The sequence below is a fragment of the Grampus griseus genome, assembly GCF_964374135.1.
Source record: "Grampus griseus genome assembly, chromosome: 5".
Taxonomy (NCBI): Eukaryota; Metazoa; Chordata; class Mammalia; order Artiodactyla; family Delphinidae; genus Grampus; species Grampus griseus.
Window position 1 is genome coordinate 63355969 of NC_138998.1, and position 118452 is coordinate 63474420.

General features: G+C 41.5%; 7 protein-coding genes and 1 long non-coding RNA gene across 10 annotated transcripts; 6 read left to right on the forward strand and 2 right to left on the reverse strand.

Moving 5' to 3' along the window:
- Positions 1-5197: 5197 nt before the first annotated feature.
- On the forward strand, positions 5198-15006 carry LOC309822525 (histidine-rich glycoprotein-like). Its single transcript, XM_082654386.1, is given in 10 exon segments — positions 5198-5415; positions 7242-7257; positions 7260-7331; positions 7333-7359; positions 8123-8213; positions 9585-9751; positions 10748-10828; positions 12696-12797; positions 13908-14003; positions 14801-15006. Coding segments are annotated over 9 exon segments (816 nt in total). The 5' UTR covers positions 5198-5221; the 3' UTR covers positions 13974-14003; positions 14801-15006.
- Positions 13989-14806, forward strand: LOC309823130 (histidine-rich glycoprotein-like; the record flags this gene model as incomplete). The annotated part of the gene is given in 5 exon segments (XM_082655296.1): positions 13989-14003; positions 14039-14137; positions 14141-14420; positions 14423-14460; positions 14464-14806. Coding segments are annotated over 5 exon segments (705 nt in total). The 3' UTR covers positions 14737-14806.
- Positions 15007-19742: 4736 nt separating the features above from the next.
- Positions 19743-47571, forward strand: KNG1 (kininogen 1). The gene is made up of 11 exons (XM_082654198.1): positions 19743-20109; positions 22327-22437; positions 23445-23529; positions 26502-26674; positions 27798-27905; positions 37113-37197; positions 38059-38231; positions 43618-43725; positions 43844-43930; positions 45310-45387; positions 47339-47571. Exons 1-11 carry the CDS (start codon positions 19918-19920, stop codon positions 47417-47419), a joined length of 1281 nt encoding a protein of 426 aa, XP_082510324.1. The 5' UTR covers positions 19743-19917; the 3' UTR covers positions 47420-47571.
- On the forward strand, positions 45394-47364 carry LOC309822420 (kininogen-1-like; the record flags this gene model as incomplete). Its single annotated transcript, XM_082654199.1, has 1 exon — positions 45394-47364. A coding segment is annotated over one exon (678 nt), but the record flags the coding sequence as incomplete, so codon positions are not given.
- An 8364-nt stretch (positions 47572-55935) lies between the features above and the next one.
- On the forward strand, positions 55936-56535 carry LOC309822912 (zinc finger and BTB domain-containing protein 44-like; the record flags this gene model as incomplete). The annotated part of the gene is made up of 1 exon (XM_082654992.1): positions 55936-56535. One exon carries the CDS (start codon positions 55936-55938, stop codon positions 56533-56535), a length of 600 nt encoding a protein of 199 aa, XP_082511118.1.
- Positions 56536-73055: 16520 nt separating this feature from the next.
- On the forward strand, positions 73056-79173 carry EIF4A2 (eukaryotic translation initiation factor 4A2). 3 transcript variants are annotated; one of them, XR_014296750.1, is made up of 12 exons: positions 73078-73129; positions 73942-73990; positions 74078-74210; positions 74503-74642; positions 75385-75553; positions 75656-75765; positions 76014-76157; positions 76478-76615; positions 76861-76950; positions 77170-77249; positions 77701-77811; positions 78530-78668. XR_014296750.1 is itself a non-coding variant. In XM_082654432.1 (11 exons), exons 1-11 carry the CDS (start codon positions 73101-73103, stop codon positions 78672-78674), a joined length of 1224 nt encoding a protein of 407 aa, XP_082510558.1. In that variant the 5' UTR covers positions 73056-73100; the 3' UTR covers positions 78675-79173. The 3 variants fall into 3 exon arrangements, 2 of the variants coding, with proteins under 2 accessions (XP_082510558.1, XP_082510557.1); XM_082654432.1 differs by lacking the exon at positions 77701-77811 and having other exon boundaries at positions 73056-73129; positions 73945-73990; positions 78530-79173; XM_082654431.1 differs by lacking the exon at positions 77701-77811 and having other exon boundaries at positions 78530-79173.
- A 136-nt stretch (positions 79174-79309) lies between these two features.
- RFC4 (replication factor C subunit 4) lies at positions 79310-92751 on the reverse strand. Its single transcript, XM_082654433.1, has 11 exons — positions 92498-92751; positions 90994-91136; positions 89186-89264; positions 85653-85732; positions 83646-83765; positions 81846-81989; positions 81436-81556; positions 80768-80893; positions 79738-79818; positions 79549-79665; positions 79310-79467 (listed from the first exon to the last, which is right to left on the reverse strand). The coding sequence occupies exons 2-11, from the start codon at positions 91122-91124 to the stop codon at positions 79372-79374; spliced, it is 1095 nt and encodes a 364-aa protein (XP_082510559.1). The 5' UTR covers positions 91125-91136; positions 92498-92751; the 3' UTR covers positions 79310-79371.
- A 1466-nt stretch (positions 92752-94217) lies between these two features.
- Positions 94218-106356, reverse strand: LOC309823012. Its single transcript, XR_014296797.1, has 3 exons — positions 106082-106356; positions 103516-103639; positions 94218-94379 (listed from the first exon to the last, which is right to left on the reverse strand). It is a non-coding gene; the product is annotated as an uncharacterized lncRNA (long non-coding RNA).
- Between the last annotated feature and the right edge of the window lie 12096 nt (positions 106357-118452).

Here is a 118452-nt window from a genome sequence, read left to right on the forward strand (position 1 = left end):
AAGGTATAGTGGAGGCATAGGCATCCTAGAAAAGAAAGAAGAAGATGGTGCCAAAGGCAGAGCCTGAGACAAAGAAGCCAAGGAAGAAGAGCCTCAGGCTTCAGGAGCCATTTTATCTTTCTTCAATCATTTGTCTGCCTCAGTTAATCTTTTGCAGAGGTAATTTCAGACTCCTGATAATAGTTGGGAAGCCTCAAAATACCAACTGAAATAAGCATTCCACTCAGTTCTGGAAATTTTTGACCTATTGTAGTCCAGTTTGGTTTTTTTTGGTTTTTGGTTTTGGCTGCGTTACGTCTTTGTTGCTGTGCACGGGCTTTCTCTAGTTGAGGCAAGTGGGGGCTACTCTTTGTTGCGATATGAGGGCTTCTCATTGTTGTGGCTTCTCTTCATGCGGAGCACGGGCTCTAGGCTTGTGGGCTTCAGCAGCTGTGGCACGCGGGATCAGTAGTTGTGGTGCACGGGCTTAGTTGCTCCGCGGCATGTGGGATCTTCCCGGACCAGGGCTCGAACCCATGTTCCCAGCATTGGCAGGTGGATTCTTAACCACTGTGCCACCAGGGAAGACCAGTTCAGTTTTAAGGAAATTAAATTTTGTGAATTTCAAAAGTTCCCCACAATGGCCATTGGTACTCTAAATTGAGTTTGGTCAAGTCCGTTTATTTAGTTAGAAATGAACATGAGGAAGGACCCTGGTGTTTAGACATAAAATCATCTGGAATCCCTGTAGTGAGGGCACCCTCAAAATACTTAGATAACTGGGAGCCCATTTCTTAGAGGTTTTTCTCTAGGGTAAAGAACAATTTTCAAACAGCTCAAATAGCTTACAGAACAAATGGCTCAATTCAAATAGCTTGCAAGCCAATCCCAGCCAGTCTTAAGGAGATAGCTTTGTCCTGAAGGATCTAGACCAAAGGCTTTTTAAAGCCAGTCTCCAGAAGACAGCCATTCCAAAGGAAAAGGCAAAAGGCTGAAAAACTCGGCACTGATTCAGAAAAAAATTCCCCTGTTCCCGAAGGAATGAGTCAAAGGGTATCCAGCTTCAGGAGAAGCAGCCTTTGTTCCAAAAGGAATAGGCTGAATGTTAGCCAGTTTCAGTGAAACAGTCTGATCTCAAATCAGACAGAAGTGCCAATTTCACATACAGAACAAGGCCTTAAGGAGAAAGAGGAAACCTTCAAATAGATACTGAATAAAGCCTGGAGCTTCAAAAGCAAAGAGGGTGCGAGCTCGGATCCAGGAGAAAGCTACACTTTCAAACTCCGGGGTTGGAAAAGCAATGAGGAGCAATGGGCTCAACTGTGGATACCACACCTGTTTGCTCACCAACCCTGGAGCTGTTGGGTGTCTTCTCTGGTCCCTGTACAGGCCACCAAAATGTTGACCCGAAACAAATAGATTGCCAGATATTTCTACCGCAGAGATGGGTTTATTTGGGATCAGCAGAGAATTGCAATTTGGGGCCTGCAACTATGGTGAGCCACAGCGAAGTCCCCAAACAACAAGGGAAGGAAAACTCTTATAAAGAGGAAAAGGAAGTTGGGAGGGCTGTAGTAAACAGAGCCCATGGCTTTCCATTGGCTGAGCTGTTGCCACGAAAGAAGTCTCTCTTCTTCCTATTGAGCTCTGCTACTGTCACAGAGCGTGAGTGCTCCCCCTTCTGGTCTCCCAACTTCTATGTAATTGAGGTTTCTGTTAATTATTTACACTGGGCAAAAGCATACTGTGATTTTTTTGATCAAATAAGATGAAAATTGAGGGATATCAAGAGACTGGGATTCATCAGAGTTTCACTCTCCCCTTATTCCATAATTATTTCAACACCAAGTATCGGTCAGATATTGTCTGCACAACCTTCAGCCTGAAGGTGGAATTTTTTTTTTTTAACCTGTCTGAATACTCTCCAAGTCCCAAGTGAGTTGATAGACTCACTTAGCAATGGGGTAGGTGAAAGTGACATTTACCTGTGGCCTGTGGTTAATCCTGGAGAGAACCAAACATGGTCCAAGTTGGGGAACTTTCTGATTCCTTTAAAAGTTGTTTCCCAGAGGAGAAGTTAAGGGCCCAGATTATATTTATTCCCAATTTTTTCACTTAAAAAATTACGTAATATAAAAATATAATATTATATGTGTGTATATGTATAATATATAGACACATGCACATATATGTCTGCAGACATTTACATATACACATATCTTTTGAAGTTGGACAGGTGTTGTGGGCTGCATTGTGTCCCTCAAAATTCATATACTGAAGTCCTAACCCCCAGTACCTCAGAATGTGACTGTATTTGGAGATAGGGTCTTTAAAGAGCTAATTAGATTAAAATGAAGTCATTAGGGTGGGTCCTAATTCACTATGACAGGTGTCCTTATAAGAAGAGGAGATTAGGATACAGATGAGTATAGAGGGAAGACCGCGTGGGGACAGAGAGAGATGATGGCCATCTACAAGACAAGGAGAGATGCCTCAGTAGAAACCACTCCTCTGACACCTTGATCTTGGACTTCTAGCCTCTAGAATTGTGAGAGATTAACTTGTTGTTTAAGCCACACAGTTTGTGGTACTGTGTTCTGGAAGCCCTAGCAAACTCATACAACAGGGAATGTACAGATGTAACTCTTGTCCTCTCTCCTGGCAGCTGTTTCTCAGAAGAGGCACATAGGGCTTGGCATAATTTGTTTAAGAGCAATAGACAATATTCACACTCTATTACTCTTACCTGCCTCCTTTAAGAAGGAAAAATGACTAAGTAGGGGTATTATGTGGTGGCTATGGCCTTATTTCAATCAGGGTCTAGCAAGAAACACAACGCATCACTAGCACTGTATGTGTCTTTCAGGTTCAATAAAGTGAGCGGAAGGGAATTCATGGCTCTAGTGACTACCCCTAGGTCTCAGCACAAGAGTATGTAGGAAAAGCTGATTCTCACCCTCGGTGCCCTTTCCCATCCGCTCAGCGTTCCCATCTCTTTCCCTCCACCAGCATTTAGCTCACCCAGGGCGCTCCATATTGGGTGTGACCAGTGTAGCAATAATAGAAAAGCCTCATTAAGGAGCTCAACTTATTGAAACATAAAACGGTTTTGTTCTAATTAATGGCTTTCTCCACCTCCAACCCTGGGTTGGAGCCGCTTAGTAACATCTTGGCCAGATTCCATACTAATCCTGTCATTCTAAACTACACTGAAGCTGTCCTGTTTGGATATTTAAAAGCTAGTGTTACTAATATTAAAAGTTCAATCTCAAATATAATCCGAAATGGGTTTCTTCCCCTTTTAACACTTGCTAAACCAACCTGTGACTCTGGGAAGTGAGGTCTGCTTTCCATACCCCCGTCCCCATTGCTTCTCTCTTCAAACTCTTTCCCTCCATGCAGGTTCTGTCTAGAGCTTCACCAGTTCCCAGCCTTGGCTGCACATTGGAAGAACTCCCAACACCTGGACCCATCTCCAGAGATCCTGATTTAATTGCTCTGAGGGAGGCCTGGAAGTAAGGATTCTGAAAAGCATCTCGGGTGACTCACCGCAGAGAAGAGAGTGGGGAGGAAGGCAGATGCCGTTTAAGTCCCTGGTAGTGGGGAAGCAAGCTGGGCTGACTCCCTCTGGTCCTTTTTTTTTTTTTTTTTTTTTTTTTTTTGCGGTACGCGGGCCCCTTACTGCTGTGGCTTCTCCCGTTGCAGAGCACAGGCTCCGGATGCGCAGGCTCAGCAGCCATGGCTCACGGGCCCAGCCGCTCCGCGGCATGTGGGATCTTCCCAGACCGGGGCACGAACCCGTGTCCCCTGCATCGACAGGCAGACTCTCAACCACTGCGCCACCAGGGAAGCCCTCTCTGGTCCTTTCTGATGCCGCTGATCTCTGCTGGCATGAGGGATCCCTGCAGGTATATTGACTTATTTTTTTTTAATAGATAACTATTTTATTCATTTATTTATTTTTATATTTATTTTTGGCTGTGTTGGGTCTTCGTTTCTGTGCAAGGGCTTTCTCTAGTTGCGGAAAGTGGGGGCCACTCTTCATCGCGGTGCACGGACCTTTTACTATCGCGGCCTCTCTTTTTGTGGAGCACAGGCTCCAGACGCGTAGGCTCAGTAGTTGTGGCTCACGAGCCTAGTTACTCCGCGGCATGTGGGATCCTCCCAGACCAGGGCTCGAACCCGTGTCCCCTGCTTTGGCAGGCAGATTCTCAACCACTGCGCCACCAGGGAAGCCAATATTGACTTTTTAGGAGGAGTGAGGGTGGGGGGAAGCAGCTTAATCGCAGCCCTGTCCTCCAGTGCTGAGCCCCTCCCCCAATGGTCTAGTCCCTCTAACCCCTTCTCTGGAATGGGCATAGAATGGCTTGACTTCTACCCTCACCACCATCCTCTTCCACATGAACTAATTCTCTTTAGCATACTTTAAGGGTCACAAAGAACTGGAATGACATGAGTGTGCCCCCAACTTCTTCCCAGTCACACTAATTATAGTAATAAAATAGCATTATGTATTCAGCACCTGGATCTTTGCTAAGAATTGTATTGGTGACTTTTTATGCATGTTTTCTTATTTAATCATCACACAAGCCTGCCGAGAGATTTTTAAACCCTATTTTATAAACGAGGAAACTAAGGATCAGAGAAGTTTTATAGCTTACCCAGCATCACACAGTAAGAGAGTAACAGGCCCAGGGTTGAAATTCAGATCTGACTTCAAAGCGACAGCCTCTTAATCCTTCTCCTCTACCTGAACTGTCTTCCTTTTATGGTGTTAACCATTTAACATGTCTCCTCCCTTCAATAATGCAGCTACATTCTACTGAGGACTTTCAGTGCCACAATCCAAAGAAGGGACTGATGGCGGAGATTTCTGGCTGGCAGATGGAGGAAAATTATTTCTGACTCGACCTCGTATACCAATGCAGGCAGTGCTTACGGCCAAAAACACACTTTGGATCTGCTACCTACTAGTAATAACCAGATTTGTGCAGATCACAGTTTCACCCACTCACTGGTGGCATGTTTCAACTTTCTGTCCCCAGGACCCACTAATCATTTACAGCGTGTTGACTGATATGTGAACCAGGGGTCAAGGTGAACATACCCAGTTACATAACAAAAACGGATAAAGACTTTGTTGAATCAATCGTGTGTGTATGTGTGTGTGTTTTAGAAAATCTGTATAAACTTCTCTGCTGTGGTATCCCAGAGCAAAGAATGGTTTTCACATTTTAACAAAATGAAGTTACTCACTGCAGCACTGTTTTTCATCCTTTTGATCCCACTGCAGCATTCCTGTGCTGTGAGTCCCACAGGCTGTGATGCTGCGGAGCCCGTGGCTGGGAAAGCTCTAGACCTGATCAATAAAGGACGGTGGGATGGCTACCTTTTCCAGTTGCTGTGGGTCGCTGATGTCCACTTGGACAAAATGCTGTGGCGCTGCCCATAGCAGAGCTGAGTGGGGAGATGATGTACCAGGGGCAACTGAGACTCTAGCCCCTAAGCCTGCTGCTTTGCACAGTGGATTGGCTTTGGGCAGGGTTTTCTGTTTCATCTGTGGGCTGCTGTGACTGTTCTTTTTTCCTTCAGATGAATGTTTGTTACTAGTATGTCCTTAACTATGAAACAGCCTGTAAGTACTTGTAAACACTTATGCAGAGCCCAGTCAAAGGCTCAGTACTGTAAGAGAAAGATTAGAATAAACTGTGGGAACTGCATAAGATGGGGTATATTCAAGTGACCAAGTGAGTGGTATAGATGCAGGAGTGATCTCATAAAAGGACTATTTCGATGGGATGGGAGAAGGCTTCCTTTGCGTCCTGAAGGGTGAGGAGGATTTGAATAGGACGGTGGCTTGTGTAATGGCCTTCCAGGAGAATGCCAGCCATACCACCTCTATGTGGGTAGGGAATCAGGAAGGAAGGTGTTAGGGAGAAGCGGAGCAAAAGCAGAGGGGTTCCAGCAGTTCTCTGTGGGCTTTGGAGCAGCCATCACCTTGGAAGAGAGACCGTAGGCTTGAAGAAAGCAAGCCTACTGTTTTCATTTAGGTTATATGTTTATTCGGAGTGCATTTGAGGCTTGATAGAGATTACGGAGGCAGTCCTGCTTCTCCAGCACCACCCCAGAAATAACCTACCCTTCGGTGGAACCACTGAAATCAGGGAGGCGAGACCATGGGGCACCAAAGAGGACAAGCAGAGATATTTATACTTGTTACAGTGTTAGAAACCAAGGCCCTAAAGGTTACAGAGAACGAGAGTGGAGGGATTTAGGATTCCACTAGCAATCTGATGACCAGTCGCCCCCTTCCAGGCTCTCTGCCACATGTGTAGGACACAGGATGAATCATAGGACACAGGATGAATCAGCACAGTGCGACCTCTGAGTGGCAGTGGGGAAGGGGTGGGGGTGGGGGGGCGGATCTCCCTGTACCTGGGAAGATAGGGGCCGGAGCAGGGACACAACTAGGAGCTGGTTCAGGAATGACGACATGAGGAGCAGCCCCAGGCAGTGGGAATCTGGGCAATGAGAGTAAAGAAAAGACATGAGATGTTTCAAAGAAAGACCATTCAAGCCTTGAGGACAGGACATTCTTTAAGACAAAGACTAAGGCAATAAATGATTAATGGTGCCACTGACCAGACAAAAGAAGTTGAGAGAGGGAGCTGGTTTGTAAGAGAAGAGACTGAATTTAGCTTTGGGCAAGTTGAAATCAAGACAAGAAATCTGAGACTTCCCTGGCGGTCCAGTGGTTAAGACTCTGTGCTTCCACTGCAGGGGGCACAGGTTTGATTCCCTGGTCAGGGAAGTAGGATCCTGCAAGCCACGCAGTGCAGCCAAAAGGGAAAAAAGTCAATCTATATTTTCAAAAAAAGACAAGAAATCCAAGTTCAGGAATAGAGCTGGATGAGAGGACACGACTGCATATACAGATTGGAGGCCGTGATGTGACTGTCAGCACTTATATTCTAGGCTTGTACCTTCAACACCTCCATCCAAACCAACACTGCTTTTTAGTGATTGCTTTTGAAAGTTCAAGGGCAGAAGCAACATTGTGACCAGTTAAAAAGAGCATTCAGAAGTAACTCTCTGAAGCGTTTTATTAAATAAATAGATCAAATGACGCAAAGGTAGGACATCTGCAATGACTTGGAGAGGAGCAGGAATTCTATTTAGGAAATAAAAAGATTGGGGTTTTTTTGAAGAAAACTCTGGGCTCCCACATGCTACCCACACACTGCTTTCTTGGTATTCCCCAGGGATCCACAGCTGTCTAGTATTTAGTCTTGGATGTGAAAGAATCTGACTGTTCAGTCCTATCCAGGAAACACTGGGCTGACGGTGAGCCAAGCTGTTTCTATTCGTCCATCTGAAATCGTAAGTAAACACGGTTCCATTCCTCTCCTCTTAGCGTTCTTGACTTCTGTCTATTGTGCTTGCCCAGGGTGGCTGCATACCTGGGCTAACACTGTAAAAGGGTAAGAGCAGCTTCTGCCTCTTGGCTCATGAAGACTGTGTTGACCTTGAGTAATATTTTCTTGAGAGCTACACCCTGGAACCCAGTTCAAGAAAAGTCAGTGGGGCTTGTGGTCCCATGTGATAGCATGACCAGCTGTAAGGCCTTCAGCAAATCACCTAACGTCTAAGAACCTATGAACTTGTAACCGTGTCCTATGAATACTGGTCCCACTAACAGAAATGGCCAAAGGGATTAGTTGAAGTCACCATGAGGAATAGGGTCTTGTTCTGCACGTTGCACGCAGGTACTCAGAGCCCAGGCTCCCTGCCACAGGAGGAGGACACAAAGATGAAAGAGCACAGATATAAGATTTCAACTCCAGAAAATAAGATGTTTACATGCCCAGGGGTTTTAGCATTTTTTTCCCTTGCAAATATTTGGGGTATGGCCATGATCTGTTTCAACAGTTTCTCCGTGGTTCTCATGAGGGTTTTGGATGCTTATAGCATCCAGATCACAGAAATATGCTAAGAAAATACAGGTTTTTGAGAGACGGTTTGGTGAGAGAAAGCACAGACAAATTTCAAATGGTTAGTAGGAGTATGTTGCCTCACTTTTTTGTTCCCTCGTGTCAACCTGAGGAAAGCAGTAGGCAATAATATAAACCCCTCTTTCTTGCAGGTGATTGGACAATGTAAGGTAATAGCTATAACACTTTTGGATGGGTCTCAGAATCTTAGAGTGAATGACTTTAACTGCACCACAAGTTCTGGTATGATCATCTGTTAAAATGCTAATTAATTCTAATTAATACAAAATTCAATCTTACAGTGGTATCATCATATAAGACTATGAAGTACATATCAGAAATGGTTCCTGCCCTTGTGGACGTATTATTACTTGCTCTCCTGAGAAGAGAAGAGAGAGGGGTTTTCCTATTACTGGCACACCTTCTTTTAAATAAATTCAACATATAAAAATAGAAATTTACAAGAGGCTGTATGGAATCATCATAGAGAACATAAGCTCTGGGGTCAGATTTGTTTGAGTTTAAATCCCAGCCTTATCACTTACCAGTTGTGTGGTCTTGAGGGCAAGTTACTTAACCACTTCAAGCTTTCCTCCTTTGTAAAATGAGGATAACAATAATATTATCCCTTTGGTTCCTTCTCAGAATTAAATAAAATTGTCTGTGTAGTACACTTTGCAAAGTACTTAGCACTCGAGTATTGCCATCAACATCTGAAAGTTATGTATGTTCACAAAGCAGTCATAAAAAGGATATATTATCTCCTTTAATCTCACAACAAGACTATGAAGTAAAGATTATGATCCTTTCTATTTTAGAGATAAAATAACTGAGCCTCAGAGAGATTCAATGACCTGCCCGGGGAACACAGCCAAAGTGTGGCAAAGTCAGGACCCTTTACCACCGGTGTTGACTCTAAATTCCATGCTCTTTTAATTCACTTTTTCAAAAAGAATTATCACAGAACTTCTTTTAAAATAATTAATCTTAACATGTTTCAACACATAAAAATTCAACAGTCAAGCAACTCCCTCAGGAGGTTGCCTTAAAGAAAGATTGAGCTGTACCTTCTCCTCTCTCTGTTAACGATGCCTCTCTCTCGTTGGCAGAGACAGGAAGAGGTCATTAAAATCCTAGCGTTCTAGGGCTTCGGTGGTGGCGCAGTGGTTGAGAGTCCGCCTGCCTATGCAGCGAACACGGGTTCGTGCCCTGGTCCGGGAAGATCCCACATGCCGCGGAGCGGCTGGGCCCGTGAGCCATGGCCGCTGAGCCTGTGCGTCCGGAGCCTGTGCTCCGCAACGGGAGAGGCCACAACAGTGAGAGGCCCGCGTACCGCAAAATATATATATTAGCGTTTTATGAGTGATGGGGGTGGGGGCATCGTGAATAAGGGTCACAACAGAGACTTGAGCATCAGAAGGATCTGGGTTTAAGAGACGTGGCTGCTGATTGGCTGATTTGATCTTAGACAAGTTACTTAGCCTCCCCAACCCTCAATTTGTCCATCTATAAATTGGAAGCTATTGTTATTCTTGCTGCCATGCTTATATGTGTTAAGTCCTAGCATTGACATTGTAACCCAGTAACCACAAAGCTGCCAACTGCTTTCTCTAGTCTCTTCGGCACTGGTCAATACTAAAGACAGCCCCGTACTCTCAAATTTCTTTGCGGATACAGAGCTCTACAGAAAACAAGCTGACAAAGCCCTGGAGAAGTACAAAAAGGAGAATGGTGACTTTGCTTCTTTCAGAGTGGACAAAGTGAAGAGGGTTGCAAGAGTTGTGAATCACCACTAATGTTTAGCTAGAGTTTGAGGGCCCAGGCCCCACCCTGGCAGGTGCAAACTCAGCAGCACTGTTCCTCTCCGCTGGCCTCGCTCGGCCAGCTGCCTTTTACTTTGAGACTTCTGTTGCAGCCTCAGCAGAGGCAGCAGATACCATAGAACTGCCCTCCTTCAGTTCTTTAGACTTTGGAGTTGGGGTGTGTGTATCTGAATATCTAACAGAGAAAAGGGAAAACCCAAACAAGGGAGAGGGAAAGACAGAAGAAAGAGCATAATAAGATGATGCGAGTCATTAAAATCATCAGGTCCTAACCTCCTTCTATTACAATGGAAGACTGAGACTCAGAGCGCCTATCTCACCACACCCAGTGGTGTGGCTCGAGTGGGGCAGTTCTGCCTCCCAGTCCAGGGACCTAAGTGCTTCCCACCCAGAGGGGTCTTGTCGAGCAGCTAGTTGATGTCTGTTGTGCATTTTGAAAATGCGAACTTAAATAGATTACGGTGCATCCAAGCAATGGAATGAATACAACGTAATTACTAAAAACAACGTTTTGGATGGATATGCCCTGGAAAGTGTCTCAAGATACATTGCTAATGGAAAAAACAGGTTACAGAACAATACTTAGAATATGATCCTATTTATGTTAAATAATTAGATATATGTGTACATGTGCAACATATTTAGGAAAAGGCTTGAAGGAAAAACTCATCAAGTGGATGATAATGGTACCTCTGAGAAAGGGAGGCTGGGGTGCAGGAAGGGTGATTTTTCACACTGTGCTCGATTACGTCTGTGTTAGTTGAACGTTTCAATGAAATAGTATTCACCTTATCACTTATGTGATAAATATTTTACAGGCAGAGACCATCAGAAAAATGGCACATATTGGGGCTTTTGAATCCTCATAGTGCTATATTGAATATTGGATCGTAGGTATCCACTGCCTTTTTTGCTTTTTACGTCCCGAAACTGCTTGGATTCAACTTGTTCTAGAGAGGAGGGGAAAGAACCAATTACTACCTGGACTTCTCTGTGAGGAACTGCTCCAGTCACCACTTTCCCAGGCACTCTCGTGTGAGTATAATCAGCCTCTGTGAAATACTAGGTAACATTTAGAGACCACTTACTATGGGCCAGGCAACTTTCTAAGTGCTTTACATATGTGACCTTATTAACCCACCACCACCCTATGAAGGAGGTACTATTTTTATTCCCGATTTACAGATGGGGAAACTGAGGCACAGAGAAGTTAAGTGAATCATGAGAGTATCATGTATATTATAGAATTATATATGCTATATACCTCAACACCAGGTTCTTTACCCATTAGGATTAAAGACTTAGCTAAAACTAATAACTTGCTTGTATTAAGAACTGACACCCAAGGGTGCTTTCACTCACTTCACCTCGTTTACTCCACTCAGTGACCCCATTTGACAAACGAGGAGGTAACTGAGGCTCAACAGAGGGAGGTGTGTTAGTTTCTGCTTTATAACAAAGTGAATCCGTTATACATATACATATCTTCCCATATCTCTTCCCTCTTGCGTCTCCCTCCCTGCCTGATGTTCACAGCTGAGCTGAGGTTAGAATCCAGTCCTCCAGTTGCTCAATCGATGGGATTGCTCCCCTAGTCACTTATACTTTGATACTCAGGTACCTGCAGGAAGATCTCCTTAATAACACTCAGCATTTGTATGGTGACTTACAGTTTACAAAGCACCCATGTTATTGCCTCGTTGGAGCCCTGTGACAAGCCCTCTGAGGAGAAGCAAGTGTTTGCCTCCATTTCCCTGGAACAAGATGGTCTAGAAGTTTAAACACTTGCCTAAGGGCACTTAGCTAGAAAGTGTTAGGACACAGGATGTTAATGGTGGCTTTTTGATTTCAAGTCCAGGAATTTTCTGAGGTTTAATAACACATTCTCCAGGACGGAAAGAAAGAAGGCATTCCTTCGCTCCTTCTCTCACTGTTCAACTTTTCAACCTCAAGCAGTTCTAGAATCCTGCTTAATAGCTACCAGGAAAGACACCCCACCTCCTCCATTTCCATCCCCAACAAACCCCTATCTTGGTGTAGGTAATGCAAACCCAGTAGAGAAACATGGCAGCCGGAGAAGAGGAACTCAGTGCTAAGTGTTTTCCAGCATATTATCTCATTTAATTAAGCCTTCCCACAACGTGTGGATAGTTAGCATTGTGCTCACTTTACAAAGACAAATCCAGAAATTTTATGTAACTTGCTTAAACTCACAACCAGTAAATGGCAAAGCCAAGATTAACATAGGTCTGTTTGACTCCAAAACTGTACTCAGAGCCTCAATGCTTAACAGTCTCTTCTAAAAAAAGAGTTTTCTTCTTGTCCTAGTCTAACGTTGACAGCTGGGTATTGGGGCCTCTGGGGCATAGCGGTGCCAACCAGTTGTAGCCTCAGTACCTAGGGTAGGGCCAGCAGACAGTCACTTTGACAGAGTCTGTGCAAACCCACTTTTATACTGGCTCCCTTCTTCCCAACATTTTCTTCCAAGGGCCCGGTTTAGGTTGTGCAAATCCCTCTTCTGCACCACTCTTCACTCTCTCTAGACACAGGCAACTCAGGTCTTCTTGCAGAAGATTGGGCTAAAGGCAAGGTATCAATGATGCAGAGTTCCTCCTACAGCCCATGGGGAAGCCCAGCGCGGGGGACCACTCATGGAAGGGAACCACTGCAACTTGGAATGAAACCCTTCAGAACGTACACTTTCCCCGAAGTGTTGACTAGGAAAAATGGTTAAATAGCTGATGGAGATATTTGATAATATTACCCTGATTTTTCGAAAGCCTGTTTTCCTTTCCCAAATGTCGGGAAGTTCACAACAAGAGCTGGGCAGCTTCCTACCACCTGCACACACACACTCAAATACACATACACAGACACTAACAGGTTTATCTCTTCTTTATAGATCTTTGGATTCTGCAGAGCAAATTTGTCCTATGACGTAGAAGACTCTGACTTGGAAACCCCAAAAGACATTGTCATAAACTGTGAAGTTTTCAATCTTAAGGTGGGTTGCTTAAGTAGCCTTTGTCATGAGCAGTGCCAAACTAAGTGATATTTTCACACATATAGTGTATTTTGTTCTTATGGCTGTCGGTGTGTATTGTGTGTGTGTGAGAGAGAGAGAGACAGAGACAGAGAGAGAGAGAATAGGGAGAGGGAGAGAGAGAGAGATGATGGATGAGAGATGGGGGGGAGGAGAAATACAGAGAAAATAGGCCCCTGGGAAAGTACAATTGTTGATATGACACAAAAAGTATGAATTTTTCCCCAAGAATTGAGGGTAAGATTTGCCAGAAAAGTAAAATCATGATCAATTCAATCAACCTCTAATGAATTTGAAAGTGGCCCTTGTAGTCAGGATTCCAGTGCTGACACTTAATAATTCCTAGCTTTTATTATTAGGCATAGAACCTAAGAAGAATGAATTAGCCTAAAATTTACTATATAAAGGTATATGAAATAAGATTCAAAACGATATTTTACATATGTCCCAGAAAGTTTTGTTCTATACCAAGATATTCTTCACAGTATTTTTTACATCAGCAAAAAAAACACACAAAAAACAAAAAAAAACCCTGAGTATAATCCAAATGTCCATGTACCAACCCTCACCCCCAAAATGGAGGGGGCAGGCTTGTCACCATGAACATGGCTCCACAAGTGCAAAGAGGTAAGTGCTCATCCTTTAGGAGTAGGAGATGTTTGTACCATAAAGCTTCAACTCTTGAGAATATAAATTACAAAGCACTAGTTTCCCAAAGGTTGATCTATAGATGAGTATCATTTTATAATATAATTTCACCAGATTATGTTGAAATGAGAAGAATAGTAATAAGGAAAGTTTTCATAATACAACATTTATTCCATCAAAAGGAGTATCCTTTACTCTGAGATTAACTTTCTGACTCGTGTTATCAAAGTATTATTCCTATTGTGAAATAATAATGGTGGTAGATGATAGTTTTGTTCATATTTTAAATGCCAAGTTGGCTAGATAAGAATTCGAGGAACCATTTTTTTGGGTCTCCTATTTTTAAAATTAGTTGTGAAATCCAAAAGTCTGGAAACCATTGGTGTAAATTAAATTAAACATCTAACTTCTTTTGTGTTACAGGATGATATTCACTCTTCTGTGTCCTTCACCAGGAACATACATCGTTCCTGGTGTGAAGTGGTGTGAAGCATCGTTTGGGCCATGCCCTCCACTCTGGTGAGCATTCTCCTGCTGGCAGGACTCCATTTAAGCCCAATGGATCTAGAGATCACCATAATCCCCACGAGTCACATAACTTTAGATGCCCACCTCCTCTAGAAGACAAAAATTACTCAGACAGTCCACCATTTTGAGTAGGAGTTCCTCTACTATTGCCCCCTCCAGGGTCAAGATGCCATCACCCTCATTTTGACACCAGTGGGACCCATGGGCCCCCTCATAATCATAGTTCAGGTGAGCACTATCCACACACACATCGTCCTCACAGTCACCATCCCCATGGACACCATCCCCATGGCCATGATTTCTACGACCATGGACCCTGTGACCCACCACCCCATAGCCAAGGTCCCCAAGACCACCATCGCCGAGGCCATGGCCCACCACCTAGGCACTCAGAAGAAAGAGGTCCAGGTAAAGGACCTTCCATTGGAGACAAATTGAATATGTTCACTGACTCCCTCCACTAAATACAGGTGAAGTTCTCCCTCTTCCCGAAGCCAATTTTCCCAGCTTCTCATTGCCAAACCACAATAATCCCCTACAGCCAGAGATTCAGGCCTTCCCCCAATCAGCCTCTGAATCATGTCCAGGAGAATTCAAGAATGAGTTTCTACAAATCTCAAAGTTTTTTTGCATATACAGTTCTAAAATAAAATCTGATTTCCAAACTTCCCTGGTGGCACAGTGGTTAAGAATCTACCTGCCAATGCAGGGGACACGGGTTTGATCCCTGGTCCGGGAAGATCCCACATGCCATGGAGCAACTAAGCCTGTGTACCACAACTATTTAGCACGCAGGCCACAACTACTGAAGCCCACGTGCCTAGAGGCCGTGCTCCACAACAAGAGAAGCCACCACAATGAGAAGCCCCTGCTTGCCTCAACTAGAGAAAGCCCGCACGCAGCAACGAAGACCCGACACAGCCAAAAATAAATTTTTAAAAAAGTAATAATAAAAAAATAAGTAAAATCTGATTTCCTTGATGGGAAAAATGAATCATGTCCTAGATTAGAAACATAAATAAAATGTGACCAGTAATAAATGCAAAATGACAAGTTATTTTAACCTTATATTCATACTCAGCATCAGGAAAAATGTGAGTGGGGGTGGAAATGGCATGAGAAGAGGGAGACAACTGGAAAGGAGAGGAAAGATCTCAGCACTACAGATTAGAAGTTAAGTCCATCACTGCCTATTACATCACTTGAGGCAAATCTCTGATCCTCAGAACTTCTTTCTTCCTGAACTCCTTTAATTCTAGCGTCTTTTCTCTACTAGTACTTATGCTGAGGTTGGGCCTACCAAGAAGGAATGTATTCTCACTTAAAGGATTATTCTTATAAAAGGGACCCAAATTCTCTTCCACTTGTTTTTTCCAGCCCATTTGTTTTTTGGAACAAATTAATTTCGATTTCAGGTTGATGTCCTAACTGAGCTAATGGGAAATTTAACCTCAGTCCTTCTTGGAGTTCCCGCTACTTCCCACACGAAGTGGTGCCGAGTTTTACTCTCATAGTGCCAAGGTGTTTGGGTGGTGGGCATGAGAAGGAGGTCTGATTCTTTTTTTTTTTTGCGGTACGCGGGCCTCTCACTGTTGTGGCCTCTCCCGTTGCGGAGCACAGGCTCCGGACGCGCAGGCTCAGCGGCCATGGCTCACAGGCCCAGCCGCTCCGCGGCATGTGGGATCTTCCCAGACCGGGGCATGAACCCGTGTCCCCTGCATCGGCAGGCGGACTCTCAACCACTGCGCCACCACGGAAGCCCAGAGGTCTGATTCTTCATCACTAATCCACCAGGTCCCCCAGCTGAGGGATGCTTACTACCCTGTTCACATCTCTCTTTAGGTCTCGTTTATCTGCTTCTTCTGTACCAAACTGGGATATAGGAGTCTCCGTAAGATGCTAATGGACATGACTGCCAAGAGACACCATATGGCTGGTCTCTCCCTGAGATCTTGCTGCCTCCAAGCTACAGCCCCAGAAAGCAGGACAGAGGTGTCCTCTGCTTCACAAGTCCTCTGTTCTTCTCTTCTCTTCTCCCCAGGCTAGGGACACTCTAGTCTCAGATAACTTGTCTTTATTCGTTTTTGCTCAAAAGACTCCTTTCTCACACTTGGATCCTCTTTCTTTCTCCTTCTTCCCAAATCAAGTCTCAAGCATAGACACAGGCTACTAAGACTTTAGATTCTCTCTACCTGACTTAGTGAAGCAGTTTCAGGTGTGTGGTGTTGGCAGAAGGTAGATTCTAACAGCAGGGCTGCGGGTGGGGTAGGAAAAAAAGCTAAGGGTGAAAGCAACTAAGCTCTTAGACTGGGAAGAAGGAGAAATACGCAAAGATGGAGAAGCTGAAGCTGAGCGAGTGAGGGGATGGCTGAAGGTGCACGGTCCACGAGTTGGAAAGGAATACACGGCTGATCACGGTGGTGTTTCAAGTGAAAACTCAAAAACAGTGTTTTCGAACCTAAGTTTGTGTGCCTGACACACTGTGAAGCCAAAAAAAAATGTCAGAGTTTGGATCAGAGAAAGGTTTATTAGTTGAGGAGGCGCCAGCGTGGAAGATGGGACTTTTCTCAAATTTATCTTCCTGGCTGGCCGGGGTACAAGGTTCTGAAAGGCAAAAAAGTAAAGGGGAGGGGATCTTTGTGATTTTCGCTTCCTGGTAAGACCTCAGTTGCAGACATCCTGGCGCCATCTTGTGACTCGATGTGTTCTTGGTGATTGTGATTGATCTATGTGTTCCTGCAAAGCAAATTAGTCAATGGTGGTCTTGTGATCCCTTAACTTCTTTCTAGGAGAGAGCAACAGCGATGGTGGAGGCATTTTATTATTTCTTAGAGCCTTCGTGATGGTTCAGGAGTTTCAATTCTTAATTGACCCTCCCAGGGTCATCAATTTTAAGCCCGTTTGGAGCCAGCTGGTTTAAGCCACAGGACAGTTTGGGGTCATAAATCAAGGCATTAGTTTAAACTAACAGTCATGGATAAGATTATGTTGGGCTTGATTTTTCTTCCTCTGCATTCCCTCACTTCCCTAGTTAGTAACTGTTCGAATCTGTCTTTGGAACTCAGGGAAGGTCTAGGAGACTAAAACCTTTTTACAAACAAGAGGCAGGCAGAGGACATGCGGTGGGGGTCTGGTCCTGGGAAGGCCCCAAAGGGTCCTGTTCAGTTACAACTGGACTTGGCACTGTATACAGGTGTATAACTGATAGGAAAGAGTGACTTTGAAGGACACTGATCTGAGCTCTAATCCAAGTCCCACAATTTACTAATTATAACAAACATTAAAGAAGCATTCGTATACTTTTTAGCTATCATATGACAACAACAACAAAAATCTAGAAAAGGAGCAATCAGTGGTATATTGTCTAAACCTCTAGAACAATGTAAGGTCCCTAAAGTAAGTAGGAATCCTTTCTTACCCCATTATTCACCTGTAGCAACTATTTGCATATTATGAATGCATTTAATTAAATGAATTGAGAGCATTCAATCCTATGTTTTCCAAGAAGTAGTTTTAATAACTCAAGCAATATTTGTGAAAGGACTTAATAAAAATTATAAAACACTGCTCAAATGCTTCTGTGGGTTATTAAGCTATGTGTTTTTTTGGTCTTCCTGGATTTCACCTTTTTCCACTCCCTGTGTCCATGCCTTCATGGAGGAATGTGATTCTGCAGGGCTGGCGTTCAGCAGGTGCCACCCTAGTTGTCTATGGCTGGTGACTCTTCTGACTGTTGTATCTGGTCTGATTGGTCAGTGCTTTCGTCATATTAGTTATTGAATACTTAGAGTATCAATACTGTGGTTCCAGGAAATGAAGTCTAGCTGTATTCCAAGGAAGAAAGAAAAATGGGTTGCCACCATTACTATTTTTTAGAGAAGAAAGATGAGGCCCAAAGACGTTTAATTCCTTTCTTAGGATCTTACAGTCAGTAAATTGTGGGTCTGGGATTACAACCCAGATCAGCCTCCTCCAAAGTCACATTCTTTGCTACTTATTATATTTCCTGTATACGCTGCCAAGTCCTGTGTTTTTAAATTTTTTGTCAGTTTTATTGAGGAATAATTGACATACATCACTGTGTAAGTTTGTGTTCTGCATGATGCTTTGATATACATAAATGTGAAATGATGATCACAGTAGGTTTAGTTAACATCCATCATCTCATATAGATACAATTAAAAAAAAAAATTCTTCTTGCGACGAGAACCCTTAGGATCTACTCTTAATGACTTTCCTATATATCACACAGGAGTGTCAGCTATATAGTCACCATGATGTGCATTATAGCCCTAGTGCTTATTTATCTCATAACTGAACGTTTGTGTCTGTTGAGCACCTTCCTCCAAGTCCGGTTTTTGAGTCTTCACTTGAAACATCACCACGATCAGCCTCGTATTCTTTTCCGAGTCCTCCTGGACCGTGCACCTTCAGCCACTCACTCTCCCAGCTTCAGCTCACTCTCCCAGCTTCAGCATCTCCATCTTTGCACATCTCTCCTTCTTCCCAGCCTAAGAACTTACCTAAGTCTCTTTCACCTCTAGCTTTTTTTTTTCCTACACCACCCCCGACCCCGCCTCAATACACACACATACTGGAATCTACCTTCTGCTATCACCATGCACCTGAAACCACTTCAGTAAATCAGGGATTCTTAACCATCCCACTCTAGATGTGTTTATAATTTATAAGAACTAATTACCAGGCCCTGTACATATCTTAATTCATTCACTCCTCAAAAAAAAAAAAAAACATGAAGATACTATTCTACATTTAACAGAGGAGGAAACTGAAGCTCAGAAAGGTTATATGACCCTGGCTTGCTCAGAAACACAGAGCAATTAAGGAGCAGAGCTAGATTGGAATCAAGGTTGGATTACTGTCAAGTGAAATGTTCCTGCCACTCCACTACAAGGCCGCCATTCAGCCCACATTGACCCTCTTTTCCAAGGGCTCTCAGGGAGACCGAATTGCCAAGCTAGAGACCCTATCAACAACAAAGAAGTCAAACACTTTTTTTGTGAGGGAGGGGACAAGACTTGAGGGCAAACTTCTGCTAGGGGCTAGCCCTTGTCTTAGACCACCTCTCCCCGAATAGCCCATCTTTCTCAGACAGGTGGCGGAGGCTTGGTAGTGAAAGACACCAAGCCAGAAGCACGGCCTGGGGATGCAGGGCTTCACCCAACCCATCTCTTCTTATGCTTCTCCCCTCTCTCCTCCACCCTGGGGAGCATTTTCCTTTCTAGAACTAATGCAAGTGAGTGGAGAGAGGCTGGCTTGAACACAGACCAGAAAGGATGTCCATATTTTATTTTTAGTTGCACCAATATTCTGGTGTAGGACCCCCAGCACTTACTACGTCGCTGTGCATGGGCTCCCCAGGCACGCAATATGATTGCTGGCAGCTTGCTTCTCTGCAGCTAGAGAAGTTAACATGCAGAGCAATTTTATTGAAAGGTGTCTGCACATTGTATCTACAGTTGCATTGTTGCCACGTGCAGTGACCTTCATAAATGGCTTTGGGAAAGTCACAAGGGAATAACAGAGGTAGTTGGTGTTTTTTTCTCTTCCTTTATTAGAGTCTGCTCTGATTTGCTAGACAAAGTTGTGCAATCACCAGGAAATGTGCTCTGTGCTCCCACATGCTCCCCAAATGCAAACAAGCAGGTCAACAACCCCAGTGTTGTAATGTTTCAGCCTGAAATCTGCTTGGATTACCCAACAGGGCCATTTGTCCTTTTGGAATAAGCAAATAGTGCATGGCAGCAGGAATTAGCCAGGCCCCCAGAGCACTGAGGCAGCAGGGAGAGGAGAGCCCGGAGGAAATAGAGGCTGAAGATAGTTAAAATCAGCATCTTAATTGGCTCCCAATTCTTCGTGAAACTCCCAGAGGGAGACTTAAATCATGAAATTAATCACCATCCTTTTTCTTTGCTCCAGGCTGCTACCAAGTTTAACCCAGGATTCCTCGCAAGAAATCGACTGCAACGACCCAGATGTATTTCAAGCTGCGGACACTGCTCTGAAGAAATATAACAGTGGAAACAAAAGTGGCAACCAATTTGTATTGTACCGCGTAACTGAGATCATCAGGACGGTGAGTGAGCTGTGTTTAACCTTGAGGTCATTGGGGATTTGTGCTGTCACTTGGAGCCCAGGCCTCACGCCACACACGCACCCCAATCACCAAAGAACTGATAATCGAAGGGAAGCTTACAGCTCTTAGAAAAGACCGACACCATTCTCTGGCCTGGGGGTGAAGGGAAAGGTATGACTCCTCCTGGGTGATCAGAGCAGCATATCCTAGGGTGAAATGAAACAAAGGTAGATGGAGAAATTTTAAAGGGACTGTGCAGAGTGGGAGAATCCAGGAACTCGGTCAGGCTGCAGCAGCAGGATTTACTGGGTGACCAGTCCTAGACAACAATATGAAGACCTCCAGACCTCAGGTGGGAAATGGGTTCTTAAAGGGGTACATCTAACAAGTATGATATGATCTCACTTATGTGTGGAGTCTAAAAGTTCAAACTCACAGACACAGAAAGTAGAATGGCGATTGCCAGGGACTGGGAGGTGGGGAAATGGGGAGACGCTGGTCAAAGGGTGCAAACTTTCAGTTATACGATGAATAGGTCCTGAGGATCTAATGTAGAGTGTGGTGATTATAGCTAATAATACTTTATTGTACACTTGAAATTTGTTGAAAGCCTAGATCTTAAGTATTCTCACCACAAAAATATAAGTATGTGAGGTGATGGGTGTGTTAATTAGCTTGTTTGTGGTAATCATTGCACAATATACATGTGTTTTAGTTCATCAGATTGTACCCCTTAAATATATACAATTTTTATTTGTCAATTATACCTCAATTAAGCTAGGGGAAAGGGAAGGTTTGTCTAAGAGGAGTCAGAAATGAGACTAACTTGGTTCAACTGCATTGGACAAAATACCTGCCATGAAGTCCATATGGCTGAATGCATCAAGGTAACAGCCATGTTCTACTTGATTTTTAGCACTTTTTTAAAATCAATGATCGATGCACTCAGGATGGAGACAAACCCTGACAGGGTATGTGACTTCAAGAATTACAAATCTTTTCAATATAGTTTGTTTGAGTGAATTTCACTATAAAACATTGTGTTTCTGTGATAGTTAAGCAATTGATTACTTTGGTGGAAAAAAACCCCAGGTATTTGATATGATAAGGAAAAAGGAAAAAGCCCAGTAGATATGTTTTTGTTTGTTTGTCTTCTGAAAGTCCGGCCTTTCTGTTTCACAAATTTGTGCAGTCCTGTGAGTCCTAGTGTTCTCTAGTATGGTTGTAGTCTTTATTGGCAGACATCCATGGCAAATGTGGTTTTTTATTCTAAAATGTCCATAGAATCACTCTTTATCTCTACCTTGCTGTGTGGGGACTGCCTGTACCATGACCACTTAGGTTTTATTAAAATCTGAGACCTAGGAGGAACTAGAAGAGTCTATCTTGTCTGATTCCATCATCTCCCAAATGCAAACACTGTGGAGAGAGCACTGCCTGGTGAGTCAGGAGACCTGCCATCCAGAGCTGGCTCTGCCTTTCCAAGGTGGGGAGGCTGCCTAAGGCATACGCCATCTACCTGGGGCCTCCTTTCTCTCACCTGCAAACTGAGAAGATGGACAACATCCCCTCTGAAGTCCCTTGCTGTTCTGACACACCAGGACGTTGCATCTGAAGGCTCATCTAAATCAGCACCTTTATACTTTAAAAGTTTAATTTATTATTTCATGTCATGCTATACTAAATAGAAAACAAAACAATGCCCATAAAAATACTAAAATTACCCATAATTATTCCCACTATCCAGATAACTGTTACTTTTTTTTTAATGAAAAAAAGGCTTCTGGTTTGTTTTCTAACTGTAAAAATAATGTTTGTTCAAAAAAATAGACAATTCAGGAATGTTTGTTGAAAGAAGAAAGTGAAAGAGAACTGTACTCCCACCACTGAAAGACACACATTTTAACAGCTTTGCTGCGTACTTTTCCAGACTTAAAAAAAAAATTTTATATATATTTACATATAAATTGGTTTCTACAAAAATGGGCTAAAACTATGGACCTACTTTGAAATTTAAATATATATATATATTTGTAAATAGTATGTTATGAACATTCCTCCAAGTAAATATTTATAAACTTTCAATATTTTTAATAAATGTTTTTGCCTTCATTGAATCAAATCAAGATCAAATATAACTGCACCAGATCCCACTCAAATGATTTGCCGTTGGGTCAGTTAGATGAACCGTACGTATCTTTGGTTGCTGTTTTTCAGGATGATCCTGACACGTTTTATTCCTTCAAGTACCAAATCAAGGAGGGCAACTGTCCTGTTCAAAGTGACAAAACCTGGCAGGATTGTGACTACAATGACTCTGCACAAGCTGTGAGTGTGTTGACAGTTTCCGAGCCTCCAGTTTTCTCGGCCAAGTTTACCAAGGGCTGTCTTAACCTAACGCCTACCCTGCCCTGGCACAGCACAGCTTCTTGCTGGGCCGTAATTGAGGGAGAAGCAAGCCACTCTCCTCCCAGTCCAGGGAGCCACCTCTTCAATGTCAAAACCCTGGCTTCCTGTATGCAGTTTGAACACTGAAATTGAAAGGTAAATCAAGAGGACAGTTTAGCAGGCTGGTTCTCAGGCACTGTGTGCATCTTGATGAAACAGAAATATCTCTGGGGCTCAAAACAAAGATTCAGGGCTTCCCTGGTGGCGCAGTGGTTGAGAGTCCGCCTGCCGATGCAGGGTTCACGGGTTGGTGCCCCGGTCCGCGAAGATCCCACATGCCACGGAGCGGCTGGGCCCGTGAGCCATGGCCGCTGAGCCTGTGCGTCTGGAGCCTGTGCTCCGCAACGGGAGAGGCCACAACAGTAAGAGGCCCACGTACCGCAAAAAAAAAACAACACAAAGGTTCATACTCTAAAACCTCGCCATTTAAACTGCCTTTCCTCCAATATTTCACGAATATCAGTGGCTTGTATAAAATAATGATTAGGCTGCAAAACATTCATTCTTGTGTCTCAAAACTCTGCTAGAAAACATAAAAAATCTCGACAAGGTTGTTTTTTGTTTGTTTTGCGGTACGCGGGCCTCTCACTGCTGTGGCCTCTCCCTGCTGTGGCCTCTCCCGTTGCGCAGCACAAGCTCCGGACGCGCAGGCTCAGCGGCCATGGCTCACGGGCCCAGCCGCTCCGCGGCATGTGGGATCTTCGCGGACCGGGGCACCAACCCGTGAACCCTGCATCGGCAGGCGGACTCTCAACCACTGCGCCACCAGGGAAGCCCTTAACAAGGTTTTATAAAGGAAAGCCGTATTTAGCAATAGTACTAGGTGGCTTTCATCTGAAAGATTAAGATAAATCTTTTTTTTAGTCCTTTTTTCTTCTTCTTCTTAGGCTACAGGGGAATGCACAGCGACGGTGGCAAAGAGGGGGAATATGAAGTTCTCCGTGGCTACCCAGACCTGCCAGATTACTCCAGGTAGCTGCTGTGCCTGGTGGTGCTGCCCTGGGGAGAAATGAACCTCTTCTGTGTGGCACCAAAGACCCCTCTTTCCCGGAGGGCAGCAGTGGCAATACCACTTGCAGCTTTGCGGGGGCGCTGGAGGGGGTGGAGCGGCAGAGTCCTGAGGTGGGGCCGGGCTCACGCCCCTCAGCGCTATCCTGATTCTCTTCCTCAAGAGCAGCATTGTGTTAGGTGTGTGCAAAAGGATGAGAAGCCACAGAACTGGCTTCAACTGTAGGCAGCGTCCTAGAGTGAGAGTAGCACAGGCTTTGAGGTCAGATCTGGCCTGGAACCTTTCAAAGCTCTCACCTTCTTGGCTTTCCTTTTCCTTACCTATAAGAGGAGATCACAGTAATTCCCACTTTGCACAATTGTTTAGAATGAAACTAGATGATACACCTGAAAATGTAATCATAATAATGTATTAATGATAATCAAGGAAAAGGTAATAATAGCTAACATTTATTGAGCCCTTATTACTAGCCACAGTTCTAATCACTTCATGTGTATTAACATATCTATTCCTCAGAACAACTCTATGAGGCAAATGTTAATATCCCCAGTTCACAGATGAGGAAACAGGCCCACAGCAGTCAAATATCTTGCCCAAGACCCCACAGCTAGCAGTTAGCAGAGTTGGTGGAATAGACCCTCCATAAACGATATTCCTTTAGAATCTAAGTATGGAGAAACTTCTCAACAGATGACCACTGTTAGCTCCTTCCCTCCTGTGGCAGAGGTGCCACATACAGAAGGATGGGCACGTCTAGGTGAAGTCAGTCACAAAAGCCATCCTGGAACTGGCCTTCTGCATGATAGCGTTTTGTACCTAAGCTCCAGAACAGCATCCTCAGCCATGCTATTGAATCCCACTGTAGTAGTGGTCCTTCTATTCCAGCCTTAATCCCCTAAATGGTACCCACAAAAACTATATCCCTCGAGTTTCCGTTCCTGCAAGAAGTTGCATTCAAAGAAAAATAGTCCAAAACAGAAATCACAAGTAATTAAAATCTTTTGATAGGGGTAGCTTTTTATTATTTGGTTTAAGAGCTCTATCTCGTAAGCACATTTTAACATTATCCAGAGCAGAGCACGTTATGTACCATGAGAGAAAAAGCTCTTTGCCACACCTTCAGAAATTAGTGCTAGGTCCACAATCTCTTATCTGAAAACTTTTTGGCCAGATATGTTTCAGAATTCAAAATTTGAAACATTTTAATTTAAAAATCTCTCTGGAAATGTTGAGGCAGGGTGGAAAATCATTGTCACCCAGAAAGACTGAGTTTGCATCTTTCCCTGCTCATCTCACCCTCAAAGGCTGCTCCATTGCTTTCCCTACACCAGTGGGAGCTGCCCTTGAGGTCAGGCAAACCAGCCTCTGGGCTTTTCTCCATCTCTCCCTTTCACCTCCTGTGTTCATCTTTTTTTGTTTTGTTTTCCCATCAGTAATTCTCTCATCTTTCCCATGTCATCCCCTCTAGTTTTTTTTTTTTTTTTTTAACAGAAACCATCTTAGAAACAATTTTATTCAAAGGGTCTGTATATTTTTCTCGGAAAAAATGTAAATATTATTTCAACAGTATTTATTTATTTATTTCCCTCTAGTTTTTTAACTTTGCCCATTACCCTGATTCAACCTAACTTCTACAAGGAAAGGAGGGGGGAAAGCTATGAATATTCACACAATATGTCATTTCCTGACACAAACTTATGGAGAGAATGCCGAGAAACAGTTGCAAGGGGGGTTGCGTTGAACTGCTGACTGGGGGATCTTACATCCTCGGGATGTGAGAGCCCCAGGGCCAAGGGGCCCAGGACTCCTTCATTTCTTCCCCTTTTTGCCACATGTACTGCTACTGACCAGGGAGTCAGGGCTGTGTGTCATGAACAGTGGTGATTTAACACAGACTCTCTCATTTTTAAAATATTTTACATCATTTTATTAAAACCCATTCGGTGGCTCCCCATTCTTACAGGGGACCATTCTCAATTCACCTCAGAGGGTCTAGGAATGCCCAGAAGTGGAGAAGGTTGTGAGTATGTGCATCTTCCAGGAGAGGGCGCCATAGCTTACATTAGGGTCATCAAAGGAGCCTATGACCCAGGAAAATAGTTAAGAATCCCTGCCTACAGAGCACAGCCCAGACTCCACAGCAGAGGCCTCCCTTCAGACTGCTCACACTTCAGACCACCCCTCCCTGCCTCCTGCTATAAGCTCTGGTTAAGATGTGTGTACAACATGGTGCCTGCCTCATCCTTATTCCTCAGGAGCCGTCCCTCCCTTCTCCTCAGGCCTCACACCTTGTTTTGAGAGGTTGACCTTGACTGCTCTTCACCCTTCTTAGCTCAGCCTGTTCTCCTCAGGAAAGGCTTCCCTGGGCTCACTCTGGGCTCCTGCCTTTCCAATCTCTTGCTGAATTATATTGAAATCATCCATCTCCAGTTCGGTCTCTCCCCCTTGACTTTTCCTGACTCCTTCATGACAGTGGCCATTACTAACGAATTAATGCATCCACGCAGCCATGCTCAACACAGGGCATGTTATAGCAGGTGCGAAATACATGTTTGTTGGATTGAATTGATACAAAATGTATTACATCCTGCTCCCGGCTTCAAGGAGCTTTGGTTAACACTGAAAAAGAAATAAAAATGCACCTGTAATGTTTTAATTTTATGAGGATAAATTCGTGTATCACTTCTGTAATTTAAAATGACTTTAAAATAAACTTAAAATAATTATGCACAATAGGATGCATATAAGATGTCCCTAAGTGAATGATAGGTCTTCCCTATCATTCAGTCTTGTGTTCTCTTTTTCCAGGGCATACTAGGACTTACTGGAAAGTTTGCTTATCAGGGCCTTCCAAATTATCTGACTTATTTAGGGCAATGTATGTGAATGCAGGTTTTGCTTGTTAACGCTGCCCTTTTGCTTGCTCTTTGTCAAGCCGAGGGCCCCCTGGTGACAGCCCAGTACGACTGCCTTGGCTGCCTGCACCCCATATCAACCGAAAGCCCCGACTTGGAACCTGTACTGAGACATGCCATTCAACACTTTAACAACAACACTGATCACTCCCACCTCTTTGATCTTAAAGAAGTAAAAAAGGCCCAAAGACAGGTTTGTCCTTTAATTTTTCCCGTGTCATAGTATTGTTAGAATTTGTTAGATCTTTATGGTTTAGGGTTTCATTACCTAAAATAAACCTTTGGCCGAGGAAAACATATGATTCCACAGGTGGTGGTGAGGAACTCTTTCATGTTCTCATACGACTAGCTCAGGAGGCAAAGCCTTTCTCTTCAGGCACAATGATTTGGATACTGCAGTATGTAAATGGGGAAAGGGAGCCTAATCAGACCCCCTTCCTGGGAGATTTGTTTTTGATGAATGGGTGGTCAGCATTGCTTGTTCTCCTAGGGATGGTAAAATGGAAAAGTCATTCTGGCCTTAGGGTTTTAAGAAGACTCTCTCATCACCTAACTATTAGGAGGCAAACATGGCCCCCCAATATTAAATTGTACCTAAAAAAGTTGGCAAAGCTTGCTGGGTACCCTCTAAATTATGGTTTCCATTTCAGCAGAGAAAAAAGCAAATACTTGTAAATCTGGTCTTTCTGTTGCCTCAGTTCATGAAGACTTTACTGACAGCTGACTGGGCCCCTTGGATTTCAGCCTCTAATTATGAGGGACCCACTTTGGTCAGTAGCATTTCCTGCTTTTAATTGACCTTCCGACTTGCCTTCATGCAAGATGCATGCTCTCCTCAGTTCTGTCCATATCCAGCTATCAGGGTGGGACCCGCCCTAGATAAAGCAGGAGAAATCTTACTGTCTGGCAGTCTGGGAACGTAAGGACCTACTGGTCAAGGCCACTCCAGCTCCAAAGTTTTCTTTATCCATCTAGAAAAGCATTATTAATATTTTACAAAATTCAACAGATCATTTTTTCCCTGTTGCCTGGCAGAGGAAATATTGCTATGTCTTACTTAAGGAAATACATTAACTCCATCTATAAATTGCTTTTCATTTTCAGATGTGTAGCTGTGTGTGTGTGTGTGTGTTGTGTTGAAGGGTGTGAGAGTCATAATGTGCTCAATATTTATTCGGTAATGACTTTTGCCTAGTAATAATAATAGTTTGTATTTTTGAGCACTTATGAAATGTCAGGCAGTATTCTAAGCTCCTCCTAACACTATGAATTATGTTTAAACTGCCCTTTAAATATTCAATCCAAAATCGTTTCAGGTGGTGGCTGGATGGAACTATGAAATTACTTACTCAATTGTGCAGACTAATTGTTCCAAGGAGAATTTTCTATTCTTAACTCCAGACTGCAAGTCCCTTTCAAATGGTGTAAGTAGGCAAAAATCTAATCATAAAGTTCTTAGCCTTTTGTGTCCAGTATTTACAGGTGTGGGAACTCTCAGCTGTGGAGGAAGTCTCAGTCACTAAAATTTTTGATGACATACGCAGCTCACATTCACTTTCACTTGAGACTCTACAGTTCACATCATTGGTCAAGCTGCTTACCCAGCTGGTCAGAGTCTGTACATCTGGCAATAAGCATTTACAGATATAACCAGAGGCTAGGAATAGCCTGAGACAAAATGATGCCACGGTCAAGTTTGTCTTTTCATGTCTTCACGCTTTCCTGTCTCCTTTCCTCCCCGTGTGCTCAATGTCCTTACAAGGCTCCCGAGCTCTACCCAGGACACTCCTTCACTTCCAACTTGTCTCTGCTTGTTCTTTCACCTTCCCTCCCCTACTTTTATCTTTAATAAGTACATCCTGTGTCTCTCTCCCTTAGTGGCCCTTTCCAGGTTGATATCTTATTACCTGAACCAAAATTATGTTAAAAGAGAGCATCTCAAAGTGGCAGGAGTTAGTGCATGTTAAGATGATAAGGCATGATGACCTTCCCAAGGCTATTTGCATTTTAGCAGAAGGCTGTTCTTTAAGCAAGGGGTGGCTGCAAGTCCCTTCATCTAGTCCAGGGGTCTCCAACCCCTGGGCCGTGGACCGGTACCAGTTTGAGGCCTGTTAGGAACCGGGCCACACAGCAGGAGGGGAGCTGCGGGCGAGTGAGCGAAGCTTCATCTGACGCTCCCCATCGCTCCCCATCGCTCCCCATCCCTCCCCATCGCTCCCCATCCCTCCCCATCACTCCCCACATCTCCCCACCACTCCCCACCGCTCCCCATGGCTCCCCATCCCTCCCCATCGCTCCCCATGGCTCCCCATCCCTCCCCATCGCTCCCCACGGCTCCCCATCCCTCCCCATCCCTCCCCATCACTCCCCATCGCTCCCCATGGCTCCGCATGGCTCCCCATCGCTCCCCACCGCTCCCCACCACTCCCCATAGCTCCCCACGGCTCCCCATCGCACCCCATCACTCCCCATCGCTCCCCATCGCTCCCCAGCACTCCCCATCGCTCCCCACCGCTCCCCATTGCTCCCCATCACTCCCCCATCGCTCGTGTTACTGCCTGAACCATCTCCCCCACCCCACCACTCCCTACCATCTGTGGAAAAATTGTCTTCCACGAAATCAGTCCCTAGTGCCAGAAAGGTTGAGGACCACTGACCTAGTCATTCTACTTCTCAACGTCCATTATATGGGAAGAAAATGAGAAATCCAGGCAGCAAGATGTTAATTTTGACTTTTTATTAAAAGGAAAATATTAAAAATAACATATTTTCAACATATGGAATGGTTAAGCAAATTACAGTATATCAATATAGTAGAATATGTGCAGCCATTAAAATTATGTTTGCAGAGATTTTAGTGACCTAGTAAAATGGTTACGGTATGTTAAGTAAAAAACAAAAAAAAGCACGGTACAAAATTACACATACAGATTTACTCAGGTACATAAAGTAGATGTAAACATAAAAAGTGATGAAAAACAAATATGCCAAAATATAAAATATGGCTAACTTTTAGTTGGAACTATGGCTGTTTTTTCTGATTTTTTATACTTTTTGAAACTCTTCAATACTTCCCAATGTTTCTAATCAAGCACGTGTTTGTTTCATAAATGGGGGGGAAGTAAAAAGGACACTATTAAGAGAGAGAAAAGACAATCCACAGAATGGGAGAAAATATATGCAAATCATATATCTGAAAAGGGCTTAATATGTAGAATATACAAAAAACTTCCACGGTGCAACAACAAAATTTTTAAATGGGCAAACAACTTAAATAGACATTTCTCTAAAGAAGTCATACGAATGGTCAAAAAGCACATGAAAAATACTCAACATCATTAGCCATCAGGGGGAATGTAATTATAGACCACAGATGAGATGCTACTTCACACCTAGAGGATGGCTGTAATTTTAAAAAATTGTAAAATACCAAGTATTGGGGAGAATGTGGAAAAATTGGAACTTTTGTACATTGCTGATGGAAATGTAAAATCATGCAGCCATGGTGGAGACCAGTATGGCAGTTCCTCAAAAAGTTAAATGTAGAATTACCATATGACCTAGCAATTATACTCCTAGATATATACCCCAAAGAATTTAAAACAGGGACTCAAAAAGATACTTATATGCCAATATTCATTGCAGCATTATTCACAATAGCCAAAGGTGGAAAACAACCCAAATGTTCATCGATAGAGGAATGCATAAACACAATGTGACATGCATATAACAATTCTTTAGCCATAGAAAGGAATGGAATTCTGATATATGCTACAACATGTATGAACCTTGAAAATGTTAAGTGAAATAAGCCAGACACAAAAGGACAACCAGTATATGATTTCACTTATATGAATTATCCAACATACACAAATTCATAGAGACAAAAAGTAGGTTAGAGTTTACCAGGGGCTGGGAAGAGGGAGAACGGGGAGATTTTGCTTAATGGTTGCAGAATTTGTGTTTGGGGTGATGAAAACTATTGGAAATAGATAGTAGAGATGGTTGCACAGCACTGTGGATGTAATAAATGGCCCTGAATTATACACTTAAAAATGGTTATGATGGCAAATTTTATATTATATATATTTTACCAGAATTTTAGAAAATAGTATAAAAGAGAAAGAGAGAGAGAGAGGAACCCTCTAAACACATAGGTTCTAGCCACTATTTAATTTTGTCAGGTTGAGTTGAGTCTGGCCTTTTAAGCATCTGTTAACATCTTCTGTTTTTATGCTTAGCCGTTTGAGGTTATATAGGCCTAAATGTTATCTAGCTTTAATCTTGCTGCATCTGTTTATAAACCCCCAGTTAAGTTTTCTCTTTGCAACACAGAGAGTTGCAAAGGCTGGTTGGAGTCACAAAGCCAATCAGATTTGGTATAACTTTTCTGAGCCTTCACTTCCTCATTTGTAAAATCGTGAAGAATAATAGCACCTATATCACAGAGTTGTTACAGTAATTAAAGGACATGAAATAGAAATGAAATATTTTGCCCACAATTGGTAAGATTTAAGGCCTTGCTATTCAAAGTGCATTAGCATCACCAGGGAGCTTCTTAGCAAAGTAGAATCTCAACTCCACCCTTAGCTACTGAATCAGAATCTGCATATTAACAAGGTTCTCAGGTGATTCATCTGCACATTAAAGTTTGGAAAGCACTGATTTAAGGGTTTTCCTACGTAGTTCTCAGGGCATGTTGCACCTTAGAAGCACTAGCCTAGATTTAAAAAACACCTATTCCCAGATCACTCCCCCAGACATTCTGATTTTTTTTTTTTTTTTTAGTTGCAGCATCCAACAGTGTACATACTGAACATTTAAGTCTTTTTTTTAAACATTTTTATTGGAGTATAATTGCTTTACAATGGTGTGTTAGTTTCTGCTTTATAACAAAGTGAATCAGTTATACATATGTTCCCATATCTCTTCCCTCTTGCGGCTCCCTCCCTCCCACCCTCCCTATCCCACCCCTCTAGGTGGTCAGAAAGCACTGAGCTGATCTCCCTGTGCTGTGCAACTGCTTCCCACTAGCTATCTATTTTACATTTGGTAGTATATATAAGTCCATGCCACACTCTCACTTTGTCCCAGCTTACCTTTCCCCTTCCCCATGTCCTCAAGTCCATTCTCTAGTAGGTCAGCGTCTTTATTCCTGTATTGCCCCTAGGTTCTTCATGACCTTTTTTTTTTTTCTCAGATTCCATATATATGTGTTAGCATACGGTATTTGTTTTTCTCTTTCTGGCTTACTTCACTCTGTATGACAGACTCTAGGTCCATCCACCTCACTACAGATAACTCAATTTCATTTCTTTTTATGGCTGAGTAATATTCCATCGTATATATGTGCCACATCTTTATCCATTCATCTGTCGATGGACACTTATGTTGCTTCCATGTCCTGGCTATTGTAAATAGAGCTGCAGTGAACATTGTGGTACATGACTCTTTTTGAATTATGGTTTTCTCAGGGTATATGCCCAGTTGTGGGATTGCTGGGTCGTATGGTAGTTCTATTTTTAGTTTTTTAAGAAACCTCCATACTGTTCTCCATAGTGGCCGTATCAATTTACATTCCCACCAACAGTGTATGAGGGTTCCCTTTTCTCCACACCCTCTCCAGCATTTACTGTTTGTAGATTTTTTGATGATGGCCATTCTGACCAGTGTGAGATGATATCACATTGTAGTTTTGATTTGCATTTCTCTAATGATTAATGATGTTGAGTATTCTTTCGTGTGTTTGTTGGCAATCTGTATATCTTCTTTGGAGAAATGTCTATTTAGGTCTTCTGCCCGTTTTTGGATTGGGTTGTTTGTTTTTTTTTTGATATTGAGCTGCATGAGCTGCTTGTAAATTTTAGAGATTAATCCTTTGTCAGTTGCTTCATTTGCAAATATTTTCTCCCATTCTGAGGGTTGTCTTTTTGCTTGTTTATGGTTTCCTTTGCTGTGCAAAAGCTTTTAAGTTTCATTAGGTCCCATTTGTTTATTTTTGTTTTTATTTCCATTTCTCTAGGAGGTGGGTCAAAAAGGATCTTGCTGTGATGTATGTCATAGAGTGTTCTGCCTATGTTTTCCTCTAAGAGTTTGATAGTGTCTGGCCTTACATTTAGGTCTTTAATCCATTTTGAGTTTATTTTTGTGTATGGTGTTAGGGAGTGTTCTAATTTCATTCTTTTACATGTAGCTGGCCAGTTTTCCCAGCACCACTTATTGAAGAGGCTGTCTTTTCTCCATTGTATATTCTTGCCTCCTTTATTAAAGATAAGGTGACCATATGTGCGTGGGTTTATCTCTGGGCTTTCTATCCTGTTCCATTGATCTATATTTCTGTTTTTGTGCCAGTACCATACCAGACATTCTGATTTAATTGGTCTGGGATGAGTCCCTGGAGTCAGATGATCTAAAAATTTCTCAGGTAAACCAAATGTGCTAATAATACTGAGAACTTCTGAGCTATCTCCAGCATCCTTCTCCCCATCCAAAATTAAGGTACTATAAGTGTGGTATTCCCTGTACGTTTAAAAAACATGACTTTTTTTTTAACATCTTTATTGGAGTACATTTCTTATATGTGTGTTCCTTTATTGGAAATATACATTTATAGAAAGCTTCAAGACAATGCAGAAACAAAGAAAAAAAAATAATGTTGCACCACATACCCAAACACCCAAAGTTATCTGAATGTATTTCCCTCTTGTCTTTTTTGGTGGGGAATACGGGCAATTTTGAGTGATTTTCTTTTTTGTCTTTTTGTAGTTGTAATTATTTTACATGCTACACTTTTTTCACCTAAGAATTCTTCTATGTCATTAGAACTCTTGATAAACTTTTAAAATAACTTTTAATATCCTAGTGAAGATACCATAGATTATTTTTTAAATTACTTTCCTACTTTTGGTCATTTGTTCAAAACCCACCAAGAAAATGGGTTGTTTCCATTTTTATTATAATTAATAACTCACCAAACATCTTTTAGAATACAGCTATTTCTGTTTGGCATTGTTTTTCTCAGAATAAAGTCCTGGCTTTACACATAGTGTAAAATTGTATGAAAGCTCTTAAAACTCTTGATATATATATAGGTTAACTGCTAAATGCACCTATTTACATTCCATCAGCAATGTTTACCCTTGATAGAATTCAGTATTTTTTTAACTCAGCTAAATTCATAGACAAAAACATTTTTAGTTTTTATTTTCTCAATCAATAACATAGTTAATATGCATTTATTTAAGCATTATATTTTCATACATTCATTAGAAATTTATGGGTTGAATTTATGAATTGTCTTCTACATCCTTTGCCCATTTCTTTTTGGGATAAATCTTAATGACTTAGAAATAGTATTTATATATTAAAGGTATCAGTGTTTTGTCATATTTTCTCATTTATTTACTTTTTAGTTTTCATTATGGTATTTCTGACTTACAAATAGTTTTTGTTTATAGGTGACTAAATCTATCAATATTTTCCTTTTGAATCTTTCTACAACTTGCTCAGCAGTCACTATATGTTTTTTTTTTCCTAGTTTGTCTATGGTCAGTATTTTTAAATATAGCTTTTGAAACTATATGGAATTAATTTTGATGTATCTTGTGAGGTATCTAACTTGATATTTTCAAGAGAATAACCAGATACCTTAACAGTCTTTCCTTCAACAAAATTTGCAACAAACTTTATCCCGTAATAATTTCTTACAAAAAATCTGTTCTCTGTTTTTGTACCAACACTACCGTATTTTAACAGCCATAGCTTCATAGTAAGCTTGAATACATGTTTTATTATTCTAGTGTTTGTATTTTTAAAACCAATCTTAGAAGAGGTTTGGAAGAAAAACTTACACTGTCACATAGATTGGAATTGCATTACATTTCTAAATTAATTTGAGGAATTGGCATATGTACTATATTTAGTCTTTTTAATCAAGAACTTGGTATACATCTCTATGTAGTCAAGTTTTATTTTATATTTCTAAAGTTGTGTGATTTTCTTAAATATATTCAGAACAATGCTCACTAAAGTTATTACTAGGTTTTGTTTTGTTGTTTTTGGTTATTGTTATTAGGAATTAAATCCTTTTTTTTTTTCCTTTTCCTTTCATTCTCTTTTAAACAAGTTATTGTTATATACAAATGTATACTTTTTTTTTTTTTTTTTTTTGCGGTACGCGGGCCTCTCACTGTTGTGGCCTCTCCTGTCGCAGAGCACAGGCTCTGGATGCACAGGCCCAGCGGCCACGGCTCACGGGCTAAGCCGCTCCACGGCATGTGGGATCTTCCCGGACCGGGGCACGAACCCGTGTCCCCTGCATCGGCAGGCGGACTCTCAACCACTGCGCCACCAGGGAAGCCCTACAAATGTATACATTTTGATTAGCTTACCTTATATCCAGAAACTTTATTGAACTCTCTGATTAACTCTAATGTCTTTTCATTGATTTTTTTGATTGTTCTAGATCTATAATAATACCTTATGCAAATAATACTATCTCCTCTTTTCCAATGTTTATTTTTTTGTTTCACGTCTCAATGAATTGATCCAAATTTTCAGAGATATTTTTTGAAATAGTGGTGATCACACAAATTCATGTTTTATTCCTGATTTTATTGAGAAAGCCTCTAGAATTTTGTCATTACGTATAATATTGCTGTGGGATCCCGGTAGATATTCTTCCTCATGTTAAGGAAACATCCTTACATTCCTCCTCTTTAAAGAGTTTTGTTTTGTTTTTAAATAAGGAATTGGTGTTGAATTTAGCAAATGCTTTAGAATATGTATTGAAATATCATATTTTTCTAATTTAATCTATGCTGTTTTGACAGCTTTCCTAATAGTAATCTTTAGATTCCTAAACTAAACTCTACTTGTTTAGTGTTAATTTTTCTTTAAATATGCATTTGGATTCTATTTCTAGTTTAGTTAAGCAGTCTACGTATACATTTATAAGTGAAAGTGGTGTAACAGTTTTCTGGGTATGTGTTTGTGTGTGCATTCTATTTTTTAAGGTTTTGGTATCCAGAATATACTTTTATAGAATGATTGGGTAGTTTTTCTGTATTCAGAAATGGTTTATATAACATGGAAATACAGTATATATTTCTTTAATTTTTAAAATTATTCATCTATAAAACATCTATGCTGTTTAGAGGTGAAAAATGGGATGTAAATTGAGAGTAGTAATAGCATTCTCCATTTCTTCTTTAGTCATTGGTCCATTCAAGTTTTCTTCTTGTTCTTAAGTCAGTGTTGGTTATTTATATTTTCCAGAAAAGTGTCTTTCTTTGAGATTTAAATTAGCATACACTTGTTCATAATATTTTCTTATATTTTTACATTTCTCTGTATACTTTGTTAGGTTTCCTTTTTTATGCATTTGATTATTTTTCCTTACCCCATGAATGATTATTTGGATTTATTTATTAATGCTAGTGCTTTCTGTTTTCTAATTCACCAGCTTTGCTTTTATTTTTATTGTTTCCTCCTTCTTGTTTTCCTTAAGGCTGTTTATTGTTCTTCTTCTTCTAACTTCTTGAGATAAACACTGAGGTTGGGGGTGTTTTGATAGTTTTTGCCTCTCTTTAAATTGTGGAAGTGTATAAAGCCGGGAGTTAACTCTGAGTGCTGCCCTGGCAACATGTGGAATTCTCGTTTTTCTCAGTTTGTTTTTTATTATTTTCCTTATCAATGAAGATTTTAGTTAGGAAAGTGTGTTTATTTTTCCAAGTACTTTTTGGTTGTTTATTTGTTTAAACTTATGTTATTAATTTTTACGAACTTTTTTGTTTCATTGTGGTGCTGAGGTCAAAGAACATGCCTGTATTGTTTTCAATTTGCAAAATTTATTGAGACTTTCTTGTAACCTAGTATAAAAGCAATTAGAAATATTATTTGCATCATACTTATGAGAGTATCATTTTAAATCGTGTGTATCATATGAGAATACCATTTCAACAAATCTTTATTATGTTATTCTTCTATGACCTTATTTATTTTTTATACATTTTGCCTGTTGTATAATAGTTATATATTGGAGTTTCCCAGCACAATTATTTTTATCCATTTCTATTTCTATATGTTTTCTGCTTTATGCATTTTGATTCCATGCTTTTAGATAAAACTAAAATTATCTTTCTTTTACCTTTATGAGTTGTTACCTTGAATTTTACTTTGTCCAGTATTAATAATGCTCTAGCTCCTTTTTTGTTCATATTTGCTTCTTGTGGCTTTGCTCATCCATTGTATTTAATCTTTCTTTATCTTTTTTATTACATGCTATTATTCTTGAAGATGTAGTACATTGATTTTGGTTTTAACCTAATCTGAAAGTCCTTGTCTTGCTAAAAGAAAATGTTACCCATTCACTTGTATGGCTATTATTTCTACATTAGATATTCTTGTCATCTTTTTTCATGTTTCTGTGTGTTTGTGTGTATGTATTTGCTGTTGGTGTTGGTACTACTTTTTCATTGTTTATTATTCTATCTTTTGAAAATAGACTATGTTTTGTTTTTTTCCACGTGATGATTTGCAAAGTCAACATCCTATTTTTAATTTTACTAGTCGTTTAAAGATTCTTAAAAAATGTTTTTAATTTATGCTCTTATATGCTTTTTAAAAACCAGAATATCGGTGAATGTACAGATAAAGCATACGTGGATATCCAGCTAAGAATTGCTTCCTTCTCGCAGAAATGTGACCTTTATCCAGGTACAGGATGATACATATTGGAGCTCATGTTAGTCCCAGACAACTGGCTAAATCTTTCCATAGATATTGTGCTTTGGTTCCCATGAGATGCCACAAAATCTACATGACCCACAGACCTTACTAGGAACACTGTGCCCCATCTCTGCCCTGCTGTGCTGCAGCAGGTGAAGCTGAGATTGCTTGGCAAGTGGCAGAAGGGAATATGGTGACAGAAGGGAAAATTTATGTTTTCTGGGCAAAGCTAGCCTTCAGATATGTCAGCTGGTCTTTCTTATATACAAGCTGTCCCTGCATCGGATATTGTGAATTGGGGAAGCTGTATCTCATTTTTAACTACTCAGAATAAAATCCTTTCAATTAAAGATTTTTTTCCCTTACATGTTATAATGTGGGGAAAGGGCGATAGTGCAAGTTTAAGGTCAAGTCAGTATTTCTTACACCAAGAGTTGGCTTTTCTCATATTTGGAAGATAGTTGTATATGTTGTACAATATAAAGCATTATGGAAGTTGCCTGCTCACCAGAATTTTCCCACTAGGAGATCATTCCTTTACGTTAAGCATTGCTTTTCACAGTTTCCATTAAAAATGCAAAAACTTAAGAAAAGTGCGGCCTATTGATTGTCACTAACTAACACCTTCTGATTGAAAGTTTCCCTACACACACTTGGCTCTTAGGAGAGGAAGAGAGGAGAGACAGTAAGTTGGAGGTCTGACAGGCAACCTCCACCCACTCACTGCTGGGCCTTGGGCTGCCACGTGGCCCTCTATAAATGGATGCTGGATCACATGTGGGAAAGGTACAATACTAGGCTAGACGGCTCCTTCAGTGCACCCGCTGATATAAAACCTGCCTCTTTCAGGGGAGGATTTTGTACAACCACCCACCAGGATTTGCGCTGGCTGTCCCATATCTATACCTGTCAACAGCCCAGAGCTGGAGGAGCCTCTGGAACATTCCATCGCAAAGCTTAATGTAGAGAATAATGGAACCTTCTATTTCAAGATTGACACTGTGGAAAAAGCAACAGTGCAGGTCTGTAAATTATGCTACAAAAATAGTGATTATCTATTGCAAATTGCTTACTAATTTTGCCACTGATCTTGGCTCTGGATTGGGAAACAGTATATCTGGTGAATGGGATTTGGTAGACTTGAATTTCAGGTCCCAACCTCGCTGCATGCTTGGTGTGTGATCTTGGACAAGTCATTTAAAATATTGTCTCTTTTATCCGTAAAGGACTATAGTGAGGGTTAAAAAAGATAATGTATGTCAATCACTTTTCAAAATCTAAAGTGCTATATAAATATTAGCAATGATTATATATATAATTAATAAAATTCAGGGCTAGGAAAAGCGAGACTTATCCTCTGCCTTTCTAGACTCATCTCTCATTCTAACATCACTTCATGCCTTGCGCTCAGCCACATCAGCCAATCGTCCCCCAGGCTCTCTTCACACATTCATCTTCATGTCATTTGTTCCCTGCCTGGGGTGTCATTCTCTCCTACAAATGTAGCCTCTGGGGATTCATCTCTCTTGTCCATGCTTGTCAATAGAGGATAAGGAGTATCCTGGTCTGGAGGTCAGGAGACTCAGCTCTGCCACAGCATCCACCACTTGCATCCCAGGTGATCCTGGGCAGTCATTCAGACTCACACAGCATCTGTAAAATGAGTGGCTGGATTAGAAGAGCCCAAATCCCTTCTAACTCCAATAGCCTATGACCGATGTATTCATGGACAATTCCTTTTATGGAACCTCAAAACGGGCTTCCCTAAATACAAGCTAAAAAAAGTAATCAAAGTAGAACCAAACTCCTATAGCAAACCAAGATGGTTTTTATAATCTATCAATACAAAGAAAATCTCACTAAAAATAAGTTTATAATTCTGGCTAAATAATTGAATTTCTAGAAATCTAAAATAGAAGGAGTCTTTAAATACAATGATATTCATTGCAGCTCTAACTACAAAAGCAAAAAAAGTAAACCATAAAAATGATCAGTAATATAGACATGATCAGATAATGTCTGGTATATTTGTACAATGGAATATTAACCAGCAATTTTAAATCATCTTTGTGAGGAGTTCTTGATGTGGAAAATGCTTATGTTATAATATGCAGCGAAAAAACAGGCCATACACGGGGAACTATATACAATATCCTGTGATAAAGCATAATGGAAAAGAATATGAGAAAGAACGTATATATATGTATAACTGAATCATTTTGCTGTACAGCAGAAATTAACACAACATTGTAAATCAGCTATACTTCAGTAAAAAAAAAAAAAAAGAGGCCATAAAATTGAATAAACATTCTGTACTCAGTTGTGTTATTTTAAAAAGTTTAAGGACTTCCCTGGTGGTCCAGTGGTTAAGACTCCGCACTTCCACTGCAGATGGCACGGGTTCAATCCCTGGTCAGGGAACTAAGGTCCTGCATGCCACACTGTGCAGCCTAAAGAAAATAAATAAATAAAAACCAAAAATAAAACAGTACAGGAAACAATACTGAAAAGAAACAAATACCTCAGATTATTCATAGTGGTAGCTTTTAGGTAATGGCACAATGGGCTGTTTATTTTCATCTTTCTTGTTTCCTATAGTAGTTTTATAACTGGGGGGAAAAAAAGGACCTAAACAAACTGTATTAAAATAAAACTGACACTTGATCTCTCTCCTACTCAGGCACTTATTCCTGTCCTAGTCGCTAACTCCTTTCACTGATTTCACTGACATGTGACCCACATTAGGCTTACTTGAAGGAGCTACCAATGCCTACTACTCCTGTCTGTGTCAGCTTTTCTTCTCACTCTATATTTCTGCTTTTCTGTGAAATTCCTTTATTCCTAAGGATGCAGGAACAATCTTGTACTCCACCATATATTGCATGTCAGAGAGTTACTGTCAGGAGAGAACCATTCATTCTCAAGCGTGAACTACTAGTCTTGGTAGTCACAGTTCTTTCTGTAAATGAGTCGACACACTAGAATGGGTGTGTGTTTGTTTACGCTAAGGGTGCAAGGGGAACCACAATAGATTATGCTACGAATTGAAAGGGAATGACATTCCTTCATTTGCTAAATTAATCTGGAATATTGTGAGAATTTCAAATTTACTTTTAAGAGGTGACTCTTTACTGATTTTTGCATGTAAAGAGAGCAATTTGGTTACTCAAGGCAGCCTTAGTGGGAGCAGCCAATTTATTATTATTGGAAATCAACTTACCATAATGAATTTGCAGTAGCCAATCTCCAAATGACCAATTTGCCAAATTGCTAGATTTGTTTTACAATTTTAGTCTTGCCTTGGCTTCGCGTGTTTAGTCCTATTTGGGTGCATGTCCGTTCCAGGTTGGTTTCATATTTCAGATACCAAACATTTCTTAAATCCTTCGTTTGCACATGTGAATGGTTGCGATTTCTGTTATATACCGTTCATTTTGCTGTGTCCCTACTGCCTCTGTCCCCGCTGCTGTCAATGTCCCTCCCTGCCTCTGCACAGATGAACACACTTCAAGGATCTGTGTGTGCACATTAGAATTTTTCCTTTGACAAAGTCCTAGAAATGTCAAGGAATATGTGGATGTCTAAGACTTATGATGCAAATTGACAAATCACCAAGTGATTTGCAATTATGCCAATTTACATTCACACCACCTGGGTGTAAGACACTGGTTGATGGTCTTGATCTGAATTATATTCCTACCATCAGTGATTGAAGCTGCATGTTTTCCACACCTGGCCGACACCAGGTGTCATCGCTGTTTCTCATCTTTGCCAACACGCAAGGTTAAAAATGATGTTGCATTGTTTTTTTACGTACGTATCCTTGGTTATTAATGAAGGTAAACTTTTTTCAGGATTAATGACCATTTTAACTTCTCCAAAAGATCTGGTCATGTCCTTTGTCCAGTTTTTTAGTGTTGGGCTTTCTATGACCAACACTAAATATTGGTCATATTGACCCTACATCATATTCTTCCCAGTTTACCCTTTTTACTTTACTTATGGTGACTTTTGAGAATCAGTTTTCATTTTTGTCTAGTCAAATTTAGACATTTTTCCCTTCCTCCTGGTTCCTTCCTCTGCTTTTCACCTACAAAAAGCCTTCATCATCCTGAGAACTGATGAATGTTTTTTATATCTTTCCAGCTTATTTCTTTAATTTAAATGTTTTAATGCATTTGGAACTTATATTGCTACATAGTGTTCTCTACCTTAAAAGCAAAACTTGGGCAGGATGGGCTTAAACAGGGAAGACTTCTGATAAGAATGGCACCTGATAAGAATGGCAATGTGGATGCGATCTTGAGGCCCTCGAACAGAAGACGTTATTAGGTCTACTTTATTCCTGCCCTCTGGACCTGGAATAGTGTTGAGCCAACAGCTGCAGTTTGTGTCATATACTGTCAGCTTTCTTAGGCGGCATCACATTGATCAACTGTAATGTCAAACAAACTGGATTAAAGTATACTCTGAAATAAGCAACAAAATTCATGATCACCGAAGTATAGACTCTAAAACGCTTTTCAAACCTTCCTGCCCAACTTATACATATCTGGAGTTTTAAAAGTTAATTACCAAATTTGTCCTAAAAATTTAGCTGTGCTTACCTAGCAAAATGATGCCAGAAAATGTAGAGGAGTTTAGTTCTTCCTGTGACTCTTCGCTCTCCTCATCCTCCTCCCACCATAATTTCTCCATGCTTTTAGAAAACATAGAGAGCGGAAAGACTGTTATGATTTGCTTTTACAAAAATGGGATTATACTATCACCCTATAACTTTATTTTTTCAATAACAGTCAACCCTCCAGGTCAACATATATATGTGATATATTCTTTTTGATAGCTACTTAATATTAAACACACACACACACACACACACACACACACACACACACACACAGTGTTAGTCTGCTTAGGCGGCCATAACAAAATACCATAGACTAGGTGACAAACAACAGCAGTTTATTTCTTACAGTTCCGGAGGCTGGAAAGTCCAAAAACCAGCCAGTTTGTTTCCCTGGTAAGGACTGTCTTCTTGGCTTGCAGATGGCTGCCTTCTCACTGTGTCCTCACATTTCAGAGAGAGAACGGGGTCTAGTCTCTCTCTTATAAGGTCACTAATCCCATCATGGGGGCCCACCATCATGACTTTATCTAAACCTAGCTGCCTACCAAAGGCTCCCCCTCCTAAAACCATCACCTTAGAGGTTAGGCCTTCAATATATGCATTTGGGAGGGATACATTCAGTCCATCACATACACACACACAGACACACACACACACACACACACACACACACATTTAAATCCTCGAATGAAATACTGAATAACTTAGCCTGAAAATTGAGCCACATCAACTAACTTTTCTTTTTTTTTTTTTGGGTTGTGTTGGGTCTTTGTTGCAGTGCGTGGGCTTCTCATTGCGGTGGCTTCTCTTGTTGAAGAGCACAGGCTGTAGGCACGTGGGCTTCAGTAGTTGTGTCACATGGGCTTAGTTGCTCCACGGCATGTGGGAATCTTCCCAGATCAGGGATCGAACCCATGTCCCCTGCCCTGGCAGGCAGATTCTTAACCACTGCACCACCAGGGAAGTCCCTAACTTTTAAATTTATATATATAATTTTAAAACATTTTATAAAGTGTGTTTTTCAAGTATATAAAGGCTGTAAGGCTTTAAAAAAAAAACTGTGCTCGGGATTTTGTTGAAGTCAGTGTATTAAAAAAAAAAACACACACACACAATGATTTTTACTTTTTAAGTAAATAAAGTGTGCCTCTTCTAGACCAAAAAAAAAAAAAGGAAAAAATTGGGCCACAAATTGTTAACAGAAGACAGCATTGTGTAATGATTAAAAATATTGCTAGAGTGCTAGAGCTTAAAATAATTTCTTAATATTAAAAAACTCAGAGAAGCGAGCTAGAAATCCAAATCATTTTCCTATTCACATAATTTAATCCACATAATTTCTATAGTGGTACTAACTCAGTATTTCTCTGATTCAAGAGAAACACAATAAGAAACACAATAAGATTGTGTTTAAAGGAAATGTTTAAGTTTTACTTCCTACTCTTCCTAGAGTCTATATATTATGACTTGAGGCTTAGAATTACTAGTGAATTTTGCAGCTGCTAAACAATAAAACTGAGAAAAATATAAAAATAAAAATTATAGCCTGGTTTTCTTTTCCCATTTAGAAAAGGAAACGAGCCCAACCAATAGCCAAGTGTTTTAACATGCGTACAAACAAAGTTTTGTTGTCAAATATTTGTGCTTTTTGAGTGTAGCTCTCACTTGGTCAATGTATAATTAAAATTTCAATATTCTCCCCTAAAAGCCCTTATGGTAAAATGTATGATTTATTACACAGTATTAATTAAGCTCCTATGTTGTACTAATTCATTTTCCAGGTGGTAGCTGGAAAAAAATATTCTATTGTGTTCACAGCCAGGGAAACCACATGTTCTAAGGAAAGTAATGAAGAGTTGACGAAAAGTTGTGAGATCAATAAACATAGTGTGAGTAGTAACGCAACCATCTTACTTATTCCCTGGAAACCTATATGACGTTTTATGCTTGTTTATGTATCTCATGAATAACACTGTTCTCTCTTTTGGCTTCTGTTTTCGTGGATAGCTAATTCTAAACTGTAAAGCTGATGTTTACGTGGTACCTTGGGAGAAAAAAATTTACCCTACTGTCAACTGTCAATCACTTGGACAGGTATGATTCTAATTACAGTTGGTTTGGGTTAGTTATGCTCATTCTGAAAAATCATATTTTGGGGTTGAAAATGAACCACTATTTAAGTGAATTGGGGGACTATCTTTTTAAAATGCGGAGAGCTCTCACATTTCTGTGCTGATCTCTTTTTTTTTTATGACTAGAAAGGAGAGCAGCAGTCCTCTTAATCACTTCTCAGACACTGTCAGTGCCCCAGGGGTCCACAGGCTCTCTTAGTGAAGCACATCCAGGGAGCTTGGGAGAAACACAGGTCTCATACTCCACTCCACATTTCCTGAATCAAAAGCTGCATTTTAACACAGTCCCCAAGGGAGTCATACCCATATTCAAGTTTGAGAAGCATTAGTTTGCATCATTTTTTTAATTCTTAAAAGAACCCTGGGAGGTAAGTAATACTTTCCCCACTGTCAATGTTGAGACACGAAAAATTACGAAGATGCTAAAGTCCTAAAGTGAATAATAACTTTCTCAAGTGCTTCCTCCCTCCCAGGCACTGTACTGAGGACCTGACACATACGTTCCTCCTGACAACTCTATGAGGCAGGTGCTTTTATCATGCCCATTTTACACATGAGGAAAGTGAAGCTAGTGGTGCTCGGATTCAAATCTAGGTCAAATCAGAGCCCACTCTGTTCACCAAGATGCTGGTAACTAGTAGGGTCTGGCTTGTTTGACTTCAAAGACCATGCTGTTTGCATCACCAAACAGTGCCTCCGACTGCCACGTCCTCATAGGTAGTGAAAGTGTAGGTAGAAACAATCCACAAATCCATATCTTCAATGCAAGTTGCCTCCGCTCCCTTTGTCCTCATTTAGGTTTTCGCCATGTGTAGGTATATACTCTAATACAAACATTATACAAAGGCTGTGTTTCAAGCTTATGAACATATATATTCTAATGTGTTTCAGTTCAACAGAGTGATTGTGGTATATGCTGCCTATGTATTCCATTCTTAAAGCCAGGTAGGGCCTTTTTGGATAAAAGCAGTAATTGTGCTAATAGAAATAGCATCAACTAATAAGTAATATGCCATGGCTTTAGAGAATCATAGCCTTAGAAAGTACCCTAGAGATTATATAGTTAACCATCCAGTTTTTCCAGATAAATAAAAAATTCTCTAGTTTAGAGTATTATTAAGAAAAAGAATCAATATCTACAAATTATAAAATCAATCAAAAAAGGAAAAATATTATTCATTTTCATCCTTTTTGGATTATTTTTATAATATAGTACTTAAAATCTGGCAAAGACATGACCCACTGTAAACTGAGATAACATTGCCAGGTCCCTGTCCCTTCTTTCTTCTTTGATAGTGTGGTTTTCACAGTAATGCATTCATCTTAATATCTCCTGTTTAGACCACACTGATGAAAAGGCCTCCAGGTTTTTCACCTTTCCGATCAGTACCAGTGGAGAAAACTAAAGAAGGAACAATCGTAAGTCCACCCCACACTTTCCTGACACCTGTACAAGATGAAGAGCGGGATTCAGGAAAAGAACAAGGACCCACTCATAGGCATGGCTGGGGCCATGGAAAGCAAATAAAACATGGCCTTGGCCATGGCCATAAACATGAGCATGACCAAGGCCATGGACACCAAAAGGGTCATGATCTTGGCCATGGGCACCAAAGGGGTCATGGACATCAAGGGGGACATGGCCTAGCCCATGGACATAAGCATGGTCATGGCCACAGAAAACATAAAAATAGAGGAAAAAACAATGGAAAGCACGATGGTTGGAGAACAGAGTATTTGGCAAATTTTTATGAAGATAGTACTACCTCTTCTTCACAGGTACAAAAGAAGATAGAAGGGCCAACACCCTTCCCTTCCCTAGCCCAGCCAAGTGTAGCCAATACCTTTCCTAACTTACAGGACTCAGATCTCGTTGCAACTGTGATGCCTAATACACTACCACCTCCCACAGAGAGTGATGATGATTGTATCCCTGACATCCAGATAGAGCCAAATAGGCTTGCATTTAAACTGATTCCAGATTTTCCAGAAACAACTTCCCCCAAATGTCCTGGACGCCCCTGGAAGCCAGTTAATGGAGTGAATCCAACTGTAGAAATGAAAGAACTTCATGATTTCAGTCTCTCTGATGCTCTTTATTAATTTATGCAGCCACGGGTATTTCCTTAACATCTCATCATCCCCTCTCCCCATGGTCCAAATATCCTGATATAATGCAACTAAGACCATGAACGTTCAGAGCAGCCTAGAGAGAAATGGTGAGACTCCTAATGGGGACACCATCAATCTCTACGGACGACATAAAGCTGTGCGCAGAATTCAAACTCCTTTCTGAGTCTTCCTCACAAGTTTTCTCAACTAGCACAGAAAATGGACAAACTAATGTGACTCGTGGCCTACTGCAGTTTGCTTTTCTGATAACGAATGTGTACCTTAAAACGTACGTCATCAATTTTCATACAAAGATTCTTGACATTTTGAATAAACTGTGACATCTGGGCCCTGAACACATGTGAAAATAAGGGAAGTCAAGAGACTGAATGCTGAACTTCTTAATGGGGAAAAAACAATAATAAAAACCTCCAGAGGTCAAAGAGGGACAAGAGAGAAAGACAGACTGGCCACAGGCAGGAGAGAGAAAGTAAATTAATTGACTTTTTGTTTCCAAAATGGGCTAGTTATATTAAACAGTTACTCCCACTTGACAAAGCTATTCTGATAATTCTCTTTCTGGGTGACAGTGTTTCTTATAAGTCAGTAATTTCTGTTTACTCATTAACTGTGCTTTGCAACAGGGCTTTCAAATAGGAGTTTTCTGTTTGTTTATATGTTGCCAGGGCTAGATTGAGTAATCCTTAGTGTTTAGTAGCTCTGAGTTTAATGATAAGGATGGAAAGCAGAAGAAGTAATACAAAGGCAGGCCTGCTTAAGGAAATCTTTTTTAAATGATTGATAAGGGAATATCACGCGATGTGATGTAAATTTTGTTTACTATACTTACAGGAATTTTATGAGAAACTCCTCTCTAGCCTCACTTTATAATTGCATTATTTTTTTTTGCTACAACATTGAAGTGTACGGACTTTGCAAAAGAGAATAATATGATTATCTTTAGTTGCCTGATAATGTGAAGGAGGCATATATTTTATAACCCTTGCTGTGCTTTTGCCTAGGGAAACAGGTAGGGCTTCATACAGCTACACTCACTTGTGGATGCATGTGTCACTGCTCCTTCAATTTACTGGATGTATTTGAGCCTCTGAGTTTTTATTTCCTTTCAAATATTATCTGTATTTGCAAATAAAGAACCTATGATGTCAGGAAAAAGTCTCATCTTGTCAGCTGGTGGCTTCACTTTTCTCTTCTTGCATGATAACATCAGATTAATGGAGTTTTACTATACTTACAGAGGCACATAAAGTCTTGCGAGTACAAGGGCCGACCTCAAGAGACAGGGGCAGAGCCAGCATCTGAGAGTGAGGTCAATTGACCGGTGGGCAGAATCTCCACACCTGGCACAATTGCCCCGACAACCTCTGTCAGCAGCCCTGCGTGGAAGGACAAGAAGATGGGATAGAATTTAAATAGAGAAGAATGCCGTTTTATCCCTCTGTGGCTGGGTGAAATAAAGTTCCAACTTGATGTTCTTCCTCCTAGTTAATTCACAGTGGTCTCCTTTCAGTCACAACCAACCTGCAGCAAAGTCGAGCTGATCAGAGAGCGGGCAGTAGGGCTCTGCCCTGGGAGCTCACAGCCCAGCCCCGAAGCATTCTTGCTCACCGAGAAAGGATCCCTTTGGTGGGGCTTCCCCACCACAGAGACCTCGTCACGGGTGCCCAATCAAGGGTTAGTGGGTTATGTTTCTACCACCAGTCTAAGGACTCTCTTTCTCCCTTCCCTTCCTCCTCCTCCTGATTCCCAGCCCAAAGCTGAGAGAAATTCGTCTTGTTTTATTATTATTTGTTATGATCCAGGTAATTACCAAAAAAGGAAAAAAATCTTTTGTTAATATGATGTCTACCAACTTCTCATTATCAGAAAATATTAAGTTTCAAAAAAGTTGAAGGAAAATGTAAAATTATCTTTCTGATCCAGGTAAAGGAAAAAATAGAAAACCAGTAGAATAAAAAATAAGAGATTTAAAATTTTCTGTAGCAAAACACATTTATTGAATGCTCCTTTTCGTGTGTAACTTAGTCCTCACAACCACCCTGAGGTCCCCGTGATCACCTTTCTTTTACAATGAGGAAACTAGCTCACGGAGCCCTGCCCAGGGTCACAAAGTTAATATGTGACAGAGCTGGCATTCAAACTCAGTCCTTGAACACCTTTACACCATATTATCACGAGGCTTTATCATCAATGTTGTCATTACAAAAAAACACATCAAGATAATTTCTGATTCTGAGATGATTATTATTTCGCTCCAAAACCTTTATGAAATATCTCATTTGGCTGGTACTGTTCTGAGTCCTGCTCATGGTAAACTAGAATGGAGTCAAGCACAGGCATTGGCTATTTACCATAGTCAGTCCTGAGAAAAAGAGAAATACTTATTATTTTTTTTAATATTGAATTTTTATTTAAAACATCCCACTCCATTGTACTATCCAGATTGAAGATAAAGTCAACAAAGAGAAACCTGTGCAATCATTTTAAAGAATTACTGAGTAAGGGACTTCCCTGGTGGCGCAGTGGTTAAGAATCCACCTGCCAATGCAGGGGACACGGGTTCAAGCCCTAGTCCGGGAAGATCCCACATGCCATGGAGCAATTAAACCCGTGCGCCACAACTACTGAACCTGAGCTCTAGAGCCCACGAGCCACAACTACTGAGCCCATGCGCCTAGCGCCTGTGCTCCAAAACAAGAGAAGCCACCACAATGAGAAGCCTGTGCACCGCAACGAAGAGCCAACGCAGAAAAAAAAATAATAATAAATTTATATATAAAAAAATCGTTATGTATTTTTTAAAAAAAGAAGAATTACGGAGTAAGATGAAGATGCCATCAGTAAGATGACAGAAATTGACGTAAGCCCTCTTTTTTGTCAGTCTTAGTTTAAATACCTGCCGGCTCATCACATTTTGGGGGTTCCCTGGGTGCTCAGAGCACGGGTGTGGTGATCGGGTGCTTCTACTCATCTTTAGTTGACTTGTGTTCACATATTCAGTCTATGGGAACCTCAAGGCAAAAGAAGAGAAATAAATTTTAAAAGACATAAATGCTTTCCCTTGAAGAGCTTACAATCACTTTGGGAAGCCTAGACAAAAGCATATGAAACAGACATTTAATCCAAGTAGGATCTTTGTGGAGCAGTGAACCCGACTAATGTGACAGGAAGATGCAGAAGAGATGGAGGGACCAACTTGGAAAAGATAAAATGAAGCCCAAGTGGGACGGCTTTTAAAAAAATTGTATTGAAATATAGTTGGTTTATAATGTGTTAGTTTCAAGTATACAGCAAATAATTGATATATGTGTGTGTATGTATGTATATATACATATATATATTCTTTTTTAGATTCTTTTCCATTATAGGTTATTACAAGATATTGAGTATAGTTTCCTGTTCTACCAAGTGGGAGTTTATATTGAAGTAGGCAGTAGAGTACCTTTTACATGTCCTGAGCTAAGACATGCTAAAAGAGCATTTAAGACCCAGTATGCTGAAGATTCTGGAGAGCACTGATTAGATGAGACAAGACGGGACTCAAGGCAGTGTTCTGGGTATCTCCAGACCATCACATCTCAGCAGAAGAATGACCACTCTCAGGGCTGGTATACAAAGTCTACAGGTCTCACTTTACTCGACAACAGGAAGTATTTCCACCTCAGACCCTTGTTAGATAAAATAATCATGAGTTTCCTGAGACCCAGCACCTACCTTTCACTCTTCTGAAGTATCTACACCCTCTGCCTACTCCCAAGCCAAAGGCACACCCATGTTCATGACCTTGGCTCTGGAACCACACAGCTTCATCCATTTGTGCTTCTTTTTTTTTTTTTTTTGCGATACGCGGGCCTCTTCCTGTTGTGGCCTCTCCTGTTGCGGAGCACAGGCTCCGGACGCGCAGGCTCAGCGGCCATGGCTCACGGGCCCAGCCGCTCCGCGGAATGTGGGATCTTCCTGGACCGGGGCACGAACCCGTGTCCCCTGCATCGGCAGGCGGACTCTCAACCACTGCACCACCAGGGAAGCCCTAAGGTAAATCTTTTGTACCGTAATCCTCACAGTGGTTCTGCTTCCCTGATAAAACCTTGACTGACACCAGCCTTTTCCCTCCATCATTTTTCATTAGGGGAACACATTCCATTAGTCTTAAATGCAGAGCCAGGCCCAGCAATGCAACTGCTTTTGAGCATCTCCTAGGAAATGAGTACAGTCTGTTCCTGCCCTGAGGAGATCAGTTTCGTGGGGGACACAGACATATAAAAATATATATATAAATCAGCATAAAGTTTACAACGGTAGGTGCTTGAAGAGCAGTGAGAGCAGGAAGGAAGAGTTGAGTCTGAGAGGCTGCAAGCAACCTGAGGACGAGCACCTGTCTCGTACAGCATCGTATCCCCAGGACCAGGCACAATGCCTTAAAGAAAACTAGCACTCAATCGGTTCTTCATTTCATTTCTTTCTTTCTTTTAAAAAAAAATTATTTATTTATTTTTAGTTTTGGCTGCGTTTGGTCTTCATTGCTGCGCACTGGCTTTCTCTTGTTGTGGCGAGCAGGGGCTACTCTTCACTGCGGTGCATGGGCTTCTCATTGCGATGGCTTCTCTGGTCATGGAGCACAGGCTCTAGGTGTGCGGGCTTCAGTAGTTGTGGCACGTGGCCTCAGTACTTGTGGCTCACGGGCTCTAGAGCACAGGCTCAATAGTTGTGGCACACGGGCTTAGTTGCTCCGCGGCATGTGGGATCTTCCCGTACAGGGCTCGAACCCGTGTCTCCTGCATTGGCAGGTGGATTCTTAACCACCGCGCCAACAGGGAAGCTCTCTTTTTTTTTTCTTTCTTTCTTTTTGCCCACACCATGCAGCTTGCAGGATCTTAATTCCCCAACCAGAGATTGAACCCAGGCCCCTTCTGTGGAAGCATGGAGTCGTAACCACTGGACCTCCAGGGAAGTCCCAACATTTCTTGGTTGAACTAAACTGAATTTGTGTATGGCACAGTGTCAAGCCCTAAGAACATGTACGGCATTGAACAAGACAAATGGTTCTTGCCTTTACTTAGCTTACAATCTAGTGCAGTGGTTCACAAATGTTAGCATGCCTCAGAATCTCCTGGGAGGCTTGTTAAAACCCAGATTGCTGGGGCTCACTTCCAGAGTTTCTCATTTGGTAGGTCTGCTAGGGGGCCCTGGAATTTGAGTTTCTAACAGTTTCCCCGGTGCTGTTGGTCCAGGTACCATACTTTCAAAACTGCTGGTGTAACAGTTCCCCACCTGGCAGGCTACACATTAGAATCACTTAGGCAACTTTCAAACAATGCAAACTTTGCTAGGAGCATCAGCCCAGCCCTATTAAATCATGTTTTAAAAGCTCTGCAGGTGATTTTAATCTGCAGGTCAGCGTTGAAACCACTGATGTTAGTGGTAGCAGTTACCATTTATTACTTGCTTGCTACGTACTGGACACCACATGAAGAGCCCATACACATGACCACATCTGCGAACCCCATTTTACAGGTAAGAAAACCGAGGCTCAGAGAGGTGAGATAAACTGGCTAAGATCACACAGCAAGTGTTAGCAGAAGAGGCAGGATTGAACCCAGGTCTTTCTGACCCCAGAGTCCACACTCAGAAGCACCAATGACTGTGCCACATGGGCCTGAGAAACTGAGCACCTGATTTGAATATTGAATGATGAGTAGAAGTGCTGCAGGCAGAGAAAGGGGGAAAGTATTTCAGGCAAAAGTACTGAGCTCCACATTTCTGGAGGTGCTGAAGGAGAGGCCAGGAAGTTAGAGGTATTCTGGGAAGAGTCTCTGAGCTGGGTAGAAGGGCAGGACAGGATGACAGGGGTGGCCCATCCTCCTCCAAGATTCTAGAGTCCTATAATGAGGAAATCTAGAACTGATGGACCAAGAGTAGAAGGAAAACGACGTGGGCAGTGACATTTGCCCAGGTGCCCTGCAAGAGTAGTAATGAGCAGATGCCTCTCTGCTGCATTTTTTCTCTCTGTTTTGAACATCTACTACCACTCAGTGCCGAAATCTTATTTACTCCCAAACAACTTTATGCTAGTTCTATATGCTAGGTAAATATTAATAAATAAAAGCCAGGACATGTAACAGGAAAGTGTAGGACTAACATGGAGACTATTCACATTTAAATATTCATTTAAATGTTGAATTTCACTATTATTTTTTCTCTAAGGTTGATGATATCTCTATTCTTTATTTTATATACTATTTTATAGTACATACTTTAATGCTTAGTATGAAAATTTAGAAAACACAGAAGAAGTTAAAGCCGGAAGTAAAAACTCCTGTAATCTCACCAGCCAAAGGAAACTACTGTTGAAATTTTGGTTATGACTTTCCAGAAATATTTTCTCAAAATGCCTGTAGGTATGTGTATTCCAGAAAGGAAATCATGCTGTAAATATAACATATAATCTCTATTTTTTTATTCAACAAGTATGACCATTTTTTATGCCCTTAGACTTGATTTTCATAAGTTCCTTCATAATTGTGATAAACATATGAATAACTTTTAATAATGATACACTGCTGAAAATCTTAGTAAGAAAATTCAGTAAGTATGGTATTTGTTGTTGCTGTTACTGTACTGATATTACAAAAGGTGGGTCCATACAATAGGTGGAGACCCATCTGTGAGTAGCTGACTCAAAATAGTCCTTTCTGAATAAGTGTTTCTACATTTGAGAGGTGATTCAGCTTAAATCTTATTCAGGTGAGTGAGGATTTTTTTGTGAGTGTCCAGCCCCAGTAAGAAGCAAGTTTTCCCTCACCGCCAGGAAAAATGAGAAACGAAATGAATGACTGCCAGTGGCCCTCACCTTTCCCAGGGATATCTTTCCTCCTTTACGGGGAACTGCTGACCCCCAGAGGATAAATGCAGAAGTGAAGGTCTTTACCGGACACCATAAAACTCTTAGAGGAAAACATAGGCAGAACACAGTTTGACAATAAATCACAGCAAGATCTTTTTTGACCCACCTCCTAGAGAAATGGAAATAAAAACAAAAATAAATAAACGGGACCTGATGAAACCTAAAAGCTTCTGCACAGCAAAGGAAACCATAAACAAGATGAAAAAACTCTCAGAATGGGAGAAAATATTTGCAAATGAATCAACAGACAAAGAATTAATCTCCAAAATATATAAACAGCTCATGCAGCTCAATATCAAAAGACCAAACAACCCAATCAAAAAATGGGTGGAAGACATAAATAGACATTTCTCCAAAGAAGACATACAGATGGCCAACAAACACATGAAAAGATGCTCAACATCACTAATTATTAGAGAAATGCAAATCAAAACTACAATGAGGTATCACCTCACACCAGTTAGAATGGGCATCATCAGAAAATCTACAAACAACAAATGCTGGAGAGGGTGTGAGAAAAGGGGACCCTCTTGCACTGTTGGTGGGAATGTAAATTGATACAGCCACTATGGAGAACAGTATGGAGGTTTCTTAAAAAACTAAAAATAGAACTACCATATGACACAGCAATCCCACTACTGGGCATATACCCAGAGAAAACTATAATTCAAAAAGACACATGCACCCCATGTTCATTGCAACACTATTTACAATAGCCAGGTCATGGAAGCAACCTAAATGTCCATTGACAGATGAAGGGATAAAGAAGATGTGGTACATATATACAATGGAATATTTCTCAGCCATAAAAAGGAACAAAACTGGGTCATGTGTAGAGATGTGGATGGACCTAGAAACTGTCATACAGAATGAAGTAAGTCAGAAAGAGAAAAACAAATATCGTATATTAACCCATATATGTGTAGTTAGAAAAATGGTACAGATGAACTGGTTTGCAGGGCAGAAATAGAGACACAGATGTAGAGAACAAACGTATGGACACCAAGGGGGGAAGGGAGGGTGGTATGAATTGGGAGATTGGGATTGACACATATACACTAATATGTATAAAATAGATAACTAATGAAAACCTGCTGTATAGCACAGGGAGCTCCACTTCACTGTACAATAGAAACTAACACAACATTGTAAAACAACTATACCCCAATTTTAAAAATTAAAGATTGAAAAATAAAAGAAGTGAAGGTCTTTCTAGGAAACTCAAGGCCACTGGGAAAAAGTGCTTTCTCTTCTTAATGAATACATTTGCATCCTTTTCCTTGTTCTTACAGGGCTGCTGTATTATTTCACTTTGCCTAAGAGCTTACTGATTCCTTTTGTTATATGGCCTTTTGTTATATGTTATATGTTATATATCCTTTTGTTATATTCCTTTTGTTATATTCCTTTTGTTATATATTCCTTTTGTTATATATTATGACAATATTTTGTTATATTCCTTTTGTTATACTTTTCTATGTGAAAGTCCATATGTACCCAGGAGGATGTAGGACCCCAAAAGGGACTCTAGCTTTTCTGAAGCCTTTGGCAGTAAAAGCTTTCTGTTCTGGCAGACCAGTGTAGATATGCCACTAAAGACAGAGGACAAGAGCCTCCCTTGGTGCCTTTGCAGTATATAGGATGACTCACCCATGGAGGAAATTAGAAAATAAAGTCCAGTAAAATATCTCAAATTTAATGGGACTCCTATATTGGTGACAAAAGACCACTAAGACTTTATGAGTCTAGGGGAAGGGATCATAAGGATTTTCAAAAAAAATGAGACATTGCGCCTGAGGAAAAAATCTCCAGGCTGTGAGGAAAGATAGATACTGGGCTGTCACTCTGTCTGCAAGTGCCCAGCAGTAAACTCTATGGCCTATAGAAAGGCCTCAAGTAGGTTAACGTGTAGTCTTCAGAATATTGAAACTTAAAAAGTCTTTTTCCTAGGAAAAGGTGCCTTCCAAGTGGAAAAGTTTAAGTTTTAGATGAGAGTTAAAACTCTGAGCAAAATAAAACTTAAAACATATAAATTATGATATAAAGATAACTAAGTTATTAATGAAAATTTAAAGAGTATGTCTATTGTTTTCTAATATAAACACTCTCAAAAACATTTTTAGATGAGAAAAAGGAAAATTTAACGTTCATTGAATGACCTCTTGTCTCTCTTATTTATAACATAAAAAATAGAGGTAGGAAAATTGACAACAAGCCAACAATGAGTAGTTACAAAAAGGGAAAGAAAAAAACAAATACAGGAGACCCTTTCCATTTGTAAGATGATGAATTATAAAGACACAGCTTCCTGGGACTTCCCTGGTGGCGCAGTGGTTAAGAATCTGCCTTCCAATGCAGGGGATGTGGGTTCGATCTCTGGTCAGGGAACTAGATCCCACATGCATGCCGCAGTTAAGAGTTTGCATGCCACAACAAAGGAGCCTGCAAGCCACAACTAAGGAGCCCGTGAGCTGCAACTAAGGAGCTCACGAGCCGCAACTAAGGAGCCTGCCTGCCACAACTAAGACCCGGTGCAACCAAAAGAAAAAAAAAGAAAAAATATATATATATATATATATATATAGAGAGAGAGAGAGAGAGAGAGAGAGAGAGAGAGAGAGAGAGAGAGAGAGAGAGAGAGGGAGGGAGGGAGGGAGGGAGGGAGGGAGGGAGGGAGGGAGAGAGAGAGAGAGAGAGAGAGGAGGAGGAGGAGGAGGAGGAGCAGCAGGCCTCCGGGCCCTGGCACCGCCGCCCGCAGGTTCAGTAGATGAAGGCGTCACTGAAGGGTTACCTACACTTCAGAGCACTTCTAGCACCAGTGCTCACGCAGATGATGATGATCGCAGCACAGAACGGCCAAGTCCAAATGGTCCAGATAGACCTTTTCGGTGTCCAACATGTGGGGTGCGATTCAGAACCTGAAACAGCACATGCTCATCCACTCAGGAATTAAACCATTTCAGTATGACCGCTGTGGGAAAAAGTTCACCAGGGCTTACTCGCTAAAGATGCATCGCCCAAAGCGTGAAGGTAAACGCTGTTTCCGGTGCCAGATATGTAGTGCCACTTTCACTTCCTTCGGGGAATATGAACACCACATGAGGGTTTCCCGGCACATTATCCGCAAGCCTCGGATTTACGAGTGCAGAACATGTGGCGCCATGTTCACCAACTCTGGAAATTTAATCGTGCACCTGAGGAGTCTGAACCATGAAACGTCAGAGCTAGCAAACTACTTCCAGAGCAGTGATTTCCTAGTACCGGACTACTTAAACCAGGAGCAAGAAGAGACCCTTGTTCAGTATGATCGTGGAGAACACAGTTTTGAAGACAACGCCTCTGTCCAGATGCCTGTAATTTCACAGGTCTCCTCGACCCAGAATTGTGAAAGCACTTTTCCCTTGGGGTCTCTTGGTGGGCTGACAGAAAAAGAGGAGGAAATGCCAGGGCAGCCAAAGACCAGTGCTTGTGCCGAGGCAACCAGAGAGGACCCCCCAAAATCAGAGCTGTCTTCTGTAACTATTGAGTAATTTCATGGTTTGGCTTCATTTTTGATTTTTGGAAAGTGCCTGTGCTTGGTCTTGTACATTTGAATTTAATTGAACTTTTCAAGCAAAAAAGGGTTTGGGAAAGAATTTCTCTTTTTACTTTGTAAGTCCTGCAACTGATGTTTTAATTTTCATGACTGAGAGATTGCTTCTGTAAGTGCACAATAACATGGTGTTGAAATATAATAAAAACCTTGAGACTTAAGGAGAACCAGCTGACTTAAAACTGGTATCAGTTTCCTCTCCCATTATCAGGAGTAGGCTAACAACAGATCACTAGGTCAAGAAGAAATCAGGTGATTATTGACCTTCCTGAAATGAAAGCGTACATCAGAAACGTATTACTGAGTGAATCTGGCAAATGGCCTGAATATCCTATATCCTATACACAGGATATTGTACAGTCTTTTGTAAAGCCTGTTGTTTTTGGAAGTATTTATGGTGAGCTTTCTTAAAAATTATTAGGGTATATACTTCTGAAATCCCACGTGTTTTGTGTTTTTTTTTTAAGCTTTGTTGTTATAATTTTTCATGGTGAAAATTTGGTATTGGGATAGGTATTCCCTTTACCTTTATAGTACCACTCCTCCAAATAATCCTTCTTCTGTGAAAGAAGGCGAAGAAGCATGGTTAAGGATAGTCAACTTGTGCATGAAATGACCAGGAACAGAGAATATAGTGTGTGAATCGGCTTCATAGGAACTCTTTCATACAGCTTTTCTGGATAAAATTATTGTTTACCTGGTCTTTGAATGTTAATGCCTGGCTAATTGGGTCATTGCCTAAATCAGTTTTCTCTTGCCTATACTTGGCATGATCCCATGAAAAGGAGATATACTGGAGATGTTCTATATTTTATACATAGGTTTGTGTATTGTTGAGGATGTTTTTATTCTGCTGTTTTGGACAAAATAAAGAATTCTCTGTTAAGGCTATATTCTTTTTTTTTTTTTGTGGTACGCGGGCCTCTCATTGTTGTGGCCTCTCCCGTTGCGGAGCACAGGCTCCGAACGCGCAGTCTCAGCAGCCATGGCTCACGGGCCCAGCCGCTCCGCGGCATGTGGGATCTTCCCGGACCGGGGTACGAACCCGTGTCCCCTGCATCGGCAGGCGGACTCTCAACCACTGCGCCACCAGGGAAGCCCTAAGGTTATATTCTTAACCCAACTGAGATTGTTTACAAAATACCCATATGACAGTGATAAATTGTCCTTACTCCAAAATATTTTAAGACATTGCCAAATGTCATATTAAAAGCAGTTAGGATAGTTTTTACGCAATGTAAGCAATAATGTAGAAGTAGAGGAGAGTCTATAAAATGATGATCTATGACTCAAATCTATTTGGGAAAAAAAAAGAATTGTTAAGACTAAAGAAAAACTAAAAACCTTAAATTAATGACTATTACCTCTTGCTGCTAAAAAAAGAAAAGAAAAGAAAGAAACTTCGTGGTTTATAGTCGAAATATATATGATACTGTAGACTGGAATATACGTTTTTACCTGGTGCCATTAAAGCATCACTGACCTTGATCCTAAATATTCATGAGTCCATGAACAATGATCTTTTGAGTAACTCTTTTTTTCTATGTATATACCCAAAGTTTAATAATTATGAAAACACCTGATTAGGTTAGAAAAAGAAAATACAGTTTCTTACCCAAAACACAAGATCTCAGTTTTGTCTGGGTGCTAGTCGTTAATAATAAAATTTTTCTAAGTTATAATAAAAAAAAAGACACAGCTTCCAACTGAAAAGACTTTAAAAAATCCGTTTAGTGAAGATTAGAGTTTCCATATTACTTTTTAAATGCATGAATAAAAAGTAAAATATAAGCTAAGTTTATGTGATACTACTCAGATACTTTAATAAATTGTTTTATGTATTCTGGATGTGAACGATAGCTACATATCTTCTCCTGGTTTTGCTATATGAGAAATAAAAATGCAAACAGAGCAAATGTGAGAAACACAGCATTTTACAAAGTGCTAAATTAAATGAAAATTCCAAAATTCTAAACACTTGCCTTATAAATTACTATTGCTTAAAGTATATAAACATGAATATGGGCGTACAACTGAGTTGTGTTTTTATCTGAATGATTGGTGTCCTTAGAAACTGGTCTTGAACACCTCAGATGATATTGCAATTTATGAGAACCTGGAGAGTTTCTCCACTTCCCTTTATGTGTAAACTTATAAGATGTGATATCTTTCTAATAAAAGTTTTTAAATAGTATTTAGTGAACTTTAATGCCAACTTAATATATTTTTCTAAAATCTTAAATTGTCTTTGGAAACTTAGACTAATAGTTTATTGAGAAACCTAGTTAAGAATCAATATTTATCTGAGACTTTGAAAAATATTAAAATTCAGAGTGCCAATGGACTTCCCTGGAGGTCCAGTGGTTAAGACTCTGCGCTTCCACTGCAGGGGGCCTGGGTTTGATCCCTGGTTCCAGGAACTAAGATCCTACATGCTGTGCAGTGTGGCCAAACAAATAAAATAATAAAATAAAATAAAATTCAGAGTGCCAAGAACTGTGAAGAATCTAAGATTTTACTCTAATTTCAGCCAACAAGCTAGCCTTCCACAGTTTCATGGACTGGCAGAAGACACAGGACACCTGGGTCAGAGATAGTATTACTCCCAGCAATCCCAGCATTTCACCAGTCCCCTAAGTGCCATTTCCCACAGAGTGACACAGAGAGGGTCAGGGGATACCCGCATTGCCCACACAGTGGATTGCATTACAGGAGAGGAACCCTGAATTTGAAGAACACGAATATTTTATAATGAGCAGTAAGCCCACCTGAACTTTGTACTGGAGGGAGACATCACTACGATGGGCAATAAATAAAAACATCCTTTGCTCTGGAGGAAGACACAATCTCTATATCCTGGTTGCTCACTGTACAAACATCTTTGAAAGAGAGTCCAGAGCAAAGTTAATCATTGCTTCTGCTCTTATGATGTGCAGAATCATGAGAACCCCATGGAGAATGGTCTCCCAACACAGAGAGAAATAAAAAATAAAATGCATATCTCCTACACAACACCTATGCATGGTTTTATATATGTATTCTTATTTATGCGTGAACACTTTTTTCCTTCAGAATACTCAAATTAAGATTAAAAAGCATATAAACATCAAATTATGATATACTTGATAAAGTTGTTTTAAGAGCTGGAGTTTTAAAGATTTAAGTATTGTCATTTAAACTTACAGGACTATATATGTGTGTGAGTGCATATGTGCATATCAAAGTTATATTAAGGTTAATAATTTTAAAAAATTATATATAAGAGAGGAGAGATGACTTGCAGTTTGGGAAAAGAAAATTGGTCTCTGGGTATGTCATCTATCGTCAATATGAAGCAGGTAAAAGTTCTTTGCCTAAATTATATTCTGACATGGGAGCAAAGATTGTCAAACCTCTGTGTGTGCCCTCTCCTTTTTTGCAAGTGTGCCAATATTTATACTGATCCTTGTGATGCTTTCGAGTGCTTCATGATTGTACCCAAGTTCCTGACTGCTAAAAGAATTATTACGATTTCCACTGTTATCTCTCTATGGCTGTTATAAAATATCCACTTCTAATTTTTAGTCACCTTTGCTATTATTTGTATCAACTCTCCAGTCTCTTAGGGCTACTTTTTCATATATTACCCATTTCTACAACTTGACCCAAAATTCAGAAGCTTTGGACACTCACAGGATGTCATTTTCACCTAAACTGTCTTTGCTGCTCCCCAGACTAACAAAGATTTGCTCCCTCGCCTTGTCCAGTTCAGCACTTGCCAACAAGGAAGAGAGTCCAGGAGTGAATGGGCATGATCTGTAAGCTGCAGTTTTTTTCCAGAATTGCCCTGGAGTCTTGTAAAAGCTGCCCTTTCTTTTTTTGCCAGCCCCTCAATGTTGAAGAGTTGTTGATATGAGTGTGCTCTCGTGATTGCAAGCATCTATTTAGGATGAGTGGAAACAGCCACAAAGAGAGGTAGACACAATGACTATCTGCAAAAGACTTCTAAGAGACAGTTTATTCCCAGGTTTGGAATACCCTTGTCTGGTAACAATACTTGGATACACTTCGCAGGAGAGATTGTAAAAGAATTTTGTTTTAAGGCCCTACACGTATATAGCAATGCCTTCATTGATTTTTCCATCTTAAATTAATCAAGGGTAATGTTAAAATAGAAATCTTAAAGAAGAAGTAAAAGGAGAAGGAGGAGGAGAAAGAGAGGCGAAGGAGAAGGAGAAGGCAGAGAAGAAGGAAGGACCAACCCACTGGCTAAAGATTTTGAAAAACTGGATTAAAGTGGCCAGAAATATTGTCTATAGCCAAGAAGCAAGTAGCAGAGGTTACCTCTGGGGAGAGGAGCTAGAGGGAAAGGGTATGAGGAAGACTTCTTTTTCACCATTTATCCTTTTGTTCTTTTGCATTTTGTACAAAGTTTATAATTGCTTATCAAAAAGTTCATATAATAACACTCTTCCAAATTACAATGTCACATACATAACCCTTGAATTACATTTCTTGCAGATATAACTGCACATGTGCAAATAATGATGGGGGAACCCTGTTCATGGCAGCATCATGTGTAATAGCAAAAGATGGGAGGCATCTAAATGTCCATGAAGGGGATGAGTGAAAGGAACTGTGTACATCCATGCAACAGGATCAAATGCAGACCCAAGAAAGGATCAAGAAGCCTATTATGCACTGATACAGAATCTGTATTTCCAAAATATATTACGTAAAAAAATAAATTAATAAAAGAAAAAGATACAGAAGTAAACTATGCTATCACTCTCTGTAAAATAGACGTGCATTTCCTTGCTTATGTATTAACAACTATACCTAAAGGATACAGAGGAATAATATTATTGGTTGAATCTGGGGAGAAAATTAGGTGGCAGTAAGACAAGAGTAAGAGGATGGCTCTTCACTACATACACTTTTGTACCTTTTAAACTTTAGGTCTTATAAATATATTACCTATTCAAAAAATAAAAATAAGCATTTTTTGAAGGGGATAATAGTAAATGTTACCAATTTCAGAAAACCTCATCCATAGGCATTTTCTACACCTCCACCAAAGTTCAATTGGTATCCCAATAAAATCCATTTAGACTAGCTCTGAAATTATCCTGAGACTATAAGAAATAGAAAGAACATGGCAACTGAATTATTCTGTAGAGATAAATGAGGAAACCCAAGTCATTTTCTGCAGATGAAAACTTTTTTCGATATATAAGTATACATATATCAGAGTGCTCTTCTTGCTATGAGTTTTTTAAAACTTTTAAAATTGTGATATAATTTTAGACTTACAGAAGAATTGCAAAACTAATACAGATAGTTCTTGTACACCACCTGTCACCCAGCTTCCCCTAATGTTAACATCTTGCATAATCATATTACAATTATCAAAGATAAGAAATTAGCATTGGTGCATTACTATACCACAGACTTCATTCCAACTTCCTGTGAGATTTTAAATTATGTTTCAAAACCTACTTGATTCAGGCGGACTTCCCTGGTGGCACAGTGGTTAAGAATCTGCCTGCTAATGCAGGGGACATGGATTCGAACCCTGGTTCGGGAAGATCCCACATGCCATGGAGCAACTAAGCCCATGAGCCACCACTACTGAGCCTGTGCTCTAGAGCCTGCGAGCCACAACTACTGAAGCCCGCACCCTCTAGGGCCCGCCTGCCACAACTACTGAGCCTGCATGCTGCAACTACTGAGCCTGCATGCTGCAACTACTGAAGTCCACGCACCGAGAGCCTGTGCTCCACAAGAGAAGCCACCGCAATGAGAAGCCTGTGCACCACAACAAAGAGCAGCCCCTGCTCGCCTCAACTAGAGAAAGCCAGCGCACAGCAACAAAGACCCAAAGCAGTCAAAAATAAAAAAATAAATAAAAATAAACCTACTTGATTCAAAAAGCAAGGCATTAAGAACATAAACATTATTTCTTTGTTACACAGCAAAACAAATTGTATTTTTTGTCTTTAGATTTTAATTTTTGTCACAAATACTTTTTGTAAATGTTCAAAATAGCTAGATAGTATTCTGAAGATTTTTAAATGTTTGTATAGGTGTACAATAAGGCAAACTGAATTCATGTTGGAAAAAGTGGCATCTGTAGAATTGTGGATTTGGCTTAAGGGACTTAAATTATGGCCTGAGAGAAGTATTCATGTTTCATCAATTGATCACAAGCTTTTGCTAGTCAAAAAATTTGTGAATTAGCCACTTAATTGAAGAGATTTCAATTCCATTCCTGAGTCTACCAACAAATGCAGTGGTTCTCAAAGTGTGGTCCCCAGACCAGCAGCATCAGCATCAGCTGGGAGCTTGTCAGAATATGTGAATTTCCAGTCATCTGTGTTTTAGCAAGCCCTGGGTGATTCTGAAGGCTAAACTTAAAAAATCTCTGATTATAAGTGTTTCAATGACTAAAAGGAGGGGAGAAGGAGAAGGGAGGAACTAATAGAGAACAGGAAATTCTCAATGGAACATTCAACCTGCCTGCTTGTTAACAGGAAGGTCTTGGTTCAAACTTTACTTGTTTGTTTCCAAGAAATAGATTGTACTTCATTTCTCTTAAATACAGGCTTACCTTTTCTATACATCAAGGTTTCACCTTTGACCTGAGTGAACTGGTTCCAAAGACTACAAAATGATTAATGTAGAACCTCTGCATTGATAACCTCTTCTGCCAGAAACCGATTTGATCACTTTCTCATTGGGAAATGGGTATAATAACTCCTCACTTTGCACAGTTCTGATATGCACACATTTCAGTCACAGCAGTCTAAATTAAGACCAGTCCCCCAATACCTGTGAGTAATGACATAGGAAAAACTTCACTGTCCTCAAAGCACTAGGGAAATAAGAGATGTGTATCATGATCTGTAGCCAATCACATCAATTCTTTCAAAGTCTGTTGACGACTAGTCACCGTGCATTTGTTATTCAGTATGCAGTTGCTGCTTTGTCTTCCAGTGATAAAGCCCACCTGACATTTTACAAAAATGAATGACTGAAAGAATTGTCCAAGAAAGATTAAAGTGCAGCCCCCCCACCCAAAAAAAAAAAAAAAGGAAAAGTGATATCGCTAGAAGTGAAGTGAAATTGAAAGTGATTAGATGATACCGCCAGGGGAATGTTGACACCGCTGCCATTCTTGAGACTCCAGGCATGCAGCCAGGGGAACTTTGTAAAGGTGAACTTAGCGACATAAATGAGGAAAGTGGTTGTGACACCAAGGATGAAGATGTGCCAGTGGAAGTGATGTCTGCAAAATCCTTCATGTTGAAGAATCCTCAGATTTCGTAACATAGAAATCACAAAAGGTATAATCTTGGAAGCAAAAATAAGTTGTCAAATTGTACTCCCCTGAGAGGGGGGAGCTATATAAATGGATTGGTGGACTTTCAGGGAATTAGGATCTGAAAAATTGTGCAGTAACTTGGAAATATTTTAGTTCAGAGATTGTTGTTGTATCTCGTATGTTACCTTTGCTGACAGAAAATCAAGTCACAATCAAGCTAAGAAGAGGATTATAACCCGGGACACAGATTCTCAGAAGCTCTGACAACTGTTCCACTGGTCAAGAGTTAGAGGTGCAGTTTTATACATTCCTGAGACAGAATTTATGTATCACATTTACAGGTTAGCATTGTACATCAAGTTCATTAGAGATGTTTTGGTCAGTTATGTGTGTACAGAGTAAGCCTTTGGTCAATGTGACCCCCTGTATGGGATGAAAAAGAAATATTAATCTTAAAATTACCATGCTGGTGTCTGAAGAAAGGGACCATTTTTCTCAACAGTTGATTATATCGTCCTGCTTTGAGGAGGTCTGGTTAATGTATCATGCTGATGCACATGCGCATTGGGAAAGACCCACCACAAAGAGGGGCGTTTTTCTCTTTTCTTTCCATCTTAGTTTGATTCTCTTGTCATAGAAAATTTATGATTTTTCCTCATCACCTTTATCATCTAAAGTTTGATTTCTTTCTGGTTGTCATTCTCAGTAAGTTACTGGTCTGGTAATAATTAAATTATTGTCTATTTTTCTTCTGAAAGATATAAATACTTGTGAATTTTCTTTAGCAAGCTAGAATAGGATTTTGGGCTCTTCTCCCACATTTATGGTGGTTAAAAAGAAGAAAGGGGAGGAGAAAAAGGAGAGGACAAGGGAAGGGAGAGAGGCGGAGACTGGAGAAGAAGAGGTGCTCTGTTCACCCACCCATCCATCCCCCTTCCAGATTATTCTTTTATGGTGTTTTATCTTTTTCTTAGGTATTCAGTTATTCAATGTCTTAGTCATTTTAAATTGTTCTATTTTGTGTTCTCTTTCAGATAGTCTTTCTAATACCAGAAGTTCATGGCCACTGAGTCCTACTGCTTGTTGTAAGTGCTGACTCTTAACAGGGTGAGTTGTTTCCACGTATGTTTCGATTATGATCAAAACGTATGATCTGTAGCAGGGCTTTCTTTTTCCTGAGAGAACCCATTGTGCCCTGGGTGAAGAAGAGTCCTGGCAGATCCATTCTCTGTTGACTTCCGACAAGAGTCTTGGGATGTCACTTGGACTTGGACACATTTTTATATTAAATTCCCACCTTGGGGTTGGGGGACTTCACTGGTAAAAGAAATTCAATCTCCAAACCTCTATGAGAAACTGGACTCTAAGATGTTAACAATGGGGGAAACTGGGTAAGGGGTATATGGAGGAACTCTGTGTACTATCTTTACAACTTTTCTGCAAACCTAAAATTATTCCAAAATAAAAAGGTGATTTTTCAAAAGGGAAGCCCCTAGGTTAGACCCTTAGGTAGCCATGGAGTCAGCTTGCATGCATCCTGGTCCTGTGTTCATTTACATCTTCACTTTGTGTATCTGCAATATCCCTTTTGCCTTGCAAGTTCAGCTATGAATTTAAAATAAATTTTGTTGTAATTCATCTAGCACATCTGAGAGTTATTACAGGTAGATTTTCAGATCATATCAGTCCACTACACATGGAACTTAATTTCCTATTTTCTCTTTAATCCACACAAATCAGGCTTTTATCCCCACCAGTGAAACTGGTCCAGTCAACCTTACCAATAACATTCATCTTGCAAACGCAGTGGTAAATTCTTAGTAGTCAGATACTCAGTCCTTTGTTAGCATTTGAACAGTTGAGCATGCCTTCCTTGAAACCCTTTATTCTCTTGGTTTGTCAGACCTTCCTCTTATTTCTTGTACTTCAGTGGCCTCTCCTCAGACTTTTTTGTGGTCTCTCTCCTTTGCTGACCTTCAGATGTTGAGTGCCTCTGGACTCAGTCTTCCACCCAGTCTCTTATAATTCTGCACTTATTCCATGGGTGATATTATTCAGTACAATGATTTTAAATATTCATATGCCACGACTCCCAAATTGAGATCTTAGGACCTGATGACCTGACTTTTTCTCCTACCCCTGCCCCCCTGCTTCAGGTCCCCAGACTCATTTATACAATGGCCTACTCAATATCTCTGCTTAATGTCAAATTTAATAAAGCCCAAACAGAACTCTCCATCTGGCGCCAAAAATAACAGATATGTTGTTCAGTATATGCCTGTGGTAGGCCTTGACCAGGTCTGGCGATGTAGCAGCAAATAGAAAAGTAAATCACTGTGGCATAGCAAAACCTCTTTATGGGGACTTCCTGGCGGTCCACTGTTTAAGACTCCATGCTCCCAATGCAGGGGCATGTGTTCGATCCCTGGTCAGGGAACTAAGATCCCGCATGCCACAAAAGGAAAACCTCTTTATGGAGTAGTAGGTAGACCTTTGAGTGGGAACATGGCCCTTCCCCAATAATAGTATGAGATGGTAAAACCACAGTTCTCTACATTGACCACCAAATTTCAAGTATACCTTCATGAGGGCCTTCAATCCAGAGATCTACTATTTTATCAATACTATCTTTGGAGAGTAAACTTCTAGACTAGCCAGAGTAAAGGAGAGAAAGTTGCCTAACTACATGGAGTAGGGGAGGAATTCCTGAAGTCTGCTTTTTCTTTTTTTCTCATTTAATTTCACATTTATTCTCATTGCACTGGGCTGGGAAAGGAAGGAGTTGTGAGTGTATAGAATTGCACTATTGCACTGTCTTTCAGACAGAATTGGGATCCAGGTTCTAACTTCCTTTGAGTTCAGGATCTGAATCAGAGTCAGAGGAGGTTGACTGCAGCTGGAGGCTGGGAAAAAGGCAAGGAACAGAAATGTACTTGACCTTGGAGAATTCCTGTTCCAGGGCTCCCATCCAGGTACCTGAGGATCCTTCATGTAGATCACATGTTGGGGCGGTGGGCACAGCAGCTCCCCAAAGGGAATATGACTGGCACAGGCCTGGGACTGGTATTCAGGAGGTGGGAGGCTGGCCACATGTGCACAGGGAGGACCTGAGAAGACATTGTCCAACCATCTGTATCCCAGGATCCTGTGAAGGGGCCTCTCCATAAGGACAAGGCCAGGGCTTGCTCCTTGACCTCTGGTTGGCCTCATGAATAGCGGAGCATAAGTCATGCAAATTTATAAGCATTTGGAGACATTGTTGCCACTCTTCTTTATGCCCCTGTGCTTGCGACCCTGGGCAATTGCTTTTGGCTGTACATGAGTCTTCTCACCACTTCACATTCAAGGAATTCCCATTCTTGTAGGAAACTCCCGATTTCCTGGTCACTCTAAGGTTTAATTAACTGGCCTGTTGGCTTTTCTGATCCCTGGGTTTATTTTTCCTCCTTTACTTCCTGGGGGGTTGCCAATGATTTCAGCCTGAAGTGTCTATTTTAATTCCTGATAAAAATGTCTATTTTCTCTGCAGCCACAGGGTTCTAATCCAGGGTCAGCAAAGAGCTGGTGTCCAGGGTCTTTTGAGCATGGGCCACTGCCTGTACTCCTTGCTTGGCCCTTGCAGTAAACCTTTCTCTGCTCCAAAGCCCGATGTTTCCGTTTGTGCGGCTTCACTGTGCATTGCGCACATGAACCTGGGTTCGGCAGCACAGGCACTTACTCTGGCATGCTGGAATTCAGCAGACTGTTTGCTCCTCTCTGCTCTGGCCGTTTCTAGCTGCTTTTTCAACAGACTTTCAACCAGTGTTCATGTTTTAATCTCACATCCCTATATCCAAAAAAACATGGTCCTACCAATTTCTGAGTCTTTTGGTTGTTCTGCAATACAAATGAGGTTGCTTATCAGCTTTCCACACTCTGAATTTAGGGCTTTCTCCCATCTGCTAATTTTCTCATCATTTTCTCATTTGCTTTCCAATTCAAGTTTTGTGAGCTGTTGTCTCTTTTCCAATTTTCTTGAGTGTTTAAGTCTTTTCAGCAAGACTTTTTACTATTATTTTGGTGAGCTTTCAAGAGACGGCAGAGGTTAAATATCAACCTTCTAACTTTAACCAAAATCAAGACTTTAATACATAGGGACAAAGGTCCCCATTTGAAGGAGGAGGGTGGGATGGAGCAAAGGCAGGGCCACTGATACTCTTAGGAACCTAACAATCCACCTAGATCCACAAACTATTCAGAGTTGCCTGGGAAGCTTTGAAATCTCAGTTCACACTAGTTAGCCCAGGGGGAATTCTCATCACAGTTCTCTCAAGGAATGCATTCAAACGCAAGCGTTTTGAAGTAAATCATTTAATCTCTATACAATCTCTGCACACTCTGTACAAATCTCTGTTTAATCCCTCCACAGTTTTTTACCTCTAGGAACCAGGGTCACTGCAAAGAAGGAGGGCAACCCAAACTGGAAAATAGGTGCCCCAAAGGAAAATTTAGTACCTATTCCTCAATCTGTTTTCTGTTGAGAGTCTATCCCCTCAGTGATTCCCACTGTCCACAAGTATCGGCTATCTTATCAGACAGCCTTTGAGCTGGCTGATTAATCTAAACTCATATAGAAATGCACTCCGACTCTACTTTTTAGCCTCAGAACTTCATTTAGTTCGTTTGATAGATTTTCCTTTCTTTGTCTACTTCAAGTTGAGTCTAACAGATTGAACAGCTTATTTCAAATTAGAGAGAGCAGGAAAAATAAGAAGCTTCCCATTCAAGGTCCCAAAGGGTCTTCTGCCTTTCCCCTCCTTGGCAAGCCAGGGAGTTCAGTCCCAAGCGTCTCCTTGCCTGCTGGAAGGAGTTTGCCAGCTGACTCTACCACAGCACCACCTTGTCCAGGAACCAAGTTTTGAGGTGTGCTTAGAGTTAAATCTATTAGAATCATCTTTTGTGTTTTTGTTTTTTTACTTGCAGAGCCAGCAGAAAGGCAGCTAAACACAGGGTCTGGGGTTTTTTCATCAACTAACAGACATCAGCTTATAGAGAAAGATAGGTCATATAAAGTCAAAGCTATTAAGTCAACTACAATTTAAGTGAACAAATTACATTTTCTACTGCAAACTCATTCTGCAGATTAAAGAAACACTGCAAAGTTATATTTGCTTTGCAGTAGAAGGGAGTTTAAACATGAATGATCAGCTCAGGGAAAACAGCTAGTAGCAGTGGACATCTCAGGAAAATTTTCGGTGTTTCTACTGAACATCGCAAGAGACAGAGCCTTACAAATTGTGATTAAATAAGACTTCTCCTCCACTGGGCTGGGCTGCTTATTCCTGATATCACCAGAGTGTACATATTCCTGGCTCTTGACTTCTGAGCTTACTGTGGAGGATAATGACCAGCCTAATACTTTGAAAATTTCAAGCATTTAATATAATAGGTTTCTTGACCACCACCCCCCGCCAAAAAATGCCATTATAGCCCATATAATTTCTTTTATTTGGGTCAATTGTGAGTATAAAATTTTAAAGTTACTTTTCAAAGGAATTTTAAAGGAAAATAAAAATAGAAGCCTCTAGCAAGCAAAGGGGCACTATGCCTTGACCGTCTTCTCTTTTCAGAGGCGAAGGCCTTCCCAGAGACAGTCTCAGGGAATACCAGCTAGTTACGCATCACCTCAGCCTTTCTACGGGAGTCAGGAAGATGACAGAGTGCCCGCCCCCTTTATTTTTTCGAAGTCCTATTAATATAATTAAAAAAAAGTTTTCATCAGAAACAACTGACAATATTTAGTCGGTTACTTTCAGACTTTAGTTGGCCTATCATTCAGAATTCAGAACTGGAAACCAAGATCTCACTTGCCTCTGCCCTGGTCTGGCTAACGAGTACAGATTTAGTAGGCCTGCAATCCGTCTGAAACAGTGTATCCCAAACAGAAACGTTCAGATGAGCTATATTGACACACAGTATTTATGTTGATTTTTTTTGGTAATTACTTTAATCAGTATTAGAAAATACAAGAAATTAAACCGATGATTTCACTCAAGCGAAGTAAATGCAAATTGACTTAAAAATTAGGTAAATAATTCAGGTGGTACTCAAGTATGGCAAAAATCAGGAAGCCTGAATAGTTGAAGAATGGCTGGATTTATTCCAAGGAAATGAGGTCTATAAACTGCCACTTCACTTCTACGTCTACTGCACCCGTTTCAGATGCAAGGAGTGGACCTAAGGACCACCACCACCCAGCCTATGCTCCAGGCCCACTTTCAAATGGGGGCAAATTCACCATACAAAATTCACAGACGGCATCAGCAGAAGTAACAATACCAAAGCAACTGACGGAGCAGTGAAGAGGAGGAAAATGCTGAGCTTTTTTCCTTAATGTAGTAGGGTTAGGAGAAATTTTATTTTTAAAATGCCCTGTATTGTTCTTAAAGGATTGTTTGTGCAACAAAAAACATAAAAACTTGCAAGTAGAACTCATTTTGTTTTACAGTCCAGACAGTTTAAAACAGCTTCTTCTTAAAAGTACCTTTATGTAAATCGTCACCATTTCAGTAAGTAAATGCAGGCCTACAAGTTCAGGGGATAAAAATGGTCACATAAGCTGAAGGGGCCATCAGGATGTGTCCTTTTTTGAATATGAATAGCAGGAGTAGTTCTACTCTTTAAAAGAAATTAAAACAGCATATCAACAGTACAACTCATTGTAGGAAATAGATAATATCCCTTCATCTTTGTAGTTCTACTATTTATTCTTCTAATTATTCACTCATTCATTCAAAAACATTTAAGGGCTTACTATATGTCTAAGGAATTACCGCCAGCAGTGAAAAAATTCTTTTCCTCATCAGTTTGTTTGACCTAAGAATAAAAGAAGCAAAAACATCATTTTGCCATTTGTGGATTAAAATTCACAACTTCCTAGAAGCTATTCTGGATCAACTCTACGCTAACAATGCCTTTACTGTCTCTTCTTGGTTCTTATTTTATACACTATTCAACAAAGTTGGTTGCTGCGGCAGGCAGAATAATGTTCCCCCCAAATAGGTTGGCTTACAATCGCTAGAGGGCTTTACAATTGTCAGCGGAGGCTACTGGAGAGTAAGACTAAACTAGGTGGTCACACAGGGAAAGAAGCTGAGTTTTAGCATCACTTGCCATATAAATGGCCTCACATGTTCCAGGTTAGCAAAGAAGCATTGTAGTTGACTTAGAGATAGCCATCCAATTTTAGATCTCAGGTAAGTGGAAAAGTTTCACAGTATACTCTGTGTTGATATGCAAAACTTTGTTAATGTGTATGTTTTGTTTGGATCTTTATCTTATTTTTTACTTACTAATGCTATTTAGTAAGCACTTGAGAATGTGGCAAGCACAGCATTTATTAGAAATACATGGTAGAGTTGCTGGCAATGTGGGTCTGGATTTTTGCTGAATTTTGGATTAGGAAACTTTCTTACCTTGAAACCCCTTGAGCAATTGTGACTTAAACCAGAGTTTAGCCCTTGATTATTTCCTGTTAAGGGACTCTGGAAATCCTCCACAGCATGTAACAGTAGTGCTAAACCTAAAGAAAACACTCAACAATTAGGTGGTGTTGATTGATTTCACCCTGTAGACTCAAGTGAGACTAAATTGTTCGCCATTTTTCTCATTTAGTATTTTCTTTAGTTTCCTGGATCCCAGGAGATTTTTAGTAGGTTTTGGATGAGCCAACAAGGATTTCTGACCTCCATTCTCAGAAAATGTCTGGCATCACCTCAAATCTGGATTTGACCATTACAGAGGGTGGATAGGGAGCATCATCACTAGACTGAGGGTCAAGTACACTTTGTCATCTTGGTATTAGTTTTTGTCACAGTTCCTAGCATGATAATTTTCAGATAAATGATTTTTGGAAAAAAATGTATTTACAACCAGGTATCATGTTGAATACACAAATATAGAAAATTAAGTCATTTTTTCCCCCGTTATCAGACTTTAGGTTGGCCTTCTGAATTAATGAGAAAATGTTTTCTTGAGTATTTGTGTTATCTTGCAGGGTGGGTAGGACTGTATTTTAAAGTTAAATGACTAAAAATACTATTTTTGGTTTTTATTAACGAGCCTGGGTTAGGGCTACAGTTGAAAACCTCTGGATCTTTACAAATCATGCAGTTTATTTAAGCAGCAAGGGTTGTATTGCTCTCAATTTCACTAAATCAACATTCATTACGTATAAACAATTAAAGCGCAAAAAGCCTTAAAAAAAAAAAAAAGACCATAACCAAAACCTGTGTAGTCCCAAAGCAGCATGGAGCTGTACAGGCCGGAAGCATCCATTTAAATTCCTGAGTTACAAGGAACATCACCCCTACATAAGCAAAAGTTTACAGTGATTTTATCAGGCATTTCGCACACCTGTTAAAATTATAAGCATTATTTTAAAAAGAGAGCGAGAGAAGAGCAGAGGCAACATGAGAAGAATGGAGTTGGCTGCTCCAGAGACATCTGCAGAGGACACTACATATTTCTTCTCGCCCTGCACGCTGGACGGTAAACCGGATCTTCTGGGGCTTGCTAGGCAGCCGACATTTTCCGTAGCAGGAGTTTCACTGTCAAGGTCTGAAGGATGTTAAACGCTCGGGCCAAAGGCCAGGCGGCTCTTTACCGTCAAGTTAAGTAGCGGTGGGAACGAGCGGAACAGCCCGATTCCCCTCCAGTGCAGAGTATGGACGTGCCTGCCCCTCCGGCACCGAGCACTGCGGAATCGGCGAGCCTGGTCCCACTGTCCGGCGGGAAAGTCGGAGCTGCCAACCATCCGGCGCGCCCCAGCCTTCCGCCTCCCGGTCCAGCCCGGCGGCCCGGCCGCCTCTGCTTCGGGGACGCGGAAACCCCGTAGGAGCAGGGCGGGCGGGGAAAGCGGGTCTTCTACTGCTTGCTGCAATATTCTTCCGCCGCAGACCAAAGAGTCCCAACATCGCCCGCCAGGGTCTTGGGATGTTCAGCAACGCCGTAAGATCGGCAAATAACTAAATTTGGGTTTTCCCACCGATTTGCTTAGGATATTTTCTGAGATAAGCACCCCAGGATCACAATTTTGTGGCTGGTCGAAGAACGACGGGAAAATTCCTCCGCAGAAAACGGGTCCCGGCCGCGAGCCTATAAAAAACGGGCGGTGCGGCCCTTCTGCCTTTCCAGTCAGGCACTGAGTGGTTCCTCGGATCATGTCTGGTAGCTCCGCGGATTATAACAGGTATGCCGCTTCCTCGGTGGTGGTGGTGCTCTGTGGCACAGGTCCTAAAGCGCTGGAGGAGGTTGTAATAGATGGAGAGGAGGCAGGGAACCCCGGGTTCATAGGCGTGGCTTTGGGGTACAGTACTCCTGTGTTTTGTCGAGAAGCTTCCATGATAGGTAGGGCCCGGATTGTGGGGAGACGGGTAAGAAAACGAGGTGGTGAAAGAGTGTGTTTTCCCGAAGACGCCTTGAAATCGCGGCCGTTTCCCCTGCCCATACGGAGCCCGGCATTTATTGGCAGCCGTGGCGCAGTCCGCAGTCGGTACGGTGTAACTGGGCTGTCTAAAGCTCTATTCGCGGCCAGCGGCGCGGTTTGGGAGCGCTAGGCAGTAGGTTGGGTGGGGGCAGGACGGCAGCGGCGGCCGGAGGCCGGATGGGGCCGGGCCGGCAAAGGGGCCCCGGCGAGCCGTTGGCAAGGCCTCGCCGGGCCTAGGCCTGCGTCAATCACTACGGCTTGCGCATTGTTAGGGGCGGAGCTCGGCGCGTGGAGCTCTCGCGAGACGGTGCACTGCCGAGAGGGGAGCGCCTGGCGCTCAGGCCTGGGGGGAAGGGCCGGCGTCCGTGGGGCCTTTCCGGGCGTCCCCGGTTCCTAACCTTTGAGCGGCCGCGCAGTACATCGAGTGCCCTGCGGCACCAGCTGCCTTTGCTCGTTTGGGAAGTGTACACGTGCGGGGGAGAGCGACCGGATGAGAAAGGGCTTCTCTTCCCCTCAGTGTGCAGTTGCAGGGGTTTGGGGAAGGGACGTTCTCCTAACAGCAGTATTTTTGTCAGCAGAGAACATGGCGGCCCCGAGGGAATGGAGCCCGATGGTGTCATCGAGGTAAGAAATGGGTGTGGAATTTGGAACATTGGAAAGGTGAGTTTGTTCATCCGTTTATTCCTTTTTTTTTTTTTTTTAACTTTTCAGAGTAACTGGAATGAGATTGTTGATAACTTTGATGATATGAATTTAAAGGAGTCTCTTCTTCGAGGCATCTATGCTTATGGTTTTGAGAAGCCATCAGCTATTCAGCAGAGAGCTATTATCCCGTGTATTAAAGGTAAAAGAACTCGTTGGCGCTTCTTAAAAATGAATTCCCTGTTCTGCCTAGGACCTGCACCTTTTTCTCTTTAATATGGGAAAATTATCTTCTGGGGGACTAGCACCTATTTGTATTCCTTAAAGTGAAATGATGGCAATCATCTTTCGGGACTGACCTGAAATGAAGAGAATACTCATTGCTGATCACTTGATTATTTGGGCATAATTCGTGTTCCAAATGGAATACGTGGTGTAAACTAGAAGTGGCGGTTTGATGTGGGATCGGTAAATGTGTATCCTACTTTTTTTAGGGTATGATGTGATTGCTCAAGCTCAGTCAGGTACTGGCAAGACAGCCACATTTGCTATTTCCATCCTGCAACAGTTGGAGATTGAGTTCAAGGAGACCCAAGCACTAGTATTGGCCCCCACCAGAGAACTGGCTCAACAGGTATTGATAGTGTAGTTCAAAAAAACTGCTTGCGTGTTGTACAGGTTTCAGGTTTCACAATTGTGAAGAATTTAAAGCTTAGTATAAATTTGTCCTACAGAGCCCTCCTTTTAACTGTGTGCATGCAGGGAGTTTCTGTTGAAAGCTAAACAGTCAAACGGGAACTGGGTGTGCAGGTATGGTTTTTGCAGGGTTGTGTAACAGATTGAGAAACAAGTTTTTGTTCAGGGTGGACTAGACCTGTTCTCATTTTAAAGTTTGAATGCAGTTGTGCAACATGAAAACTACAGTGACATGTTATTTGACTGTCTTAGTAGTTTGTGATGTATCTGTTGCATGCTGTGTTTTCAGAGCTCACTGCCATATTGGTTTGAGGTAAAACCTTGCTAATACATCTGTAGGGTTTATTAAAGCCAAGATTACGTCGCAGTGCTACGGGAAAAATTATTGTTTTACCATGGTTTACACTTTAATACACAATGAAGAATAACAGTAGGAAATGTTTTTAGTTACGTAGCTGGTACCTGGGGCAACAGGATCTCAAGTTTGACAAGGCACAAGATGTTTTCAGGGAAGTTTATCTTGAGGCATTTAGATTGGTCTGCATTTTAAGCTCGGAAGTAGTTAAGTGCTCTGCATGCATTAAAGCTGTTTGTAGACCAGATATTTGCCATTATGCTTTGGAAGTTAAGTCACAGAACTAGTAATTCTGCTGGATAATAATCAGGCTTTTGGCTTTCAGATCCAAAAGGTAATTCTGGCACTTGGAGACTATATGGGAGCAACTTGTCATGCCTGCATTGGTGGAACCAATGTTCGAAATGAAATGCAAAAACTTCAGGCTGAAGCACCACATATTGTTGTTGGTACACCAGGGCGAGTGTTTGATATGTTAAACAGAAGATACCTTTGTAAGTATTGCTTGTCGAATATAGTTTGGTTTTACTATTATAAATAAAGTAAATAGCATGCCTGAAAACCTAGAGATGATAGTATGACTTTATTTTAAACAGCTCCAAAATGGATCAAAATGTTTGTTTTGGATGAAGCAGATGAAATGCTGAGCCGAGGGTTTAAGGATCAAATCTATGAGATTTTCCAAAAATTAAATACAAGTATTCAGGTGAGCTTTATTTCACTCCCACTCTTAAAATAGCTGGAGGTTAGGTTTAATGCAGGTATTATTACAACATAACTGAAGTGTTCTGTTGTCATTCCCCCTGAAAGCAAAAGCAACTGATGCATGACTCTCACAATTCCATGCTCAGACAGAGATGCTTGGTCTCAAAGATTTTTTTACGTCGAGTATTGTGCCAAGTTGTGCTAACTACTTGTGTGACGTGTGACAGCATAATGAATTTTTTTTTTAAGGTGGTGTTGCTTTCTGCCACAATGCCAACGGATGTGTTGGAAGTGACCAAAAAATTCATGAGAGATCCCATTCGAATTCTGGTGAAAAAGGAAGAATTGACCCTTGAAGGAATTAAACAGTTTTATATTAATGTTGAAAGAGAGGTAATTTGTCTAATTGTCAAACATAAAAATGTAGCCAGGTTTTTTTTTTTACCTTCTTGAATAAGCACTGTGCTAAAATTACAGAAACTAGGATCACATCTTGGTTTTTGTAATAATGCTAGCAGAGTACACACAAGAAGAAGAGTAACTGCACTAGGTTGTAAAAGACTGGGGTGGACCTCTTTCTTAATGTCCAATGTCCTTTGTCTTAAGATTTGGTGCAATATGTCTTTAGACCAATCTAATAATGAGTTTCTAATGAATGTAAGTTGGAAACAATCATGTTAATTACTGTTAACTTTCTCTTTGAAATACTGTAGGAATGGAAGTTGGATACACTTTGTGACTTGTATGAGACATTGACGATTACACAGGCTGTTATTTTTCTCAATACAAGGCGTAAGGTGGACTGGCTCACTGAGAAAATGCATGCCAGGGATTTCACAGTTTCTGCTCTGGTAAGAGGTATTCTAACGTAGTAATGGTAACTTAAGTCTACCTTCATTAAAGCAGGATTTAGACTACAATATAGCTGCTAAGTGCTGTGTTGTCGTTCCCCCTGCTCAAAATAAAGTTGTTTCTTAACTATACCTGTCTGCTGTACCCCTGTAGCAGCCAGGGACGCTTGGTCTCATACATGTTGATAAGGTTAAATGTTGATTTGATTGGTGATTCTTGAATTAATAGGTTTGTTCCTTTGCAGCATGGTGACATGGACCAGAAGGAAAGAGATGTTATCATGAGGGAATTCCGATCAGGGTCAAGCCGTGTTCTGATCACTACTGACTTGTTGGTAAGTCTTTCACTGCTCTTTTTAATTCACCAAAAGTTTGTTTGGGGGGAAGGTTTTTTAATAACCTTTACCAATTCTAGGCTATTTGGGAGAATAAAGAAAAGACCACACTCCACAGTGAGCTATACCACTTAGTATAGTTCATTACTATTTTGTGGCCTACATTACATAGGTGTCTAGTATTTCAATTAGAATTTGAACATCGTCATTGTATTTCAGGCTCGTGGGATTGATGTGCAACAAGTGTCATTGGTTATAAACTATGATCTACCTACCAATCGTGAAAACTATATTCACAGGTAAGTAGATGGCATCTTGACTTTACTGTACTGGTAAAATTCATATTTTGCTTTTCTACTGACTGATTTGTCTGAAAGGTAACCTCAAATCAGGGAATTGAGTAATATGACATAGTAACTTGGTAGGGTGTAATTAAAATTGTACTTGGGAAGATTGGTCATACACAGTGGGAAAACAGTTGTGAATGTTGCCCAAATTGTGGACTCTGTACATACAGATAAGGTTGTTTTAGATCGGTTGGTCTTAGCTTATTTTTGAGCTGTATTTTTTAGTGATGCTCGTGTCCGTGTCCATGCGCTTTCTTGGTGATTCCTCTATAGTTGGGATTTTCTTGGTGTCATCTGGTAGCAATTTGAGCAGTCCCTGGTTTAGTTATAGTGGCTTTATCCCTAAGTAAATTGAATTGTACTTTGTTATATGATGTAAAAAAAGACTTTTTAAAAAATACAGGGGTCGATAGCAGCAGTTGATGACGAGATGGCGCTCAGAAACGGCGTTGACGTAATTTAGGACGTGGAATCATAAGCGAAACAGCACACTGTTTGAATAAAGAGCGAGTCGGTATTTATATTTGTTTTTCTTTTGTCATGATTATTTGATATTTTAAGATGCTCCAGCCAAGGCATTTTGTATACTAGCTTATTAGGTGGTTTGTATTGTCTGGTTTCTATCAGGAAGGTTAGAAAGCTGTTTTTGGAGGTAAACACGTTTGAGTAATTTCAGTTATAACGTGTGAAACTGAGCAAAAAAGCAGTGATAAGTTTGGGTCACCATACCAAATATTTGTTTTCCCACTGGAAAAAGTTGTAAGTTTTAGACAATAGTTAACCTTGCAGCATTTGTATTTGCAGTTTACAGTTCCAGAAGTGCGTCGAAATGGATTACATAACTGTTCTTTTTGTTTTATCCCTGGTGTTTTACATCTGTCCCAGGCTGACATCTGCTCTTGGCTGGCCCACTTTGGTATGGGCTTTAAATTCACTACCCCAAACACAATACTGTCATCTGCTTTAAAAAAAAAAAAAATAATAATGCTCAAGATACTTGATAAAATCTCATTTTGCAGCCAGACAAGCCTTGAATCCTTTTGGCACTAACTGCAAAGGAAGATTTTTTTCTCTAGATATTGATTAGCAGCTAGTGCTCCAATTAGAAGCACGAACTATAACCTTGATAAGTAAACAGCAGCTGCTGGTTAACAAGTGGATCATCATGTTCAGTAGTTCATGCAGCATGTGAAGTAGTATATTCTAATTGCTGATTTCTTTTTCTTACACAGAATTGGCAGAGGGGGTCGATTTGGGAGGAAAGGTGTGGCTATAAACTTTGTTACTGAAGAAGACAAGAGGATTCTTCGTGACATTGAGACTTTCTACAATACTACAGTGGAGGAAATGCCAATGAATGTGGCTGACCTTATTTAATTCCTGGGATGAGATAGTTTGGAATGCAGTGCTCGCTGTTGCTGAATAGGCGATCACAACGTGCATTGTGCTTCTTTCTTTGGGAATATTTGAGTCTTGTCTCAATGCTCATAACGGATCAGAAATACAGATTTTGATAGCAAAGCGACATTAGTCGTGAGCTCTTGTGAGGAAAGTCGTTGGCTTTATCCTCTTTAGAGTTAGACTGTTGGGGTGGGTATAAAAGATGGGGTCTGTAAAATCTTTCTTTCTTAGAAATTTATTTCCTAGTTCTGTAGAAATGGTTGTATTAGATGTTCTCTATCATTTAATAATATACTTGTGGACTAAAAGATATAAGTGCTGTATAAAATCAGCCAATTATGTTAAACTAGCATATCTACCTTTATTGTGTTTGTCATTAGCCTGAATAGAAAGGCCCTTAAAATTGATTTTTTTAGAAAGCATTTGAATGCATTTTGTTTGGTATTATATTTATTCAATAAAGTATTTAATTAGTGCTAAGTGTGAACTGGACCCTGTTGCTAAGCCCCAGCAAGCAATCATCCTAGATAGGGTTAAACGTTTACCCCAGTAAAATTGCCATATTGCACATGTCTTAATGAAGTTTGAATGTTAAATAAATTGTATATTCACTTTAAAGGTGCTTTAGTCATTTTATTTTAAATTGTTCACAAAAATACATGCTGAATATGTTTTAACAATTCTGAGTTAACTGCTGCATGACAGTTGCGCAGAGGCCGATCAGCTGTAGATGTTCATCAGCACCATCTGCTAAACATTTATCAACTTCCTACAAGAAAATGAAAGATGAGTAAGTAATTTCCCTTTCAGGTGTGTATGCTGTGCTGAAATGTAGAAGATGCCTACTTACAGCAAGTTTTTCTGTAATAACAGATTTCTGTTTATCAGAAAGGTTCTCATTTTCTACAACCCCATCATGAAGTTGATTTACAAGCTGAGTTGCTGCATGACCCTCATCTATTAAGTCCTGTAGCAGAAAAAGAAAATGATTTTGGTATGATTTCCATCCCTCCCCACCAGTTTAGTAAAGTGTCTTTACCTTTACCACAGCTTCTAGTTTGTCAAAAGAGCCACTCTGACATGCAGCAAATACTCCATCAATTGTTTCAGCTGGTATTACCTAAAATAATTAAAGAATGAATTAATTAAAAATAAAGCATAAAGTTTCTGGGTAAAGATGGTTGACTTGTTTCTCTGCCAAGCCTGTGCAAACTCCCTGGTTTTCTATGCTAGGACATGTGCCACTTCAAGCGTGGAACTGCTACCTGATACTGAATCCATACATACGGAGTTGGGAGGGCAAAGAACTGACAAAGGGTCAGCTTCAACCCTTATGCTCATCTGGTCTCCAGACAGGTGATGGAGAAAGCTACTGGACCTGAAACAAACTCTGGAAACATCCTGTTTCTAAGATGCCACTAACAAAATGCAGAGATGGGTTGGTTTATGTTTCATTACAATACAAAATGAAACCTGAAGACAAGGGTGTGGCACAAGAGAATTGCTTTAATGATTTAATTATAAGTTGGATATGACCCTTTTTCCTTTATAAGAAAAGGGATATCTGTTAACATATCTGACATCTGTTAGATGTCTGATATCTGCCGTATCCCTGCCTGCCTGCAGCATTCTGCTAACTCCCAGAATGGTACAAATGTTTATATTCCCTCAAAATTCATGTTAAAAATCCCTAATGTATTTGGAGGTGGCACCTTTGGCAGGTGATAGGAGAGTGGAACCCTCATGAATGGGATTAGTGCTCCTAAAAAGCTCAGAAAGCTGCTTTTTGCCACAGGATGGTGCAGAGAGCTAAAGGCCATCCGTGAACTAGGAATCTACTCAACTAGGAAGTGTGTCCTCAGGCACTCAATCTGTGGGCACCTTGATCTTGGATTCCCAGCCTCTGGAACTGATTTTTGTTTATAAGCCACTCAGCCTATGGCATTTGTTACAGCAGCCTGAATGGGACTAAGCACATAATAAGCACTCCATATATATATAAAAATTAAAAATTTTCTAAAAGCCACAAAAAAGCAAACTAAAAATTTCAGAATATCCAGTGCTCTTACCCCAGCAATGTCTGTGATCACCTTTTCTGTGACCTCCTTTCCACCTGTTAATCGAGTAGCACTTTGAAGAAATGTAATGGCTTTCCTTAAGTCTCCTTCTGACACTTTAACAAGATGAGCTAGTCCCTGAAGAGAAAAAAGTTCTTTAACCTGTTAATGGCCAATTAAGGATGTACTGGGGGAAAAACAAAATCTATTTCCATTTTTGAAGAAATGTCAGTTCTATAGCGGCAGAATTCATGGAGACAGCCATGATTACATACAGCAAGGAGAATTCAAATTACAGTTAAGTTCTGTTATAATGAATAAGGGCCTATACATTCTATTACTGCCAGAATTTCATCATACCAAATTAGTCCTTGCAGTGGAGTATGGGTATAATGACAAGTGGAGTATGCTGTCATGCAGAGATTGGCTGTCGCAGAATTTGCATCCTAACATGAAATCTGCCTCAGCTTTCAGTTTCTGAAGTATTGACAGATAATAAACTTCTAGTAGCAACAGAAAGGCTGAACCAGTAATTCCTAGACATTGTTTATTTAGCTTAACTTTGCCTGAAGAATCGGCATCAGAAATTGAAGCAACACAAATTTGACTTTCAGGAAGTGCCTCTTCATAGGCATTCATCAAAGGAATTAGTAATTTACAATAGTAATAACAGTGATTACCTCATTGCTAATTTTGATATGTTCTTTATCAGCGATGTCTAGTAATCGCTGCTCTTGAATTTTATCTGACAGAGGTTTGAAGCGGAATTTAGAACATCTAGAGGTCAGAGGTTCAATTATTCTGTAAAATATTGGAAAAAACAAATCAGTGGCTAAAGAAGAAACTCCCCAGAAGAACTCATTTTTGTCAAGAACAAATCAAGATTTGATGGAGATAACTGATTCACTTTGTTACAAAGCAAAAACTAACACCTTTGTAAAGCAATTTTACCCCAATAAAGATGTTAAAAAAAAAAAAAGATGTGATGGAGAAACTAATGTAGCCTTGAAACATTTAAATTTTTTCTCTCCCTATTTGGGTCTATCAAAATAAGGCTGCCTTGCATCCACCTTGAGGGCATTACACATACCGACTGACATAGTTACAGATGAGACAGAATCGGGTGGTTTTAGACTCTTTCTCCATGGTACGTCTTAAAGCTGCCTGAGCAGCTGAGGTCATAGAATCTGCTTCATCCAGGATCACAATTTTAAAAGGAGGACATGGCTTCCCACTGATTCAGAGAAACACAAAGGAGTTATAATTCACACATCATTATCACAATCTAATTTTGGAACATTCTCATCACCCCAAAAGGAAACCCTGTGACCCTTAGGAGTCATTTTTTTCTCTCCCAACTGTCCCAGCCATAGGCAATCAGGAATCTCTACTTTCTGTTTCCACAGATTTGTCTATTCTGGACACTTCATATAAATAGAACCACATGTTGTCAACTTAATACATTGTCTTTTGTGATTGGCTTCTTTCGCTTAATGTTTTCGAGGTTCATCCATGTTGTTGTATATCATTACTTCATTTCTTTTTATTGTCAAATACTATGGCAAATGGATGGATATACTACGTTTCATTCATCCATTCTTTAGTTGATGGATACTGGGTTGTTTCCATGTTTTGACTACTGTGAATAATGCTGATATGAACATTTGTGTATATGTGTATATGTTTTCATTTCTTGTCAGTATATATTCTAGGACTGGAATTGCTGGGTCATATGGTAACTCATAGGAGAACTGCCAAACTGTTTTCAAGATGGCTGCACCATTTTACATTCCAACCAGCAATGTATAAGGGTTCCAATTTCTCCACATCCTTGCTGATACTTGTTATTTTCTGTCTTTTTGATTACAGCCATCCTAGTGGGTGTAAAGTGATATTTCATCATGGGTTTGATTTGCATTTCTCTAATGGCTCATGATGTTGATGAGCATGTTTTGATATGCTTATTGACCATTTGTGTATTTTCCTTAGAGTAATGTCTATTCAGATCCTTTGCCCATTTTTAAATTGGGTTGTCTTTTTATTATTGAGTTTTAAGGGTTCTTTTCTTTTCTTTTTTTTTTTTTGGCGGTACGCGGGCCTCTCACTGTCGTGGCCTCTCCCGTTGCGGAGCACAGGCTCCGGACGCGCAGGCTCAGCGGCCATGGCTCACGGGCCCAGCCGCTCCGCAGCATGTGGGATCCTCCCGGACCGGGGCACGAACCCGTGTCCCCTGCATCAGCAGGCGGACTCTCAACCACTGCGCCACCAGGGAAGCCCTGTAAGGGTTCTTTATTCTTGATCTAAGTCCCTTATCATGTATGTGATTTATATACATTGTCAATCCAAGGTGGATATCAAAAATTGTGTTATTCACTTTCTACAAATTCCTAAGTGTGCTCTGATATAAATTTAAATATATGCCAGGTACCAAAAATTTAACCTTGGAACTTTGCAACCTAAGGAATATACACAGTTGCGTAAACACCCCTATTGAATTATTATTAGTTACAACTCCTTTTTCACTCAATGTGTCCCAGTTTGGACAAGGTTTTACATTGTCACCAACTATGAAATATACACTGAAGCTTAAGATATATGATAGGACTTTAAAAAAATAACATAATAGCAAAAATCAGGATTTTTATTATGAGTGTACAACCAAACCATCACATTTGATTAATAAATACTCCTTAGACAAATATCGATTAAAACCCCTTGACAGCTAAATAACTTAAAATTAGTTACTATAATGGAAAGGTCATTTCTAGGTTTAAATAATTTAGATAAAAATACAATCTAACATGAAAAAGAAGTTGAAAATCTGGCAGAAACATGTTTTTTAAACAAATACAATGACATGGCATAGAGAAGGGAAGGTGAGCTTACTTACTCTGAACGGCTTCCTGTCACAGTTAATTGGGCAAAATTCTTCACTTTCTCTCTAACTACTTGTATTCCACGTTCATCAGATGCATTTAACTCAAGAACTCTTAATCGAAAAAGTTCAGGCCTATGTCAAAATGAAAAAAAATTATGAAACATCATAGAGCATATAAGTAACCCAGGTTTATACCATATTTTAACATTTGTACATTTTTCAATAGTTTAAAATACACCTAGTAAACCATATGAATAGAAGGTATACAATTCATTCTGTATTTTCTCTTTTGCAAAGGCATACAGTTAACATTCTGGCTTTTTTCCATGCATTTAAAAAAATAGATGATAATGTACTAAATTTTAAGTCAATTTTCCACTTTGGACTGTATCATAAGCATCTTGCCATGTCATGATAAACACTGTAAAAACCATTTTAATAGCTATATAACTTTCTAACCTAAGATTGTACCATCATTTAATTTACTTAACATACTTCTGTTATTAGACATTTAGATAGTTTTAAATATGTTACAATTTTAAATAATGCTGCAATGTAGCATATTTTGAATTATTTCCATAAAGTAGTTTGCTGTAAGGAAAATTACTGGATCAAAAATGAACAGTTAATTTTTAAGTGAGTTTTTTAAAAAAAATTAAAAGTAACTGTAGGAAATCTGAGAACACAAAAGAAAATAAAAATACCTGGCACACACTGCCAAACCCTGTTTTGAAGACTTCCTTCTAGTTATTTTTCTATATATATGTGTATATTTTTTTTAATAGAAAAAAGAGTTGGGATTTCGTCTTTATTTTTCCTAAATAGCATGATACCCTACGCATTTTTCTATGGGCATAAACATCTAGAAAGCTCTGTGCATGTATTTTCTATTTTAAAACCACATATACTATTAAATGTGGAATTTATAGTTAAGTCCTTTTAGGTCTATCAAGACAAACATTTAAAAAAATATATTTTACAAGTTATATAATTTGGACTAACCTACTGTAGAACAACCAATAATAAACTATACTTAACAGTTTCATGATGACTACATCGCTAAGGATGATTCAGACTGGATCTAACTGATTGAGTTGTAGAATAATCAAAAAAGCTCTCTTAAAATTTCCTTGGGAAAATGAAAGTTGCTGTCAAATAAAATCCTCAGTTCAGAGCAGCTTCCCCTTTTGTCCTCCTTCACATTTCAACAGAACTGATTATCCTTATATATTTGGTGGTTTCAGAGGCATCTAATTATCTTCATGTGTAGGATTTCAGATGTACTCTTAGGTCATATGCCTGATATTAAAATTCTGGATTAATTAAAGATAGACTTTGTTATGTTGGTGCATGTTGCATAGATATCAGACATGGCTGATACGTGTCTTTTAACCTTAGGTAAAGGGCTCCTCTACTACAACAGTCGGCTAAGCTGAGACAGTCAGTCTAGGACTGAATAAGAAGGTGGCTCATAGAGATTTTCTGCTGTACCTGGAATCATACTGCCTCAACTACCACACATTCTTATACTCAGGATACTTGAGGGCAAGGAGCTGGCCCAGCCACTCGAGAGGCAGGCCCTGGCAAGTCCAGAGCAAGAAGGAACTCAAGAAGGGGTGGTGCGCATCAGTAGCATCAAATAGCAAATTCTATGACAGATGTGAACACGACCACTAAAAGTCATGAAACTATCAGCATGACTGGAGATAGGGTCTTCTGGTTTCCAAAATCATAATGAAAGAGCTAAAGTGATGAAAAAAATCACAAGGCTCCTTGTAGTACACTCAAACATTTGAACACGGTTCAGAATAAAAGTTACAAAAGATACAGGCAAGCTAATTTATTGGAGGGGAGGAACTGGAAATGGGTCAGCTGGATTATTAAAAAATTCAGAACAAAAATAAACCCAACAACCTCAGAAAAACCAAATGCAAAGTTTTAGAGAATGAAAAGCAGTACCAGAGATTCTTAGCGTCAAGTCTTTAAAAAAGAGAGAGAGAGAGAGAGATTTCAACTTACCCAAAGAGTTCCCTAGCTGCTGCCAAAATAGTGGATGTTTTTCCAGTTCCAGGTGGGCCGTAAAACAAGAGATTAGGGAGCTGTAGAAGTTAAATTTTATTTTTTTAAAAATTGTATTCTGGCACAAATAGGTGAAAGTGACTGAAAATGTCTATGGAACAGTGCAATGACTTCCCTAATAGGGCATATATATCTGAATACAAGGATTTCTTAATGTAACTGGTATCATAGTAATAACAGTACTAAATCCTGCTTTTTCACAAACACCATCATTTTTCCCTAAGAGATCTTTCTAATATCTTAAGCTGAATCAATATTTATGATTGTTCTACACCTAATCTAATACTTAGGTGGGATTTTCAAAGCTGGAATTAAAAACCTCTTATTTCTAAAGGGAATACTAGGCTTCTGTCAGTTCCCTGTCCCACACCTAGGCTCAGAACTGGGCAAGATGTTATATTTTATAAAGATGTCAGTTGCTTCAAAAGGAACACAGACCAAATTGGATTTGGCCAATACTGAGGAAAAAGGAATGAAAATGGCATACTGGGGCTTTGCATGAGCTAAAGTTCCAAGAACAGAAATATTACAACAAAACAAGCATCTTTAAGTGCCAGGCCGTGGTCCACATCATGATTACATACCCTGCCTGTAGGGATACCCGCATGTATCAGGGAGATTTCATCAGTGGAAGACAGGATAAGATTAAATAACTAGTTATCTTCTTTTATACCTTAAGTCTAGCTGGCTTGGTGCCTATCAAATAGGCAACTGATCTGTGGTACAGATTAACAAATGTACTAAATTCTAATGAGCACTGTAATTAAACTGTACATTCTTTTTTTCTTTTAATTTTATTTCATATTGGAGTACAGCTGATTTACAATGTTGTGTGTTTCAGGTATACAGCAGAGTGATTCAGTTATACATATATCTATTCTTTTTCAAATTCTTTTCCCATTTAGGTTATTACAGAGTATTGAGCAGAGTTCCCTATGCTATATAGCAGGTCCTTGTTGGTTATCTATTTTAAATATAGCAATGTGTACATGTCAACCCTAAACTCCCAATCTATCCCTCCACCACCGCTTCCCCCCGGTAACAATTAAGTTTGTTCACTAATTCTGTTTTGTAAATAAGTTCATTTGTATCATTTTCTTTTAGATTCCGAATATAAGTGATATATATTTGTCTTTCTCCATGAAACTATACATTTCTTTCATGTACGGAAATCACTGCACATAGGAAACTAAGCAGTATAGTTTATTTGCTTCCACTCTTGCCTAACCTTCCCCGCTCCCAGCCATTCATTCTTCACCCAAATCAGATGCCACTCTGCTTGCTACTTAAAGCTATTCACTGTATTCATACTCCACTTAGAAAAACAAAACAGACAAAAAAAATCACCCTGCTTACCATAACCTACAAGGATGTCCATGATCTGCTCACCACCTCTCACACTTTCTAAGTTCCAACTTACAATGGCCTTCAACAGCTAAGCACTTTCTGGCCTGCACATATGCTGTCCCCCATGAGCTGGGGTCTGACTCCATTCTTCTGTCTGGCAACTCCTACTGCATTACAAGTCAGAAGCCTTCCCTGACCTCCCAATCTAAAGAGGGTTTCCTCTGTTATTCTCTCACTGGTCTTTGTTGCACTTGATGTAATTTGCAATTATTTATTGTTATTTATGTAACTGTTAGGTTTAATTGCAAAATACCCATTCACCTCACTATATGAGAAGCTTGAGAAGGTCAAGAACCTTATTTGTTCTATTCACATCTATATTCTCAGCATCTCCTACAGTACTCAGTATGCACCAAGTAAATAAACCAACATATAAATGTATTAGTTAAAAGACTATTACTGTTACACTGGTAACATACAGCTTAAGATACAAACTATGAGATTCACTATTTAAAAACAAAAGCAAAAGCAAAACCTCCTAGGCGTCTTCATTTTTAAGGTTGTAACTGTTATTTTGATCCAACTACCTCAGTAGTTGTAATGATTCATCCAGTCAACTACTACAATAATTTAAATCCTTTAAAACATGGTTAAATTACTAAACCCTACATTATGTAACAGTCTGATGTATATATATATATATATATATATATATATATATATATATGCATTTAAGAACTGTACATGGACTAGCAGTTCTAAAAATTGATTTCTGAAAAATATCTTATAATTCTACTGTAAAACCCTTTAATATAAATGAAGGAATGAATTTTTTCCTTTACTCTTTAGAGTTAAAAAAATTACTTCAACTTTAAGTTTCAAAAAACTTAAGTCTGAAAAGAAACAAATCATTAAACAAGTGGATAAAGAAGAAAGTTCTTAGTTCAGCCTCATAAATTAGATGGTATAAAGAACTGGATCATAATCCCACTACATTTGCCAAAAGAGTTGAGAATCCCAGCAATTAAAATACATCATGGGGCTTCCCTGGTGGCGCAGTGGTTGAGAGTCCGCCTGCCGATGCAGGGGACACGGGTTCGTGCCCCGGTCCGGGAAGATCCCACATGCCGCGGAGCGGCTGGGCCCGTGAGCCATGGCCGCTGAGCCTGCGCGTCCGGAGCCTGTGCTCCGCAATGGGAGAGGCCACAACAGTGAGAGGCACGCATACCGAAAAAAAAAAAAAAAATACATCATGTCCTGCAATCTGTGTAAATATTACCATGCAATTTAAATTATATACTATTATAAAATTAAAAGCTAAAGATACTTGGATCAAATCAAAAAAATACTGGTAAAGAAAAAGATTTTCAACAGTTTTATAAATATAACTTCTTTCAAAATATATACTGTTGCAGTGTAATTCCAGGAAGAGACCAATGGCAGCAAAAACCAAGGAACCTCTAATTCAAAGCAGCCAGGTTGAGAGGAGGGAAGAAAATCTTGGGAATAAAGTAAAAACCACATCCCACTTTCACCTGCAACTGCTTCCCTTCTTCCACTAAGTTCTTAAAACACTTTATCATATACAATTTTAAATTGCTAATTCTTCATATGGTTTGTCTCTGAATTAATCTAAAATGCAAGTCACTCAATGACATTTTATCCCACATATCACAGCAGGGGACATGATGCCATAAGCAGAACTAAAGACTCAATTTTTTTTGTATTGTAGTTCAAACCAAATCCTAAAATTAGGTGAGCAATCATACAGTCAAAGAATCTTTGACTCTCCCTTATAGTGCCTATATCATTATCTATAATTCTATAATTTATTTTGCTTACGTGTTTATTCTTCTGTGTCTCTTCCCACCAAAATAAAAGCTCACGAGCAAAGGGACCTAGCCTGTCTTGCTCAATGATCTCCACTTGAGTACCATATAACAATGCCATAGAACAGAAAAGGAGATGCTCAACAAATATTTGTTGAACTAATCATCCATTGTACAAATAGTAATCAAGGGCCTACTGTATATACAGGATAGTATTTAAAGGGGGCCGGAGGCTATAAAGGAAGAGGGTGAACAAATTAAATCTCCCAATGACTTTAGACAGCATCTGCTACTCACATCAGCTCCTTCTAAAGACTTTTTTAGCACTGCAACCACTTCTTCCTGGAAAGCAACTTCATCCACATATTTTGGGCGACTGGAGAAAAAAGAGAGAGAGAAGTTATTCAGTGTATTATAGTAGCCACAGAAGTCTCTCCTTTTGCTAAAATATCAATGATAACTCTCTCATATCAGTATGAAACGAGAAACTTTCATAATTGGATGTGGAAACCCCATCTATATTTACTTTATGCAAATATATACTGAGGAATGAAGTAATTTTTCACTTTTCCAGGTGCATTGCTTATATCTGTTGTGCTTATAAAAACTATGCAAAAGGATTTTACAACACCACAAATGCCAACTGGTTCAAAATGTAAAATGAACATTTGCCTAGAAAGTAATATTACGTTTTGACAACGTGCCCCTAAACTGAAAAGGGAGACCTATTTAGCAACCTCAAGATAGGTAACAAAGTTACATATATGTTACTATGTTGTTAATGGGTTAATACCAATTTCTCCTATCACCTAACTGCACAAAAAATGCATACCTATTCACTTCATTGAGGGTTAACAAAATAACAAGCTTAACCAATATGGAGTGTAATTTTTGTCTTACATTGTTAACTAATGATGTTAAACGAAGTTATACTCCCAACCCTAAGTCAGGCTCTGTGCTTAGCTAACTAAACAAAAGTTTTTCTTTGATTTATACTTTTCTAACTAATCAGGCCAACGCTGGGCAGATATTTTATGTCAGATAATGTTATCTTGGAAAACCAGTGTATATTATAAACCAGGGTTTCATATTAAAATACCTGCAGAGTCCAGGCAGATAACAAGAGTGAAGAATTCGAGTGTAAGACAAGAGACACTAGTAGGGACTATGGTGAAGTGAGGAATATATGACCTTTCCAAAATGAGTAGTACACACATCCATCTAAGTGTTTTCAGGTGAGAACTTGCATCTAGTGCTGCCTAGTCTCCTGAGTCTGTAAATCTAGATTTTTCCCCTTATCTAATTTATTTAATGAAAAGTTTCTAGACTTTTATGTGAAATTTCCAATTTTTAAAAGCATTGTTGGTGCCAAACAAAACTTATGAGGGCCTTACTTGCCTTATAAGTAATCTGTAATCCTTTGGTAATAACTGAGGGTACACCAGGGGTTCCAACTACTTGTTATAATATCACTTAGCTGACTGAAATTTGAGCCACTTCAGGGGCTTCCCTGGTGGCGCAGTGGTTGGGAGTCTGCCTGCCGATGCAAGGGACGTGGGTTCGTGCCCCGGTCCGGGAAGATCCCACGTGCCACGGAGCAGCTAGGCCCGTGAGCCATTGGCCGCTGAGCCTGCGTGTCCGGAGCCTGTGCTCCGCAACAGGAGAGGCCACAGCAGTGAGAGGCCCGCGTACCGAAAAAAAAAAAAGAGCCACTTCAGGTGCTGTTTTTGCCAAAAATGTATAAACAAAAACTCAACAATTTTCAGCTATCAGTAATGAAAAGAGGAACAGATTATTTGGACTTAAGTCGAACTCCTAAGAGCTTATAGAAACTGTTTTCTTCACTGCTGTATCATAGCCCCAAAAACCGTAGACCTGAGTTACAGAGAAGGCTGTAGTTCATTCAGAAAATACGTGAATTCAACTAGATTATTCTAAGGTACATTTCAGTTCCAAGGTTCTATGACTTATATAATTGGGTGACTTTTAAGGCAACATTTAAACAAGGCAAATCATCCTCCTCTTAAATTAAAAAAAAAAAGTGATCAAAACTGGTCAGAGAGATAATTTATTAACTATTTCAACAAAAACAAAAGCATTCTTACTATTTTTCCACCCACGGAACAGGTTTAGCTTTCTTGTTCTCTCCACTACTTCTGGCAGTGGCAGCTACTCCTCGATCCTTAGTCAATGGTGGTTTACTGCTGATAGATGTGCCTTTTAGAAATGCCTGCATGGTTACTTCACCCTGACCAGGTGCAAGACAGAAAAGGAAAAGCTCTTTTGAAACCATCATGAGGAAGTACAGCCTGAAAGCACACTTAACCTTGTGCAAAGACATTCAAAAAATATTAAATGAAGGACATCACCCCATGACCTAGCATCCTTTGAATGCATTCTACTGAGGACTACAGGGACAGAAAAAAGGCCAAAGTGCTGAAGGAACTTAAAATCTACTTATAGGGACTTCCCTGATGGCACAGTGGGTAAGACTCAGAGCTCCCAATGCAGGGGGCCCGGGTTTGAACCCTGGTCGGGGAATTCGATCCCACATGCATGCCACAAGCTAAAGATCCTGTGTGCTGCAACGAAGATCCTGTGTGCCGCAACTAAGACCCGGCACAGCCAAAATCTATAAATAAGTATTTTTTACAAATCTACTTATAGTGAGGGGCTTATAGAACAAAGTTCTATAACTTTAACAAACTTTTTGATAACTATGATGGCATTAATGGCCAAACTGTACATGGGTCTCAACAGTCTCTTCCGTCATGGGCCTAACTCTAGCTCAGACCCTGGAATGAACTCAGCAATTAGGAGGAGTACTGGGACCAAAAATGAGAACCTCCACTTCTCCTGGGCCTAAAGCGCCACTGGAGAGCCTATTTTATGGGCAGAGCCCGTGCCTGCCTTCAGACAGAAGCTTTTGTGGGGAGGGGAAGGCGGGGGCGGGGGGGGGGAGGCGAGACACTGTTGTTAAAATGGAAACAGCTGTTTTTCTCATAGCATGCTCATTTGAAGAAACCAAAACAATTTGGAAAAGCATGAGGAGTTTTAAAAATTCAGAATCTCACCCAGAAGATAAGCACTATTAACATTCAGGTAAACGTTCTGCAGGCAGCAAAAGGCTGTTTTTAGGGATAGTTTGTCTGAAAATCCCCAGCATTAATGGCAATTCTATTTTTTTCACTGCTGTGTCTCCAGTGCCTGGCACAGAATAGATGCTCCATAAGATGTGGTGACTGAATTACCACTTATCAGACTCAGTTTCGCCTTCTGTAAATGAGCTAAGGCCCATTTCATAAGGCAACTGGGTCAAATAAAAGAATCGTGCAAACACACAGCTCTGTGCTTGGCATATGGGTATAATCAATAAAATAAATTGTTAACATCTGTAAACAACTAAGGTTTTTAACGTTATTGGATTACTCAGTCCCTACCACAGGCTGCCAAACAGTAATACCGCCCAAAGCAGGGCTCTGAACGATGCTAGACTGAGCCACCCGTAGACCAAGGAGTGCGCAAGAGGTGGAAGACATCACAGGGGCATCGAGGGCACAGGAGTAGAGGAAAGCGAAGGCAGTCCTCGCAATTTCTCCGGCTGGTCACCTGTTCTCCCCGGCTCCCCGCGTGTGTCCCCCGGCACTGCCTGGGCCTTTTAGCTGCACGTCTTGAGAGCTAGGACGCCACCGGCTCGTTCCTGAGGTTTCCGCAGCAGGGAAAGGACGAGGTGGTCGCGAAGTCTTAGCCCCGTTCCCCAAGCGGAGACTCTCAGGCCCAGGAAGCCCCGAGCCGCCAGAATGGCGGGGGGAAACCCTTACGGTAGCCGCCGTCAGCAAGCAGCCTGAGTTCCCGCCACCGAACAGCGGCGAAAGGCAGGGCGGGAACACGCCGCACGTCAAACGTCACTTCCGGCCTGCTGCGCGCGCCCCACCTTAAGGGAGCCGTATCCTCCTATTCTGTGGTGTTTAAGCTGAGACACGCGGACTCTCGGGGATGCTGGGGCTGGATGGGAATGAGTCCGGAGGTGTAAATAAAGCTCCATCCTGTCCCGACGTAGCCCTCCGACTAGAGGCTGCGGGGCAAGGGAACTTGAGAGCTGCCGTCTGTAGGAGAGGCTGAGGCCGAAGACCCGCCTGCTCAGCGGACGGGGGCGGGGAGGGCTCCGGGAGCCCTGACCCGCTAGGGCGGTTGAGGAGGGGCTTGTGGGCCTCGAATCGTGGAGGTCCACTCTCTTTTGTAGGTACGAGCCTGCAGAACCTGTAATTCATTGGCAGTCATGGGCATGTCACTGACATTTCTGCGGCGACACAATTCGGCCTGCTACCTGCTTCACCCCAAAGAAGGGCGGGGATTGGGGAGGGTGGAGTCTATCCTTCGCCAGAAGAGGGCGCCGTGAAGATCCCCGCCCTCTCCCTCCGGCTTGGTCGTCGCGGAGCAAACCGTGTGTGCTTTAAGGGCGGAGACGTCGGAAGAAGATGCCTTTCCTTGCCCTTTTGGGTGCATGTGGCTTATATCTCTATTAGTGTCTGCCCGTTGGTGAGAGGGAGGGCCTTGCCGCGCAGCTATGGTCAGCTAATCCCAGGGCCCTGCCCAGAAATTTGGTGGTGCAGACGCTCAATAAAAGTTACAAGATTGATAATGTTAACGCCACCAGGGTACATGCAATGTGTGCTCTAGGCAAGTGTTTGAGGCCACCCTTTTAATCTTTACCCACTGCTTGTCTTAACTCTGGAGTTTTCCTAAATGTTATTGAAATCTGAGCCTTTTGAAATGCTGCCTTCGCTGCAGACCTTTACTAATTACCCTAACCCACAGGGTTGATCTGGGTCTTCTCCGGATGAATGACTTTTATTTGGCACATACTCATCATGACACTCACTGTTAACTTTACATGTTCATTTGTCTTTCAACAAATGCTTATGGAGTGCCCATACCTACACTGCGAGGTGCTGGGGATATGGCAGAGAACAAGCTGGAAGGTCTTGCCCTCAGGAGAGTGACAGTGTGACTTGTTATGCAGAGGAAGTAGGGGCTCTGAATATATACATCCCAGGCCTAACCTAATCCAGGGGTTAACCAGATTAAGGGTGCTTTGTTTTACTTTGTAACTCCCACAGGCAGGGCCTGGTACAATCTCTGGACAGTATAAAAAGCACACAGTTTACCTATCTGGTCACTGGTTTACATTGTCAAAACTCATCACAACGTACATTTAATGTTTGTACATTTTATGTAAATATACCTAAATAAGGTTGATAAAAACAAAGATCTGTGAAGGTAGGTGGCATTCATTTGCTACCTGAACACCACAACCACACAGAGGGAGATATAATCCCATTTTACAAAGGAGACTCAGCCTTAGATGGATAAGGTTAACAGCAAGTAAGCAGCAAAGCCAGAATCCACATCTAGGACTGTCTGGCTCTGGAGTGGAGGCTTGTACTTAGTCACGAGGCGGGTCCAAGGCTGGCATAGAGGTGCCTTTATCCTAAGTAGAAAAAAAGAGACCTGAATGGTAGCCTGTTAGGGCAACTGGTTTAGAAAAAGTCCCACGTTCCTTCAGTACAGTCAGCCCTACGATGGGGTGAAAGTCTTGGTGATTAGAGGTTGGGCTGCATTTCGGCCTCCACCTGCCGTTCCATTCAGCTGGCCGTTCCATTCTTGAACACAACTATAGTAGCATCCTAATCCAGGTATTTCGTGAGTTTATGTGTGCACCAAGTACTGTCTCTGTCACCAGAACAAGAAATGTCATTATATAAATACATAACGTTTTTTTGTATTATACATGGGTGCTCACCAGTTACTAAATTTATAATAGCTTTTATTATTTTTTAATGGATATTCATTTAGTTACTATTATGGTACGATAATGTGGAAATTTGTGACTTTTTCAGTGTTAAAAGAGGGCTTTCAAAAGTTGAGTACAACTCTACTTAGTATGTTGCCAAGACAGTACTGTACCTGGATTATGATTTATGGGTCCATTAGAAAAGGAAAAGACTTGGATGGAAATTAAGATTGCTGTCAGGAGTGGGAAGAACTAGACAGTGGATGGCCGTGTCATTTTTAAAATCAGGAAATGCAGGTGTAGTGGATGCTATGGTGTGCCACCTTTCAGGACTGAGACACTCACTCCCATAGCTGCTTTGAGTGTCAACAGCTGACAGCTCTCAGCTGAGTCCTCTCTAGCAACTGTCCTCAGCCAAACACAGCCACTTTGCCCAAAGTCACTCTTCCTCCTTGGGGCAGTCCACCTCCAAGGACAAATCTAGGAGAGTTATAAAGGCTAAGCCATTTCGCCTTATGTGGCACAACTCATGGATTGTCCCAGATCTCTGTGCACTTGCATCACAGTACAACCTCTGCCCAGTCCTGCTTCCCTGACCCCTCTCAGGTGTTGGTCTCTAGAGTACCACTTAATTAAAAACCTACATGTGAATCTCAAAATCTCAGACTCTGTTTTCCTAAGGAATTCAACCCATATGGTTGCTACAAAAAGTAGTCCTAGAAAAAGATTCTAAGATGAAATTTTGAAGTTGGATCACCTATCAGCCTTCTGGTAATGAGAACCCCATCTCTGGTGACAGTGGGGACTGATAGCCCCTGGAATGGTATGGCAAAATGGGATGCCAGTGGAAGGGAATGTACTAACAGAGGGTAAATCCCAGATGTTTTAGGGAAAAGCAATTATAAGAACTTTGGAGTTGGATGGCCACTGGGGGAGGCAGGGCTCGTTAATTTATTAAATGAAAGACTGACAGTGATTAATTGCCAATTTCAGCCCAAGTGTGAAAGCCAGAGGATCTATTTGACAGCTTATAAAATGATTCACATATCCTGCAGCCAGAGGGCAAAAAATTCTGGGGCTGGACCAAAAAAACTAAATTTTAGGAGTATCAGAGTTCCAGAGAAGTTTAAATTCTCAGCCTCACCAAGTCTGCCACACTAAGGTCAAGGCCCTGACTGGGAGAAAAATGGGATGCTGATACCTGAAATGAAGTCACCTGGGTTGATGTATTTGAAAATCTTAAATTTCCCTATTTCCCTGAATGTTTCTGATCTACAGAAGTAGCTCCTTCTTCCCTGTTAGAGGCTGATGCTAGGCTCTTGGGGATGTATGTATATGCTTGATGACGTAGAGGCTTCCGCCTTGTACACGTCTGCCCTTACCCCCAACCATCTATTCCACTTTCCACTCGCAACCACCAGAATGATAGCCAGGATTAAGTCACGAGGTAGCCCACCTGGGGAAATGCTGTGATGGCTCAAGGTAGAAGAGGACTATATGGAAGAGCTGCAAGACTGCAGCGTGAACTGGCAAAGCAGGAGAGCATATATGGGACTGCGCTGGATGAAGAGGAACAGAATACACAGTTGGAAAAGGGGGATAAACCTACAACACAGGATTTAATAGCTTGGCAAAGACCCCAGGTAATAGTATTTGGTGGGCCCTTGGAAGCTTGGAAAAAGAAATAGCCCACACTAAATAGGTAGAAATGCCAGAACTACAGTGGTAAACACTGGCGGAAGAAGTCAAAAGACTCACAGAAGTAGGATATACTACGTAAGGCCAAAAAACCACTAGCCAGCTCAGTTCTTGGGATACAGTGTTCTCGTCCAAAGCGATAAGGATCGTGCTGATGAGGAGGCCTCCAGCTCAGTGGTGGGCTGTCCTCTGTAGGCCAAGGCTGCTGGTAGCAGATGCTGGGACAGAGCAGGATTTTCTGATAGCAATGGAGACAACAGACTTCCAAAATAACAGAGGCCAGATGGCAATGCTTAACTCTCAAAAACAAGATAGGTGCAATTGTCATCATGAGTGGCGAGGTCAGAGGCAGTCACGGAGGTCTGACTCACAGAGAGCTCGGGAGGTGGTTGATACAGCACCACATCCCAAGGGACATGACAGATGGGCAGCAAATGAGACTATTGCTCAGTCTATACAACCAAAGCAAGGAGGCTGAATGCAGCCACGATAATAAAAAGTCATGATCACTTTCTAAGTTTCCAGACCTGAGCCAGTTCTCTGACCCAAATTCCACTGACTGATGGAGAAACTAGGTCCTTATGAATCATGGCATGCATGTAACTGAGCAGGACCGTATGAGGCCTTCCCAGAATAGACCCCCACTCGTGTCCTCCGCCTGCATTTTGCCTGCAGAAAAACTTTAGTTAAAGAATAAATTTAATCAGAGAAGTGAGGAAATGCAGAAAGAAAGGAAAACAGTCAAGCAAGACAAAATAATAATACTTTAGCCATTAAACAAAGTCAAGGACCTTTAGTTCTTCCTTAAGGACTATAGATAATATTCTGAGCCATGTCCTTTGAGCTGTTTTGCAGATACTGAAACCCCTATCAGGTGGAAGAAGTTAACTGTATGCTGCCCACAAGCATGTAGACCCCAGACCGGTTGGAGAGAGGTTGACGTTGACTCCCAAATACTTCACCTCCAACCAATCAGCAGAATGTCCACGAGCTGATCATGCCCTGCTTCTTGAACACTATGAGACTCCTCACTATCCCCTCCAGGGTGGGACACACAGTTCTGAGGGCATTAGTCCATTGTGGCCCCCTTTGCCTGGCAAAGCAATAAAGCTATTTCTTTCTACTTCACCCAAAACTCTGTCTCCGAGATTTGCTACACCACTTGCGTACGGAGGCGGAATTTCAGCAACCTGAGCAGAGACTTCTTCAGTCCTTGCCCAGAGCCATTTATTCATGAGACTATACACTGGGGGGGGGGGGGGGAGCGGGAAGAAGGATACAAAATCCTTTCAAGGACAGTTGGATACAAGGTGTGAGTTGAGGAATGCAGGGACCCAAAGCATCCTCATAACTCCCTTGTTGGAATGGGTGGATAAGGGGTCAGGTAGTAAATGGAGTTTGGACTCAGGTCTGGCTCATGGTAGGCCACTGGCTCCACGGACTCACTCACTGATCATTTCCTTGGTTCTCAAAGGAATAACTGGACTAGCCATACTTAGGTACTGGCAATAACCACATTGGTTCCTTGTCCTGTGCAGTACGGGCTAGTAGCGAAAACCAAGTAGAAGCCTTTGAAATCCCCTTACCCTCCCCAGCCAAGATGGTAAATCAAAAACAATACCATATGAAGTATATGGCTAATATAAGTGCCACCCCACTCCCACTTAAACACCAGAGTCGGCAGGAGTGGTGGTTCTCATCACACACCTTTTCTATTCATCAGTATGGCCGCTATAAAAACTAGATATATCCTGGAGGATAGCAGTGGGTTACCATAAAGTCAACCAAGTAGTAGTCTCCCAATTACAGCTGTGAGCTAGATATGGTATCTTTGCTAGAACAGGTTAAAATGGCCTTAAATATATAGCATATGGCCATCAGTCTGATAAATGTATTATTTTCCATCCTTATCAGAGGACCGAAGCAGTTCACATCCTCATAGGACAGGGCACAGTATCAACTCACAGTGTTGCCTGGAAGCTAAATCTGCCCTTTGCCCTAATATAGTCTTAAGGACCTGGGCCATCTGGACACTCTGCAGAAGATCACATTGTTTACTGTATTAAATGGTCAAATGAGTAAGAAGTGACAAATGCATTGGAAGACTGGATAAGACACGTGCATTCCGGAGGGCAGAATAAAGACTAGATGAAGATTCAGGGGTCACTACTTCAGTGAAGTTTTTAGAGATCCAGTGGTTTGGGGGGAGCTGGAACATATCCTCCCATCTCCACTGCATTAGGACAAATCATTATCTCATATCTCACACAACTAAGAAGAAAACACGATGCCTGGCAGGCCTTCTGGATTCTGGAGGCAGCATGTTCCATATTTAGAAATACTGCTCTCACTTATTTCCTTAGTAACAAGGAAAACTGCCAACAGGAACGGGTTGTGTAGCAGATCTAGGCTGAGGTGCAAGCATCCCTGCTCCTGGGGAATACAACCAGTGGGCTACACAACCAGGTAGACTCTATGGGATTAGAGTTATCTGGGGTGAGAAAAGATGCCACGTGGAGGAGAGCAGAATCACAGCGTAAGGCCCTGGGGTCCTGACGCAAATCTATGCCATCTGCTGCGGAGAATCATTCAGAAAAGAGATGCTCCTCTGCTAATGGACCCTGGTAGAGATTATGCACCTAACCATGGGACATGAAGGGACCGAGTGTCCAGATTTGCCATCAGGAGCTGGGTTCTGTCACATTCACCAAGCTTTAAGGCCCGGGAGGAGTCTGCAGCATTCCATCATAAGGTGGAGGTGGAGGTCTGGGAACAGCCATGCATAGGACCAGAGAATACAAGCTAGCTGCATGAGCAGGTGGCCCAGGCTCCCATGTCACCTACACTTTGTACCAGTGCCTCTCTCTCAGCTCATGTTTGATTGTGTATTGGTTTTCTATTGCTGCATAGCAACTTTATAAACTTAGCAGCTTACATTAGTACATACTTACTACTTCCCGGTTTTTGTGGGTCAGGACTCGGGCATGACTTAGTCGTCTCCTCTTCTTCAGGTTCTCACAAAGCTGCAATTGAGACATTGACTGGGGCTGTGATATTATCTGAGGATCAGCTGGGGAGCTATTCACTCCCAGCTTCACGTGCTTATAGTCAGAATCCAGTTCCTTGCCCATGGCCACAATGAGGGGTTTAGTTTCTTGCTGGCTGTTGGAGAGATGCCCCCTTCAGCTCCTGGTTCCCGGTTCCTTTCCATATGGCAGCTCATAACACAGTCACTTGCTCCTTCAAAGCAAACAAGTCACGGGGAGTGCCCTTGTGAGATGGGCCTTACCATCTTATGTCCTGTATCATGTACACATTCTCATGCTCATCCCATCACCTTTGCCATATTCCACTGATGAGAAGCAAGTCCGAGAACTTTCCCACACTGAAGAGGAGGGGATTACCTAAGAGAGTGAACACCAGGAGGCAGGGGTCCTGGGGGCCGCTCTAGAATCTGCCTGCCTCAGACTGCGTGAAGGGTTCTGAAGACAAGCTGACAGAGAAGGAAAAGCTAAGCTTGGTTCATGGACGGGTCAGTTGGTATGTGGGTGCAAGACAAAAATGGACCACAGCTGCTCTGCAGCCTCACTTGGGGTGGCTCCTTTGGCCTGCAGGAGAGAGTTTCCTCCTAACGACAGCTACAGGCAGTACATCTGGTCATCCACCTGGTGAAGAAAGAGAAGACGCCTGGGGCAAGGATGCCCAGAGACTCATGGGCAGTGGTCATGCTGGCTGGTTGGCCAGAGACTTGAAAGGAGAAAGACGGGAAGACTGGGGATGAAGGTGTCTGGAGAAGAGGTGGTGGCATGCGGACCAAAGCAGTGGGCTTGGAATGTGAACATCTATGTAATATATGCTAACACCCAGCAGGGAGCATCTCCCATGGGAGAGGCACTAATCAACCAAACAGAGTGACTTCCAAGGGTCCTGAGCCAGCCTCTGCCCTTGGCCACCCTAGTGTTGGCACAATAATTTCATGAACAGAGAGGACACGGTGGCAGAGATGGAGGCTATGCATGAGTCCAACAGCATGGCCTGTTCTAGCTTCTGCACTGCTTAAAGGCCAGCCTGCCGTTTACAGAAACCAACGCGCACTCCTCTCCCCTCAAGCACCAGCTCTCAAGGAGACCTACAACCCTGTTCCTCATAAAGAAAGAAAACATCACAGAAACAAATTTCTACTCTTTAGGTTGTCCTAGAGATCCTTTCTCCCTAGAGTAATGTTTCTCAGGACCATAGCTTCAGAATTACTTGCACTTGTCACTATTGTGGATTTCCAGACCCCACCCAACCTACTGAAACAGAATCTCTAGATTGGGTGCCTGGGAATCTGCATTTGTGGAATATGGAGGGTTTAGTCAGTGGCCTTTGACTACAATTCAGTATCCTAGCTAAATTTCTCCCAGAAAACAATCCAGTTGTTATGAGATGGGGAAAGAAAATATAAACTTAGGAGTGTCAAATTGAAAAATCACCATATTAGTAGGACAAACCCGTTATTCAGTCGCCAATTTAGAAACACATTTATAGGGTCCCTGTGAGCCTGGAACTGTGCTCTAGGTTGTGGTGGGAACGAAGAGCATAAAGTTCAGATAAGAAGGAAAACGTCTACACACATAAAACCTCAGAATTGGAGGACAGCCCCAGAGGTGTGGTCCCAGCCCCTTCCTTTCACAGGCAGGCCAACTGAGGGTCAATTTCACACAGCCTTCCTGCAGCAGGACCAGGTCTCCTGAGCCTGGCTCACCAAGCAGGGTCTGATGAAATGTCACTGCGAGTGATGTCCACAGCAAGGGCTCTAGGAATTCAGAGGGGCCTCCGCGCCCTGTGGGTGAGTGAGCAGGAGTGGGGCCTTGGGCTGGTCCCCGAGAGATGAGACTCCAGGGCCGAACACAGACTCAGGGGCATCAGGCAACAGGGGAGGGAGGTTTCAGAGGCTGCCAGATCAGGAACATCAGGACCTCACCCCTGCCCAGCACTCACACGGCTCTGACACCTACGCATCATCACCCCAGTTCATTCCTACACCGCCTGACCCCACCTTCAACCACCGGGACTGCTGGGCACGATAACTCTGTGCCCTCTGGGCAAGGCCTCCGGGCCCCCAGCGACGAGGGCCTCTAAGGCGACAGGACGGGCCGAGCCGCTGAGGGTGTGGAGACAGGGCCTCTGGAGACAGCCAGGCAGAAGGGGCCTGTGTCCAGAGGGAGTTACAGAGTCAGAGAGGCTCTGGGCTGGGAAGAGAAGAGCGTAACCCGAGCGTCCGCGGCGGCGCAAGTCAAGGAGGGCGGCTGGCCCTCTGGGGGGCCTGGAACAACCTCCTCCCGTGTGGCCTGACCCTGTGTGACAGGGAGGCCTAGGGACACTGGGAAATCAGGCTCACTGGGTAGGGGCTCTGGCGGCAGGCGGCTTCGCAGGGGCAGCACGGTGCGTGGTACAAGGCAAAGCCCCTTTGTGGTACAAGGCATCGTGCTCCAGGCCGCAGGCCCATCCTAGCAACTGGGCAACTCGTGCCGTCACATGGGTAATAAAGGTGGACCCACGAACCTTTGAAATCGCCGAGCTGCCGCCAAGGGAGCATGTTCAGTGACGACTTGGAGCCTGGCTTGAGAGGTTCATGGGTAGAGTGGAAGGAAATGAGGTTGAGCGAGAAGGAGGTAAGCCTCGAGCATCAGGCTGAGGTGGACAACACCTGAACAGAGAATGTGATCACTGACCCAGGGATGTGTAAGTTTGCCCCACCAACTTATACAGTTTGGGCTCATCTATATTCTCTTTTGGTACACATAGGGAAGAATGGAGAATGGTGGGAGCTCTGCTATTATTTATTCATTATTAACAGAGCTAACTATCACAACTTGGATGGGCCGAGAATCAAGGCATGCAGGGAACACAGCAGGATGGGCTGAGAAGTGGGAGAGGATGCCAGGACCAAGTGAGCCAGGACTGTAGAAATGTCTTCTGAATGTATGAGAGGAAGAAAAGATCAAATGCATGCATTCATATACATTTAAGTATGTGGTTATAATGTTTTGTGTGTGTGGTGGCCTTGTTCCTTTAATACTTGCTTACCCGTGTGTGTGTGTGTGTGTGTGTGTGTAAAATAAATGAAAACTGGCTTCACCGCATAGCACAGGGAGATCAGCTCAGTGCTTTGTGACCACCTAGAGGGGTGGGATAGAGCGGGTGAGAGGGAGATGCAAGAGGGAGGAGATATGGGGATATATGTATACGTATAGTTGATTCACTTTGTTATAAAGCAGAAACTAACACACCATTGTAAAGCAATTATACTCCAATAAAGATGTTAAAAAAAAACCCCAAAACTGGCTTCAATTTGAGTGCCGATTTTTTTTTTCTTTCAGCCTGAAATCAGCTTCTGTATGAAGTATGCAAAAAATTGCTGGCTTGGGTAAATACTATTTTTATCTTTAAAAGAAGTATCATATTTTGAGAGTTCATGTTGATTACTGATTTTCTTAGCTTACTGCAAGGAATTTTCGATGTTTATAAGAACGATACCAATGCCCTCTCAGTGATTATTAGTAACTCTGATTCCTCTTGGTTCTAGACTGGTTTGAAAAGGAAATACACACTTCAGAGATATACTGGTCTAAATGCACAAGCTTAAACTCTGGTTTGCAGAGCAAAACTCTGCAAAAGGTCCTAATCTAGCCTAGTAACCTACACTAATCCTAAGACTCCTTCTTTCCTGAGATCTAGGTTACTATTAGGGCAGATTAGGCAGAAATTAGCCCTGTGATTTAACACCCACCAGGCAGCAGTCACTTAGGTGGCAGTAGCACAGGGTTAAGTGCAAGTGCTCAAGCCAGCTCTGTTCCTTTGGTCAAGTTAACTAATCTCAATGTGCCTTAAATTCTTAATCTTTAATTTTACAAAATGGGGGTGACACCTCGTAGTCTCCCTATGAAGATTCAGGTAGATGGAGCTCTTAGCACAGCACCTGGCTCAGGTAGTACTTACCTTCACATTATCACAATGCTACTGTCCAGTATTTCTCCAAAGGCAAGGAAGCAAGGTCCCAGGCTTCTTTAAGGCAACTCCAGCCCCCTAGTCAAAATGACTCTGTTGATATGCTAGAAACGGTCCTAAATTTTGCATATACAATGCTTACCTTTCTTTTCCATTAGACGAAAGAAAAATCTGGAAGGAACCAAAACATAGTTTAACCATTTAAAATCTGTGCAGGAAGAGCTGCCTCCCAACCAGCAGGATCCAGAGTGGTTTCGTTCTGCCATCTAGAGGACAGGAAGGGAAAAGAGAAATTTCAAACAAAATAATTGCTCTTAGATTTTTGTTGTCAACATCTGTAATTTACCAAAAAAGTATTTTCTTTCTTCTTTTTTTAACTATAAAACATAATAGTTAGCATTTTTTAAAGGCTTACAGTCTGCCAGAGGCATGCTGAAATCTTTATAGGTATTTCCCTTATCACTACATTAACCCCATGAAATACTGATAGGTCCCATATTTAATTCCTATTTTGGAAATTAGGTAAGAGAGGAACAGAGAGGTGAAGGAACTTGCCCCATATTATACAGGTAAGAAGTGGAAGAATAAAAAAGTGTTTTCTGAATAGTGTAACTTAAACTCTCTTCTGAGTTCACTTATTAATAGATTCAACTTTTTAAAAGCAAAACAACAACCCAGTATTCTAAACATTAAGAATTAAAACTGAGTTCCCCCAAATGTTTATATTTACAAAGTGTGAGTTTCAACTATTGTCTGTGGAAGGAAGAGAATGCTCTCAAATTCTTATCATCGTGAATTTTTCTGGCCACCGTTCCCATTTATCAGACTCATTTCTGCAAAGCACTCTGCATTTATTTTGGCACAGACTGGGAGTAGCCCAGAGCCTCTGAGGTTTATGTCTTCCCCAAAATACTCGGTGAAATCAGTGGGGAAATAAAATAGCTCCATTCACGTAAAAAATGTACACTAACATAAAATGTTGGTGTAACCAAGATGAATATTTGTTAAGGCCCGTGTGTTTGAATTAGTTTTTTGCTGGTGTATGTATGCACAAATTTCCTGTTTTTATTTCTAAAGTCATTTCCTTAGGTGTCTATGAGGATTTCTATTTTGTCTGGGATGAAGACGTTGGCAGCCAAACTGTCCCCCCAAATTTAGTGACAGCAGCATACCTGAAGTGGCCAATGCTGTTCCGAGACTGTTTTTCACTCCTGTTACTACTAACAATAATAGCAGGTGCTATTTATTAAGCTTCTATGATGTGTCAGGCACCATTCTTGATGGATATACATAATGTTAATCCTCCCACTAAACCTCTAAAGTAAATACTGTTATCTTCACTTTGGATGAAAAACTGATGCTTGTGACCCACCAGGAGCAAATCCTGACTGTGCCCAGGGCCTGACTGGAGTGAATAATCACTGACTGGCTGACTGACCCTTCCAGGTCAGCTTCCTCCCCTGGAAAATGAGAAGATTTGACTAAGAGACGTTCTCTCAGGTTTTGCCTGATTCTAAAGAATTCCTCTGCTAGGAGCTGTGAGGTTTTCAGAAGTGAAAAGATTTTGTCCCTGCCACCAAGCAGCCCAGGGTCCAATGAAGCGCTGAGGGCACACACAGAGTGGGACGTTGTGTAAGAGCAGATGGCCTCAAAAGGACATCATGGCAGGCAGCTGTGTGACCTCCCACCACCTCTCACACACCCCCTTCTTCATTCTGTCCTGTCTTCTTTCTCTGTTCTTCCTTTCCCGTGTCCCGTCCATTTCCTTTCTGCTCCTCTTTCTTTCTCCCTCCGCTTTGCCCTAGAAAGGTGCTTTTCTCACTGTGGATTTTAACTCATTAGTAGATCATAAAATCAACTCAGTGCGTCTGGACCAGCATTAATAAAAATGAATGGACACAATACAAACTGTTAGAGTATCAATCACAGTGAGGGTAATAGTGCGTAAAACTCGTTTTAACGTGTCTGCGCATGCGTGTACACTGTATCAAGATGTAAACTTTACATCTTATTTTACCACATTAGGAAAACCCTGCTCTAGAGTAAAATGGGGGCCCCACCCCCAGCTGTGGCCTCTCCAGTGAGGAGCCCACGTGCACCGCCGGCCCCAGCAGGGAGGTGGCGTCTGGGTCTTGACTGTGCTCGGAGGATTGGTCCTCTTGCCAGCTCAGGCAAATCCGTACCTGGAGGCAGGGGATGACGGCCTGGATGACCCTGAAATAATGCAGTCAACGCGTGGCCAAGTGTGCGAGGGCCCCTCTGTGCCAGCCCTGTGCCCGGCTGAGGCCCCCGCACACTCCCCAGCCCGCAGGGTCCACAGGAGAGAGGGGAAAGCAGCCCCGGCACCAGGTCATCATTTCACTTACCTCGAGGAATGGCTGGACCTCGTCCTCGCGTCTTTCAGTTCCCAGGTTGCCGCCCAGCCCCGCTACCACCCCCGGCTCCTCCCAGCGGGCGGCTCTGGGGCCCCTGGCACCGGGCATTGCCTGGGGCACTGAGGCCACGGCCCCTGCAGACACAGCTCTTCTATCCACGCAGGGGCTGGTCAAGGGCGCAACAGCTCCTGCTCTGTCCCTCCCTAAGAGCTTTCCAGCAAGACGGCCGTCCCTCCGTCCTCACTGTCTGCTCCTGGTCCAAGGGGACCCACGCGGGATGGCCGCCCTAAAGAGGCGTCTCGGGGGGTTACCGCGGGTGCCCCGCAGTCACACCTGGAGGAGGGCGGTGGGAAGCGCCTCCCAGAGCCACTTTCGCCTCCGCACTCCCTCCGCTCGCCCCACCACGTCCCAGGAGCAGGAGTTAAACCAGGCTTTGCCCCTGCGTCGTCCCGCGGCGTTTCTGGAGGCCTCCAGGAAGCGGCTGCCCGGCGGCTCCCCGTCGTGCTCGCACAGCCCTCACGGCCCTGCTCCGGGGAGGACCCCGGGCCCCGAACGCAGCTGGGGGGGGGGGGCCCTCTGGGCGGCAGGTCGGGAGCTCCCTCTTGCTGGATGCCTGCTCCCGGAGATACTGTGCCCCACCCACCCCAACTTCAGGCTACTTCCGCTCCGCTCCTGCGCCCCCACAAGGCCCCTCTCCCTGAATTCTCAGCGGAACTGAAACTCTCCTGTGCTCAGATTCCTGCGGGATGGATTGGACTCAGCTGACGCTCAACCTGGGGCTCCCTCAGATCAAAATCTTTCTGCAGATGCTCGCCTCCCTAAGCTGACTTGGGAGACCACGCCTTTAGTGTGGGGTAGATTCCAGCTGCGGTGTTTACAGGCCAAGGGAACTTGGCCAAGTGATTAATCCTCCCTCATGTGAGTTTCTCATCTGTAAAATGGGGCTAAGGTCCTTACACAGTTGGGTGAGACTTAACTTTTGACAAATAACTGACATCCTAGCAGGCACAGAGCAGGTTCGGAATTTGGTGGGCGTTGCTGTTCCCCCCCCCCCCAGTGTCTTTAACAGCCCTGGCACGTGACAGGCGCACAGTGGTGTGGCTGGTTAATTAATCAGTTCATTGGCGAGAGAGGCACGATGTATTCATCCCTCTGATTTTCCCACGGGGAGAGCAGTGACATTGGGCAGAGGCTGCCAAGGAAATGGGAAATGGTCAGTAATCAGGGGAGAGAAGGAGGTAAGGAAGAAAGGAGGGCGGGAAGGAGGCAAGGCAGGAAGGTTGTCAAGCACAAAAAGACAATGACTGTTTTCTTGGAGGACAAGGAGGTAGGACTGTGAACACCATGTGGACATGTCTTCTCACAGTTACAGAATTTTGAGCTGGAAAAGGGAACCTGGAGATCACAGGCCCCCTCCTCCCGGCCCAGGTGAAGCAGTGCAGTCCTGGGAGAGGAGGGAGAGATGGCGAGAATGGGTTCCTGGAGACCGGCACTGCCCATTCCGTCCTGCCATAGGCTGCGTGGCCTGTCCTCCCACGCCCTCTCCCCCACGGCCGGCCAAATTCTTCCCTTTCTTTCCCTAAGGTTGCTCCAGCAGGGAGTTTATCTCCATGGAAACCTTTGATGATAGTGAAGGTGCAGAAGATATGGAAAAGGAGAGCAGTGCTCTGAGTGTAAATTTATTTCCTTCTTTTTTTTAAATTAATTTTTATTGGAGTATAGTTGATTTACAATGTTCTGTTAGTTTCTGCTGTACAGCAAACTGAATCAGTTATACATACACATATATCCACTCTTTCTTAGATTCTTTTCTCATATAGGTCATTACAGAGTACTGAGTAGAGTTCCCTGTGCTATACGGTAGGTTATTATTAGTTATCTATTTTATATATAGTAGGGTGTATATGTCAATCCCAATCTCCCAATTTATCCCTCCCCCTTTTCCCCCCTGGTAACCATAAGTTTGTTTTCTACATCTGTGATTCTAATTCTGTTTTGTAAATAAGTTCATTTCTACCATTTTTTTTAGATTCCACATATAAGCGATATCATATATTTGTCTTTGTCTGACTTCCTTCACTCAGTGTGACAATCTCTAGGTCCATCCATGTCGCTGCAAATGTCATAATTTCATTCTTTTTTATGGCTGAGTAATAGTCCATTGCATATATGTACCACATCTTCTTTATCCATTCATCCATAGATGGTCATTTAGGTTGCTTCCATGTCCTGCCTATTGTAAGTAGTGCTGCAATGAATCCTTCTTACCTCTTTTCATATTTTCCCTCATTTCTGTTCATCAGCTTCTCCTGTCCTCTCTTCCTCTCCTCCTTCCCTCTCCCTCCTTTTCATGATTCTCACCCATAAAGACTAGGCCTACGGGAGCATCCAGGGAGAGAAAGAGGGAAGCGAAGAGAAGGACACGTGATTTAGAAGCGGAAAGAAAAGTAAGCGAACTTGTTAGCCATTGCTCCTCTTTCTTCTTGGAATTTCAGGGCCACAAACAAAACTGAGGAGAGCCTTGGGATGTCCGCTGGCTTGCTCGCCCCCAGTGGGGAGACCGGTTTTCGAGCAGAGGCAGTGCGGGCGCGGGAAGGGGGCCTGAGGCCGCCCTGCGCAGAGAACTGATACTCGCCTGCATTCCGGGGAGCCACTGCTGTGCATGCGGAGGCCGGCCCGCCCTTAAGCAGAAGCAGCAAAGGGGCCTTGGAGCCTGGGGATCCGCTGCCCTGCCCGGGGGCGATTAGGCCGTCCTAGTGGGGCCTGAGGCTCGGTCCACGTCCGCCGCGGAGCCCACGCCTCCCGGTACAGCCCCGCGGCGAACCTCACGCTGTCCTACCTGCGCAAGCGCGAGCGCAGGGACTCGGCGCAGACGTCGCGCGGAACCCGGAGGTATTGACGCGCTCCTGCGCAGGGCACGCGACGCGGGTGCAGACCCCGCGGAGGCCGCGCCCGGGAGGAACCCGAAGTGGTTCCGGGCGGCAGCAGGCGATCGATCCCGCCGGACTGTGTTTTCATTTCTATTTAGCTGTTTAGTATTACAGTTATTTGACTTTGTAGTTTTCAGTTTATTTTCAAAGTTATTTTTTTTCAGAGTTTGTTTTCAGTTACTTATCTTCAGTTATTTTCGAATTAGCTTTGAGAATTATTTACTTAATGTTATTTATTTTTAGACTTGGTGTGTGAGTTTTTCAGTTACTCTTCAGTTGTAATTTTGAGTTATTTATTTTTAGTTTTGTTTTTATCTATTTGTGTTATTTAACTTTTGACTTATTTAATTTTGTTAGTTTTCAGTGTGACTTGTTTAGTTACTGTAATTTTAGCTATATAGTTTTACATTTATTTAGATTTGAATGATTTAGTTTTGTTATTTTTGAATTATTTTCAGACTTATTTAAGTTTTTTTATTTCCTCAAAATTTGGTCATATTTAGTTTTAAGTTATCTTCAGAGCTATTTATTGTCAATTTCTTAACTTTTTTAATGAAATTTTTTTCTGTTCTTTATTTTTACTTAATTAGTTTTAAATTTTTTTTTTTTTTTTTTTTTTTTTTTGCGGTACGCGGGCCTCTCACTGTTGTGGCCTCTCCCGTTGCGGAGCACAGGCTCCGGACGCGCAGGCTCAGCGGCCATGGCTCACGGGCCCAACCGCTCCGCGGCATGTGGGATCTTCCCGGACTGGGGCACGAACCCGCATCCCCTGCATTGGCAGGCGGACTCTCAACCACTGCACCACCAGGGAAGACCAAGTTTATTTATTTTTAAAATTGCTTAGTTTTAGAGTTACTGTCAGGGTCCAAACACTGTTAGAGACACAATACTGATAATAAAGAAAAAAAAATTTAAATAAAGAATTGTTACTTGGCTATTGGAGAACGAAAAAGGCAAAAAAAACCCAAAAAACCCACCCCCCAATATTGGAGTATAATGGAAATTTTAACTGCAAGAAGCAGCTACCAGCCCAAGAGCTGAGGGAACAAAGGGAAGAGGTTGGTGGCCCCATATGGCTGGGGGTAGCCCTCTGAGTGGGTGGCACTGCCCAATGGGACAGGTGCCCCAGGAACTCAAAGACGAGCCCGGGAACTGGATACAGAACTCTAGGGAGGGGGTGCTGCCAGCTGGTGCTAGAGGAAGGGGCATGATGAGGCTGGTTGTGGAAGTGTTGGGAAAATGGTAAATTGCAGCTCCTGGAACCCACTGGGGCTCTTGAGGTGAAGGCCAGTTGCTAGGGCAATGCTGAGAGGGACCCAGGCACACAGGGAGGAGCAAAGCCCTCTCCCCTCTGCCAGCCTCTGCTCCTCTGCCCTGTTGGCCCAGGCTGACAGGGAGCAGCTGGTAAAGGAGGCGAATGGCCCCAACCGCAAAGCAGAGAGCAGAAGGGTGAGCAAGGAGCTGAGCGATCATGGCTAATAACCAGCACCCTGAACTCTGGAGTTGTTTAGTTTTAGAGGTAGTTTTGGATTTACTTAGTTTGGGAATTGTTAAGATGATTTGATTTTAACTTTTCACTGGACAGGGATCTGGCTGAGTCTTCTGTCCCCTGATTCGTACCTGGGATGGAGTGGGTCAGCAGGCACCTGGGGAGTGTCTCCCATGAGACTCAGGACCATAATTGTAGAATTCAAGAAAACCAAAATAGTGTGTCCACGAAGAAGCCCTTTGTGTGGCCAAAAAAGGGCAGAGACTGAGGGACACACTGTCAGGGAGGGGCTCCTTGGCACGACTGTCCAACAGAGTGTTCTTCTTCGAAATTATTCAGAAAGCTAAGCTATGTGGTGGTTCCACGCTCTCATGTCCCCTTTCTTAACAACAAAGTATCTGTCTTGGTGGAGTGTTTCAAATTGGTAGGATAAAATATTTATTATTTGCGCACTAAAATAAAGTTCTCCCCAAATCTTTGGGAAATTTTATTTCCTTCTACCCACATTATTTTCCAATCCACATTGTTCCATTTTGACCATAAGAATATTTATTTATTTACATACGTATTCACTCATTTAATTCAACATCTATTTCCTGGGCACCCCCATCCTAAGGAAGGTGCTGGCACCAGGAGAGACCAGGGAGGTATAAAGATGAGTGAGAAGCTCTCAGTCCGATTGCGGGAGAGAAATGTGGAAACAGATCATCAGATAACATGGTATGACATATACTATGGGGACACAGCACCGTGCCACTGACTCTTCCTGATGTAGTCAAGGAAGGGGTGATGTCTGAGCAAGCATTTTCTCCAGGTGGAGAGGAAGGAGAAGGACATCCTGTGCACAGGCACAGAGAAGTGATGCACAGCAGGGAGGATGCATTGGCAGAGGCTGCTGGGCCACAGGGTTCAGAAAGGCACTAACATTAAGGGCTGGCCCCAGTGCTTGACAGATATGGCCTCCTTTGGTCCTCATAGCCAGTCTGCAAGAGGCTAGGAGGCAACCCCACAGCCAGTGCTCTTCCTGACCTTACTGTTCCAACCACAGTTTACAAGACCCTCTGACTTGCCATGTCTGGAATTCTCCAGCTCATTCCTTGGTCCATTCACTCCTTCCCACTCACTCTTGAGGGGTGAGCCCCTCCCCCTCCATCTTTCGGTTGCTGCTTCTTAAACATCTGCGGGGAAGGAGGAGGGTTGAGACCAGTCAGCTGTGAAGTGCAGCTGCAGAAGAGGCAGAGCAGAGGGACCTGCAGCGGGATCTCTCAGGGGAGTTCTGCAGACCAAGATGGTGGGAGTGGACTCTTGGCGAACCAATCCTAACATCCTCCACCTGCATTCAGAAACCCTTGACAGGTTGTGTGGAGTCCTTTCCCAAAGGGGGGAACCTGTTTTAGATCCAATCCAAGCTTGTGGATCAACAGATTGGGATTTTCTAAGCACGCAGAGCCCTTTGCTGCATTAACAGCACTGGACATGTCTAATCTACTAAATCAATCTGCCAGGTCAAAAGAAGGTTAGTCCTGCATAATCTAGGATGGCATGTTTTCACACTTTTTATAATACACATTCAGATAGTCAGTCTTGAATGTATAGATTTCCCAGTGGACTTCTCTCCTTTGGTCTCTCCAGTTATCTTATCAATCACAATAATACATTTCTCAATGAGAATATGTAAGAACTACATCTGGACAGAAGAATCTTCAGGATTCTGACTAGTAGCCTTAGGAAACACATCACTTGGATCCCCTCAGATACTCTTGATCATTGACTGGCCAGTTGCCCATTACAGAAATAGCCCCAAACTTCCTCAATCTTTTGCACCTCATTTTATGAATCTACAAAAATGGCCACACTTGATGGTGCTGGCAGAATGCGAAGTGCTCAAACCTCCGAGGCCTCCCAGGAAGAACCTCTCCACAAATCTCCTGGGCTGCCAGAGGAGCCATTTCAATACCAGTCATCACTGCCGATGTTCGAGGATGCTGTCCCCAGGTGTTCTGGGACAGGTCCATTCTGTACTTCCACCGTTCCCCGTGGGTACTGCGCCTGCTTTTCCAGGGCCTTACACACAGTAGCCACGAACTGTGGTTGCAGTACCTTTTTCAAGCCCTTTGAAAGTAAGAACAAAAAAACCAAGAAAAAAACCCCCATACTCCTCTGTGGGTAAAACATTTGTCATCTTTCCATTTGATTAGATGAGAAAGAATACAAAACAATGAGATCAAAATCTCCTAAAACTTTTTTTCCTAAAACTTTTGGAAGAATTATTCATATTCTCTATGGTTTCATAATATTGCCTGTTGTGCCTAGAGATAACATGCTCTGACTGAAGTAGTTGGACCAAAGGCAGCCTTGATTCTGTAAAATTTGGTGGTGTTCTGAATGCATACTAACACTGGCCATGCATTATGCAATATTTAGAGAAAATAGAAATCATCTAAATCAGCATTTTCCAGATGTGCTTTTCAGAAACAGTAAGAGAATACAAGAGATCAGCAATTTTCTCCCTCAAGCTGTGATATATATGAGAAAAGGAAACATTTATCTAGGTGCAGAGAAGTCCTATAGGAAGAGAACCTGCATACTTTTAGTACACCCTTTATTTCCCAGACTCTTTGCAGGACTGTTTCCTTTGTGGGATACCTGTGCCAAGTAGAATAGTAAGCTGTTGCAACGAAGACCCAACAATATAATGACTTGATAGATTTATTTCTATCTCAAGTAACAGTCCAGGGCAGGTTGGAAGACTACTCTGTTCCACACAGCCATCAGGACTCCCAGGTTTCTTTCCTCTGGTTTTTCCAGCGTCCTCTGGAACATCATCTTTGTATGATCAAAACTGGGTCACAGGCCTATAGTTAATAATATGTATTGTGTACTTGGAAGTTACTGAGTGTAGATCTTAAACATTCTCACCACACACACACACACACACACACACACACACACACACACACACACACAAAGAGTTAACTATCTCTGGTGATGGAGGTGTTAATTATCTTGATCTTGGTAATCAGTTCACAATGAATACATATACATATATCACATCAGCACATTGTATACTTTAAATATATACTATTATGTTTTTCAATAATGCCTCAATAAACTTGGGAAAAAAAGTAATATGTTCTTAAAAAGTTCTTAAAAAGAAAAACGCTTCCCCCAAAAAACTGGGTCACAGGCATATCTGCACTCTTGTTCACAGGGAAGAAATTGAAAGATCACATGTGTAATATTTTAAGACTCAGCCTGGAATAGCTGAGTCTCTCATATTTTATAGGTGAAAACTTTGTCATATGGTAACTCCTAGCTTTAAGGAGTGATGGGAATTATAGTCCCCGACATTGGAGGCCATTTCCCAGCTACCAGGCCATTAAAGTGTAGCATGGTCACCCAACCAGCCTGCAGTGAAGCAGAGACTGGAATCCAGGTCTTCCAACTCCTGGTCCAGAGTCCTCATTGCCACACTAGCATTTCTGGACTCAGCCAACATATATGAAGACCTCCTGTATGCCAGGCTCCATGTCAGAGTATGACGTTGGAAAATTTTATTAAATACAGTCTCCCAATTACATATTTACTCTTGTATCAAGCTTTATAAATGGATAAACTTTCAGATATGACTTTAATACTTATATCTTAGAGCTTTGCATCATGCTGCTTTTGTTGGCCAAGAGGATACTTACTCCTGATGAGGAATAAACACACACAATGAACAGGGTAGAGAATCCTGAAATAGACTGCCCCCCCATGCATTTGAAAAGTATATGAAAAAGACATTTAAAATTAGAATTTAAAAAATAAATGTGTATTAAAATGGGTACTGGGTTCAGTAAGAATACAGAAAAAAAATGGATTTTATCTTATTTTTTAAAACATGAATTGCTAATGTAAGACTCCAAAGCCAGGGACCAGATTTTCTTTCAGGTGAAGCAGAATAACCCATATGACCCTACCCAGCCTGGAAAGCCCCCATTTATATACAGGTAGATAGTGGACCAATTGAAGACGGCCAAATGTACTTGAAAGCCAATCAGAAAGCTTCCCACACTTTCAAAAAATCCCACCCTGCTAGAATTAGAAAATCCCATCCTAAAAGAACACTCGCCAAAGACTGTCGTAGGACTTCCTTCTTTCAGCCTATAAAATTCACTCTCCTTTCAACCCCCTTCCAATCTCTACTGGAATGAAAGTGATGGTAGTGACCCCCTTACAATAGTAAGATTTGAATAAACAGCCCTTGATTAACTCTATATATGGTCTTTGCCCTTTTGACAAAATAATTACAGATTGGTCAAATAGTGAATTAAAAGGAAAAAAAATCATGAACATTCTAGAAGAAAACATATTTTAAAGAATACCTTTAAAATGGGAGGAATCTTTCAGGCAACACAGAAAAATCTAGAGGCCAAAATGAAAATGTTAAAAAATTAGGCTAACCAAATGGGAAGCAAAAATTTTTGTATAAAACGTTTTTTAAAAGGCAAAAGCTAAATAAAATTTCAAAAGGATTAATTTCCTTGATATACAAAGAACTTTAAAAAATTAATAAAAAAGACAAAGTAGGAAAAATAGACAAATAGAAATTAGCACACAATTCACAGGAACATAAATACAAACAACCAATAAATATTTGAAAAGATATCCTCCTCACACATAACCAAAGAGATAACTTTAAAAAATCTATTAGAAAGCCAAATATTTAAATATTTGACAGTATCCAATATTGGTGAGGGTATAGGGAAACAGGTACTCTCATACCATTTTTGGAGCACTATAAATTATTGTTGAATTTTTGAAAGTCAATTTACAACTATCAAAATTTAAGATGTGCATACCCCTTGATCCTACAATTCCATGTCTAGAAATTTACCCTTAAGAGTTACTCACACAAATGAGCAAAGGTATATATGTACATGAATATTCAGGTTTTTGTTTGGACATGGTTTTCATTTCTTTGGGATAAATGTTCAGGAGTGTGACTGCTGCTTAATTTTTTAAGAACTGCCAAACTATTTTCCAGAGTGGCTGTACCATTTTCCATTCCCACTGGCAAATTATGAGTGATCCATTTTCGTCTTTTCCAAATTTAGTATTCTCACTATTTTTTTGATTTTTAAAAAATTGTGTGCTATTTTCCCCACCTTTAAAAATATCATCCAAAGTCCATAGCTTATATTAGGGTTCACCCTTGGTGTTGTACCTTCTATGGGTTTTGACAAATGTATAATGACGTGTTTCCACTATTATATTAGTATTTCTTACTGTTTTTAATTTTAGCCATTCTAGTAGATGTGTAGTGATACCTCACTGTGGTTTTAATTTGCATTTCTGTAACGGCTTATAATGTTGAACGTTTTTTCATGTGTTTATTTGTCATCCATATATCCTATTTCATGAAATATCTTTCATGTCTGTTGCCCACTTTCTACTTGGGTTTGTTTGTTCTTTGTTTTACTGTTTAGTTTTGAGAGTTTGTTATATAATCTAAATACAAATCCTTTGTCAGATGTATGGTTTGCAAATATTTTCTCCCAGTCTGGAGCGCTAAACAGGATCTTTCATAGAGCAACAGTTTTAATTTTGATGAGGTCTTATTTACCATGCTTTTTCTTTAATGGATCCTGCCTTGATGCTGTGTGTAAGAATTTGCCTAGCTCTAATTCCCCATGTTGGTTTCCTAGGGTTGCCATAACAAATCACCACAAGCTTGATGACTTAAAGAAGAGAAAATTATTTTCATCTCCTACTGTGGCAGGATATCCATTATTTTCACATATGTTCTTTCCTGTCATCTCTCTAAATATAATAATTATACTTATTTTAAAGTTTTGCTCCCCCCTCCCTTTTTTTTTTTTTTCTGTTAGCTTTGCTTCCTTGGGTGTGAATTCTTCTATTTATTAAAGTTGTGGCCTATGTCTGATCATGTCTATCGATACTTAGCCCTATATCCACTTTTCTGTAATCCCCTTTGTACTCCTGAAGCTGGTGTCTGAAACGACATATCCTAGACTCCCTTACTGGATAAGTTCCAATTAGCTTCTGCAAATGGGAGACAATGGTGCAAGATTGAAGGGGCGGGGGGCTTCCCTGGTGGCGCAGTGGTTGAGAGTCCACCTGCCGATGCAGGGGACATGGGTTTGTGCCCTGGTCCAGGAGGATCCCACATGCCGCAGAGTGGCTAGGCCCGTGAGCCATGGCCCCTGAGCTTGCGCGTCTGGAGCCTGTGCTCCGCAATGGGAGAGGCCACAACAGTGAGAGGCCTGCATACCGCAAAAAAAAAAAAAAAAAAAAAAAGATTGAAGGGGGATGATGGGAGAAGCTATTGTGTTTCAGGCAGTGCCCCTGGCAGTGTCAGTAGCCAGGCTTCTTTTCAGGGCAGTGAGTGCAGGCTTTTAGGCTAGAGCCCAGGGGCAGTAACCACTTCCTGAACTCTGAGCAACACCATCTCCATCTCTTTGTTTCTCCAGCCTTTCCAAAATGATTGTGGGAAATTCTTTGACTGATACAGTATTTTGGTATGAGGAGTGGTCGAAGGATAGGGCTCTCAAAGATATGAATCTAGGGTTGCTTATCTGAACTGGCCTCCTTGCCAGTGGAAGTGGATTGCTGTTAGTCCAAAGAATGAGTGACAAAACAGATTCTTATATTTGTATCTGAGGGTGCCTTAGATAAAGTGCAATTGTAGTTGAGTCTTTGGAAGAGATAAAGGAATTAAAACTTTTTTTTTGACATTTCTAGGAATTTGGGGATGGAGTGGAAGGAAGGCTGCCGGGTGTGTTTCCTCTATGTCTTGCTCTAATCTTCTAGATTATTTTTCAAAACACACAGGTTATACTTAGTTATTTCAATTAAGATTTTTTTTAAAAAATCACAATAAAGCAGAAATATATGGCAATACTTAAACATATTTATGGGAAGGAAATCATGTGACCTGCTGTTTCAATATCCCAGTTCCCATGCTGACAGGGGATTGAACAGTAGCCATGATACCCTGGAGGAAACGATGATGTTTATTTGATTATTTTATTTTAGATAGTAACAGTTCTATCCTGGGAAAAAAAAAACTAGCCTCAAGTTACCTCTGGCTGAATGTTTTTCAGTTGCAGTCTCTAAACCAGTATGCCACAGAATTGCTTCTTTCCACATGATGAACTTTGTGGTGAATGGCAGATTTCCCTGAGGCCTCTAGATGACAGGCTTTCGCAGTGCCACTGGCAGACAGCCAGACCAGCACAGTCTTCGTGTGATTTTGGAGCTAAAGTCATTCCACCTTGTGCAATAGTTAAAGCCTGCTGTAACCAGCTATATTCCCATAAGATCGGAAGAAACTGCTTTTCATGCCAACCCCAAAGCTACCCTGAAGTACACGCATGAATCTTAGGGTATTATAGTCCATCAGGAGGGGTGAGAGACATAAGGTACTAGAAAGCAAGCAGGTTTTATAGCCAGACAGACTGGGTTCAAATCTTGGATCTGTGCCTTGGACAAATCACTTAACCTCATTGAACTGAAGATACTTGATTTGTAAACTGGAAGACAGTCAGAGCTATCTCCAAGGGGAAGAGTAAATATGATCACTCCCTTATTTTTGATTCAGCAATTATCATTGCCCACCTTATACCGGATCTTATTCTAAGGGCTTGAGGATAAAACATTGAACAGGCAAGGCACCTGCTCTCGTGAAGTTTACATTCTAGTAAGGAGAGACAGATAGTAACACAAACCCCAAATCGATAAAAGATGCCACAATAAAAATAAAATGCTGAAGTAATTGAGGGTTGCTGTAGTTTCTGTGTGTTTTCTCCTCGGTCCAACCTATCTAGTAAACCAGAACCTCATTTTCATAAGCCCCTTGCCTAAGTCAGTGGGCCCTTGGGAAGAGACTCATGACTCCAATCTCAAAGGCCTAAAGTAACTTCTCTAGAAATATTTGCATATTAGTAAGAGGTTAAACCTTAGATCAGATTTTTACTTTACTTTGCTGGTGGGCTTTTAGGTTTTTTGTGGCCAGGAGAGGTGGTATTTAGGGCCAGGTAGATACTTGCCCAGGCTCTGCCTGAGAACATTCTGTTTCTGTATGTCTTGCAGAAGTTATTGCTGGGATCCTGAGCCCTTGCTGGGGTCATGATTTAATGCATCAGAATTTGTGGCTAGCAGGAACTGGCCCCGATCCTGTCCTTCAAAAACAAAACGTGGGTTTGCCAAGAAAGAGTCCAAGGTGATGAGCACTGCCACTTTTAGCCTAAGGCTTCTAGGAACACCTCTGTGGGTTACAG

Excerpts from the sequence above, each read along its gene's own strand:
- KNG1 (XM_082654198.1), top strand. The coding sequence starts at position 19,918 with ATGAAATTAATCACCATCCTTTTTCTTTGCTCCAGGCTGCTACCAAGT. Across the intron at positions 43,931-45,309 it reads ACTGTCAATCACTTGGACAG|ACCACACTGATGAAAAGGCC; the intron begins GTATGATTCTAA and ends TCTCCTGTTTAG. Across the intron at positions 45,388-47,338 it reads AAACTAAAGAAGGAACAATC|AGGCACATAAAGTCTTGCGA; the intron begins GTAAGTCCACCC and ends CTATACTTACAG.
- RFC4 (XM_082654433.1), bottom strand. The coding sequence starts at position 91,124 with ATGCAGGCATTTCTAAAAGGCACATCTATCAGCAGTAAACCACCATTG. Across the intron at positions 89,265-90,993 it reads GTTCCGTGGGTGGAAAAATA|TCGCCCAAAATATGTGGATG; the intron begins GTAAGAATGCTT and ends TTTTTTCTCCAG. Across the intron at positions 79,468-79,548 it reads TTATTACAGAAAAACTTGCT|GAAGTTGATAAATGTTTAGC; the intron begins GTAAGTAGGCAT and ends ATTTTCTTGTAG.
- EIF4A2 (XM_082654431.1), top strand. The coding sequence starts at position 73,101 with ATGTCTGGTAGCTCCGCGGATTATAACAG. Across the intron at positions 73,991-74,077 it reads AGCCCGATGGTGTCATCGAG|AGTAACTGGAATGAGATTGT; the intron begins GTAAGAAATGGG and ends TTAACTTTTCAG. Across the intron at positions 77,250-78,529 it reads CGTGAAAACTATATTCACAG|AATTGGCAGAGGGGGTCGAT; the intron begins GTAAGTAGATGG and ends TTTCTTACACAG.